Here is a 144,179-nt window from a genome sequence, read left to right on the forward strand (position 1 = left end):
AGAATTTCAAAAGGGGAGGGGGTGCACCAACAGGGAGTAGGTCACATGCTTTAAAGGGCAAAAAGCAGAGTGAAGATCACATGCTTCCGGGGAAACAGGGCAAGGAAAAAATCAGAACTCCTGGTAAGTGTCTATGTTCAGCAGTGTACGTATTGTCTTGATAAACTTCTTAACAGAAAACAGGGTTCGAGAGCAGAAAACCAGTCTGACCTCAAATTTACCAGGGCTGGGGGTTCCCAATCCTAGTAGGTCTGAGGGTAATGCAGGAGACCAGGGCGTATTTCAGTCCTTATCTCAACCACATAGGACAGACACTCCCAGAGCAGCCATTTATAGACCTCCCCCCGAGGAATGCAATTCTTTTCCTAGGGTCTTAATATTAACATTCCTTGCTAGGAAAAGAATTTAGCAATATCTCTCCTAGTTGCACGTCCATTTATAGGCTCTCTGCAAGAATAAAAATATGGCTGTTTTTGTCTGACCTTGCAGGCAGTCAGACCTTATGGTTGTCTTCCCTTATTCCCTAAAATCGCTGTTATTCTGTTCGTTTTGAAGGTGCACTGATTTCATATTGTTCAAACACACATGCTTTACAATCAATTTGTACAGGTAACACAATCATCGCAGTGGTCCTGAAGTGACTTACATCCTCAGCAAGAGATTAAAATTAAAAAGGCATAAGAAATTATGAAAGTATTATTAGGGAAGTGATAAATGTCCATGAAATCTTCACAATTTATGTTCCTCTGCCGTGGCTCCAGCTGGTCCCTCCATTTGGGGTCCCTGACTTCCTGCAACAATAAGGAACTGAAAAAAGTTTCTTTTCGAACCACCTCTCCATTTGAGCCAGCTGTGAATTCTTGCATGCCAACACATCGTGACATTTGCATGATATAATTTATGATAGAGCATTCTTGTGGATGGAAAATTCATTTTTTAAAGGCAATTTGATTCTACTTCTACCACTAGCAAATCTATGAATCAGCAACTTTGCTGAGCCTCAAATTCTTTATAAAATGAACAGAGATCAGTTGTAAGAGCCTCTTTTAGCTCTAACACTGATTCACTATATTTCAGGAATAATCTACAAGATCCTAGATTTACAAATTAGATAAATCAAACAGTAACTTAATCGCTTTACTAATAGTGTTCTTTGTTTCTCAGATGACTCACAATCGAATTTCTTTCTTTTTTTTTTTTTTTTTTTTTTTTTTTGAGATGGAGTCTCACTCTGTCCCCCAGGCTGGAGTGCAGTGGAACAATCTTGGCTCACTGCAAGCTCCGCCTCCTGGGTTCGCGCCATTCTCTTGCCTCAGCCTCCCAAGTAGCTGGGACTACAGCCGCCCACCACCACGCCCGGCTAATTTTTTGTATTTTTAGTAGAGACGGGGTTTCACCATGTTAGCCAGGATGGTGTCAATCTCCTGACCTCATGATCCACCCGTCTTGGCCTCCCAAAGTGCTGGGATTACAGGCGTGAGCCACCGTGCCCAGCCTTGAATTTCTTTACAAAACAAATTATCTTAGTGTCTGAATGGCTTAGTTTACCTCCAACATTTCGGGAACGTGGGTATTAAAAAAAAAAGACTAGGGCAGCCACATTAGAAATTGTGTCACTGCTGGTTAAAAATATTCAGGGATTCAGGATTTTCCCATAAGTTAATCAATTATAATTATTCCCTTACACTTGCCAGGGGTCAGTCTTTTTTTTCAAACCAAGAAAGCGTCCTCACCTGGAGAGATTTGAGAGACAAATACTGAAGTCTCAGGCCCACAGGAAAGCAAACAAACAAAAAGAGAAGATGGCGTTCTTGCCTGATTTCAGACCACTAAGCATGTACTCCATTCATGCAAGGATTTGGTGGTTCCTAAAAGTAAATACTGTATCTCTGATATGAATAAAACTACAATTTCTTCTCAGATATTTTACACCTCAGTGTGATTGAGTTTAGTTGCTTCCTTGAGCCAGGGTGAAGAAAGACGTGTGTGTGTACGTGTGTGTATGTGTGTTTTGTGGGGTCAGGGTGAACTGGAATGCGTAAGTGTGTGTGTATGTGTTTTGTGGGGTCAGGGTGAACTGGAATCCGTGCGTGTGTGTGTATGTATGTGTGTGCTGTGGGGTTGGGGTGAACTAGAATCCGGGGGTGAACTAGAATCCGTGGAAGTGCTCGGTCTCTCCCGTGTTTGACTGACTCCCGGCCGCACACCCAGTCCCTGACACATGGGGGCGCACAACAAACATTTCCCGAAAGATTCGGGAGCAGCATCTCCACCAGCTAGCTGGGCTGCCAGGTGGGTACTTCCTTCAAAGCTGGGAGAGCGTCCTACGCCCACGCGCCCAGGAGGGCGCCCCCGCAAAGCAACGTCTAGGAGACCACAGCGGATGCCACAGCTGGCCCGAAGCGGATCAGCCTTGGGGGCTACGCATGCAGAAACAGGCGCGGAGTCCCCCGGGGGGACGCGAGCAGTTCCAGCTGGGATCCCAGTTTCGCTAGGGAAGAGCCTCTGGCTATGGGAAAGCGGTCTCCGAGTTCATGCGAAGGCCCAGGTCGAGGTCTACACTGGGGGCAGGGAAGTGGAGGTGACCACATGAGCGCCCCACCATTGAGCGCCGCCGCGAAGTCTGCGCTCTTTGGGTCACTTGGAGCGCGGCCAGTTTGGCAGATTTGTTTTTTTCCCGGAACAGCCCGCGGTGGCTGGGCTGTTCCGGAAAACTGCAAACTTTGCTGTGCGCGCTCTCCGGTGCGCAGGCTCAACTTTGCAGAGCGAGTGGCCAACTTTGTAGAGCGCGCGCCAGCTTTGCAGAGGCGCCCTCCAGGGATTATGCGTGCGGCGGCGCTTGTCGCTTTGGGCTCTTCCACCCCTGCCGGGCGCTCTGTCCCGAGGAAGGGGCGGCGCAAGCCCCGCCCGGCCCTACCCGGGGCGGCCCCTCCCTCCGCGGCGCTAGGGCTTTTAGTTCCGCTTTCGCTAAAGGGGCCCCAGAGCCTCGCTGCGGAGCGACAGAGAGAGACTGCCAGCCCCAGCCGCCCTACCGCCGTGGGAACGGTAACTAGAGCCCCCGCCTCGGCCGGCGCTTCCCCAGCCCGCCGGCCGTGCGCGTCTGGCCTCCCTCCTTCCTGTCGGCTTCCTAGTCCCCTCTCTGCCCCCAGCGTGGTGTAGGGGAGCCTGGTTGAGTGAGAGTGGCCCCGACAGCCTGCGCTGAAACTTTGGAGAGAGCCGTTTCTGCCCTCTCCATCGCTTGCCTTGTTCAGCTTGTCCTCCCTTCCCTCTCGAGATTTAGGAGAGGAGAGTTCGTGATCTGGCACAGCGGCTAACAGCCAGGGCTCCTTTACCTGGGTTCCGGTCCCCGCCCCTTGCCTGCCGGCGGCGGGACCTTAACCCTGTCTCTGTTAAATGGGAACCACGGTGATCGCCGCTGACTGTTGCGGGGATGAACAGAGTTGATTATAGTACGCGGTTCGCGGCAGTGGCTGTGTCAAGGCTGAGTACCCCTGGAGCTGAGCGTCCTTGCTGCAGGGCCCTTAGAGGGACCTTGAGGAGGTGGAAACAAGGCAGGAGACCTTTAGACGGGTGGAGTGTTAGGCTCCAGGAGACAGCTTTGCGGTTTATGGAGCAGTAAAATTACTTGTGAGTGATTGTGGGTGTATCATTTCCAGATCTTTAACTCTTGAACTTCTGGGCTCTCGGGCTAGTTGACGTGGCCCTCCCTGTTGTCTCAATTTACAGGCTATTTCCTCCTTTTGGGTCTCGCCAGCCTGACCTTCACCCTTGGTATGGCCATTGCCTAGATTCACAGTCCACCTTCCCCCACCTGTGAACTGTGTGGCTTTGGGCAGGTTACTTAACATCTCTGAAGAAGCTGAAGTTTCTGCAATACTAAGGTAAAGGCCCTGGTCTAGCAATGCCGTGAGCTTCGGGTGACACAGCGGAGCGCTTGAGTGCCCAGTAGATCCTCCCTTTCCCCCTCCCAGCTGCTAGAGGCAAGAGAGAGGGGGAAGTTTTCAGGTCTTCTCTGTGTGCCCTTTAGGAAGATTGTTTTTATTTGGGCAGGAAGTGAGGCACAAATGTATGATGTCACTTTTCAAGGGAAGAAGCTGCAGTCCATTTCCCTCTTCATGAAAGTAAAAAGTTCAGACAATAGCTGGACAGTGACTTCCTGGCCAGCTGTGTACCAACATGTGGGCCCCTGGTCAACATATTTGGAAACAATCACTACAGGAATTTTTTTTCAGTCTCTACAAAATATTTTTAAAATATGGATGTGGTTTTGAAATAAAGGCGAAGGTCGACAGTTGTAAATCGTCTTAGTCTCGTGGACATTGGTGATAATGGAAATATTTCTTGACGATTTAGAATGTGCCACCCAGTGCCTAGCATTTTACGTGCATTGTTTCATTCATCCTCCCAACCACTTGTGACATAAGTACCATTGTTTTCCCATTTTGCAGATGAGGAAACTGAGACTTAGAGAGGTTGAGCACTTTTCCTGAGGTCCCATGGCTAATATGTGGAAGAACTGATTCAGCCCCAGATCTCAGGGTTCTCAACCACCCTCTTGGGTCTCCTTGGTTCTGTTGTTTGGACAGTAGTTTATTCAAGGGGCTGAAGGATTCGAAAATACATTTAAGTTAGGTTTATAAAGAAAAATGGATTTGGTGCCTGTCATGTAGCTGACACTTTTCTGTGATCCAAAAAAAAAAAAAAAGATTAAGATGAGGTCTCAGTCTGCAAACAGCGACAATCTTGGTGACGAATAGTAAGAATAAGAGTTACAGTGACTAACCGAGATTTACTGTGTGCCTGGCATTGTTAGCGCTTTGAGTGTCTCATGTATTCATTTAAAGAGAAGTTAGACATATTTCATTTAAAGAGAAGTTAGACATATTTAACAGTGGGATAAGCAGTCTCCCTCAAATGGCTGCTCTTTGCAGTCTGGACCCTAGAAAGGGGACAGATATGAGAAAATAATGCCAGGCGTACCCTCTCCGGACAGCTTGGCAGAACTGAGATAGGTCTGGATTTTCTTGGTGCACTGTGATGATGAAAGGAGGAAATAAGGGGTCAAAACCAGGTCTTGGTTTGACTGAAATGAAGTGTCTGAGATCAGGCACCCCCACCTGGTTACCACCCTGGGCTATGATTGCCCTTTGGAGGTTCCAAAAATCAAGCCCAGTCTCATAGGAATAAGAAAGTAACTGTTTACCTTTACAGATTTGAAAGAGCCAAGTCCCACCACTGCTGACTTGAATTGTTAGAAGAGACCCTTTCTGTCACTGTAGACAGTGTTTAGCATCAACCTAGAAGGATGCTGTAGGTTTCAGACAGAAGACCTAATGGCCTACTGTTTGGAGGGAAAGTTCTAGAAAGTGTCCCATCATTGAGCCACAGAAATCAGCCTGAATTTTACATCTCAGTAGCTAAGTCCAAAGCCCTCTCTTAGTGTCTGAGAAGGATGAGGAGTTTATACCCATCCTTTGATGGAACATTTCAAATGTTTAATGAGTGCACGGTTCTCTCTGCCTGCATGGCTCCCACCTACCCTCCCTGCTTCCCGAACCTTTTCGGTTCTCAAGTCAGACATTTCCTCCCCTGAGAACTTTCCCTAATTTCTGTGAGGCTCTTGAGTTTCCCTGGTATGGTTACAGATTGTTCACCCTCAAGGCACACAACACAGTTGCATTTCAACCTAGACACCATCCTTTTTTTCATGTCTGTTTATCAACATGGCAGGACAAGCTCAATTTGCTCACAAGTATGTCCCTAATTCCTCACTTCTAGTAAATATCCATTGAATGAATGAAGAAGAGTCTCCAAAAGTCTCCAAAAATTCAGGTTCTTTGCCCATTTTAAAAATTGGGTTATTTGCTTTTTTGCTGTTCTGTTGTGAGTTCCTTGTGTATTTTGGACATTAACCCCTTTTCAGATATATGGTTTGTAAATATTTTCTCCCATTCCATAGGTTGCTTAGGGCTATCAAAACAAAGGCTTGGCTTTCTTAGGAGCCATTTTGCTTAGGGCCTTCCCCTTTTTCAAAACCACTTTATTAAGGTATAGTTGAAATATAAAAAGCTAGGCCTATTTAATGCATGCATACATAACAAATTTGGGGATAAGCAGAGATACACCCATGAAATCATCACCACCTCAACAAAGCCACCACCTCCTAAAGTTTCCTCCCACACCCTTTAATACTATTATTATTTTATTTTTATTATTATTATTATTTTCCGAGATGGAGTCTCGCTCTGTCACCAGGCTGGAGTGTAGTGGTGCAGTCTTGGCTAACTGCAACCTCCGCCTCCTGGGCTCAAGCGATTCCACTGCCTCAGCCTCCCAAATAGCTGGGACTACAGGTGTGCGCCACCATGCCCAGCTAATTTTTGTATTTTTAATAGAGACGGGGTTTCACCATGTTGGCCAGGATGGTCTCGATCTCTTGACCTCGTGATCCGCCTGCCTTGGCCTCCCAAAGTGCTGGGATTACAGGCGTGAGCCACTGCGCCTGGCCAATACTAGTATTTTTTGTGTGGTAAGAACAATCACCATAAGATCTACCCTTTTAGCAAATTGTAAGTATACCATATAGTATTGTTAGCTATAGGCACTATGCTGTATAGTAGATCTCTAGAATTTATTCATCTTGCACAACTGAAACTTTGTACCCTTTAACTATCACTTCCCCATTTCCTCCTCGCTGCCCCCACCCCCGACTTCTGGCAACCTCCATTCTGTTCTCCATTTGAATGAGTTTGACTCTGTTAGATTCCACATAGATGTGAGATCATACAGTAATTGTCTTTTTGTGTCTGGCTTATCTCACTTAGCGTAATGCTCTTCAAGTCCATCCATCTTGTCACAGATGGAGGATTTCCTTCCTTTTTGTGGCAGAATAATATTCCATTGTGTGTGTATACCACATATTCTTTATCTGTTCATTCATTGATGGACATTTAGATTGTTTCCATAATGCTACAGTGAATGTGGGAGTGCAGGTATCTTTTTGAGATCCTGATTTCAGTTTCTCTGGATATATAGCCAGAAGTAAGATTATTGGATCATATGCAATTTCTAGTTTTAATTTTTTGAGAAATCTCTAGACTGTTTTCCATAATGGCTGTACCAATTTATATTCCCACCAACAGTATAGAAGAGTTCCCTTTTTTCACATCCTTGCTAACACTTACCTTTATACACGCACACATATATACATACACATACACATTATATATGCATATGTGTATGTGTATACCATACACATATTGTGTATGGTATACCATATATATTTAAATATATATATACATATTTAAAACAGCTATCCTAACAGTTGTGAGATGATATCTTATTGTGGTTTTGCTTTGCATTTCCCTGATGATTAGGGACACTGAGCACCTTTCCATATACCTGTTGCCTATTTGTATGTCTTTAGAGAAATGTCTATTCAGGTTCTTTGCCCATTTTTAAAATTGGGTTGTTGTCTTTTTTTTTTTTTTTGCTATTGTGTTATGTGAGTTCCTTGTGTGTTTTGGATATTAACCCCTTTTCAGATATATGGTTTGTAAATATTTTCTCCCATTCCATAGTTTGCTTTTTTTTTTTTTTTAAATTTCCTTGCTGTACAGAGCTTTTTTGGTGTAATCCCACTTGTTTATTTTTGCCTTTGTTGCCTGTGCATTAGCATCATATGCAAAAACTCATTGTCAAGACCAATGTCAAAGAGCTTTCTCCCTGTTTTCTTCTAGGAGTTTTAAGGTCTCAGGTCTTATGTTTAAGTCTTTAATCCATTTTGAGTTGACTTTTTTGTATGGTGTAAGATAAGAGTCTAGTTTTATTCTTTATATCATGGGGATATCCTGTTTTCCCAACACCATTTATTGGAGACTGTCCTTTCCATATTGAATATTTTTGGCACCCTTGTCAAAAAATTAGTTGACTGTAATGTGTGGGTTTATTTCCAGACTATTCTGTTCCATTGGTCCATGTATCTGCTTTATGCCAGTGTCATACGGTTTTGATTACTATAGCTTTGTAATGTCATTTGAAGTGAGGAAATGTGATGCCTCTAGCTTTCTTTTTGCTCAAGTTTGCTTTGGCTATTTGGGGTCTTTTGTAGCTACATATGAATTTTAGAATTTTTTTATATGTCTGTGAAAATGCCATTGGAATTTAGATAGGGATGGCACTGAATCTGTTCAGTGATCAATTTGAGCAGCATGGACATTTTAACGTATTCTTCCAATCCATGAACATGGAATATCTTTCCATTTATTTATGCCTAATTTCTTTCATCAGTGTTTTCTAGTTTTGTTGTTCTGGCTCAAAGAAGACCCGTGTGTTGCTTAATTTGCACATATTTGTGAATTCTCTAATTTCTCTCCTGTTACTGATTTCTACTTTCATACCATTGTGGTCAGAAAAGATACATGATATGACTTTAATCCTCCTAAAATAATTAAGACTTGTTTTGTAGCCTAGCATATGATCCATCTTGGAGAATGTTGTGTACACTTGAGAAGAATGTCTATTTTGCTGCGTTGGATGATATGCTGTATATATGTCTGTTAGGTCCATTTGGAGTAGTGTTGTTCAGGTCCACTGTTTCCTGATTGATTTTCTGTCTGGATGTTGCAAGTGAGCTTTTGAAGTCCCTTACTATTATTTATTGCTATTTCTTTCTGTAGTTCTATTAATACTTGTTTCATATATTTAGGTGTGCTAATGTTGGTTCATATATATTTACAGTTTTTATATCTTTGATAAATTGGTATCTATAATTATAATATAATGACTTTCTTTATCTCGACAGTTTTTTACTTATAGTCTATTTTGTTTGATGTAAGTATAGCCTCGCCTGCTCTCTTTTGGTTACCATTAATATGGAATATCTTTTTCTATCCCTTCACATTTAGCCTATGTGTGTCCTTAAATCTAAAGTGAGTCTTTTGTAAATATCATGTAGTTGGATCTTATTTTTTTACTCTATTTAGTCACTGTATGTATTTTGATTGGATAATTTAATCCATTTATATTTAAAGAAATTATTGATAAGGGCTCACTGTTGCCATTTTGTGATTGTTTTCTGACTGTTTTATAGCTCATCTGTTTCTCTCTTCCTCTCTTGCTTCCCTCCTTTGTGATTTGATCATTTTTTGTAGTGATATGCTTTGTTTCTTTTCTGTATATATTTTGTATATCTACTACAGGTTTTTGCTTTGTTTTCACCATGAGGCTTACACAAAACATCTTATAACGGTATATTCTAAGTTGATAACAACTTAGTCCATTTGGGATTCTATTACAGTATACCCTAAACTGGGTTGCTTATAAACAACAGAAATATATTTCTCGTAGTTCTAGAGTCTGGACTGTTCAAGATCAAAGTACTAACAGCATTAGTGTATAGCAAAGTTTCATTTCCTTGTTCCTTTATTATATCTTATCACATGGTAGATAGGGCAAGGTAGAGATCTTTTTATAAAGGTACTAATTCCATTTATGGAGCTTTACCCTTTTGACCTAATCATACCCCAAATGTCCCCCTCCTAATACTATGACATTGGTGAATAGATTTCAGTGTATAAATTTTGGAGGGGTATGTGAACATTCAGACCATAGCAACAACTTAACTTCATGCACATTCAGAAACTCTACAGTTTTATTCTCTCCTTCCACGTTTTATGTTATTGGTCACAGTTTACATCTCTTTATATTGTATATCCATTAACAACTATATATCTATAGTTATTGAAGGTAGAGTTGTTTTTAATACTTTAGTCTTTTAACTTTAGTAGAGTTCAAAGTGATTTATGCACAATTAATACAAGTGCTCCCCAACCTATCATGGATTTACATCCCTATAAACCCAGTGTAAGTTGAAAATATCATAAGCCAAAAATGCATTTAATGCAACTCATCTATTGAATTTCAGAGCTTAGCCTAGCCTGTCTTAAACATGCTCATATCACGTTAGCCTACAGCTGGGCATGAGAATCTAATACAAAGCTTATTTCATAATAAAGTGTTGGATATCTCATATAATTTATCAATACTGTACTAAAAGTAAAAACAGAATGGGTGTATGGTTACTTGAAGTATGGTTTCTACATGATGTGTTTTGCTTTTGCAGCATTGGAAAGACAAAAGATGAGTAAAACCATTGTAAGTCAAAGACCACTTGTAAATTATTTGCATATTCTGGATTTGACTATACACTTACCTTTACCAGTGAGTTTAAAGAGTGTCCTTTCATTTCAACCTGAAGTATTCCTTTTAGCATTTCTTGTAAGGCAGGTCTAGTAGTGATGAACACCCTCATTTTCATGTGTCTCAGAAAAGTATTTATCTTTTCTTCTGAAGGACAGCTTTGCTGGATATAACATTGGTGGTTGGCAGTTTCCTTCTTTTAGCACTTTGATTATATTATCCCACTCTTTCCAGGCCTGCAAGGTTTCTGGTGAGAAATCCGCAGATGGTCTTATGGACATTTCTTTGTATGTAATGAGTTGCTTTTCCGCGTGTGTGTGCGCGTGCGCATGTGTGTGTATACATATATATATGTACATATCAATAGCTTTTGGAGTACAAGTAGAATTTGGTTACATGGATTAATTGTGTAGTGGTGAAGTATGAGATTTTAGTGGACCTGTAACCCAAGTAGTGTACATTGCACCCAATATGTAGTTTTTTAAAATCCCACATCGTCCTCCCACTCTCCCCTCTTATGAGTCTCCAGTATCCATTATACCAATCCGAATGCCTTTGCATGCTCACAGCTTAGCTTCCACTTATAAGTGAAAATATAGGTATTTGGTTTTCCATTCCTGACTGACTTCACTTAGAATAATGGCCTCCAGCTCCATCTAGGTTACTACAAAGACATTATTGTGATGTCTCCATCTTCCTTCTTTCCTTCCTTCCTTCCTTCCTTCCTTCCTTCCTTCCTTCCTTTCCTTCTTTCCTTCTTTCCTTCTTTCCTTCTTTCCTTCTTTCCTTCTTTTCTTTTCACAGCTTAGCCTAGCCTTTTCACAGACTCTCACTCTGTCACCCAGGCTGGAGTGCAGTGGCACAATCACAGCTCACTACAACCTCCACCTCCTGGGTGGAGCAATTCTCCTGCCTCAGCTTCCCGAGTAGCTGGGACTACAGCCGCATGCTACTACACCTAGCTAATTTTTCTATTTTTAGTAGGGACGGGGTTTCACCATGTTGTCCAGGATGGTCTCAGTCTTGACCTATGATCCACCCACCTTGGCCTCCCAAAGTGCTGGGATTACGGGTGTAAGCCACTGTGCCTGACCCTACATCTTCAGTTCTGATTTAGCTTATTTGAATCTTCTCTCTTTTATTGGTAAATCTAGCTAATGGTCCCCTGAGTTTATCTTTTCAAAGTAGCAACTTTTTGTTTCATTGACCTTTTGTATTTTTTTGTTTCAATTTCATTTATTCTGCCTTGATCTTTGTTATTTTCTTCTGCTAGCTTTGGGTTTGGTTTGTTCTTGCTTCTGGAGTTCCAGGAGGTGTGACTTTAGGTTGTGAATTTGTGATCTTTCAGACTTTCTGATGTAGATATTTAGCACTACAACCTTTCCTCTTAGCACTGCTTCTGTTGTATCACAAAGGTTTTTGATAACGTGTGTCACTATTATTCGTTTTGAAGAATTTTCAAATTTCCATCTTGATTTTATTGTTAACCCCAAAATCATTCAGGAGCAGACTGTTTAATTTCCTTGTTTTTATATAGTTTTAAGGGTTTCTTTTGGAGTTGATTTCTAGTTTGATTCTGGTGTGGTCTGAGAAGATACTTGATATAACTTTCATTTTTAAAAATTAATTGAGACTTATTTTGTGGCCTATCACATGGTCTATCTTAGAGAATGTTCCATGTGCTGATGGGAAGAATGTGTATTCTGCAGTTCTTGGGTAGAATGTTCTGTGAATATCCGTTAGGTCCATTTGTTCTGGAGTGTAGTTTAAATGCAGTGTTTCTGTGTTGACTTTCTGCCTCAGTGATCTGTCTAGCACTGTCAGTGGAGTATTGAAGTTCTCCAATATGATTATGTTGCTGTCTATCTCTTTTCTTAGGTCTAGTGGTAATTGTTTTATGAATCTAGGAGCTTCAGAGTTATGTGCATATATATTTAGGGTTGTAATATCTTCCTGTTGGGTCAATCCTTTTATAATACTTTCTTTGTCTTTTTTTTTTTTTTTAACTGTTTTGCTTTAAAATTTGTTTTATCTGATATAAGAGTAGCAACTTCTGCTTGCCTTTGGTTTCCATTTCTGTGGAGTATCTTTTTCCACCCCTTTACCTTGATTCTATAAGAATAATTTGTATTAGCTGAGCTTCTTGAAGAGGGCAGACATTTGGTTTGTGATTTTTTAAATCCATTCTGCCAATCTTTATCTTTTCAGTGGAGCATCAGGCCATGTACATTCAACATTAATATTGAGATGTGACCGACTCATCATGTTGTTACCTGGATACTTTATTTTCTTCATTATGTTATTGGTTTATAAGCCCTGTGAGTTTTATGTTTTTGAGAGGTTCTATTCTGTTGCATACTGACCTTTTGTTTCAGGGTTTAGAATTCCTTTTAGCATTTCTTGTCGGGCTGATCTGGTAGTGACAAATTCCTTCAGCATGTGATTGTCTGAGAAAGACTATATCTCCTTCATTTATGAAAGTGAGTTTTGCTGTATGCAACATTTTTGGCTCAGAGTTATTCTATTTAAGGAGGCTAAAAATAGGGCCCCAGTCCTTTCTGGCTTATAAGGTTTCTGCTGAGAAGTCTACTGTTAGTCTGATAGCTTTTCCTTTGTAGGTTGTCTGATGCTTTTGTCTTACTGCTCTTAGAATTCTTTCCTTCATGTTGACTTTAGTAGTAGCCTGATGACTGTATGCCTTGGAGATGTCCATTTTGCCATGAATCTCCCAGAAGGGCTTTGACCTTCTTATATTTGGATGTCTAAATATCTGGCAAGGCCAGGGAAGTCTTCCTCAATTATTTCCTCAAATAAATTTTCCAAAATTTTTACTTTTTCTTCTCCCTCAGGAACACCAATGATTATTATCTTTGGCCATTTTACATAATCTCATATTTCTTAGATACTTTGTTCATTTCTTTTAGTTATTTTTTCTTTATTTTTGTCTGACTGAGTTTATTCAAAAGCCTTGTCTTGAGCTCTAAAGTTCTTACTTCTACTTGGTCTAGTCTGTTGTTAAAACTTTCCACTGTGTTTTGTAAGTCCCTAAATGTGTCTTTCTTTCTAGAAGTTCTGATTGTTTTTTGTTGTTTTTTTTTTTTCTCTAAAGTATCTATCTCTTTAGAAAAATTTTCATTCGTATCCTGAATTTTTAAAAAACTTTCTTTATGTTGGTTTTCACCTTTTTCTTGTATCTCCTTGGGTAACTTAATAATCAACCATTTGTATTCTTTATTTGGTATTTCCAAGATTTCATCTTAGTTTGGATCCTTTGCTGGAGAGCTAATATGATCTTTTGGGGGTGTTATAGAACCCTATTTTGTCATATTGCCAGAATTATTTTTCTGGTTCCTTCTCATTTGGATAGACCATTTCTTCTAATTATTTTTTAATTTGTTTTTTATTCAACTGTTGCTTTTTAATTTCCTTTCTTCTGCCTTATGGATGTGACTTCAATGATTATAGCTTGTTGTAACCTAATTTGGCTCTGGGTGCTTTTGGGGGTGAAGACTGTGTATGAGTTCCTTGGTTATAGAGAGTCTTTGTGTGATGGTTTTCTCAGATGTAGTAGCAATGTGCTTGGTGTGTGAGCAGGTTTACTGTCTCTTATGGGGTTAGGATGGCAAAAGTCTCTTGAAGGTTAGCTCATCCCCAGTGGTGTACACTCATTCATTCATTCATTCATTCATTCATTCATTCATTCATTCCTCCAGTATTTTATTTACTGAGTTGAACAGTTCAGGCTTCAGGTCAGCATGGCAGTTGTCCATGGGTAAAAACTGGGTGTAGCTAAAACAGGTAGATAAATACAACACCTAATGTGGGCAGAGGTCCCAGCCTTGACATAGGCAGCTGGAGAAGCTGGAGTGAAAAGCACTGAGGTCTTTTCAGAGGGAAGGAAGGGGCTACCTCAGCTCCCCTGCTAGGCCAGCAGGAGAAAAATCTGCTTCCCATTCACACTCCTGACCCAGTGTTCCGTCTGTTCAAACCAGACAGACACCACTTTCCATCTGCAGAAATGCTGGTATTCCATGTAGAAAGGGATTATGACTACCCCTCATGCAGGACTGAACCCTGAGGGCACTTGTCCTATGGGGATGCAGTCACCCTGAAGTGTTCCAGAAAGGCTGTCTACAGATGCACCCATGCCACGCTCCTGTAGGAGAAGCCCAAGCTGTAGCTGCAGTGGTGGGTGAGGAGGAGAAGTCTCCTTCTCCAAGACCTGTTACAAGCACCAGGGCTGCTTGACTGTTGTAGTAATGCCACAGACTTTCCCTGCTGAGTTCAGCATTGCACCTGTGCCTCTGCTGAAAGAAACTTCCCGCAAGCAGAAAGCTATGGGACTCGAGCTTTGCCATCTGGATTCTTTCGTCCCATGGGTTACTCCCTTGATTTGGTACACTGCCCCTTCCCCTAGGAGTAGGAGCCCTGAGGGCCAGACTGTTGTGAATGCTGCTGCTCCTCTAGGTCTAGCCACCCAGTGGGGCTGCCACACTCCAGGAAAGTGCTGGGGAAAGTCTGCAAGGGGTCCAGTGATGCGACCTGCCCTCAGATTTCCAGCAGTGGGTACCAGCACCTGTTCTGATGGGGATGGCAGGGGAGTGACGTAGACTCTGAGATTCCTTATACATAGCCTTAGTGTGTTGGCTTTCTCAAACACTAGCTATAGTAGGAATGAACTGATCATATGGACAGACTCAGGACCTCCTGATTAGCTGGGGGTATTGCAGGCAGTGGTGACAGATGGGGTCATGCACAAGTTTTCTCCTTCCTGGGTGCTATGCTATTCTGCCAGCAGATGCTGTAATGGACTGTGTTTGTTGGCCTCCAGGCAGGAGGTGGCACTTGGAAAAGGAACACCAGCTGCGGTGGTAGCCGTGGGATTTGTGCTTCTCATGTTACCCAGGTGAGGTACTCTGGTGTCTCAGACAATGGGCGAGGCCATAGAGCTTCCCAAAGTTTCTGTTCTTTGTGTTAAGCTATGGAGTAGGGGGTAAAGAGGCAAAGCCAGGTGGAGGCTGGGTCACGCAAGTGCGTGCTGTGGCTCTCCACGTAGGGGCTCAAGCAGAGGCCCCAGTGGGGATAAGAGGGCAGTCCTCCTGCCGCAGGGGTAATGTTCCAGGGAGGAGCGCAGCTGCCTGTGCTGCACAGAAAGTCCACACAGGGAGTGCAGAGTAGCAGGTGACAGTAAGCCCTGCCCAGTTCCCATGCACTTGGCAAGATAGGTCTCACACCCGTAGTATTCCACTAGTAGCAGCTAGCTAGGTTCCAGGCATTCCGCTCTCAGAACTCAAAACTGCCCCAGGCCATAAGCCTTCCCAGTTGAGACATACCATGGCTTTCAGGCCACACCCCTTCTGGTCTGCCTGAGAAGCAAAGGTACCCAGCTCTTGTGCTTGTGAGTATAACCCACTGCCCACTCACCCCTCGGTCTGGCCAAGGGGGTTCATCGTCACACAAGATTATATCACAAATGTCAATTAGGAACCTCTCTCAACCTGTGACAGACTACTGAGTTAGCTGGAAGACATCCACAAGGTCACCTGTGAGGTAGGACCTGGAATGACTTCCCTCTATCCCTGCTGGGGACCGAGAGCACACGCAACGTACATCCCAATGCTATTCCTTCTCGTGTGTTCCCCAGTGCTCACTAAGTCAGCTTCAGTGCTGGGTGGGGTTAAGACCTTTCCCTATGGCCTGGATTGCCAAGTTCTCCAGTGGGAGTGTATGTCCCAGAGACAATTTATCCCCCTCACACTCCAGGGACTTAGAATTTTCCACCTGGTATAGGCTGCAGCCCACCACTTCTTTCAAAGGCTCTGTGGTTTCTTTCAGCTTTCCTATTAAGTTCCTGTGTTGCTTCTTGGAAAAAAGTACACAGCATGAATCTCTACACACTATTTTGTCTTCCCAAGTGAGAGAGGCATGCTAACAATGCCTCCAATCTGCCATCTTGGGAAAAAAATCAGTTGCTTTTCTTTTGCTGCTTTCAAAATTTTCTTCTTATCTTTTTTGACTCTTACCAGTGTTTGTAATGTGTCTCAGTGTAGACCTGTTTATGCTCGATCTGTTTGGGGTTCTTTGGGCTTCATGAATCTAGATGTTCATTTGCCTCTCCAGATTTTCTGTCATAATTTCTTTAAATAAACTTTCTACCCTTCTCTCCTTGCTCCTTCTGAGACATCCATACTGCATATATTCATTCATTTGATGGTCCCATAAGTTCCATAGGCTTTTTTCACTCTTTTTCCTTCCTTTTCTTTTTGTTCCTCTGACTGGTTAATTTCAAATGATCTGTTTTCAAGTTCACCTGACTCTTTCTTCTGCTTGATCAAGTCTGCTGTTGAAGCTCTCAATTGAATTTTTTATTTCAGACCTTGTATTCTTCAGCTCCATAATTTCTGTTTCATTCATCTGTATGGTTTTTATCTCTTTGTTGAACTTCTCATTTTGTTTATCTATTGTTTTTCTGATTTCATTTAATTGTCTCTCTGCTCTCTTGTTCCTCACTGGGCTTTTTTAAGATGATTATTTTGGATTCTTTGTCAGGTAATTCATTTTTGGGGGGTCAGCTACTGGAGCTTTATTTTGTTCCTTTGGTGGTGTCATATTTCCTTGATTATTTGTGTTCTTTGAAGCCTTGCATTGTGTGTTCACATTTGAAGAAGCAGTCACCTCTTCCCATCTTTACTGACTGGCTTTAGGAGAGAAAGACCTTTGCCGGTGAGCTCAGCTAGAGATTCTGGGGATCTCTCACACCTTTTCTATGGATATACCTGCTCCACACCTCTTGATCCCTCTTTGGGATTATATGCATTTTCTCAATCCTGCAAAGCCAGACCTCATGCTAAAAGCCTCCTCTTTATTCCTTAGGGTAGTATCCTGAAATGTTCAAAGTTTCATGTCTTCTCTCAATCCATCAAAGTTGAGTTGGCTGCTAGTATCCATACCTGCTGTTGAGATCCATGCATCATCTGTGGTTGTATGCAGACTGTTGTGCACTGAGGTACACATCAGCTGGCTGAAGAGGTCCATAGGCCAGTCGTCCAGCAGAGTTTATGGGAGGGTCTTAGGGTAGAATGCATGAGCTGGGTAGCAGAAGCTACAGCTGACTGTTGATAACCGTACACTCTTTGCACTCCTGCTTTTTCTCCTTGCTCCTAGCTGCCCCAGATGATTCAGCCATGCTATTCCCCTCAGTGTTCTGGGTGGGATGAGACAGAAGTGGGTCTCCTAGACAACATCCTGTTAGGCTGGGAAAGGTGGGTGCGCACTTCACTTTCACCTCCCCCATGGGAGAATTGTGAGCTGGAGGGACCTCTGCCTGGCACTGAGCTGTGCCACCTTAGGGGAGAGGTGATGTGGGTAAAGTGAACTGCTCTTATTATACTCTTTGATGCATCCAATCTTAGATTTTTTGCTTCACCAGTGTGCTGAAACCTCTCAGTGGACTTCTGTGGCCTCACAAAAGTATTCTTGTCCAAAGGTGTAGTTGCCAAAATCAGTATTTCTATAGAAGAATGAAAACTGGAACCTCCTATTCTGCTATCACACTGACGTTTCTTCTGTCTTTTAAAAATAGTGGCTATATTGTTTTGTCATCATATACCCTAAATTCAGCCTTTAAGATTAACTTTTGGAAAAGGGCCAACTTGGTTAACACCACATGTCAAAGTTAGTGTCTTTGTCTGGTGGATTTTTTTTAAAACTTTGACTTATTAGTTTTGAAAATATGTGTGTATGTATTGTGTTAATAACAATCTGTGTTGAAAAGTAAGTCTACATAAAGGAGACAAAAGAGGCTATCTGGTGTTTTCCGCGTGTGTGGCCTTACGATTATCTCCTCTGTGGGTTATCTCCATTTTGAGAAACTTTGGGTTCTAATCTGGAAAATCTGCCTCCCAACCAGATACACATTGGTGGTGATGAAGGGAGGCTCACGATGTGTTGAGAAACAAGTTGACCATCTGACTTCTCCTGGTCATTGTAGAGACCTGGCAGTAGGACTTTCCCTTCTTCTTAGCTCCCTCCCTTCTTCCCAGTTCACCCTCAGATAAGCTGGAAGGTGAAACCGTAATGCCATTCAGAGTGCAAGGCCACTAGGTCGTCGCTTCGCCTCCTGGGACACCTCCTTCTGAACTGCATTCCTTCTTCTCTCCACCTCCAAAAGTCATTACTTGTTGTGCTTAGTGGCACAAAATATTCTGTAAAATAGATGCCTTCTTTTTTCCAACTTAATGATAGCATCCCTTGGTGAGCCCTAACTGGAATACAGAACTGCACCTGACAGCCATGGCCTGCTCAGTGAAGTTGCTTAGCGATTGTATCAGAGGCATTTGAACCAGAGCAACTCCATATGGAATAGGGGCTGGGTAACATAAGACTGAGATCTACTGGGCTGCATTCCCAGGAGGTTAAGGCATTCTTAGTCACAGGATGAGGTAGGAGGTTAGCACAAGATAGAGGTCATAAAGACCTTGTTGATAAAACAGGCTTTGCAGTAAAGAAGCCAGCCAAAACCCAGCAAAACTAAGATGGTGACAAGAGTGACCCCTGGTCACCCTCACTGCTCATTATACACTAATTATAATGCATTAGCATGCTAAAAGACACTCCCCCCAGCACCATGACAGTTTACAAATGCCATAGCAACGTCTGGAAGTTACCCTATATGGTCTAAAAAGGGGAACTTTCTCAGTTCCTGGAATTTTGCACCCCTTCCTTGGAAAATTTGTGAACAGTCCACCTACTGTTTAGCATATAATCAAGAAATAACTATGAGTATCCCTAGTCCAGCAGCCCAAGCTGCTGCTCTGCCTATGGAGTAGCCATTCTTTTATTCCTTTACTTTAATTAATTAATAAGCTTGCTTTCACTTTACGCTATCGACTTGCCCTTAATTCTTTCTTGCACGAGGTCCAGACCCTCCCTTGGGGTCTGGATCAGGACCCTTTTCCAGTAACAGTTGGGACCAGGTAGAAATTGGAGTCTGGAGAAGTTTCCCTTTATTCCTGAAAGTTGATCTGTGATCCTTTCATGTGGAAGGAAACAGGACTTGATTTAGAAGAAATGATTCTAATACTGGCCAGGCGTGGTGGCTCACACCTGTAATCCCAGCACTTTGGGAGGCCAGAGTTTGAGACCAGCCTGGCCAACAGCCTGGCCCTATCTCTACTACAAATACAAAAAAAATTAGCCAGACGTGGTGGTGAGCACCTATAATCCCAGCCACTCAGGAGGCTGAGGCAGGATAATCACTTGAACGGGGGAGGCAGAGGCTGTAGTGAGCAGAGATCACGCCATTGCTCTCCAGCCTGGGCAACAAGAGTGAAACTCCATCTCAAAGACAAAAAAAAAAAAAATGATTCTAATACTGGCTCTGCCTTGGGCCAGCCACATCACTTTTAGCTAATTATTTTCCCTTGGGGTGTGTGTTTCATCCAGCCTTCCGTTCAGTTAAATATTTTAGTAAGCACCTTCTGTGTTCCAGCTACCTCTGCCATGATGAACTTATATCGTCTTATGGGAGCCAAACAGCAGAGTGCAAATAGGAAGCCACATACAAAGGCTATGTAGTAAATGAAGACAGAGGGTGGGGGTGGGAAAGGGCCAGGTGGTAAATATTTTTGGCTTTGTGGCCATCACTCAACTCTGTTGTGGAGAGGAAACAGCCATAGGCAGTACATAAATGAATGGACATGGCTGTTTTCCAGTACAACTCTATTTACTGAAACAAGTGTTGGGCCATAGTGTGCTGACTCCCAGACTAGATCAGAAAGGTCCTTAAAATCCGAGGACGTGGCTTTAGATTTGAACTTGTAGTTAATGGGGATCTCTTGAAGATTCTCAAGCTGGAATGTAATTTGATGGAAATCTATTTTGTGTAGAACCATGTAAAAGCATCTGACGGAAAGAGAGCCTAATGCCCCAGGTTGTTGCTGCTTTTGAACTGCGTAGGAGCACTTCGTGACCTGCTAGGAATTTAGGGGGAAATTGTCATGGTTATAAACGTTGACAGACCTTCCACTGTTTCTTGTATGCAGTGAACATAAAACAAAATTGTGGATGCTGGATTAGAAGCTCCCTGAGGGCAAGGACTTTGTTTTCTTTGTTGCCATATGTAGTCTCTGGGATGTAAGCATACTCACATATTTGAATGCATTAATGGGGCAGTAACCCTGAATCTTAAATATGCAAAACTGCTCACCCCTAGGCATAATGGAAAAGCATGTCACCTAATGAGTGTCATTTAAAAATATCACAGTATCAGTGATGCCACTGACCTCATGGCTTGTTTTTTTTTCTTTCCAGATGGCAGATGATCAGGGCTATGTTGAAGAGCAGGGGGTTGGGAATTCAGCAAATGAAGATTCAGTGGATGCTAAGCCAGACCGGTCCTCATTTGTACCATTCCTCTTGAGGTAGGTTTGCTTAATCGGGGACCCTGGACCACATCAGCCTGCCGTGCCTCTGCCATCTCCACCCACCTATGGGGAGGGGGACACTCAGGGAAGGAGGTTCATGCTGAGCATGGGAGGTTTGCACAGGTTCTTGCTAGCCACATACAAAGGCTATGCAGCTGTATGCAGCAACACTAGGGTCCTGCATGCGGCTGTATGCAGCAACACTAGGGTCCTCATGTGCACCCTCTTGTCTGTGGGCCAAGCCCAGGAATGGATAAAACCAAGCATTGGGAGTCTCCTGCTCAGCGGCCGAGTGTCTGGTAGCAGTTCCTAGGAATCAAGGGCTGTTCTCATTAGAGGCGATTTGCAGGCACCTTCAGAACAGAGCTTGGGCTGCTGCTGCCAATGGGACCAAATTTGACAAAAAACACAGAATCCAGGGGCTGAGGGACAGGTTTTAGGGTGACTCACACCTACCCTGTGCCTCCTGCTGCATTCCACTGATGGAAGGGGGATTGCATCCTGTTCATTAGTTCCCGCCTTCCCCTTTCTTGAGTTCACTTTTAAAATCTAAATTTTGTGTTTAATAATATAATAGCTTCATTGATTAAACTCTTGTATGGCTGCTTTGTATTATTGCATTTAGTCTACATAATTGCACATTTAGTTTTATTGTTGTCACCATTTATCAGGTAGGGAAACTGAGGTGCTGTGAGGTTTAATAGCTTGCCTTTTTGCTGACAGTAAATGATAAAGCTGAGAAACTAAACAATGCCAGCACCACTCACTTAAAGGTTCTGCTGTGTGCTTCCCTTTTAAAAGTAGGGCTAGCTTGGCGCAGTGGCTTACACCTGTAATCTCAGCACTGTGGGAGGCCAAGGAGAGAGGATTGCTGGAGCCCAGGAGTTTGAGACTAGACTGGACAACATAGTGAGAGCCCCGTCTCTACAAAAAAAAGATAAGAAAATTAGCTGGGTGTGGTGGCACATGCTGGTAGTCTGGCTATTCGGGAAGCTGAGGCAGGAGAATCACTTGAGCCCAGGAGATCAAGGCTGCACGGGACCATGACTGCACCACTGTACTCCAGCCTGGGCAACAGAGTGAGACTCTGTCTCAAAAAACAAGTTGTTTTTTTTTTTTAATAAAAAATAAAAGTAGGACTGCAAGGACTTGGAGGAACCCCAGACCCTCCCTTAACCTTGATCATGGATGGACAGTGAGTGGAGCTTCCTGAGAGACAGAAGGCAGCATGAGTCAGACGCATCACACTTCTTTGGATTCTCTAAGCCACGTCTTACCGGGAAAGATGGCGAGGGGAATAAAGGCCGCGGTGAGGGAGTGCTCCCAGGCAGTGCTCAGGAGGGGAAGAGCTGGTGGGGGTGGGCAGCCAGGCTCCCAACACCTCAGAGCAGACCTTGGGTCATACCATCCAACACAGGACTTGGAAAAGTGGGAGAGCCCCAACACTGTGGACCCAGATCCTGTTGTTTGCCAAATAGAGTCAAGAATATCCAATGAAATGACCAGAAAATACAGTTCTGACTCCTGGAACTTTCCAAAACCCTGAGAAATTGGTACAGGCCAACCTACTCCCCAGGGAAAGCCCCTTAGAGCCATGGAGCTTTGCTTATATGTGCTCAAAATAATGTAAAGCTGTGTGTTCCCTTGTGTATTTTAAGGTAACATACACATTTTTGTCAAGATAGTTGCAAAAGATGTAATAATATTTCACTCTTCCCCACCCTTTTTGAGTATTTGACTTCAGCAAGTTGTCTACAAGTGAAAGAGAAACAGGAATCATTTAATAATCATTTTGTAAGTCTTAGTAAAGCCTTTTGATGTACTTCCCAGAAAATATTAAAATAAATGGTGGGCTGTAAATACTGACATTTCAAAGTCATTTCTTTAAATGTATCCAGTGGAATCTACGTCCATAGTGATTTTATAACCACCTTTATCCATTAAAAAAAATACATGAACAGCTCTCCTGTAACAGCTAGAACTTTTATATTTCTTTTTTTCCCTCAAACTTGGTTTTTTCATTCTCTTTTCCTCCACATTTTCTTCTGATGTAATAGATTTAATTGCTTAAAAGTCTTGTTGATCACAGCACATCATATACCTATGTAACATATACACGTATGCGTATGTGTATCCATATACATTTTAAGACAGTTTTCCAGATATCATGAGTATTAAAAGAAAGTTCTCCTAGACTAAGTTACTATTTCAGCTTTAATGAATTCACAGTTGATCTAAAAAATAAATGTTAATATATCATTAATATATTGTCATTCATCAAAATAATTATTAAATAGAAATTACATGGAAGTTACAACTTATAATGGAATGAAGGGGCTTTTAATAAGTTAGTTTCTAAAGAAATGGACAAATAATACTTATTGCTGGAATAAGAAAGAATTTGATATTACCTTTTTCCTATTTTTCATTTTTAGTGATAAGAAGCACTGAGAAATCATGAATAAATACATGAGATGGTAGGAGGTTTGTTGTAGTCATGTCACTTAATTCTTTGAATTCTCTGAATTCCTTCTGAGTTCTGGACCAAAAAATGACAACTTGATTAGGTCTGTCCTTAATTATGTTGGAAGTAAAGAATTGGCAATTACCTAACTTACAAAAGAAATTGTTATTCAGCCTTAAAGGTATTTAATTTTTTTAGTTTCTGGGAAGTACACCAAAAAACTTGTACCTAAACTTTTCAAACAGTTGTAAATTAAATTTGCTCCTCTTTTATTTAGAGGCAGTCTGTTTAACTCAAAATGTTCCAGAAAAGATAATTAAGCATTAATAAACATTTGTCAGTATCCTTTTTTTGATAAAATGCTTTTAAACCATATGCTATTTAAAATATATTTTTGTCAAGACGTTGGAGCTGCTGATGTAGCTCATTCATGTATGAAAATTGTCTGCTCTATAATCTAGTTGACAAAGCCAGTCCCTGTCAAACCAGTTAGCCGTACCACACTTGTTTGCTGTCAGTAAATGTCTGATACCATTTTTCAGTTCAATAAATATGTTATTAGGCATCCTTGTGACAGTCATCTCGTTTCTGAATTCTAAATTCTTTTTTTTTTTTTTTTTTGAGACAGAGTCTCGCTCTGTCGCCCAGGCTGGAATGCAGTGGCCAATCTCGGCTCACTGCAAGCTCCGCCTCCCGGGTTCACGCCATTCTCCTGCCTCAGCCTCCCGAGTAGCTGGGACTACAGGCGCCTGCCACCACGCCCGGCTAATTTTTTGTATTTTTAGTAGAGACGGGGTTTCACCCTCTTAGCCAGGATGGTCTTGATCTCCTGACCTCATGATCCACCTGCCTTGGCCTCCCAAAGTGCTGGGATTACAGGCGTGAGCCACTGCACCCGGTCCTGAATTCTGAATTCTTATTCTTGGATAGGTGAACGAATGGATGGAGGGAAGGGAAGAAGGATGCAAGGAAGAATGAAAGGGTACCAAGCCCAGCCCCATGTTGACCTCCTGGAATCAGTGTTTGTTTTGTTGTCATAGGACTGATAGGGTTTGGCTCTGTGTCCCCACCTAAATCTCATCTCAAATTGTAATCACCGTAATCCCTGTGTGTTGAGGGAGAGACCTGGTAGGAGGTGACTGGATTATGGGGGTGGTTTCCCCCGTGCTGTTCTGGTGATGGTGAGTTCTCACGAGATCTGATGGTTTTATAAGTGTTTGACGGTTCCTCCTACACACACTCTGTCTCTCCTGCTGCCATGTAAGACGTGTCTGCTTCCCCTGCCACCATGCTTCGCCTTCCACCATGATTCCCCAGCCATGAGGAACTGTGAGTCAATTAAACCTCTTTTCTTTATAAATTACCTAGTCTCGGGTAGCATCTTCATAGCAGTTTGAGAACAGACTAATACATAGGAGTCCAGCTCAACAATAAAAAATCTTTGGAAATACTAAGGGGATGAAAAAGGCAAAGGCATTAAACAAGAACCATCATCACTTCCATTTCATTCTATTATATATTTTTAATACAATTTTCAGTGTATACAAGCATACTTTGTTTTATTGTGCTTTGCAGATACTGTTTTTTTTGTTTGTTTTTTGTTTTTTGTTTTTTTGAGACAGAGTCTCACTCTGTTGGCCAGGCTGGAGTGCAGTGGTGTGATTTGGCTCACTGCAGCCTCCACCTCCCAGGTACAAACGATTGTCCTGCCTCAGCCTCCCAAGTAGGCAGACTATAGGTATACACCACCACGCCTGGCTAATTTTTATATGTATTTTAGTAAGGACAGGATTTTGCCATGTTTCCCAGGCTGGTCTTGAACTCCTGACCTTAAGTGATCCACCCCCCGTGGCCTCCCAAAGTCCTGGGATTACAGGCATGAGCCACCACACCTGGCCCAGATATTGCATTTTTAATAAATAGAAGGTTTGTGGCAACCCTGCAAACCTATTGCCTCCATTTTTCCAACAGCATATGCTCACTTTGTGTTTCTGTGTTACATTTTGGTAATTCTCACAACATTTTCAGTTTTTTAATTAGTGTTATATCTGTTACTATGGTCTGTGATGAGTAATCTTTTTTGTTGTTGTTGTTCAAACCCAGGATAATCTCTGTAAATGTGATCAGTGATCTTTGATGTTACTATTGTAATTGCTTTGGAGTGTCACAAACCACACCTGTATAAGACAGCGGACTTAAATGATAAATATTAAGTGTGTTCTTACTGCTCCACCCACTGGCCATTCCTGTCTCTCTCCTTCTCCTTGGGCCTCCGTATCCCCTGAGACATTATTGAAATTGGGCCAATTAATAACCTCACAATGGCCTCTAAGTGTCAAGTGAAAGGAAGAGCAATATGTCTGTCACTTTAAATCAAAAGCTAGAAGTGATTCAACTTAGTGAAGGCATGTCGAAGCCAAGACAGGCCGAAAGCTAGGCCTCCTGTGCCCAACAGCCAAATTGTGAATGCAAAGGGAAAGTTCTTGAAGGAAATTAAAAATGCTACTGCAGTGAACACATGGATAATAACATTATGCTTATTATTGCTGACTTGGAGAAAGTTTGAGTGGTCTGGATAGAAGATCAAACCAGCCCCAACTTTTTCTTAAACGAAAGCCCAAGCCAGAACCAGGCCCCAACTCTGCAATTCTTTGAGGGCTGAGAGAGGTGAGAAGGCTGCAAAAGAAAAGTCTGAAGCTAGCAATGGTTGATCCATGAGGTTTAAGGAAAGAAGCCTTCTCCATAAAGTAAAAGTTCAACATGAAGCAGCAAGTGCTGATGTAGACGCTATAGCAAGTTATCCAGAAGATCTAGCTAAGATCATTGGTGAGAGTGGCTACGCTAGACAGCAGATTCTCAATGTAGACAAAACAGCCTTCTATAGGAAGAAGATGCCATCTAAGATTGTCCTAGCTAGAGAAGAGAAGTCAATGCCTGGCTTCAGTGCTTTATAAGGACGCTTGACTCTCTTGTTAGGCAGACTGGTGACTTTTAAGTTGAAGCCAATGCTCATCGACCAGTCTGGAAATCTTAGAGCCCTTAAGAATTATGCTAAATCTACTGTTTCTGTGCCCTATAAATGGAAGAACAAAGCCTGGATGACACCTGTTTATAGCATGGTTTACTGGATATTTTAAGCACACTGTTGAGACCTGCTGCTCAAATTAAAATAAGATTCCTTTCATTGACATTGCACCTGGTCACCCAAGAGCTCTGGTGAAGATGCAGAAGGAGATTAATGTTTTTATGCCTGCTAAAACATCCGTTCTGCAGCTCATAGATCAAGGAGTAATTTCAACTTCCAAGTCTTATTACTTAAGAAATAATGTCTTACTATTTGAGAAATATTATTTCAGAAATACATTTTATAAGGCTATAGTTGCCATAAATAATGTTGGGAATAACATTATAGTGTTACCTTTGATGGATCTGGGCAGTTAATTGAAAACCTTCTGGAAAGGATGCACCATTCTAGATGCCAGTAAGAACATTTGTGATTTATGGGAGGATGTCAGAACATTAATAGGAGTTTGGAAGAAGTTGATTCCAATCCTCATGGATGACTTTGATGGGTTCAAGACTTCCTTCAGTGGAGGAGGTAACTGCAGATGTGCCTGTTGTGGTGGAAATAGCAAGAGAACTAGAATTAGAAGTAGACCTGAAGATGTGGCTGAATTGCTGCAATCTCATGATAAAACTTGAACAGATAAGGAGTTTCTTCTTATGAATAAGCAAAGTAAGTGGTTTCTTGAGATGGAATCTACTGCTGGTGAATGTGCTGATATATTTTTGAAATGTACATTTAGAATATTACATAAACTTAGTTGGTAAAGCAGCCACAGAGTTTGAGAGGATTGACTTGAATTTTGTGTGTGCTTTAACTCTTTTTTATTTTCTTTTAATTTTTTTTTTAACACTTTTGTTGAGGGCTGACTTTCAACAGATTGCAGTGAGGGAGCTGCTCTGCTGCGTACGAAACCCCAACCCGGAAGCAGGTCATCTTTGAATGGTTTAGTGCCAGGTTCCCCACGAATGTGCATTGCGTGATGGGCGAGGGGACAATCACCTTTCTGTTGACTTGAATTTTGAATGAAGTTGTGCTGTGAATAACGTGCTATCAAACAGAATGGCATGCTACAGAGAAATTGTTCATAAAAGGAAGAATCATTTGATGCAGTGAACTTCATTGCTGTCTTATTTTAAGAAATTGTCACAGCCACCCTAATTTTCAGCAACCACCACCAGATTAGTCATCAGGCATCAGTGCTGAGGCAAGACCCTCCCCACCAGCCCAGCGATTACAACCCACTGAAGGCTCAAATGATTGTAGCATTTTTTAGCAATAAAGTATGTTTTAATTAAGATATGTATTTTTTGACATAATGCTGTTGCATACACTCAGACTGGTGTATCGTGTGAACATAACTTTTCTACCCACTGGGAAACCAAAAAAGTCAGGCGACTCCATTTATTGCAATATTTGCTTTCCTGTGGTGGTCTGAAACCGAGCTGGCAGTATATCTGAGTTGTGCCTGTATTTGAATTTGGAACAGCCCAGTGTGGTCCCACATACCCCCATTACTAATGACATACTTCACCTTTATCAGACCCACGTATAACTAAGAAGCCCCACCACAGTGCCTGATTCAAGGAGACTCACAGATACATCTTATTTGTCTCTTTGTGGATGACCCGGAGCTTTCATCACCCCGTGAGGTTCAGAGTGGGTGAGAACGTCTGCCCTTCTTTTACATGGTGGGAGATGGGAGAGTGGGCAAGGGAAAAGTGGTATCTCTGATAGACCAGTTTTAGAAAAAAAGTGTAAGTGGCAGTTGAGGACCTGACCATTTATTCTTCCCTTAAGACTGTGCACCTCTGGGAAAGTTTTTGAGTACCTTGCTGGAAGTCTTCTGCCTGAAAGACCTTTTATTCAGGAGTGCCATGTGACCCACTGACAGATATGGGGTACGATGCATGGGAGTGCCACTGGCTCCTCTGGATGTTCCTTGCAGCTGATGGTGCCTCCCACACCCCCACAACCTTCCCTCCCTCCCATCCCATTCCATCCCATCCCATCCCACCCCATTCCAGCCTCCTTCTCTAAGGAGCTCAGGATCACTGTTAGGCAGTGGAGGAGGCAGTGGCATCTCTGACCTGTCACTAATCAAGGACCAGATTGCCCACCTGCCCACCCCTGGAGACATGAAGGATCCTGGGTTGCAGAAAGAAATATCCCCTTCCCCAGAAAGCCGGGGTGGGACTCACAGGTCTCAAATATTAATAGTTTCAAGCCCCTAGACTTGTCTTGGCCTTTTTTTGCCTCGCAGCCACTAGATGGCAGGACAGCATTGTTTTATCTCCAGTCTGTAGGCACTAAAAATCCAGCCTGTTCTTTAAAAAAAATATTTAAGGTTTTTATAATTTTCTGATTATTGAAGAACATGTGGAAAACACGGAGAAGCACAAAAAATTCAAAATATTTTAAAATTAGTAAAGCATTCAGGTTTTTAGTTATTTAGAGGAAATCATTATGAGGCCAGTCCGTATTCATTTATGAACCATAGTTTATAGAACAGGGTCTAGGGTCCTCCTTGCACTTGAAGAACGTTCTCTCTTGATGTAAATATAACCCTATAGTCCTTGCCCCAGATATAAAGTCAAAGTTTTAACCAAATGCCTAGGCGCAGCTACAGAAAATAATAGCGAATTGCTGAATTGTAGGACACAGCCTTGGAGCTGTGGCAGGTTGGGGAGGGAAGGATAAGGAAGGACTGGAAGAGGAGCTGAAACTTGAGTTGTCAGGAAAAGCAGGGGGGTATCAGGGGACCGGTGGAACCTCAGGGCCAGGGTGGAGATGATTCAGGCAAGGCCACCGACATAGCTTCTGCCTCAGAAAGTGGCAGAATCTGCTGGACAGGGTGAGTTTGGTCTTCATAGCATAGGCCACAAGGAGCCATTGTAGGTCCAAGGCCAAGCCCTGGCCAGCAGCAGCCTAGAAGATGTTCTCTCCTAGGAACCTGAGAAATCGGAGGCTCCCTTCTGAACTCTGCTCAAGGTCAGAATTTAGGAAAAGGAAAAAACGGGGAAGACAGGTTTCACGCAGTCTCAGATTTCCCCTGGGCCTCCGTGGAGTCTCGTGTGTCTCTGCTGAGGAGTTTGTTTACCCTTCTGGTTTCCCAGTGGAAGAGCGCAGAAGAAAAGATCTATTCTCAACATTTGCTAAACTTCCTATTTTCCAGGCACTGGCTCGGATCACATGGGTTTTACCCTTGGCATCATCTGTGTTTTCCAGCCTTTGTCCCCTGGAGGGTGGCTAATAAATGCCACTTGGTTGTAATTCTCTCTCCTGGAGGCATCTTGGGCTTCTCTTCACCAGTGAGTGTTATATGTAAACACATCCCTATAAAAAAATATGTTATTTGTATAATTATAAGGAAGATCCAAGTGGCAGGCTTTTTCATTTGGAGAGGGGTTAAAAACTGTTTTAGAAGACACAATGCTTTGGAATCAGAGACAAGCACAAAGAAGGCAGACCTTAATTCATTCCAAAGAATATGTTTCAAGTTAAGCAAAAATTGTGCCATGATGCCCATTGATTGAAAGGGGCCAGATCTGGGCCCACGAAAAAATATATGAACATTGAAATTTATGCAGGGCATTTACTTTTCAATAAAGGAAGGATTCAAATTCAGCTGCCAGAAAATTAGAGACCTGTCTCCCAAATTTGTACATGGAGAATGATAAAGATTTAATGCTGTATTTGAAGCAGTGATGGCACTATGTAAAATAATAGAAGTAGCAAAGTTGAGTGAGACAACCAGGGTTCAGATCCTGGCCCTTCTTTCCACTTACTGTTTGAGAGACTGTAGCAAGTCACGTGACCTTCCTGTGCCTCAGCTTCCTTATCTGCAAAATAGAGATATTAATTTCTGCCCACAGGATTGTTATAAGAATCAGAGTAACTGTCAGCTTCCTGAATTTCCTGAATGTGCCTACTGAGGAAGAAACCATAGAATCATGATTTTAACACTGGGAGAACCCCTAATGTAACTTACCTAATTCCCTTCATTATAATCAAGGAAAGGAAGACCAGAGAGGTGAAGCGTAGCCACCCAGCAAGACCAGGACCACGACGCAGGCCTAACTTGTGGTCCAGGGCTTCCCCCCAGCATCAGGTGGCACCCATGACTGTGGTGGCATCAGGCTGTTCATCTACATTAATCCACCCACAGAGTGGTTGTTTCCTTCCACCCAAGTGGGTCAGCAAATTATCTTCATGTACACAGCCTCCTCTCTGCTTCACTTTGGCGGAGGAATGGTATAGGGATAGCTGTCCCAGCAGGGCGAGCAATGGACTTTCCAGTGGCAGAGGAATGGCATAGGGACATCTGTCCCAGCAGGGTGAGCAGTGGGCCAGTGAAGAGGGCCAAGTGCACATTTCAGGACCAGCAAGCGCAGGACACCAAAACATAGGTGGAGGTCTAAGAACGGCGAAGCTGTAGCTTCTGCATCTGTGGGATACCTCCAGTTCTTTTCAGTTATTGCTCTTCTAGAGGGGAAAAATTAACTCTAAAGTGAAAAGGTAAGGTAAATCATCAGCTTTTCACAGTCATAGAAACCTAGAACACTATTAGCAGAGAAAAATTAAACCTAGTAATAGAAAGTACTATGAAAACATAACCAGTTGCTTCTCACATGAACATGTGATCACAGATAGGGAATGTGAGCATGGCATTGCATGTTTAACCCCTGAGCTGCTGGCTTGCTTTCTCTCAAGGATCTATGATGGTGGGAATTTTGTTTGTTTTGTTTTGAGACGGAGTCTCACTCTGTTGCCCAGGCTGGAGTGCAGTGGTGTAATCTCGCCTCCCTGCAACCTCCACCTCCCAGGTTCAAGCAATTCTTGTGCTTCAGCCTCCCGAGTAGCTGGGACTACAGGCACATGCCACCACTCCTGGCTAATTTTTTTTTTTGTATTTTTAGTAGAGACAGGGTTTCACTATGTTGGCCAAGCTTGTCTCAAACTCCTGACCTTAGGTGATCTGCCTGCCTCGGCCTCCCAAAGTGCTGGGATTACGGGCATAAGCCACCCTGCATGCCAGTGGTCAGTTTTAAGGGGAAAAGATGGGTGGAGTGATTAAGTAAGGACTGAAGTATATTAGCTGTTCTAATGCTGGACGCTGTAGCCGTAATACAGACCTATTGTATCTTCCACTCAGTCTATTAGGCTATTTAAAGACAATTCAGCCTTTTTCCTCCCCCTACCCTACTTTTTTTTTTTTTTTTTTTTAGGGTAAGGAGGGAAATGTGGAGGTTGATATGTTTTGGTGAGGGGAATGTATTCTTCTCCTTAGCCTCTTTTAAACTGAGTTTGCTTCCCCATGTCTGTATTTTTGCAACTGAATTGCAGAGAAAAAATGTATAGAGCAAATTTTCTCTCTTGTTCACAGACCTGAGGATGGCAGATGTTCGAGAGGCTTGTGCAGAGTAGCAGGTGTCATAAGCTCATTCTATCAGCTTCACACCCTTTGTAGACTGTGGTCCTGAACCAAGAAATTGAGAAAAGCATTGCGGAGAAGTTCACTTTATAAGTGTTTTGTTTTTATGTCTTCGCATTTTCCTTGTTACGTTTGGAGGGTTGAGATGGGGAAATACAGCAACTCCTGGATTGTTTACTTTATGCAAGATCATTGAAAAATGTTTGTATGCCTCGTTTGAAAATGAAGAGCTTTGGTATGCTTCCATGGTCTCCTATTATTTTTATTATTCACTTGAGTGCTTTTAAAGGAAAAACATAACCTAACGAACCTGAACTCTTTACTTCACCACCCACTTCCTGTTTTTGTTGATTAACTTACATATAGTTTGACATGTTTTGCTGTCATGTGAGTGCTGTTTTGCGGCCTGTCGTAGATTTGGCACTTCAGTGGGTTGACCGTGAGTGACGCTCATCCGCTTTAACTCTATGACGGTTTGTTCTGTTGACACTCTGTCTCTTGCTCAGCTATTCCCCTGTTTCTGATTTTTCACTCTTAAAGATTGTGCTCCTGGCTGCATGTTTATGAAAATTGGTTTGTTTTTTTCCTTTGGACCCCATGTGCACAGACAGTTGCTTGTTTCCACAGGGAGCCATCCCAGGGTTGGGGAGTGCTACAATGGGGAACCGGGGCATTTCTGCCGGTCAGCAGAGAAGGGAGAGGCCAGTGTGACCTTCCCAGCCCGAGTTTGAATGGTCCTATGGAAAACTCCAGCGTGCAGTTCACTGCTGATTCAGTCACAGGCCTTCAGGGCCAGGCGGCCTGTGCCAGTCTTATCCCCTGCTGAGCTCCGAGCATGTTGAGTTTTTATTATTACAGAGAAGAAGGAAACTCACTACCTGTCGTCTCAGGGCACAGCCTAGTTCTGATGCAAACGGAACTGTTTTCGGATGGAGACACTAGGTACTACCTTCACTCTTTCTTTTCTTCTCTGTCTTGCTCTGTGCCTTGGTATGATAGGACCGTGGGGATGCCCTCTGTTGAGATGTTGAGACCATGAATGAATCATCCCAAAAATATTTAGACAAAGCAGCTACGAAAACCAGAGCTCTAGTTCCGAATGAAACAGCTCTGGGGAAATGTGAGCCTGGTGGTGTGTTTACTTTCATGCTGATGAATGTCTGCAGGCAGATAGAGCTACTGGGAATCCTATTCATGGTGATGCTTTAGAAAATTAATTGCAGTGGGCTTCTTGCATGCTTATATTCCTTTCCAAATATAGAAAGGCATAATTCACATTTTGAGTAGCCTGGGGGATCCATAAGAGGATAAAACCTGTATTTATCCACTCCAGTGATGGGGAAAATTATACTTGCACCCGGAGTGGATTGTAAAAATCCATTGTACTCTTTCTAAGGTTTTTCACTTCTTTGTAAAGTAGGCAGAATATTTTTATCCTATAATGTTTTCTGATACAAGTTGCTGTAGGCTCTTCAAGGAGGCCTTTTTATCTAAATAATCATGAGAGCTTGGTTATAATTTTTTGACTCTTGAGTTTGTTGTAGTGAAAATGACTGAGTTGAGCTCACACTGTGAAATTAGAAGTTGCAAGAAATGGCTGTCTACCGAAGAAGTTAGGACAGTCTGGTTCCTTCCTGATAGTTGATGCTGGCATTATTTGTGTTCCTAGCAGAGATTTATGCTTATCTGAACACATCTGGAAACAAAGATAATGGTGCTTGCCCATATTGGCAAGAAAACTCAACATGAAGAAAGAGTTGGGATGGTTAGGAAGCACTGGATTCAACCTGCTCTGTTAATTAACTTTCCTTTGCATTTTAGTGCACACTGAAGTGCACTGAATAAGTCATTCTACCATGATATTGTAGTGTGTTGTGATCTTGCTTGTCTGGTCCTGAGCATAGTGATTTAGCAGCCAGGTTTCTTTTTTTAAATCTGCAGTGAATTGTGGAACACAGAAGCTTTTAAGCGGATTTAGAACTTTCAATTCACTGCTCTGGTTTATCTTGGACTTTGCACTTAATGGCAGATTCTAAAACAAGAATCAGATGTTTCTTCGCAAAGTAATCTTAGTAAAAGTCTTCAGAATGTAAAAAGGGCCAAAGTAAAGGTAGTTGCATCAGCAGTTAGCAAAGAGAGGAAAAAGAGGAGGATGGATAGAATGGGCAGTGATAAACTCTGGAGGAAAAAATACCCTGACCAGTTTTACTTGCCTTATCTTTCTTTGCCTCTCGTCTGCACTTTGCAGAATCAGTGGGATAATGATTGTTAATTCAATTTGTAAAGCGTAAGCCTATAAAAATACTCGTACTTCTTCATGGTGACTTAAAAAATATCTGAAGTGGTTCCTCCACCGTTTGTATCGTTCATCAGCTTCCGAAGAAGGACTTATTCCCATTGATCTGGACTTGAAAGAATCTCAGCGGCCTTTTCCTCCTGCCTCCCCTTTTGGCAGGGTACAACAGTTCTCACATGCTTCAACATCTTCTGCTGTGAGGTCCTAGGAACCCGGAGAAACAAGAACAGCCACTTTTAGAAAATCATGTCTTTGGGGATGATCGCCAGCCGAGGAAGTTTCTAATCTGAACCTTTGAAAGCATTTTATTTTCTTTCTTATTCCCTCCCCAGCTCCCACCCCTGGGAGAACCTGCTGGGCTGAGCTATGGACTGTTGTCTTCTTTGTGCCATTGGCTAATTAATTAGCACAGTCTCCTGGGAGCCCTTGAGGCCCTTTCTGCTGTCCAGTAGCAGTTGTTTATCTGATGATCTGCTCGGTTCCAGCAGCTGATTTCCAAACAGACAGTAACTCTGTTTGCTACTAGGACTGGGATTACAAAGCATGCCTCCTCTGACTGTGCTGAGAGTGAATTACTGCTCACACCCAGGCTGCCCCGGGGACTCTACACAGTTTGTTACAAAGGAAGGAGACTCTAAGGATGACACTGCCTGCTGGGGCATTTCCTGGAAGGATTTTGGTGGTGGCATTAAAGGAATTTCCGTTTAATGTTCAGCTTAGCGGTCACTGCTAGGAGACCTTGCAGGTTTCATGGAGAGTTGTAAATTGCCCCAGTGGCCCTAAATACACCTCAGTGCTGCAGAGGGGCACCTTCCAGAGTCTGTGCTTCCTGAGGTATGTCAGGTTCCATCTTCTGTCCAGGAACCAAGGAGCCAAAAGGCTGTGCACAGCTGGAGAGGTGTTTGATACAGTGGAATGAGCTGGTGTTCTCTGCCCCACACAGGAGTGCACATCGGCACCGTGCAGGAATGTGTGGCCAACATCTTCCATCAACTTCTCCGCTTCCTCGGGCTCTGGAAGTAGGCGAGGGGCTTGAAACAAGATCAGAGACAGCAATGAAAGGTCAGAGCCAAGAGGGCCCATGCAGTGGACAGACAGGCTTTTGTCTTGACCCTCAAGCTTCAGAGGGTCCGAGATGCTCAGACCCTCTGCTGCTGCCATTGTTCTGCACGTTGCTTTTGTTCTGTGCTTAACGCTGCTTACTGGAGATCGTCCCAGGAAAATGCCCACGCCTGACCTGAGACTCATTCTGTAGGTCTAGAGCAAAGCACAGGAATCCGAATTTTAACAAAGATGAGAAACTCTGGAATAGGAGACTTGGTGTTACACCTCGGAATGAATCTAGGCTCTATTCCTCTCTAGCTTTGTAATTTTGGACAAGCTGATTTCATCTCTCTGTGAAATGGAGTTAATACCTCATAGAAGATTAAATGAGATAATATATGTAAAGCGGTAAATGATGAAAAAGTGACATTATGTATTGATTCTTGTTGTTATTGCTGACACAGAGGAGTAAGAAATTTAGAAGACTAGGCAGAGGGATAAAGTCACAGTGAAAAATAGAAAAATGGGGCGTCTAGGGAGCCCTCTTAATTAGCACAAAAAATTATGAATCCAGTGATCTTCAGAGTAAGCCAGATCTTGAAATCCATTTATAGCAAGCAAGTGACTTTTAACTATTAAATGGTAATTATTAGTTTAGCGTTTTGAATAACTTATTTGCGTGTAATAAAAAAGTTACACAGTCAGAGTTCTTTCCACTCTTGCTTGCTGTCTGCTCCCAGCTCCCTGTAACACAGATAACCACTCGGAAAGACGGACATAATAATGAACCAGCGTCATTGTCGGAAGTAAATACCCAAGATTCGGTGTCTGACGGCCACGGAAAACTAGGACACAGACACACAAATACTGAGGTTCAGAGTGGAAGTTTAATAAGCAAAAGAAAGAGAAGAGCTCTCTGCTGCAGAGAGAGGGGTCCAAGAGAAATGGGTTGCTGGTTCCACAGTAGAATGCAAGGAGTTTCATAGATGAGCTTGAGGAGGTGATGGCTGATTTACATAGGGCGCAAAAGATTAGTTGGACCAGGTGTGCCTTTTGCATAGGGTGTGAAAAAGCTGGCCGCCCCACCCTCATCTTTTATTACAGCTGCTTCTCCACCTGGCCAGTGCCATGTTACCTGTTTCCTTACTGTACACATGGTGACAAAGAAAAGGGAAGATGGAGCCTCCCTGTTAAACATACCTGGCCCTTAAGTAGCCCTTTTCTGTTGGCACAGCTGCTGGCGTTCACCCGTGCAAGCTTCTAGCTTGCTTATCTGTGTCTGCAGCTCGATTTTTGAGGCTGCTCTTTGTTAAAAAAAAAAAAAAAAGAAATGATTTGGGGGCTGCTTTTTGTTAAAAGGGAAATTCTGTGGAGGACTCTTATACTCTTACTATCTGCCTAAATAATTTCTGTCTCCTGTATCAATAACAGTAATAATCATGATGTTTATTTACCACTTACAACAGGACACACACTGTTCTAAATGCTTTGTGAATATTAACTTGTTTACAAGCTCTGAGCTAGATGCTGTTATTTTGTCCTTTTAACAAATGAGGAAGCACAAGCACAGAGAGGTTAAGTAACTTGCCCACAGTCACACAGCTATGTGGTAGAACAGGGATTCAAATCCACGCAGTCCAGCCCCTGTCATGGATTTATCTACTGCACCATCCTTCCAGTGTCTCTTTATGCAGATACGAGCAAATCTAAACATATTTTCTGTGCCTCTCAGTTTTTTTCAAAAGGTAGCACACTGCTGTCATTGTTCTGCACTTTGGTTTTGTTCTGCACTTAACACGAGTTATTGGAAATTGTCCCGCATCAGAACATAAAGAGCTTCCTCATTCTTGTTTACAGTACTATGTGATTTTGATTAAAGAACCCTCCCTTTATGATCCAACCTGGTTATTGTGGGAGCGCGTGACTAATTGAATAAGCTTATGTCTGCCAGATAGCTCTTGTAATTGAGGTGTGCTATGAAGGTTCAACATTGGAAATGGGAGAGTCGGGGGAAATGAGGGAAGAAAACTTATTACTCCAAAAATGTTTCCACGTAGTATTAGGTCTCCCACCTGAAAGAAATACTCGAGCAAAAGAGTTGTCCTGCATTCCTGCAGAATCAGCAGGAAGCGGCTGCCCTGAATCAACTCCCTCAGAAATCTGTTCTCTTCCTATATGTGAACTTTGAGCCTAATGAGACTGTACCTAATGAGTGTCTCTGCAGCAGCCTTGCAACAAGAACTGGTAAAATGGAAGTGCGGGTACCAGTGTGCCCCTCCCTCACCTGCCCCTGACATGTCCTGCTGGTCACCAGGCAGGATGGCAGCTCCATTTAGCTGATCTCCACCTAAACTGGAGGTGGCCCAGGGCCTCTGACTGTGGTGTGTCTTCAGCAGGAAACGCTCTTCACTCATTCACAAAACACTGTTGGGCACCTGCTATGTGTCGGGCACTGTTGTAGAAGCTGGGGAACTGCAGTGAAGTAGTCCAGGTCCTGCCCTCATAGAGTTTATACTCTAGCAGGAGACAATATAGCTCTAATTTGAGATCAGGTGACGAATTTAAAAGTTAAAGCAGGGGCCGGTGCGGTGGTTCACGCAGCCTGTAATCCCAGCACTTTGGGAGGCCGAGGCGGGCAGTTGACCTGAGGTTAGGAGTTTGAGACCAACCTACCCAACATGGTGAAACCCCATCTCTACTAAAAATACAAAAAAAATTACCCGGGCATGGTGGTGTGCGCCTGTAATCCCGGCTACTCCGGAGGCTGAGGCAGGAGTGGGAAGGAAAAAGTGGATATAATAAGGGCAGTAACTCATGTAGGCCCTGCGGGCTGTGGTCAGGACCCTGGAGTTCCTTCCCCACATGTGAGAAAACCACTGGATGGCTCTGGGCAAGGAACTAATCTGACTGGATTTATCTTTTTTTTTTTTTTTTTTTAAAGTACAGGGTCTCTGTTGCCGAGGCTAGAATGCAGTGGTGCGATCTCGGCTCACTGCAGCCTCTGCCTCCCAGGCTCAAGTGATCCTCCCACCTCAGCCTCCCAAGCAGCTGGGACCGTAGGCGTGCACCACCATGCCTGGCTTTATTTATTTATTTGCATTTTTTGTGGAGACCAAGTTTCTCCATGTCACCCAGGTTGTTCGAACTTCTGGCCTCGTGATCTGCCCACGCTGGCCTTGGAAAGTGCTGGGATTACAGGTATGAGCCACCACACCTGGCCTTACCATTTTTAAAAGCTCATTTTGGAGAGAAGCCAGTTAGGAGGCAATGGTGGACATCAGGTCAGAAGATGATGTAGCTTGAGCCTTCCAGGGTCCTGGCCTGAGGGAGCAAGCAGCATGATGCCCAGTGAACTAGGGTTGTTGCGTGCAGAAACAAGAGACCAAGGGACAGTGGCCAGCTCCACTGGGTAGGAACCATCGTGGGTGCCCTGGGTCCTGCCATGCCCTATGATCCTCCGCAAGCAGGTCTGAGCTGTGCAGGGGAGAGCTGCACCAGAGCTGGGGCCAACAGGCCAGCAGGGACACCCTGAAGGCTTCTGAAACCCTGGAACAGAGTTTCACAGGGAGCCCTGGGAGGGCTTTAAGTGGTGATGGTGGGATCTGGTTTCTCTTTTTTTTTTTTTTCCTTTTTTTTTTTTTTTTCTAGACAGAGTCTTGCTCTGTCACCCAGGCTGGAGTGCAAAGGCATGATCTCGGCTCACTGCAACCTCCGCCTCCCGGGTTCAAGTGATTCTTCTGCCTCAGCCTCCCTAGTAGCTTGGGATTACAGGCACACGCCACCACGCCCAGCTAATTTTTGTATTTTGTAGAGACAGAGTTTCACCACGTTGGCCAGGCTCGTCTTGAACTCCCGACCTCAGGTGATCTGCCCGCCTCAGCCTCCCAAAGTGCTGGGAATACAGACATGAGCCACCGTGCCCAGCTTGATTTCTCTTTTTAAAGGAACACTCAGGGTCACAGGAATCTTGGGTGAACATTACCCACTCTCCTCCTCCATCCCCACATTTCTCTTATCTATTGGCTTTGTTCTGCCCAATCTTTGCCAGTCTGTCCTCTTGGCTCCTCAGGCCACATGGTAAAACATGGCAGTCACCAACTCTCATTTTAATCACCTTGACGGAGACTGACCCATTTTCTCAATTTCAGTTCTCAAATTCCCAGGGAAGAGAGCTGATTGGCCCAGCCTGGGGATCAGGTGCCCCCTGGACCAATCAGTGGTAGCTGCAGGGTCAAGTGGGCCGGATGGCAAATCACTTTCTACCAATATGGTGGCTCTCATTGTAGCCTCAAAGGGAGAATGGGGATGAAACGGATATAATCCCCGGGAAAGAAGGTACCCCAAAACAACACAGCTCTTAGGTGGAAACCTAATCTCTTAGACTCTCGTTCTTGCTGAATATATCTATAAGCAGTGGACTTTTCGTCCCTCTCCCCCTTTTTTTCTGATGCTTTCCTCCTGATGCCTTCTAGACAATCATTTGCACCTTTTCTTTGTCTCCAGTTACATGCTTTAATCTAATCATCAGGGTTTGCTTCTTCAAAGTTAAGCTATGGACAGAGTTTTCCCAAAGCCAGCTCTTCTTAGGAAGATGAATTCAATGGGGTTGAATTGATAGTCACTCACAAACACACATCTGTGGTCTGGGAAGATGTGGGTTTAACAAAAAGCTATTCTGGTTAGAAGGAAAAATTAATATTGACTGACTCAAATCCAGAAAGAGGAAGCAGATACCAAGTTCATTTTGAAAAATAAGAGTTCATTTTAGGGGCAGACTAGCTAAGTTCTTTTGCTTAGAAGGAGAAATTAATATTGGCAGACTCAAATCCAGAAGGAGGAAGCCGATATTAAGTTCATTTTGAAAAATAGGAGTTCAATTTAGGGGCAGGCTAGGTATCACCCTTTTTAGATATTTACCAGGACGGAGGACCATATTTCATATTCAATTTTAAGGTACTTTTCATAACCATGGACAGTGTTTTCTTAAAGTGTTTATCTTTCTTCCTCTGTTGTGTTCTTTTTATGTAACCAGTTAATTTTCCAAATTTTATTCTGATAGAACCAGAGTCCTTTTATTTTTCACATAACATATCTAATTCTGTTTTTCTCATAAAGGATGCTTGCTAGTTTTGTTTTGCTCATCACTGAGGATGAGCTAATGACAGCTTTAAAAAAAATCCCAGCTTGTTTTTTACTTTGATATCATCATTGAGATCCATCCCACAGAAGAAAGAAGTAGGACTTTATCTCTGAAAGGATTTTAGTGCATAAACTGTGACTTCCAGCCTGCTAGACTTCATGCTACTCTTAGGATCTTTGAATAGCCTTGAATTAGCTGCAGGATCCAGGAAGTTAGCTCTGAAATTCAGTTGACATGTTAAGAACCTACTTTAGGCCAGACACAGTGGCTCACACCTGTAATCCCAATACTTTGGGAGGGCAAGGCGGGTGGATCGCCTGAGGTCAGGAGTTCAAGACCAGCCTGGGCAACATGGTGAAACCATGTCTACTAAAAATACAAAAATTAGCTGGGCGTGGTAGTGCACGCCTATAATCACAGCTACTCAGGAGGCTGAGCATGAGAATCGCTTGAACCTGGGAGGAGGAGGTCGCAGTGAGCTGAGATCGTGCCACTGCACTCCAGCCTGAGTTACAGAAAGAGACTCCATCTCAAAAATAAATAAATAAATAAAAACTCTACCTATTCAGTGTTCTTTTCTTTTATCCCATTCTAGTGTTTTCTGAAGGGTTGTGGAGAGCACTGGTTGAAGCCCACCCTGAAACTACCTTGGTAGAGGGGTTAACTGGGCTAGGAGACCTAATTTCAGAAAGGTCACAGATTATATTCCACCCTCCACAAAAGTAACCTGGAAGATGAGTAAGTCCTGTCCTGAATTTTAGTATCAAAAACAGTGTTTGTTCAAAGAAAAAATAGTCTAGTAGAGAAAGTACACCCTTTGGGGTCAGATCACCAGGAATCACATACCAACTCTGAACTTGAATTTTCTTATCTACACAAAGGCAGCCTGGCTGTGAGAACATGCAGTGATTTTATAAAGCTCCTGGGCCATAGGTGGCAGGTACTAATAAGAAATAGCTACGTAAATATACTTCTTTTGGACTTATGTACTATTTTTGCATTGGTTGCCTCTGCTTTTGAGGTCTTACTCAAGAAATCTTTGCCCAGACCAATGTCCTCGAGAGTTTCCCCAATATTTTCTTCCGGTAGTTTCATAGTTTCAGGTCTTAGCTTTAAATCTTTTGTCCATTTTGATTTAATTTTTGTATATGGCAATAGTTAGGGGTCCAGTTTCATTCTTTTGCATATGGTTATCTAGTTTTCCCAGCACCATTTATTGAAGACATTTTCCTTACCCCAATGTATGTTCTTAGCCCCTTTGTTGAAAATGAGTTTACTGTAAATGCATAGATTCATTTCTGGATTTTCTCTTTTTTTTCCCATTAATCTGTGTGTCTGTTTTTATGCAAGTCCCATGCTGTTTTGGTTAGTATAGCTTTGTAGTATAATCTGAAGTCAGGCAATGTGATTTCTCCAGTTTTGTTCCTTTTGCTCAGGATGGCTTTGGCTATTCTAGGTCTTTTGTGGTTTCACATAAATTTTAGAATTTTTTCTTCTATCTCTGTTGAAGAATGTCATTGGTATTTTGATAGGGATTGCATGGAATCTGTAGATTGCTTTGAGCAGTATGGAGATTTTATAACAATTTTAATTCTTTGAATCCATGGCCAACTGCCTGGATTTGGACTTGCTGTGCCCTCTCACAACCCTGGGCTAGTTACTTCCCTACCCCAAGCCTCCGCAGCTCATCCTTAAAGGGGGTTACAATGATATCTGCCTCCCTCTCTGAGTTGCTGTCAGAATTCAGTGAGGACATGCAGATGAGAGTTTTAACAATATCCAGGCCCCTAGTAAGCACTGACAAATGTTAATTATTATTGTTACTTGTAAAATGGGCATGATTATCCCCCCTCTACCTACCTCTGAGATGCCTATCAAAGACCAGAGATTTTATGTGTTTGAAAAGCTGTGCACACATATTTTAAAAAGTACAGAGAACACTGTCAATAGCAGTCATTAACAGGGTGGCAATAAGGAAATCCTATTGCTGCCTGAATAATATGTCCTTGAACAGTGCAGAAACTCCCTTTGCTGATATATCTCCAAGGGGCAGGAGGTGGGGAGAATTCACAGGAAGTACCTGCTGCCATTGCACCTCCCATCTAATTTTGTGATGATCATGAAATGCTTCACCTACTGCATGCAACTGACTGCGTTACATGAGAGGAAGCTGGTGCTCTGCAAAGGGTAACAACTCACTGGATCAGGTCACATGGGCAGGTGGACGCAGAGCTCCGACTAGCCCCAAGTCCAGCGCTCTTTTGTGTTGCTTCTTTGTGGAAGGAAATGTGAAGAAAACCCAGCGTCACCCTGTAAACCAGACGGAACACAAAACAGCGGAGGAGCCCAGAGAAGGCAAAACAGATTCAGGACCATTTCTCTTTTAAAAGTAAAATGGCCACATGGAAGAAATTTGACTTTCCAAAAGTGGAGGATAAAGTCATGTTCAAGGGGAAAAACAATACAGCATCTGCAGCTTAGACATACAGAGCTCCTCTGTAATTTGGAGTAAGATAGGAGTGGGGGCGGAGAGGGGGAAGGCCGTGTCCTTTCAGAGATTCTGAGAAACTCCAACCATAGAAGTCCATGACAACTCAAGTGCAGTACCCTTGACCCCATGTTTGTCAGGTAACAAGCTGGGTTTTGACTTTTATTTTGCTGCTTCTAACTCTGGCTAGGCTCCGTGGGAGAAAGGCAGGCAGATCATTCTAGCAGATACTCTGGGGGACAGGGTTGCGGACTTGGACCTGCCCATCACTAGCTGGGTGACCTGGGACAACCCCGTCTCCCTGTGGACCTCAGTTTCCATATCTGTCAAATGAAGTGGATATGATTCTATTCATTCATTTATATAACAGATATTTACTGAGCAACTTATATGCTGGGCATCGTTCTCCCTATTGGGGATTCAGTGATTTTCGGAACAGAGAAATGTCTTCCTCCTGGAGCTCACATTGGCATGGATGGCTGGCAAGATGGCTTCCCACCCTCATTGGAAATGTGTCCCTCTGCCTGCTCCGTAGTGCCTCATGCCCCACCACAGTGCCTACCTGCCAGACTTTTGGCAAACTGGACCACCAGTTGTCTGGAGATTGGAAAGAGCCTACTTTTTTGTTGTGATCCTTCTGTGCCTTTTTCCCCCTTTTAATGTAAATGTTATTAAAACATAACATCCACATAGAACGTGCATATACTGATAAATTTTCACCAACAGAAACACACGTGTAACCAGCACCCGTACCAAGAAACAAAATATGACTCATCCTCAAGAAAGGCTCCGTGTCCGTCTGGTCTCTGATCTCCACCGTGGGGAAAACTATCTCCAGATTTCTGATCCTAGCTGTTAGTTTTGTTCTTTTTAACTTTGTGTTTACCCTTTTGTATGTCAGTTCTTTCACTCAGTGTTACATTTGTGAGGTTTATTCACGTTGCTTCACATTGCGGTGGTTTGTTCCTTCTCGTGTAGTATTTCATTAGATGAACATTCAACAATGTGTACATTTGACTGCAAATGGACGTACGGATTATTTTCTGTTGGAGGCCATCGCTGAATGGTATTGCTGTGAATGGACCCGTCTTGGTGAACGTGTTTACTTTTCCCAGGGGAGTTGCTCTGGCATAGGTTATGTATACATTCTATTTCAGTAAATTCTGCCGGTTTTCCACGATGGGTGTACAAAGTAGGTTCCCACCAAGCAATGTTTGTTAATCCAAGGGGCTGAACATTTTGCGTCTTTTACACTGTAGCCATTCTGGTCAGCTTGTACAGGTGTCACATTGTGATTTTAATTTGCATTTCTCTGGCATCTAATAAAATTTGCCAGGGGACCCTGTTCCACTTAAACATGACAATTAAACAGAGCCGTCTGTCCACGCCAGGTCTTTTCTTCAAGGATATTGCAGTTTTCTTAGGCATCCCCCCTTTCATGCCAGTAGTAAAATGAAGAGGCGATACTATACACACTTCCACAGCCCCTGACTATGGAACTTTGTATTTCCCCAGTAAGAAGAAGAAAAATGTCTCAGGGCAATCCATCAAGACCACCCGGGACCGAGTGCCTACATATCAGTACAACATGAATTTTGAGAAGATGGGCAAATGCATCATAATAAACAACAAGAACTTTGATAAAGTGACAGGTAGGTATGTGGGCGTGGGTTAATCTTTCTGGTTCCCTTTCATCTTCTCCTATTTGTATCAAACATTTATGGGATAAATGCTGCACCCCCCTACTGTGGCAGACAGCCCCTCTGAAGGCGGGGTTGCTGTATCCAGGGGAAAGGGTTGTGTGGAAATGGAGAACGTTCAGTCTAAGGTCCCACCACGTGTATTAGCTGACGCGGGGCTTTGACCAAAGGGCTGAGAATCCAGGAGAGCCTTGGCTTTGTTGGGAGCTGAGTGTTACCAGGAGGCTCACCTGTTGTGGCAGCCTGCACTGTTAGCCTCCCCTTTGAGTTTGCTTCAGTTCATTTAAATTGTGGCCTTGGAAGGCGTTGCATATACTTGGAGTGTTTCTGCTGCAGCTGGCGCCAGTACATTTAGCGCCCGGCCCACTGGTACCCGCATGTGGTATTCAGCCAGGGGATGCTCACCTGTGGACTCGTTACTTGATTCCCACAGGTATGGGCGTTCGAAACGGAACAGACAAAGATGCCGAGGCGCTCTTCAAGTGCTTCCAAAGTCTGGGTTTTGACGTGATAGTCCATAATGACTGCTCTTGTGCAAAGATGAAAGATCTGCTTAAAAAAGGTAAGCGCTGCCAGGAGTGGTGACTCACGTCTGCAATCCCAGAACTTTGGGAAGCCAAGGTGGGAGGATCCCTTGAACCCAGGAGTTCAAGACTAGCCTGGGCAAAATGGCAACACCCTATCTCCAAAATGGTTGTTTGTTTGTTTGTTTTTTAATTAGCCAGGCATGATGGCATACACCTGTAGTCCCAGCTACTTGGGAGGCTGAGGTGGAAGGATTGCTTGGGCCTAGGAGGTCAAGGGTGCAGTGAGCCATGATCACACCATTGCTCTCCAGCCTAGGTGACAGAGTGAGACCCTGTCTCAAGAAAAGAAAAGTTGAGCCCTTACCGCCCCTCCATCTGTCTTCTTCCTGCACCCAAGGGAGGCGATCCTCCCACCGTGGCCAGGCCCATCTCAGGAGGATGCCTGTGCAGGGCAGAGGAATTTCAGTGTGAGAAACCTCCCTCCCTCTTGACCAGTCCATACCTGTCCTGGGGTAGGCAGGTTTCTTTCAGGAGCCTTCAGTCTCTTTGTAAAAAGATGAAATCAGCTGAAAGTCCAGCAAGAGAAATAGATTCTTTATGTACAGAATGGTCACAATTTCAAAAGACTCATTCCTGGGAAGTAACAAATCCATGTCATCCTTCCCAGAATGAAGTGTAAGTGTAAACTTTTCCCTTGTGGTGGATAGAGAATAATAATTCCCATATACTTTAGAACTATGTTATTTTTTATATAGCATGTTCACTAAGTTATTTCATTAGATCTTTAACAGAAGCCCTGCAATGTTGGGCAACAGAATATTATGCTTATTTTATCAATGTAGGGGCGGGCCATGTGCGGTGTCTCACCTGTAATTCCAGCAGTTTGGGAGGCTGAGATGGGTAGATCACCTGAGGTCAGGAGTTCGAGACCAGCCTGGCCAACATGGTGAAACCCCATCTCTACTTAAAAATACAATAATTAGCCGAGTGTGGCCTTGGAAGGCATTGTATATACTTGTAATCACAGCTACTTGGGAGGCTGAGGCATGAGAATCACTTGAACCCAGGAACCCGGGAGGCAGAGGTTGCAGTGAGCCAAGATGGCACCACTGCACTGCAGCCTGGGTGATGGAGCAAGACTCTGTCTCAAAAAATAATAATAATAAAATAAAAAATAAAAGAAGGGGTGGAGCTTCAGAGAGGATGAACGATACACTGAAGGGTGCAGTTAGTAGGGGCAGAACTGAAACCCACACTCTGGTCTTCTGACTCCAGGACAAACGCGTTTCCTATTATACCGCCGTCTCTAATGGATGCCACCTAGCGTATTCTGGCATTTAGGACAAGTGTTTGAAAGTAACATCCTATCAATTCATTAGACACAGACCCACAGGAAGTGTATAGGAACACAGTCTAAATCACTGCTGTTTTTGTTAACGTCGCAGCTAAAACAAAAAAAGTCCCCACCATCTTTTTTCTTTTAAACTAGGTGTTTTTCCTAATTTCCTCCAACTTGACTCTTACAAGCTTACCTTTTGTACCCTAGTAGGTCATGTCCTAGACCAGACTAGAAGTCAGGAGTCTGAGATCTGGGTCTGGCCCAGGTTCTAACAGGCAACCCAGGCAAGGCAACCACATCGTCCTGATTTTTTTTTTTTTTTTTTTTTTTTGCTTTCCTGAAAGGCAGATTATGATACCAGCTCCTGCTGTTTCTTAGGGATGGAGTGAGGAAGCTTATGAGCCAAGAGGAATTTTGTGAGCATGCTTCGAGAAGTATAATGGCCCAGATAGGCATATGAACTTGTCCCAGTTGTAGTTTCTGTTTGTTTTTTGTTTTGTTTTGTTTTGTTTTGTGTGAGACGGAGTCTCGCTCTGTCGCCCAGGCTGGAGTGCAGCGGTGCAATCTCGGCTCACTGAAACCTCTACCTCCCGGATTCAAGCAGTTCTCCAGCCTCAGCCTCCCAAGTAGCTGGGATTATGGGTGCATGCCACCATGCCCGGCTAATTTATTTTTATTTTTATTTTTATTTTTAGTAGAGACAGGGTTTCACCATGCTGGCCAGGCTGGTCTCGAACTCCTGACCTCGTGATCCGCCTGCCTTGGCCTCCCAAAGTGCTGGGATTACAGGCGTGAGCCACTGCGCCTGGCCGTTTCTGTTCTTTTGAAAGGTGATTCATTCTGCCCAAGCCCAGGGCATGTCACAATCAGAGAATTCTTGTTTATTGTCCTATGAAACTAGTAAAGCATTTATTTTTTCTGACTTTACATGCAGTCAGTTCCAGTGAAGACAAAACTTCCATTTTCTAACTGTCCTAATTTGTGTAATCTTAAAATAAGCTAAGAACTCCAACTTTCATCACCATTGCCTTATACCTCTACTATCAAAACTAATACAAGAATCACTGTGCAGATGATGCAAAGTGTCTTGGTAATTCGAATGGGAGAGGCCACTCTTGCTCTGCCTGGAACTGGTGAGGTAGCTGGATTTCACAGTGTCCTGGGCTTGAAAAACGGCCCCAAGGCTCCAACGTGTCGTACCACCTTTGGAGAAGGTTATGAAACCTCTCCGAGATTCCATTTTTTTTAAATCTGTGAAATAAAGATAAAAGAGGCCTACTTCCAGTCCTGTAGGAATTAAAAATAACTCATGTAAAGTTCCTAGATCAGTGTCTGCACGTAGTATTTGCTCAAGAAATTCTAAATATTATTCCTCCCCCTCATTAATCATAGAGAAGAAGAAAGGATATGTATATTAGCTAGTTATGGGCTGGTGCAAAAGTAATTGTGGTTTTTGGCATTAAAAGTAATGGTTAGTTACCCTCTAGCTGGTTAGTTAGTATCACAGAGCCTTTGGTGAGTTCTAGCTGGGCCAGCTGGCTACATGGTTTATGATTCCTCTCCTCAGTATCCTAAATGGACAGCCAATCTAGCATTTTTATTTATTTTTCTTTAATTTTCTTTAGTTGTGGTAAAATATACAATATAACATAAAATTTACCATTGTAACCATTTTTAAATGTATAGATCAGAACAACATTCACATGGTTGCGTCACCATCACCACCATCCATCTGCAAGCTTTCTTTCATCTTCCATAACTGAAACTTTATCTCTGTTAAACACTAACTGACTATTCCCCCTTTCCTCCAGCCCCTGGCAACCACCGTTCTATATTCTCTCTGTGATCTTGACTACTCAAGGTACCTCCTGAAAGTGGAATCATGCAGTGCTTGCCCTTTAGTGACTGGCTTATTGCACTTAGTATAATATTTTATTCTCTTTAACAAATACTTGCATGATGCTTATTATGTTTCAATGTACAGATAAGGAAACCAAGGCACAAAATGATTCAGTAACACTCCTGATGTCACAAAACTAGCCAACAGCAGGGCCACACCTATCAGCCCCCATACATTGTACCTATCCCTGTCTCTTAACTTCTTAGATAAGTCTGATCCTTTGAAAGGAGCCCAGTCCCCAGCTCCTCTCCTCCCCCCCCCTTGTACCCCTCTAGTAGTCAGAGGCAGCTGCCAGGCTGCCTCTGGAAATGCTGCATCTGAGGCCCCCCAGAACTTACACCTTAACTCTTCAATGTTCGTATTGTTTGCCTGCAGCTTCTGAAGAGGACCATACAAATGCTGCCTGCTTCGCCTGCATCCTCTTAAGCCACGGAGAAGAAAATTTAATTTATGGGAAAGATGGTGTCACACCAATAAAGGATTTGACAGCCCATTTTCGGGGGGATAGATGCAAAACCCTTTTAGAGAAACCCAAACTCTTCTTCATTCAGGTAACCTCTTTTCAATGCCACTACACTTGAAAATGGGAAAAGATTATAGAGTGACAGGGATAGCATCATTTTTACAAATCCAAATGCTGTTTCCGTATTCAAATTAGGGTTTAATTTTTCTATCTCTGAATGGTTAGCATATGTGTTTCCACTGGATCACAAATTATGAAAGTTTCTTTTTTCTTCTTTGAGATGGAATCTCGCTCTGTCACCCAGGCTGGAGTGTAGTGGCATGATCTCGGCAGACTGCAACCTCCACCTCCCAGGTTCAGGCGATTCTCCTTCCTCAGCCTCCTGAGTAGCTGAGATTACAGGCACGCACCACCATGCCTGGCTAATTTTTGTATTTTCAGAAGAGATGGGGTGTCGCCATGTTGACCAGGCTGGTCTCAAACTCCTGGCCTCAAGTGATCCACCCACCTCAGGCTTCCAAAGTGCTGGGATTACAGGTGTAAGCCTCCATACCCAGCCACAAATTATGAAGGTTTCTTTAAGACATTGCAATACTTTTATTTGCTTTGCTTAGTAATTTGACACACATTCATTCATTTATCTGTTCATTACATTATCATTGAGCTCCTAAGTATGCCAGACACAGTTCTAGGTATTGGGACACAGCAGTGAACAGGACATACATTTCTGCTCCCAACTGCATGGAATGATGTCTACTTTGATACTTAGGCTTGCCGAGGGACAGAGCTCGATGATGGCATCCAGGCTGACTCGGGGCCCATCAATGACACAGATGCTAATCCTCGATATAAGATCCCAGTGGAAGCTGACTTCCTCTTCGCCTATTCCACGGTTCCAGGTATCACGTCCATTGTCTGCCAAGCATACTTTAGTCCATTCCATCATCAAAACACAGACTTGGGGGCAGTATTCGTTTCCTCTTGCTGCAGTAATGCATTACTACAAACACCGTGGCTTAGAATACACAAATGTATTATCTTGCCGTTCTGGAGGTCAGAACTCCAAGACAGGTTGTCAGGGCTGCATTCCTTCTGGACGCTCAAGGGAAAATCCATTTCCCAGCCTTTATGTGGCGTGTTAGAACTGCCTGCATTCCTTGGCTGTGGCCCCTTCGTTCATCTTCAAAGCCAGCACCTTGTCATCTCTCTGACTCTTCTGTCGTTAACAGTGCTCGCTTTCTGACCACAGCTGAGAAAGGATGCCTGTGATTAGATGGGACCCACCTGGATACCCCAGGCTCATCTCCCCCATGTCAGTCCGATACCCTTAACCACATCTGCAACGTCCTTTTTTCCACATAAGGTTTCGTGTTCATAGGTTCCAGGGTTAGGGCATGGACATCTTTGGGCACCATTATTCTGCCTACCACAGAAATGCATTCACTTTTCTCTCCAGGAAAGCTGATTTATTTATTCATAAATAAATGAATGATTTATTCATTCATAAATAAATAAATGAATGATTTATTCATTCATAAATAAATGAATGATGTGTTCATTAATAAATGAATGATTCATAAACAAATGATTTATTCATTTATTATTAGTAGTGTTTTGGAAATTATAAGGACACACATTTCTATAGTACTTTACAATATAGAGTGTCTTGCATGTATTTTTTCTCATATACAATAATACCATAAGTATTTAGGGGAAGTGTTATTCCTGTCCTGATTTTACAGATAAAATAAAATAATTTTCAGTTTGGATGAACCTAAGTGATACGCCTAAGGTCAGGGAGAGATTTCAGCGCACAGTAGAGCTGTGGCTCAGCCAAGGTTCCTTTACACTGCAGCCTGTACACAGGTACCAGAAAATGCCAGCAATGGGCACACCTCCTCACTATGTACCGAGCACCTCATTTGACTGAGTCTGTTCAATGAAAGTCGTTCCTTTGTTTTGGGTACAAACCAGCACTACGTTAGAATTTTCCCAGCTGTAATAGTAGTTGTGTCAAGTATTTGGCACCAGGGTACTGGTTACAGTAAATAGGTTGATGTGTTTGGAAAACCAGCTCTGGCAGGATCTACAGATGGGATTTTGTGAGAGCGATAACTTCACAAGTTTTTAAGGATGGCGTAAGATAGAAAATAATTTGGTCTTTCTGCTCCTGAGAGGGAGGAGGTGTAATGGGGGCTATGTCTGTGTAAACAAACCCAGTGGTAGAGTTGTAGGTGCTCTGAGCAAGGAGGCAGATGAGAAAAGCTATGTTAAAAAGGAGCTGCTGGGCCGGGCGCGGTGGCTCACGCCTGTAATCCCAGCACTTTGGGAGGCCGAGGCAGGCGGATCACAAGGTCAGGAGATTGAGACCATCCTGGCTAACATGATGAAACCCCATCTCTACTAAAAATACAAAAAAAAAAATAGTGGGGCATGGTGGCGGGCACCTGTAATCCCAGCTACCCGGGAGGCTGAGGTAGGAGAATGGCGTGAACCCGGGAGGTGGAGCTTGCAGTGAGCCGAGATCGTGCCACTGCACTCCAGCCTGGGCGACAGAGTGAGACTCTGTCTCAATAAAAAAAGAAGCTGCTATAACTGAGCCTAAAATTCCAAACGACATGGGTCAGAGAAGGGCTTGTCGACAGAGTACTGAGGGGCCGGATAGCCCAGTGCATTTGGTAAAACTCGGGGCTGGATCGCAGCGTATATCAGTCTTCTTGGGCTGCTATAGCAAAATACCTTAGACAAGGTGGCTTAAACAACAGACATTTATTTCTCTTAAGTTAGGGAGGCTGGGAAGTCCTACATCAAGGTGTCGGCTAAGTCACTTTCTGGTGAGGGCTCCCTTTCTAGCTCATAAATGGTCACCTTCTTGCTATAGCCTCATATGGCAGAGATTGAGAGCAAGAATGAGTGAGGTCTCTCGTGTCTCTTCTTATAAGGACACCAATCCCCTTGGATCAGAGCCCTACCCTAGTGACCTCATCGGACTTTAATTACCTCCATAAAGACCCTGCCTCTAAACACAGTCACATTATGGGGTGCAGCTTCGATAAATGAATTTTGGGAAGACATAGTTCAGTCCATAGCATTGGATGTGACAGGGCATGGCCAGGATCAAACCAGGACAGGTAGGCAAGTGGCCCTGTCATGGCGGGCCCTGTGTGCTGTGTCAAGCAGCCTGAACTTGACCCAGATAAAGTGGTGCAAGCAAACTGTTTTAGGTTAGGGAGTTATAGGATGAGATTTGTCCTCCCAGGGCATCAGGCTCTCCTGGCCCTGCCCCTCAGACAGTTGGGCATTCAGCTTCCTCGTGCCTCTGGATTTCTTCAGCAAGGTCCAACTCTACTCCCATGTACCCCAGCAGCAGGAACACGTCTCAGAATTCTTCAAGGTTCCCTGCAAATTCCTTCTCTAGTAGATTTGGATTCGAAAGTAGCACTGACCCCCAAAGGGTAGTGAGGAGTTCCAGAGTTATGGAATAGACCTCCAGCATTTCCTTTGGAAGTCTGCATGTGCAGATCTGTTTCACACTCATGTATCTGATATATATCAGGTGGGTACCTCCATCAGGCTAACACAGGAGAGTACCCTGGCACCATCCACCAAGGCTGGCCCTTAGTGATGTTGTCTGTCATAGGATTTCCGTAGTGAAATACCCAAAGCATTTTCTAGCATCTTCATGCCAACCCTCTAAATCTCAGATGTTTGCTCTCTGAGCACACCAGCATAATTCTCATTAATGACTTGTGTGCAGAGTAGAGTGAAATCATTTCTGAAAAGCAGGTGTAAAAGCCCCATAGAGTCAGTCTCATTGGTGAGTGGAGCAGCTGTCAGAATTAGCTGATTTGATTATCTCCTTTCTTTCCTGTTGAAGGCTATTACTCGTGGAGGAGCCCAGGAAGAGGCTCCTGGTTTGTGCAAGCCCTCTGCTCCATCCTGGAGGAGCACGGGAAAGACCTGGAGATCATGCAGATCCTCACCAGGGTGAATGACAGAGTCGCCAGGCACTTTGAGTCTCAGTCTGATGACCCATGCTTCCATGAGAAGAAGCAGATCCCCTGTGTGGTCTCTATGCTCACCAAGGAACTCTACTTTAGTCATTAGCCATATCAGGGGTGCATTCTAGCTGAGAAGCAATGGATCAATCACTAATGAATCAGAATTTTTTTTTTTTTTTTTTTTTTGATGCTCTTGAAGTATTCAGAAATTCTCCAGAATTTTCATTTCGGGAAAATGTATTGATTCAACAGGGAAGAAACTTTCTGGTGCTGTCTTTTGTTCTCTGAATTTTCAGAGACTTTTTAAATAATGTTATTCATTTGGTAACTGTGTAACTTTCTCTTAAGATTAATTTTCTCTTTGTATGTCTTTTACCTATTAGACTTAATACATGCAACAAAAGTGACCTCTGGAGAAAGCTTGTGGCTGTGTCCTCTGTAATTGGTGGTAACAGTGGTAGGCAGAGTCATGTTTGCACTTGGCAAAGAGAATCCCAGTATTTGACAAAACACAGCCAAGGGGATATTTACTGACCTTTATTGCAGAATGTGGGTATTGAGTGTGATTTGAATGATTTTTCACTGGCTTAGGGCAGATTTTCATGCAAAAATTTCCAGATAAGAGGAGAAAAAGCTAAATGATTCTGATATGTATCCATCAGGATCCCGTCTGGAAAACAGAAACCATTCTAGGTGTTTCAACAGAGGGAATTTAATACAGGAAATTGACTTACATAGATGATAAAAGAGAAGCCAAATAGCAAGAAGCTGTTAACACACCCAGGGCTGTGACGATAATGGGAAGAGGTTTGGTTTCCTGAGTCTAGTAGTAGGATCATCCAGAGGAGCTGGAACCATGGTGGGGGCTGCCTAGTGGGAGGTAGGACCACTAATGGATTGTGGAAAGTGGAGCCATGACAAGGACAAAGCCACTGCCTGAGATGGATTGAACTGAGTCAGATACAGAGAATACCTTGGTCTCACCTCTCCTGCCCTCACATCTTCCACCAGCACCTTACCGCCCAGGCCTACCTGGAAGCCACCTTACCAAGGGCCTTGGAAGAGCAAGGGACAGTGAGGCAGGAGAAGAACAAGAAATGGATGTAAGCCTGGCCCATAATGTGAACATAAGTAATCACTAATGCTCAACAATTCATCCATTCAATCATTTATTCATTGGGTTGTCAGATAGTCTATGTATGTGTAAAACAATCTGTTTTGGCTTTATGTGCAAAATCTGTTAAATCTTTAAAATATATCTGGAACTTTTTAGATAATTCCAAGCCTTATTTTGAGTAAATATTTGTTAATTTTAGTTCTATAAGTGAGGAAGAATTTATGGCAAAGATTTTTGGCACTTTATTTTCAAGGTGGCGGTATCTTTTGAAATCTTGATAAATGACTGTTTTTTTCTGCCTAATAGTAACTGGTTAACAAACAAATGTTCATATGTATTGATTAAAAATGTGGTTGCTTAATTCCTAACCTGTCCGGTTTGCTTTCCTTTTGAAGTCATTTATGACAATGGAGAAATGAGAAAACAGGGTAAGAATTGACCCTATTGGCTGGACGCAGTGGCTTACGCCTGTAATCCCAGCACTTTAGGAGGCCGAGGTGGGTGGATCATTTGAGGTCAGGAGTTCGAGACCAGCCTGGCCCACATGATGAAACCCCACTTCTACTAAAAATACAAAAAAATTAGCTGGGAATGGTGGTGGGCACCTGTATGTAGTCCCAGCTACTCAGGAGGCTGAGGCAGGATAATCGCTTGAACCCAGGAAATGGAGGTTGCAGTGAGCCAAGGTCGAGCCACTGCACTCCAGCCTAGGCGACAGAGTGAGACTCTGTCTCAAAAAAAAAAAAAAAAAAAAAAAAAAGATGAAGAAGAATTGACCCTATTGACTTGACCTCAATACATAATATAATGTTTTTGAAGTTAGTACACTAATAAGTAAGTAATTACTTGGGAAGCCAGGACTCTTCACATAAAGGGTTAATCAACTTAGAAAGATGTTTGTGATGGGCTGCCATTTATTAATTTTGGCAGTAAAATCAGATAACATAAAAGTATCTTTCAAATAAGAAAACTAATTTTGGGTGCATTTATTAGACTTGTCCCTGGTTTTCTGCCATCTAAAATATTCCAAATGTTCAAAATTGGAGATCATAACAAGCATCCACACTGCTATTCCCAGAATTCTCAGGCTGTTCTTTGGAAAATAAGCTATCTAATAAAGGTCTCTATCACAGAAATCAAAGGGCCTAAGAGCATTGCAATTTGAAGTAACACCATACAATCTAGTTATTTGCCTTTTAACCTTCATTAAAGGGAAAGAAATGCTCCCAAGTATCAGGATTAATTTTTCCTGAATTTTCTGGGAAGTTATAGCTTACAGATAATGAATATTACCTTTCATCCCTTAGACTTTTAATAAAGTCTTAGTCCTTGAATACTTCCATGGGCAGACACTTATTTATTGAGATCAGAAATCTGAGTTCAACTTGGAAATGTGTTCAGTCATACCACCTTCATTCTAAACTTTCCAGACTTTTTATATTCCAAAATTCTGATGACAAGTTACCCTAAAGGAGAGCTCAGTCCTGATGAATATACAATCCCAATCGTTGTTCAGAACCCCAGTTCCTCCTCGCAGGAGTATCAGACAGGGCGCTGCCCTTGTCCTATGGGAAGACAGTGCAGACTACAGCATTCCCACTGGCTTTATGAGCTCAAAGCTGGATTTCTGTTTGGATTTTCATTTTCCTCAAGGTGCCATTAGGTTATTTAAGTTTTTAGTTATCGGGTCAGGCACGGTGGCTCATGCCTGTAATCCTAGCTCTTGGGAGGCTGAGGCGGGCAGACCACTTGAGGTCAGGAGTTTGAGACCCGCCTAGCCAACATGGTCAAACCCCATCTCTACTAAAAATACAAAAATTAGCCAGGCGCAGTGGTGGACACCTATAGTCCCAGTTACTCCGGAGACTGAGGCAGAAGAATAGCTTAAACCTGGGAGGCGGAGTTTGCAGTGAGCTGAGATCTTGTCACTGTACTCCAGCAACAGAGCAAGACTCCATCTCAAAAAAAAAAAAGAAAAGAAAAAAGAAATATTTTTTTTTAGATGTTTTAACTATTAATACATTCACAGACAGCTTTGGGCTCTGCCCTGGCCTTTTTGTCTGAGCAAATTCCCACAAGCTGTCATCAGCCCAATGTGTTTATGAATTGCTACGAATCGGTCTGAAAGTCCTGCGGTCACTGAATTTACATGATTTAAAACCTCGAGGGAACCAAGGCCTCTCTGAGAAAGGAAATGACATCCACCAAAATGCCCTAGACACTGGCTGACAAATCCCTTATTTTGCCCAGTCGTGCAAATCTGAAGTCACCTGAAATCTTTCATTACCAGCTACTCTGGTGAGCAAGGATTGATTGCCTTCGACTTCCGGGAAGCACAGCATTTTTGCCAGCTTTTCCTCTTTCAGGCCCTTTTCCGGAAAACATCTGGCCAGGTAAGAGGCTGTGTTGGTCATCAGTTTATGGCAACAATTCTTCTGTGTTAATTAGCCACTGGACAAATAGCAGCAGCCCAGGTATCCTGAAGAGTTCTTCGAAGACATGCAGATCAGAAAGCTACTTTACACTGTGTGCCTTGTAAATGTTTTCGTGTCTTGCAACACTGAGCGAGTGCCTGGACTGGCCACATCAGCATCCCCTGGGAGCTTGTCAGAAATGCAGACTCTCAACCCCGCCCCAGACCTACTCAACGTGAATCTGCGTTTTAACCAGATTCCCAAGTGGTCCATGTGTACATTACAGTTTAGGAAGCTCTATTTTGAGGGCAAGGACCATGTGTGTGTGTGTGTGTGTGTGTATATATATATATACATATATATATACACATATATATATGTATACATATATATATATACACACACACACACACACATTTTGGTCTTCCCTCTGCACTGAACATGGAGGTGATAGTACATACCTACAAAGAATTAATAAAACAATATTTCGGAGCTTTCATGGAAGACAGATTTTCAAGCTCTCGTAATCTCTTTTAAAACTCCACGATACCCTTAAAGTATATAGTACACTTTTTACTTTCTTTACCCATCTCCCTGTTAAATAAGCCTTTGCTGCATAAAAGGATTATATGATCTCAAAGTGTCTGTGAATGTGAATTGCAGCCTTTAAAATGTTTTCATAAACATAATGGTATTAAAGGAGCCATTTCTTGCATGTTTTTGTTGGTGGCAGAACTGCTGAGCATTGAGGCTTCAGAGCTTGTCTTTTCCACCCGTCCTGTCCCCAGAGCCCAGTGGACACTAGAGCCAGTGTGCCCTCAGGCCATAGGTCACCTTTTTGTTAGACCTCAGGGCTTTGTTTTGGATCAGGTGGCAAATAATTCTTTTTGATTCATAAATCATTAACACAAACACACCAAGGGCATATGTGGAAAGCCCAGCCACTACCACAGTACTGATGTGGACGCGGAAACTCCATTAGCTTGTAGGTTCATGCAGGTACGGCTCTCTAAAAGTACGCAACAAACATCAGAAAACGCAAAAGTCAAATACGACGAGTTTGCTTCGGGGTAAGTTTTGGTTTTTATGGCACTATGAATATTTATGGCACTACAGTTTTCTAACAAATTTGTTGTAATCATTTAAAGCCAAACTGTGTCAAAGAATTTAAATTTGGAAGGCACATGGGGTTATGGCTGCAAATAAACAAGGCTGCGCATTTCTCAAGCTTTAAGGGTCTGGCCCAAGTAAATAGTGTAAGATTTAGTAAAGAGGAAAGTGTAAATGGTAAGATAGGTTTGGTCTCCGTTGCTAGTTCTAGCTTCAGCTATTTAAAGCAGATCTCAATTAGTACAGCATCAAACTTTTTAGCAGAGGTGCTTTTAACCATTCATGTTTAAAAATTAGGCTCTGAGTCTGATCCAAGTTCTAATCCTAACTCTGTCATTTAACCATTTAATACTCACATAACCTTAGGCCGTCCTTCAGTTTCCTCATCTACATATGAGGATGGTAATGTGAAGATTAATGAGATAATGTATAGGAAGTGCTTAGTGTAATGCCTGGCACAAAGTTGTAACCAAAAGAGGGTCTAGCTGCTCACCACTTATAGAAAGAAGCCAAAATAACAAGAACGAGGTGTGATCAAAAGAGAGAGAATTTTATTATCCATTGCCAGCAAGGGTAAAAGGTCAGAATCCTTTCGGAAAACTGCCACCTTTTCAATTTCTGGAGAGAGGGCAACGGTTTAAGAATAGAGGCTTGGAATACAGAGAGGTAGGAGGGGCTAGGAGGTGCCAGGTGGCATGTTTCACTCCGATGGCTTATCTTGAATTATTATTCCAACTGGCAAAGGGGCCAGTGCCATCTTGGGCCCAACCAGGTTACAAATTAATTGCAGTCAATCGTGCAGTTAATGTCTCGCTGGAAGTGAACTCCATCCTTGAAGTCATCTTCTACTCGGGAGAGAATTCCAGAGATGCCTCATCCATATCAGGATTCGGCCCCTGAAGCTTCTAAGGAAATACATGACAAGATAAGTGGGCATGGTGTGAGCGTAACAAGAATCTAGGTAAATAAATGTGCATAGGCATGGGAGCATAAGGTGGGAAAGGAAAGAAAAAAAAGGTTCTGAAAACAGTATTTGAAGCTAAGCTACTCGGTTACAAAGTAATGGATGAGTAGTGGATATCAAAGATGATGGTGATGAATGATGATGATGACGATGACATGAGGCTCATGGAGGGGCAAGAATGGAAGATGCCCTCCTGGATGCCTCCACTTGCTCTTTCTACCTCCAGGTCTCTTCCTTGGTCATGCTCTTCAGTCTATGCTTTCAACCTGAGGTCTCTCAGAAGTGAAGGGATTAGATCAGCAATTGCTTTATTCAGCAAACATTCGAAGAGTCCTACTAGATGCCAGATGTTATATTAGGATGAGGGTAAAAAGATGACCAAGAAAGGATGCTTATCTCAAAGGAGGTGAACAAATCCCTCCAGGGCTTAGTGGCTGTAACAGAGTCATGTGCACATTACCCAGGAATACAGAGGGGGTGCATCCTGCCTGGGGAGTCCGAGAGGGGTTCCAAAGGAAATATTTTCATCATCTTCCATTCCAGCCTCCCAGAAAGGCTGAAGGGATGGTGGTGGAGAGGAAATTAAGGTTAGCAGGCAGAAGACGGCCTGAGAATTCCTGGAAGATCTGTTTAGGAAGGAAATCACTATGCCCCACCGCATCCTCATTGCAAATCAATAGGTCTGGGGTGGAGACCAGGAATCTGCATGTTTAACCAACCTTCCTAGATATTCTGAGGCAGGTGGTCCTCAGACAACATGCTTTATTCTGATACCAAAAATCCGCAGGAGTGGCAGCAAAGCCCAAATTAAACAGCCGCAAAAGATCACCCAGGGGCCAGCAGTGCATTGGCTGTTCGCAGACCCAGCTAGCCATCCTATCCCCAGATTGAATAGCAAAGGATTGAGGGCATAAATGAGTTCAGTACTGGAGCGTTCTTGTCCAGGAACTTCCAGAGGCTGCACAGAAACACCAAACCCATGTTGACAGGCTGGTTTGAGGAAGGCTGCGATGTGTGAGGGAGGGGTGGATCAGCAGATAGCTTTCAGTGCATGGGTCCAGGTGCACTGGCTTCTCCAGCTGGTGTCAGCAGGCGCACCTCTTTCTCTTCCTCTCGATTGCATCACTTAGGCAATCATTTCTAGACAAGATGGGCCACTCGTGTATTCCCTCTCCTCCAGTGCCTCATAGGTGCCACAATGCAAAATGCTCCCCTTAACAACATTTTGAGGTTGACATTTTTAAAGGAACTTTTCTCTACAGCACCTTTTGTAATTAACTAGATTAATGTTAAGTAGTGAAGGGAACACAGAATTCTCAAGTGAATGTGTGGTTTTTTTTAAAATTTTTTTAATATATTAGGGTATAGGACACATTCTCAAATGCTTAGGAAAATCAGCTTTTGCAAATTATCTTTTCTGAAGCTTCCAGCTGCCTTAAGTGCTGACAGTTTTTAAGCACTGAGATGAAAGTGACAAATTCTTTTTCTTTTATGTTGCTAATTACAATTTTGCTTGGCATAATGTAGCCTGCTTTCCTCTTGAGACATTTGCCAGCATACATTAATTGCACAAATATTTACAGAGGGCTAAAGCACAGGAGAAGCTTATACCAAACAAGATACTGAACACTTGGAAAAAAGCCTCTTTGACACATATTTGTGGCCAGTTACCCAGAATCAGCATAAACTATTTGCCCCTTAGCCTCAGCAAATGTGTTTAAAGAACGTGTCCCTGGGTTGATTTAGTGTTGACTTTGCTGGCAATGACTGCTGAAATCTTTCTTCCAGAACCTTGTGGTGACAACTTTTTTTTTTTCAGGGTTAAAAATAAGGTTTCCAAGAATATGTATGCATCTTATGGGTTGCTATATTGTCAACACTTTTAATCTCTCAAGTCACCCACATGGAATGGAAAAACGTTTATCCAATGATTGTTCCACACCCCAGGAGTTGCAGAAAGCCAAATTGAGCAAGTCTGGAAAACTTGAATAGCTAAGCCACCAGGCCCTCAGTACCATCTTCTTGTTTTCCTAGCATGCTAATTAAGAAAAAAAAGGCCCTGGTGTCAGACAGTCCCAGGTTCAAATCCCAACTTTGGCACTTCCAAGCTGTATGACCTCAGGAGTCTCTTAATCCCTCCAAACCATTCCTCTTTCATCCTCAGATTGAATTAGTCCTATGTGAGTACCTAGGAAATAATGCCTATCTCCACAGGTCTTGTGCCCACCTCACAGGGATGTTGGGCAGAGCCAAGGAAATAACACTCAGAAATGGCTTTGCAAATTCCCCAAAAATCTAAAATCAAATAAGGAGACATTTCCTTTGTTTTGTGTTGTTATGAAAACCGAGTCATCAAGCAAAAGGCAAGTAAATGTTGGGTTGTGTTTTTTAAACCAGCTTGATCTTATCGATAATTGAGGCCACAGAAAGGAGATAAGGATGGGGGGAACAAAAGGACATGCAAATGATGCTGACATACAGAAGAGGTTCTTTTTGAGCATGACGGCTACCCATGCAATGGAGAGGAAGAATGTCTTCCAAAAGCGATGTAGTCAAGCTGCTGGAGGTCATAGGCAGGAAAGAGAAGGGCATAAGATGCTGGCCTGAGCTTCAGAAGACGAGTCAGCGCTGAGTGTAGAGTTGCCATATGAAATAGAAGAGGCCCAGTTAAATTGGAATTTCAGTTAGAAAAACCATTTTTTAATATATATATCCCAACTACTGCACAAAATATACTAAAAACTTAATTGTTGTTTATCTAAAATTTCAGTTTAAATGGGTGTCCTGTGTGAGTGGGTTTTTTTGTTTTTTGTTTTGAGACGGAGTTATTTTTTGTTGTGTTTCTTTGTTTATTCTCCTCAGTTTGGCAGCCCTAGCCTAACTCTGTAGACCACTGCTGTAGCTCCATTGCCTCATCTCAGTCCTGAATGCCCACCTCACAGTGATGTTGGGAGGAGCCAGGAAAATAACACACAAAAATGGCTTTGCAAACTCCCAAAAAAATCTAAAATCAAGTAAGGAGACATTTCCTTTGGTGGGTGTTCTTATGAAAACTGAGTCATCAAGCAAAAGGCAAGTCTTTGTGAGTTTAAGAAGTATGGAAAATTTCAAGGAGTCTATGGAGTTGATTTTTTTTTTTTTTTTTTTTTTTTTTTTTTTTTTTTTTTTTTTGATAAAGTCTCACTCTGTAGCCCAGGCTGGAGCGCAATGGAGTGATTTCGGCTCACTGCAACCTCCGCCTCCCGGATTCAAGCGATTCTCCTCCCTCAGCCTCCTGAGTAGCTGGGATTACAGGCATGGGCCACCATGCCCGGCTAATTTTTGTAGTTTTAGTAGAGACGGGATTTTGCCATGTTGGCCAGGCTGGTCTCGAACTCCTGACCACAGGCGATCCGCCTGCCTCAGCCTCCCAAGTGCTGAGATTACAGGCATGAGCCACCACACCCGACCAGTGGAGTTGATTTTTAAGTTCTAAAGACTCTAAAGAGAGGGACTATATGTGATGACTGTCGACACCAGCAACACCTTAGAGTCACCTGGAGAGGTTTCTAATCTCAATGCCCAGGCAGCACCCCAGACCAACTAAATCAGGATCTCTCAGGCTGGCACCCAGCCATCAGTGTTGTTAAACCTTTCCAGGAGATTCCCATTTGCCTCCAAGCTTCTCACCAGTGGTAGAATAGTCCCAAAGGGGTGAGTTGAACAGTTCAGAAACTTTAGAGCATAAGGAGAGTCCTAAGGGATAGCTACGCCCTTTATGAGACTGGTTATAAGAGGGGGAAGAGGAAAGAGAAAACAAAACAAAAAGCAGGAGAGAATTTGCAAAAAAAAAAAAAAAAAAGATATATTCTATCAGCTTTTTCAAAAATGTATGTTTTAAAACACTAAAATAAGTACCAAGGGCAAAAGAACATGATCACTTTAAAAAACAGGAAATTTGGGTATGTGCTAGAAATAGTTGATTAAGTAAGAATGCCAGGTAAGAGTTTGCTATAATCAACCAGCACCTAACAGTGTCCCACATACCCAACAGGGACAATGGTGCCTCGCATTTGAGAGCACAAAAAGATCCTTTTGTGATTGAAAGGGGCTGTGTTGGAGGATTTGTATTTTCAATGAAATTACACAGTTGGTTCACAATTTCTCTTCCAGCTTGACAGGACTTGTGGGAGCTGAAGACCAATTTCTCTTTCAGGCATAAAGATATGAGAGATGTGGGTGGCTCTGTAAAAATGCACAAATCCGTGTTCTAGGTAAACTACAGCTACGTGGGAAGTCACCACTTACCCTTAACTGTCCATGACATCCAAAAGGAAGTAATCATATAAATAACCATATGTGTGTGCGTGTGTGTGTGTGCATTTCAATTAACAAATATTTATTGAACTCTGTGCCAAGCACTGTTGTTGGCACTGAACAAAACAATCTTAGTCCTCATAGGATTTACCTTTTAGTAGGGAAGACAGACAGTTCTAGAGAGAGTGATAGAGAGAGGAGGGTTATAAAGAAAGATAAAGTAGGAGAAGGAGCTCAGAAACAGTGACATGGGAGAGAGGAGTCCATGTCAGACAGAGTGGCTGGGAAAGGCCTCTTTGGGGAGAATATAGCTGGGCAGACACCAGAGTGGCATGAGGGAGTGGACCACATGGCTGTGTGAAAGAGCAGGGTTCTCAGTGGAGCAAGCAGCACATGCAAAGGCCCTGGGGCAGCTACCACCTGGGCCTCTTTGACAAGCATCAAGAAAGCCAGGGTTTGCTGGTAGGAATGTAAACTAGTACAGCTGCTACAAAAACTGTGTGGACATTCCTTAAAGAACTAAAAGTAGAACTACCATTTCATCCAGCAATCCCACTACTGGTTATCTACCCAGAGGAAGAGAAGTTATTATTTGAAAAAGATACTTGCACACACATGTTTATAGCAGCACAATTCACACTTGCAAAATCATGGTAACCAACCCAAATCCCCATCAATCAATGAGTGGATAAAGAAACTGTGAGATATAGGTATGTATATATGATGGAATACTACTCAGCCATAAAAAGGAATGAATTAACAGCATTTGCAGTGACCTGGATGAGATTGGAGACTCTTATTCTAAGTGAAGTAACTCAGGAGTGGAAAATCAAACATCATATGTTCTCACTGATATGTGGGAGCTAAGCTATGAGGACACAAAGGCATAAGAATGATACAATGGACTCTGGGGACTTGGGAAGAAGAGTGGGAGGGGGATGAGGGCTAAAAGGCAACATACGTGATGCAGTGTGCACCGCTCAGGTGATGGATGCACAAGGATCTCACAAATCACCACTAAGGAACTTATGTAACCAAATACCACCTGTACCCCAATACCGTATGGAAAAATTAAATAATAACTTTAAAAAAAAGCCAGTATTGCAGAGCAGGGTGCTGAAAGCAGGGGCAAAAGGCAGGCAGGGCCAGATCAGTCAGGCTTTCAGCTGTGGCAAGCACATTGGATTCCTTCTAATGAAACGGGAAACCATTGCAGGGATTGGAGCAGGGGAGGGACAGGATCTGATGTACGACTGTGAAAGACACTCTGGAGAATGGATTAGCAGGAGAATGAGTGGAGCAGGGAGCCAGGTGGGAGGCTGCTGCAGTCATGACCTAGGTGGAAATGATGGCAGGTGGAATGGGTCGTGAGAAGACGTCCGATTTGGGTGTGGCCTTTTTTAAAAAAAAAAAAAACACTTTATTGAGGTATGATTGACACGCAAAAAGCTGTTGCATATTTAATATATACAACTCAGTGAGTTTGGGGATAAGTATACACCTACTGAGCAAGAGCCAGTAGGATTTGCTGATAAATTTGAGGTGGGAATGTGAGGAAAGGCTAGAAATCATTAGCCGGGCATGGTGGCACAAGCCTGTAGTCCCAGCTACTCGGAAGGCTGAGGCATGAGAATCACTTGAACCCAGGAGGCGGAGGCTGTGGTGAGCCAAGGTTGTGCCACTGCATTCCAGCCTGGGTGACAGAGCGAGACTCCATCTCAAAACTAAACAAAAACAGGCTGGAAATCCAGGATGACCTCAAGGTTTTTGGCTTAAGCAGGTGGATGACACGGGGCTGTTTCCTGAGATTGGGAACAACTTTGATGCAAGAGGTAAGGATGAAGAAAATCAAAATTTCTGTTTTATGCAAGCTGTTTAAGATACCTGCTAGATATCTGTGGTAGACTCTTCCATTAACCCACCCAATATCCATCCACTGTCTCTGTATTAGTTTCCAATTGCTACTGTAACAGACTATCACAAATTTAGGGACTTAATACAAATTGATTCTCTTTGAGTTATGGAGGTCAGAAGTTTAAAACCAAGATGTCAGCATGGTTGGGTACAGTGGTTCACACCTGTAATCCCAGTATTTTGGGAGGCCAAAGCAGGAGGATAGCTTGAACTCAGGAGTTCAAGACCAGCCTGGGCAACATAGTGAAACCTTTTGTATTCCTAAAAAAAATACAAAAAGTAGCCAGGCATGGTGGCATGAGCCTGTAGTCCCAGTTACTCAGGAGGCTCAGGTGGGAAGATGGCTTGAGCCCCAGAGGTTCAGGCTGCAGTGAGCCAGGATCAACCACAGCACTCCAGCCTGGGCAATCGAGTGAGACCCTGTCTCAAAAAAAAAAAAAAAAAAAAAAAAGTCTGGGCACGGTGACTCATGCCTGTAATCCCAGCACTTTGGGAGGCCGAAGTGGGTGGATCGTCTGAGCTCAGAAGTTCAAGACCAGCCCGGCCAACATGATGAAACCTGTCACTACTAAAAGTACAAAAATTAGCTGGGCGTGGTGGCGGGTGCCTGTAATCTCAGCTACTCAGGAGGCTGAGGCATGAGAATTGCTTGAACCTGGGAGGCAGAGGTTGCAGTGAGCTGAGATCACACCACTGCACTCCAGCCTGGGTGACAGAGCGAGACTTGTCTCAAAAAAAAAAAAAAAAAAAAAAAAAAAAAAATCAAGATGTCCACAGGGCTGGTTCTTTCTGTAGGCTCTAGAGAAGAATACATTTTCCTTTCCTTTTCCAGTTGCTAGAACCTGCCCACATTCCTTGGCTCCTAGCTCCTTCCTCTACCTTCAGAGCCATCAGAGTAGCATTTTTCCCCCACTCTGGCCTTACCCCTCCCTCTTGTAAGGACCCTTGTGACTATGCTGGGCCTGCCTTGAGGTTAAGGCATCCCCATTCTACCTGAATCAGTTTCATTTTCCCATCCCCAGATTCTTAACTACATTTGCAAAGTCCCCTTTCCCATGTAAGGCAACTGAGTTCAGAATAGCAATGTACTCAACTAAAATCACATTTTACACGCCTATTTGCAAGTAAAGATGACAACAGCACCTTCCCAAGAAGACTGTAGTAGATGCTGGTGGTGGCTGCCCATATCTCCTCATGCTAATCATGTCAGTGCACTGGCCTTTTCTCAACTGCCAGAATCCATGTGTTTTTGCCCCAAGGATTCCTCTGGTCCCTTGAGCCCACTTTGCTACATGTATGACAGGCTAGAAATGCCAATAAATTAATGTCCCCTGACGACTGGCAGTGTTGGTATATAAATACCCCAGCTCCCTCCCCACTGGATGGAATAACTCTGAGGCAGGTGTTTTCCACCCGCTCCGAGTGTTTCCCAGTGCGATTCAGCTCCTGTTACCCTCAGGGATAACTTACCTGACATGAAAGCTTTCATCAGCTGGCTTCCCTACCTGGTTGTAAAACAGTGAAAATAATGTCCATGATGCCTTTCTGACAAGGTTTTTGCATGAGCAGAAGACGCTGTCCAAATGCTTTGTAAATGCTAAACTGGAAAATCAATTACAGTGGTGTTATTATGAAACAATTAAGTCTATTAGGTACCTGAAGATCATCTGGTCAACCCCCATACCCATAAGAAGAAGAAAGGGGACAGACCTGAGGTCTTCAGTGAGTTGAAGCAGAGCAGAAGCATAAAACTCAGTGTCCTAATTCTTAGTCTACTGGGCTTTAACTCCATCATGATGTTTGTTATCAGATTCTCTCTTAAATGATTTTGACCTTCCTGAAACCTCTATCTACTCATATGAAACATGGAAAGAATTACCTGATACCCACATTGTCACTACATAAAGTACTTGGAGAGTCTTCAAACTCTAAGGGGAGCCCAGCCCCTCTCTTTACAGGTGGGACTCATGTACAAGTTCAGTTGTAAAGTATAGACACAAGGCCCTTCATTTATTGGACAAGCACTTATAATGTGTTTTCTGTATGCCAAACACTGTTCTCAGTTCTTTACAAATATCAGTTCATTAAATCCTCATAACATCTCTATCAAGTATACTATCATCATTCTCGTTTTACAGACAAGGAAACTGAGGCATAGAGAGGTTGAGTAGCTTCTCCAAATTATGGAACATAGCAATGGACCCAGGAAGTCTGACTCCATGCTAGTAAATACTATGCTATGTTGAGTCACCTTCCTTTTTCTTATATTTTCTCTGCCTCCAAACTCCCTCCCCTCATCTTCATCCTTGGGCCAATTAGGTAATGTCCAAATCATAATAGCTCTCATCCAAGATGTTTGACATTTCACAAAACAATTTAATGAAAACTGACTTAAACAGCTAGGACGTTTTTAGTTTCCCATAATGAGAAAGTGCAGAGGAAGGATGGAATTCAAGCACAGTTTGGTCCAGAGTTTGCCAAGTCATCCTGACTGCTGCTCTGTATCTCTGTGACTTTCAGTTTTGCCCTTGTCCTGTGTCGTCTTCATTGCAAGGCTGGCTTCCCTCATGGAAGCAAAACACTCTCCCATCCCCATGGACCCTGCCCAGAGGAAGAGAGGGATCCTTTGACCCAGTTTCCCTCTGAGGCTCCCTCTGCCTCTGAACCATGACTGGGCCATTGCTGGGGTCAAGAGTGTGTCTGCTGTCCACAAGTTACATGGATACCCAGGGCAATTGAGACGTGGAGGGGTGGGGGGCATTAAATGGAAACTGTTGGCCACACCAGCCTGTAGGACCCAGCCAAGACACTGTCTTCTCCATGAGACCTCCCTCTGTCTCTTTCTCTTCCCTCTTTGGGAGAGTGGCTTTCTCCTCTGAATCCCCATGCTCTTGCTCTGCCTTGCCCTGACAGCACTGACCACTTAATATCCTCATATTATACTCCTTCTGGATTTTCTCCACTTGCCCTTCCAGAACCCCTCTCCACTCTCCTCCACTCTTTATTGCCCTGAGGGTCCTCAACAGATGGGTCATTTCTCTAGTTAACCTGTTCCAATCAGACTTTGGCTCCACGCCACTCACCAAATGGTTCTTGCCAAAGCCACAGTTGCCCTTACCCTACCAAATCCATCTCACCCTTCCTCTTGGCAGCATGTGAGGTGGCTGCCCCCCACCCACCCAAACCTTGTCTCTACTGCTAGACGCCACACACTCCTGGTTTTCCGCATGCTCCTCTGAATGCTTCTTGTTAATCTCCTTTGCTGGCTTCTCCCTGTCCTACCCCACCCCAGCCCCCCTGCTCCCTCCATCATGCTGGGCCATGGTCTGGACAACTGACCATATACGTTGACTATGGCCACTACCCCTATAGTGTAGGTTTATCTCATGACTGCAGCTTTCATCAAAATTGGGTAACATTTCTCCCTCCTTTCATCCCTGCAAGCCTAGAGGAGGTGAAAGCTTCCCACTGTTGCTGTACCACCATCCCACCACCATTCCTTGCTGCTCCCTTAACCCTGCCTCCACCTCTGTAGACAGTCCCTGCAACAACTCTCTTCCATAAATCCTTTGCATGCTGTTTCCTGCTGGGACCCTGCCTAACACGTTATTTCTGTACAGATTTATCTGCCATATTAGTTTATAAGGTCCCTAAGAGCAAAGTCTATGTTTAATTCTTTTTTCACAATTCCCAACTGTGCCTGTTATGCAAGTGGTACCAATAAATGCTGAAAGGAAATTTTCTTTCTTATTAACTGCCTTCAACTTAAATAGAAGGTGAAAAGAATGAAAACGTTTTAAAAAGATATACATCTCCTGGAACAATAAACATTTAGAAGTTGAGTTCAGAAGAATAAAAAACTTTAGAAGAATAAAACACGATGCTAAGTGGGATGTGTAGTCTGATTTCATGGGCTTTACCTGATTCCTCAAATTCATGATTCATACAGAATCCATATGGCATATGCTCTTTCTTCTCCAGGTCCCAGAAATGAAATAGGGTTGCTCCTGTTATGATAGCAGTTGAAGTGGGAAAAAAAAAATTGGGCTGCTCTGAGATCCAGAGCAGCAGGGAAGCTCCACACTGACCAACAGGAGTTCTAGGAATCATCGGGTTCCAGGGTTACACCACACCCTACAGATGTGATGGGCTGGTGGGAAAGAGGCCACTGCACAGGACCTTAATTTGGGATTTCCTTCCGACTCCACTTTTTCTTCAATTGCACTGCCACCCCTTCCTTACCAACACTGACTCTTTTGGCCCAGTGCCAACCAAGTTAGAACTACTAAGATTCAGGGCCACAATGGCAAAGAAATGAAAGAAAAAAGGAGAACTCATCACCCATCCCTCTGCCCCAGTGGTGGTCTCACTGGCTGACTCCCAGTCCGAAATCTTTGGGCCATCCTCTGTCACCTGTGTACATTCCCCAATCCCCAGAAACTGGACCCAAGTGTTCTCTTTAAATAAGGAAGATTCTGACTTCAATCTTCTGTGGATCTCCAAGTCCTCTTTTGGCATCTACATCTGCTTTTGCTCTAACAGATGAATCCAAATACAAAAATGGACACAGGTATGTATGTGTATTGGGGGAAGCAGGTAGTGTTAATTACCTTTATTCTGCTTCTCATGTTTTTAAAATGTTTAGAGAACTTTAAAAGGACTTTGCTCCATCAACTGGACATCCATGTGGATGGCCAAACATATTAGCCCCTCAGTTCCTTGATCTCCTCATCACCAATGACCTTCTACGCTACACAGCTACCTGCGCCTTGCAATTTCTCTATTTTAAGATCAATCAAACATGTTCCTTCCAAGCACTACTTCCTATCCTTCAGTCAGCTTGTACCATCTGTCTTCGATGGCACATCTCACCAGGAATCGCCACCCAGGATTCTCCTCCCCAAGAATCTCCTCGTATCTCCTTTACCTTTTTATGTCCTTGGTTATTTCCTCCTTATGACCCTCTGATTCCATAAGTCAACATTTCAAGCATTCTTTAGCAAGTGTCTTAAACTCCCTTGCTCCTTTGTCCTTCCGTGGCATCTTCCTAGCAAAAATGCTAAGCTGAAAGGAACCCCAGGCCCTGGCTCCCCCATGCCTGCTCCTGAACAGCTGAAGGCCACTGGAGAAAATCACACAACCCGAACCTTGCCAAATTTACAGTCACCAACCTCAATGGACCCACAGTATTTGCAGCATTGAGAAATACTTACAAAGTAAGGAAACACAGTATATAAGGAAGGAACTCTGGGGACCCCAAAAAGTAAGGATTGCATGCTGGTAAAGAACCCAGCAAACAAAACAAAGAAATAGATCAGTATAGATGAGAACCAAGTGAGAGAGTAACCTGGAAGCAAAGAGAAGAGAAAATTTCAGCAAGGGTTGGCTCACGGCCATTGCCTCTTCTGAGCAAAGTTCTTTGTGTCAGGCCATTCCCTGGGTCAACAGCCAGCCAATAGAGAAGCAGTCGTAGGGTAAGGTGCTCACCCTGATCCCATAAGTGGTTATTCTTGTGCAAAGTTCAGCCCACTTTATCTCCTTTTGCAGGGGGTTGAGAGAGTGGCAGTTTCAGCTGGTAATGGACATTGATCTCAGCAGACATATTGAAAGAACGAGGAAGGGTCCAGAATCTTGAGGTCTTGGAGAGGATGAAGTGAAGAAACGTAAAGCATAGAAGGAAGGGAGATTGCAGTTGGAAAGTAGAGCACCAGAGGCAAAGTTATCAAAGGTCATGCAAGAATGGGTAGTTCCAAGGTCCAGAGTGTAATCATAAGAGTGAGGTACAAAAGTGAAGTAGGAGGGATTACTCATGGAGTATTAAAGTTTTCTCTGGATCTCCCTGGTCAAATTATGAGCTCTCAAAAAACACTAATCTTTCCATGTCTCTATTATCTCTAACATCTGGCACATAGTAGGCACACTGTAAATAAAGAATGGATAGGCATTTAAGCTAGCTACTGGAGATACACTGGTCAGAAGAAACAGACACAGTACTAATGGATTATACAGTCTTCTGGAGGAAGAGACAGACATTAACCAAATAATCAGACAAATGCATCTAAAATTACAAATGGCAAATGGGTACTGAAGTTAACACTGCACCATGATAATGTGTCATAAACAATCTGGCCTTGTCTGGGGAGAGAAGGAGTCACTGAGAAGTGATGTCTGAGCGAGAACTGAAGGATATGTAGTAGTTAGCCAGCAGAAGAAACAGGAGAAGAGTGAGCCGGAGAGAGGGAGCAGCACGTAGAAAGGTCAAGGTGCTCAGCATGCAGAGACCAGGAGTAAGAGTTCTTGGAAACGATCTTGAGAGGGAGGCAGGGGATGACGGAGGGAGAGAGGGATGATAATGTCTGCAACAGTTATGCTCCATCTTCGTGGCTAGCAGAACCCCAATTTTGTTCAGATAGCAAGGGAAATTATCACGATTGGTGCAAGCCAATGAAATCTCATTTCCTTTTTGCCAATGACTGGTCTTCTTGAGGTAACAGCTGATCAGTCCAATCAGATGTAAGAGAAAGTCTTATCCAGGACTTGTAGGAGAAATTTTTCTCCATGAAGTGAAAAGCACATAAGGAGAATGCTCATTTTCTCCCAACACTTCCCTGCTGCTTGAGATGGTGTGTTGTGGAAACATGATACTTACGACAGCCAACTTCTGGCCGTATGGAAAAGGCCAAGAAAATCGGAGACATAACCTTAGTTCTGACATCACTGAGTCATCAAAATAAGTCTGGAAATGCTTCACTCCAGACTTCTTGCATGATGTATGATAAATAAATTATAAGCCACTATTGTTGAGTGTTGGGTTTTTTTTTTCTTTTTTAACAGCTAAAACAGTCCTAACCATAGAGCAATTTCCAAAATCAGTCATGGAAGAGAATCACATAAAATTATACAAAATGCTTTATATCATCAGTTCCTTTCTCTTTACAAACATCAGATGATTCAGACCACAACCAAACAGATGATAGAAAATAGGTCTTGGTTTGATACCATTTTTAACATAATCTAAAAGATACCCTTGTTATTACTTTGTTCTGTGTACAGCTTTCTCCTTGCTTTCCTTGAATTCTTTGTTCCAGAGAAGAGGTATAGTAAGGATGCTTTGAAGTGATGTGATTGATGTCACTCCTTTACCAGTGTCACTGACAAGGACACATTTACTATCCACATGGACAATGAGCATGCGGCATGGAGTGAAAAGGCCTGCACGCTAATAAGCCCTTGACTTTGACTCAAAGGCATAATCATAATCAGAGATAAATGGGTACTTAGAGATTTTTGGGGAAGGATAGTAATGGGATTACAAGGCCCAAATATCTGGCAACCTATGCAATATCACACAGTCAGAGTAGGCCGAGAGCAAGGCCAACTGATCTCAGCCCAGGACTCACATAGTGTAGCATATGAAAGAACACACACAGGCTTTGGAGTCAAGACAGACCAGTCTGATTTCTGTGGGTCACTTACTAGCTGCATGATCCTTAGCTAGTTATTTAATCTCTCTAAATTTAAATTTCCTCCTTTAAAATTAGGAATAATAAAATTTATTCTGCAACAAGGTAGAATTAAATGAGATATCCTATGTAAAACAAAAATCTCCAATAAGTAATAGGTATTGCCATGCCATATAAACTGTTCAGTTGTGTTTTGGTTAAGAGGCAGCAGAACTAAAGAGCATCTTCATGACAGAGAAGCTCAATTAACAAAGTCATCGAATAACTCATCTGATCTTTCAGATGAACAGGCGATTGCTTATTGCGACAGGTAATCCATACCTTGTTACAGGTCATTGGAGACAACTTAAAAAACCTATGCTTGTGTTTCATAGGGATGTTTGTTTCACAAGTTTAGTATTTGATGTCTGTGCCAGTTTTTGTTTGCTTTTCAGTTTTTATTTTATGGGTTCATCTACAGTACAAATAGCTTTATTAGGCTTCTTCCCCCAAAGAGTTTTGTAATACTATGGGAAAATAATACAAAAAAGCCTAGAATAGGGTGGGTTTGAAGGGTGGGTAGGTGGATGGACAGACAGATGAACAGGTTGCTGACGGAAAGCCCATCTAACTGACTCATAGGTATCCTTTCTAAAGGAACACAAGTCTGACAGTAACTTTCCCTCTTCCCCTTTTTGGTTAGGTCTCTATATTATAACAATGGTCTGTCTGGACTTTATAGTTCCCAAGTAAGTGGAAATCAGTACAAGCTTTTTATGAACTACTTAGAGCTACAACTAGTATCTGATTAAAGATCTAATGTAAAGATACTATCTGCAGAATAGTCCAAAGTTGGCCTAAAAGAACATCCAGGAAATACTGTTAGGTCATTCTTTGTCTTGTTATAAAGAAATACCTGAGATTTGGTAATTTATAAAGAAAAGAGGTTTAACTGGCCCATGGCTCTGCCAGCTGTACAGGGAGTATAGTGCTGGCATCTCTCAGCTTCTGGGAAGGCCTCAAGGCGCTTTCTTTTACTCGTGGTAGAAGGTGAGGCGGGAGTAGGCATGTCACCTGGTGAGAGTGGGAGCAGTAGAGTTGGGGGAGATGCCACACACTTTTAAACAAAGACCTCGCTACAACTCACTCACTATCTCAGACACAGAACTAAGCCATGAGGGATCCATCCCCAGGACCCAATACCTCCAGCTAGACTCCGCCTCCATCACTGGGGATTACATCTCAACGTGAGATTTGGAGGGGACATCCGAACTATATCAAATTTAAGAAGTTGTTTTTCCTAAATCAAGCAAAACTGATCCTGTGCAGGAAGCAAATAATATATTAATAATTTCTGTATGCCTGAAGTCCAGCTAGGTTTGCTAAATGAAGGAGCCAATAACATCTACCCTCCATAGGATGCAAAAGAGAAAAACAAAGAAATAACCTCTGCTGAATGCTAACTGTGGATAAAGCACTGTGCTAGATGCTTTTTATATGTGAAATTTTACTTAACTTAAAAAAAAAAAAAAAAACCTATGAAGTCAGTATTATCTGTCCCATTTTGCAGATGAGGAAACAGACTCAGAGAACTCCAGTTAACTTGCCAAGACCGCACAATGGATCCATGGCTGAGCTGATTCCAGGCCAGCTACCCTCGTGAGGATGAGGATTAAAATGATGTACTTTTACTTCTAAAGGTAGTAGAACAGGATAAAATCCATTGTCACTTCTTCCTCTCCCCTAGAAATTTGTAATATACATGAAAATATATCTAAGACACTTTGGTGGCTGGATGCCACTCAGCAGGTCTAAGCATGATGGTTTATTCAATTGCTGCTGGTGGCTGTGCAGGGGAACATGCCTAGTGCCACCCTGTTGATGATAACACTCTGTTATGGCTGAATGAGCAACTCTTCCTGGAAACCATTGGCATGTACAAGTGTGTTAGAGAAACCAGGTTTTTTGTTTCCTCATCTGGTACAAAGGAACCCTTTCTATCCTTCCCAGGAAGACATTGGTTAATATATGGCTGAGGGAGGCAAAGGGAATTTTTTTCAGTGGTAGTTGCCGCAGACGGTTGAGGATAAATTGGCATTGTTCTCAATAAGGGTTATTGTAATCATGGTCCAAAGTCTGGCAGGAATTTTTTTATTATTATTAATTTGTTTGCTGTCATTTTTGAAATGAAATGTTTGCTTATCATTTTCCCGTGCTAGACAGCTGGGACACCAAGGCGGTTCTGCGACGAGCCACAGGTATGAAGCCCCAGAACTTCCCCCGAGGGCACAGCTTCCATTTCAATTTGGGGCAATAATAAAATCTGCTCAAGAATAGTTGTTTGGGAACTTCCTGGTGGTTCAGATTTCAAGCACAGCTTGTGCTTAATCTTCACCCAGGCACCAAGGCTCAGTGTCAGCAGGAGTTCAGGAATCTTCAGGACAAGGCACTTTCCTGAGCATTGGACCAGCGACCACTTGGCTTCCAGTAAGTACTGCTTGGTGTATCTGGTTTGGACTCCCAAGGCTGGGATGATCTAGAAGCTTTTTTGCAATTGAGCAATTGCAAATTTGGAAATGGAAAATTTTGCAGATATGCAGTATTTCCATGGCCTCTTTCTTCATAAGCTTCCTAGGCTATACTAGAGTCAGAGGGAAACAGGATGGACCTCTTGGTATGTTGTATTCCCTAAATCCAAAATAATGTTATATTTTAAATAGGTTAGGCGTGATTGTGGGGAGATTCTCCTGAATGAGATCAAACAGCTAAATCAGAAAGGTTTTCTTTTTTGTTTGGGGGCAACGACAAGAAATGCAAGCAGAACTATGACAAGACTTAATTCTACTTTCTTAGGTAGGAGGAAGAACAAAGTAGGCCAGCTCTCAAGTTAGAATTCTGGTTCTGCTTCTTTTTCATTACATGATCAAAGGCAAGTTGTGTAATCTCTCTGATAACCATTTCCTCATCTGTAAATGGGCATTGTATCATTGTAAAAACAGTGCAAGCTTTAGAGTATGGTTATGAGGATAGGATGAGATTGTATATGTATACGTGAAATTATATGTATACATATACATAAAATCTTTCATATACATATTGCTTAGAAGTGTCTGGAATGTATTAAGTACTCAAAAACTGCTACCCATTATTAAACAACCATAGAATCATAGAATATCTGAGCTGGAAAGGACCTAACAACTAGCATTTATTGAGCTTCTATTATGCACTGAGGAGTGCTCATCAACAGGGTGTCTCCAGTGATGCTCCCAGCAATCTGATGAGGGTGGTAATAACCTTTATGTTACAGATGAATAAATGGAGGTGTAGAGAAGTATTAGAAATGGGTGTAGAGAAGTATTAGAAATGGAAGTGTAGAGAAGTATTATAAAGTATCAAAGATCACATTCCTCATAATTCATGGAGATGAAATTTAAACCCAGATACCAGAGCTAGCACTCTAAACCACCACACCCTACTGCCTTATCTGTCCTCTCATTTTTATGGTGGGTGGGGAGATGAACGAAGAATGGTCACAACACACGACTCCGGAGCACTTCACAGACCCTGGAAGGACAGAGATATCCTCCAAAGCACACTTTGACATCCACAGGGTACAGGGCAGGCAAACGTTATTTGGGAGTGTCCATGAGCATGAATGTGGTGCTGTGTGGAGTTCTGCCAGGGGACCTAGGTCCAAGTCACCTCAGTCTTCTCTCAAATGCAACTTTTCATTTGTAAAATGAGCTGTCTCAGAATGAGGCCATTCTGAAACACACAAAAAGAGTATGCAAATGCATTTCATAAACTTTAAAGGCTTTAGAAATATTTTATTTTAAAAATGATTTTTTTGGCTTTTTGACAAAGAGCAGCTCAAAAACAGTGGCGTAATCTAGGGTCACTGCAACCTCCACCTCCTGGGTTCAAGCGACTCTCCTGTCTCAGCCTCCTGAGGGATTATAGGCAAGTGGTAGGATTACAGGCGCAGACCATGACGCCTGGCTAATTTTTGTATTTTTAGTAGAGACAGGGTTTCACCATGTTGGTCAGGCTGGTCTCGAACTCCTGACCTCGTGATCTGCCTGCCTCAGCCTCCCAAAGTGCTGGGATTACAGGTGTGAGCCACCATGCCTGGCAGTCCTTATTCTTAAGTTTCCCCTGGAGAAAGCGAGCCTCTGGCATGGAGAAGGGCTTATCTTGGGCTTCCTCTAAGCCAGTGAGGCTTTCTCAACTGTATTGGCTCCATGACATCCTGCCCTTTGCCCTGTTCTTATCTCTTCTTGGTGTTGCCATCCCCTAGCTCTCTTATCAAAGCCTCTTATGCAGCAAGAACAGAGAAAGTCCAAGGAAGACAGCTCCTTCAGTCATCTCAACAACACCTCCGCAGAACCACCCACTGAGTGAGGACAAGCTGCTTGGATGCGTCCCCATTACCGCAGCTACTGTCAGCCTCAGGCCCAGGGAGGGAAATACTAAAGAAAGAATGGGAATGGGAAACTCATAACCCATCTCAGCAACGTTCATGAGCACAATCCCAATACTTACTGAAGCGGTGGCTGGTCAATGAAACACGCATGCTGTTGTTTGGGGACTAACACTAACCCTTCCTTTTGACAGGGGAGGACACACAGCCATCATGGAACCCAAACCTCAGAAGAGTCCAGGTACCCGAGGGGTATAATCTCAGAAACAGAAATCTTTTTATTGAAAATGCCCCACAGTTCCCTTTAAGCTAACCAGGATACAGAACTTGGTGGTTTTTATGTATATTTTGTTTTGTTTCTTTTGTTTGCTCTGTTGCCTAGGCAGGAGTACAGTGACGCGATCTCAGCTCACTGCAACCTCCCGGGCTCAAGTGATCCTCTAACTTCAGCCTTCTGAGTAGCCGGCGCTACAGGCATACGCCAGCATGCCTGCCTAATTTTCATGTTTTTAGTAGAGGTGGGGTTTCTCCATGTTGGCCAGGCTGGCCTCAAACTCCTGGCCTAAGGTGATCCGCCCGCCTCAGCCTCCCAAAGTGCTGAGATTACAGGCATGAGCCACCATGTCCAGCCCCAGAACTTAGTTTTGGTGGGGATAATGGGTAACATTCTATGACAATGTTTTTGGTTTGGGGAGTGTAGCAGGAACTACTGGATTCAATTAATTATCGTGTAAGAGTTTACCTGTCTAGAAGTTTAGCATTTTCTGATTTTTATGAGCCAAATTTTCCATTCATTACCCAAAGATGATGTTAATAGTAAACTATGGGCCAGCAAAGATTAGAGAATATTTTCTTAATTTTACATGAAACTCTCACTTAGAGAAGCTGCTTGCATTGTCACTACGGCTTATTATGAGGGTAGCTCAATGTATGGTATTCAAATATCCTTGCTCATATTCATACACTTCTTTGTAGGTGAGTGGACAGAAAAGCTAAATTTAGGATGAAGTCACTTAGAAGTTAAATTATCCAATTCAACTCAAAAATATTTACAAAGCACCTATTACTAGTAAGTCTTTGTGCTTTGGGTTGCAGGGGATATACAGATTAATAGAGAGGAGTCATTGCCCTCAAAGAGTTTTAAAATGTTGTTGGTGGGAGGCTGAGGCAGGTAGATCACTTAAGATCAGGAGTTTGAGACCAGCTTGGCCAACATGGTGAAACCTTGTCTCTACTAAAAATACAAAAATTCACCGGGCGTGGTGGTGTGCGCCTGTAATGCCAGCTAATGAAGAGGCTGAGGCAGGAGAATCGCTTGAACCTGGGAGGTGGAGGTTGCAGAGAACCAAGATCGCATCATTGCACTCCAGCCTGGGTAATAAAGCAAGACTCTGTCTCAAAAAAATAAAATAAAATAAAATCTTGTCGGGAACTTAAACACATGCAAATCACTGTGCTGGGAAATTAAGATTAGCCTGTGATGGAAATCATGAAATAAGTACAAATGCTATGGGGTCTGAAGAAGAAAAAGCATTTAAGTAGCAATGAGAATCCAGAGAGGTTTTATAGGAAAGGCATTTGAGCTAGACCCTATAGGAGGAGGAGTAGGGATTTTAAAGAAATCAGAAAAAAGAGCACATCCCAGAAGGAGGAACGGCATGACCAAAGCAATGAAATGGTATAGAAGCAGAATGTGTCAGAGCTGAATATACTTACTAGGTAGGAGAAGGGAAAATGGAGGATGAGGCTGCAGAAAGTTGTTGCCACATTGTGCCAGACCTTGACCACATGTGACAGGTAACGTTGAAGCATTTTGAGCATTTTAAGTATGGAAGCTGCATGGTCAGATCTGCATTTTAGATTTTTTTTTTTTTTTTTTTTTTTTGAGACGAAGTCTCACTCTGTCGTCCAGTCCGGAGTGTAGTGGCACGATCTCAACTCACTGCAACCTCTGCCTCCTGGGTTCAAGCAATTCTCTGCCTCAGCCTCCCGAGTAGCTGGGATTATAGGTGCCCACCACCATGCCTGGCTAATTTTTTTTTTTTTTTTTTTGTATTTTTAGTAGAGACAGGGTTTCACCATCTTGGCCAGGCTGGTCTTGAATGCCTGCCCTCGTGATCCACTTGCCTTGGCCTCCCAAAATGCTGGGATTATAGGCGCGAGCACCGCACCCAGCTGATTCGCCATATTTTAATAGCTTTATTGTAGTTTATTGTAATTGGCAGACAATAAACTATATATATATCTAAAATATACAATTTGATACAAGTTTTGATATGAAACATAAACAGGAATACCTCAGAGATATTTCAAGCTCATTTCCATACCACCGCAACCAAGCAAATATCACAATAAAGCTAGTCACATGAATGTATTGGATTCCATAAAAGTTATGTGTACACTATACTGTAGTTGAGTGTATAATAGCATTATGTCTAAGGAAACAATTTGCATACCTTAATTAAATATATTTTATTGCTAAAGTTTGCTAACAATTATCTGAGCCTTCAGTGAGTCATAATCTTTTTGCTGGCGGAGGGTCTTGCCTCAGTGTTGATGGCTGCTGAGTAATCAGGCAGGTTGTTGCTGAAGGTGGGGGTGGCTGTGACAATTTCTTATAATAAGACAACGGTGAAGTTGACCACATCGATCGATTGTACTTTCATGAAAAATTTCTCTATAGCACGTGGTGCTGTTTGGTAACATTCTACCTACAGTGGAACTTCTTTCCAAATTGGAATCAATCCTCTCAAACCCTGACTCTGATTTCTCAACTAAGTTTATGTAATATTTTAAATCCTTTATTGTGATTTCAAAAATAAACACAGCATGTTCACCAGCTGTAGATTCCATCTCAAGAAAACTCTTTTCATATCCCATAAGAAGCAGCTCCTCATCTGTTGAAGTTTGATCATGGATTGCAGCAATTCAGTCACATCTTCAGGGTTCACTTCTAATTCTAGTTCTCTTGTTATTTTCACCACATCTGCAGTGACTTCCTCCACTGAAGGAAGTTTTGAACCCCTCAAAGTCATCGGGGAGTATTGGAATCTACTTCTTCCAGACTCCTGTTCATGTTGATATTTTGACCTCCTTCTAGGAATCATGAATATTTATAATGACATCTAGAATGGTGAATCCTTTCCAGAAGGTATTCAACTAACTTTGCCAAGATCCGTCAGAGGAATCACTGTCTATAACAGCCATAGTCTTATGAAATGTATTTCTTAAATAATAAGACTTAAAAGTTGAAATTACTCCTTGATCCAGGGGCTACAGACTAGATGTTGTGTTAGCAGGCGTGTAAATGGCATTAATCTCCTTGTACATCTCCATCAGAGCTCTTGGGTGACCAGGTGTATTGTCAATGATAACTAATATTTTGAAAGGAATCTCTTTTTTTTTCTAAGTAGCAGGTCTCTGCAGTGGGCTTAGAAATATTCATCAAACCATATTATAAACAGATATGCTGTCACCCAGGCTTTGTTGTTGTATTTATAGAGCATGAGTAGAGTAGATTTAGTATAATTAAGGGCCTTAGGATTTTCTAGCTTTTAATTGAAAGTGAGAGACATGTAACTCCCCTTTCACTTGACACTCGCCTTCACTAGGAGGACATTGTAAAGTTATTAATTGGCCTAATTTCAATATTATTGAGTCTCATTGAATAGGGAGGTCCAAGGAGAGGGAGAGAGATGGGAGAATAGCCAGTCAGTGGAGCAATCAGAATACACACATTTTTTAAGTTCACCATCTTATATGGGCACCGTTCATACTGTCCCAAAACAATTACTCAAAGATCACTCATTGCTGGTCACCCTAATAGATACAATAACGATGAAAATGTTTGAAATATTGCAAGAATTACCAAAATGTGACACAGAGACACTAAGTGAGCACATGCTCTTGAAAAAATGGTCCCAGTAGACTTGCTCAGTGCAGGGTTGCCACAAACCTTCAATTTGCAAATAAAGAAAACTGCAATATAGGCAAAGCACAAAAAAGTGAAGTGCAACAAAATGAGGTCTGCCTGTATTTGATACATGTGACACCTGGGAAACCATCAAGATGGTAAATGTGGCCGGGTGTGGTGGCTCACACCTGTAATCCCAGCACTTTGGGAGACTGAGATGGGTGGATCACCTGAGGTCAGGAGTTCGAGACCAGCCTGGCCAACATGGTGAAACCCTGTCTCTACTAAAAATACAAATATTAGCCTGGTGTGGTGGTGGGCACCTGTAATCCCAGCTACTCGGGAGGCTGAGGCAAGAGAATCACTTGAACTGGGAGGCAGAGGTTGCAGTGAGCCAAGATTGTACCACTGCACTCCAGTCTGGGTAATAGAAGGAGATTCCGTCTCAAAATAAATAAATAAATAAATAGTAAACATACTCATCACTCTTGATGTTTTCTTGTGCCTGTTTGTAATCCTTTTCTGCACACCCAATCCCAGTCCCCATAGTTCTGTTTTCTCTCTAAGTTTGTTTGTATTTATTAGAGTTTAACATAAATGGAATCATATAGCATACACTGTTTTGTCTTTTTTCACTCAGCATAATTTTTAAAAAATATATCCATGGTATTGAGTGCACCAATAGTGCAGAAATAGTTCATGTGTTTTGATGAGTAGTATTCTATTATATGGATGTACTACAATTTGTTGATTCATTCACCTGTTGAATATCCAGGTTGCTTCCAGTCTTTACTTATTATAAAGCTAATATGAATATTTGTGCATTCTCTTTTGTGCATTAATTTTTGTAAAATCATATATTTCTTTATTTTAGCTAGAAGCAAAATGGCTGGGTCATATGGTTGGAGTATGCTTACTTTTCATCCAAATTTGTTAGATTTTTTTTTAAAAGCTTTATTAAGGTATAATTGACATACAGTAGGCTGACATGTTCAAAGTCTACAATTTAGTAAGCCTTGGCAAATGTACACACCCATAAAATTATCACTTAAGTCAAGATATGAGCATATTCATCAACCCCATGAACTTTCTTCGTCCTCTGCCTCCCAGTCTTCCATGCAGTCATACTTTCCCAGACAACCTTTGATCTGCTTTCTATCCCTATAAATTAGTTTGTGTATTCTGTAACTTTATATAGATATACCATGCAGTATGAACATTTTCTGTCTGACTTCTTTTACTCAGCATAATTTTCTTGAGATTTACCCACGTCTTTTTTTAATAACATTTTCCTTTTTATTTCTCCCTTTCTAAGAACATGTAAATATAAAGTACAATAACAAGATACATATTGCTATTAATATGTATTAACAATTGTTAGCATTTTTAAGTATTAGCTCCAAGGCTGAAAGAAGGGAAGGAGAAAGGAAAGAGAGGAGGAGGAAAGGTAGGCAATAGGGAGAGGATAAGGAAGGGAAGAAAGCAGGAAAACAGAACTAAGGAAGGTTGAGCATATTTTCCCTTGTTTTCCTAGAATTTGGATTTCTTTATTTTTGGTTTGCCGGTTTGTATCTCTCAAAATACAAACAGTCTTTAATTTTAGAATGTCAGAGTACTTTTATTTTAGTTAAGGCTGATCTTTTTTAATTTTTAAATTAACATAAAAATCAATTTATTTATGGTGTACAATATGATGGTTTGATGTATATAAACATTGTGAAATGGCTAAATCAAGCTAATTAACATATGCATTACTCCACATATTTTTATGGAGTAAGTTAAAATCTACTCTCTCAGTAATTTTCAAGTATATATTAACTATAGTCACTATGTTGTACAATAAATTTCCTGAGTTGCATCTGTCAATAGTTTGTTCCTTTTTATTCCCATATAGTATTCCATTGTATAGATGTATCACAATATGTTAATCCTTTCACCTGTTGATAACATCGGGGTTGCTTCCAGTCTTTGGCTGTTACAAATAAAGCTGCTATCGACATTCATGACCAGTTTTTGTATTTGTATATTCCTTTACTTAAGAGTAGAGTGGGCCAGGTGTGATGGCTCACGCCTATAATCCCAGCACTTTGGGAGGCCAAGGCAGTAGTATCGCTTGAGCCCAGGAGTTCCAGACCAACCTGGGCTACATGGTGAGGTCAAAGCTGCAGTGAGCCATGATCATCCCACCTGGGTGACAGAGCAAGATCCTGTCTCAAATAAACAAACAAAAAGAGTACAATGGTTCTTTAACTTTTAAAAGAATTTAAAGAAAAATAACAATTTTAAAGTGAACAGTTTGGTGGCATTTAGCACATTCACAATGTTGTACAACCATCACTTCTATCCAGTTCAAACTATTACCATCACTCCAGAAAAAAGGCTTACCCATAAAGCAATTTCTCCCTGTTCTCCCTTTCCCCCCAGCCCCCGTTAACTGCTAATCAGCATTCCATCTCTAGGGATTTATCTATCCCGGATATTTCACATCAATGAAATCATACAATATTTCACCTCTTGTGGCTGGCTTCTTTCACTCAGCATGACATTTTTGAGGTTCACCTACATTGTAGAATTTATCATTACTTCATTCCTTTTTACAGCTGACAAACATTCCGTTGTTCATGTACGCCACATTTGTTGATCCATTTATTAATTGATGGACATTTGCACTGTTTCCATGTTTAGCTATTGTGAAAAGTGCTACTTGAACACGTGTGAACACGTATGTGTTTGAGTACCTGTTTCAATTCTTTTGGGTATATGCCTAAGAGTAGAACTGAGGGATCATATAGTAAGCCCCTGTTTAACTTTTGTAGAAATCACCAAACTGTTTTCTGCAGTGGCTGAACCATTTTACATTCCATCACCAGTGTATGAGGGTTCCAGTTTTTCCACATCCTTACCATTTTATTTTCCATGTTATTTTACTTTTTAAAAAAAATTAGACCAGGCACAGTGGCTCACACCTGTAATCTCAGCACTTTGGGAGGCTGAGGTGGTGGGTCACCTGAGGTCAGGAGTTCGAGACCAGCCTGGCCAATATGGCAAAACCCCATTTATACTAAAAATACAAAAATTAGCCAGGCATGGTGGCAGGCACCTGTAATCCCAGCTACTCGGGAGGCTGAGACAGGAGAATTGCTTGAACCTGGGAGGCGGAAGTTGCAGTGAGCCAAGGTTGAGCCACTGCAGCCTGGGCCACAGAGTGAGACTCCATCTCAAAAAAAAAAAAAAAGAAAAGAAACGAAAAAAGTTATGCCCATCCTAGTGAGCATGAAGTGGTTTCTTATTGTAATTTTGATCTACATTTCCTTAATGACTAAATGTGTTGCACAGCTTTCCTTGTGCTTATTGGCCATTTGCTTATTTTCTTTACAAGAATGTCTGTTCAAGTTCTTTGTTCACTTTTTAGTTGAGTTGTTTGTCTTTTGTATTGCATTGTAAGAGCTCTGTATATATTCTGGATAGTAGGCCCTGGTCAGACATATGACTTTTGATATCTTATTCTGTAGGTAGTCTTTTCACTTTCTTAATAATATCCTTTGATGCACAAAAGTTTTTAATTTTGATGAAGTCTAGTTTATCTATTTTTTGTTTGTTGCTTGTGCTTTTGGTATCATATCTAAGAATACATTGTCAAATCCAAGATCATAAAAACTTACACCTATGTTTTCTACTAAAAGTTTTATGGTTTTAGCTCTCATGTTAAGGTCATTTATTTATTTTGAGTTAACTTCATTATTTGGGATGACATAGGGGTCCAACTTCATTCTTTTGCATGTGAATACTCAGTTGGCCCAGCACCATTTATTGAAAAGACTGTTCTCTCCCCATTGAATGGCCGTGACCACTAATGTATGGGTTTGTTTCTGGACTCTCAATTCTATTCCATTGGCCTATGTATCTTATCTGTCCTTATACCAAAACCACACTCTTGATTATTGTAGCTTTGTAGTAAGTTTTGAAATTAGGAAGTGTGTGTACTCTTTGTTCTTTTTCAAGATTATTTTGGATATTCAGGGCCCCTTGGTATTTTAGATGATTTTGAGGATTAGCTTTTCCAGTTTTACAAGAAAAAAATGCCATTGGGATTTTAATAGACATTGCATTGAATTTATAGATTGCTTTAGGTAGTATTTATATCTTAACAGAATTAAGTCTTCCAATTCATAAATACGGAATGTTTTCCCAAAAATGTATGTCTTCTTTAATTTATTTCAGCAATTTTTCTAGTTTGCAGTGTACCAGTGTTTTTATCTGCCTAAATTTATCCCTAGGTACTTTATTCTTTTGGATGCTATTGTAAATGGAACTGTTTTCATAATTTTATTTTTGGATTCTTTATTGCTGGTTCATAGAAATATAGCTAACTTTTGTCTGTTGTTCTTCAATACTGCTGAATTTGTTTATTAGCTCTAGTAGTTTTCATGGATTCTTTGGGATTTTTAACATATGAGATTATGTCACTTGCAAATAGAAATGATTTTACTTCATTCTTTTCAATTTGGATGTTTTATTTATTTTTACTTATTTTGGATGCATTTTTTAATGTTTTAAACAATAAGTTTGCTAAGAGTTTTCAATCAAGAAGAGTAATGCCAGCCTCATAGAATGAGTTGAGAAATATTCCCTTGTCTTCAATTTTTTTGGGAGCCTTTGTGTAGAATTGATGATTTCTTGCTTACATGTTTGATCAAAGTGAACAGTACAGCCACTTGGGCCTAAAGTTTTCCTTATGTGAAGAATTTTTAACTACAATTCCAATTTCTTTAATAGCTATAGGAGGCTATTCAGGTCATCTATTTCTTCTTCAGTGACCTTTGTTGGTGTATTTCAAGGAATTTTTCAGTTTATCTAAGTTGCCAAATTTATTGGAATAAAGTTGTCCATAACATTTCTTTATTATCCTTTTAATAGCAGTAGACTCTGTAGATATGTCCCCTCTCTCCTCCTAATATTGGTAAATTGTGTTTTCTCTCCAGTTTTTCTGGTCTATCTGCCTAGGTAGAGGTTTGTTAAGTTAATCCTTTTAATGGATTAACTTTGGTTTCATTGGTTGTCTCTGTTGTTTTTCTATGTTCTCTTTCATTGAATTCCACTTTTATCTTTATTATCTCGCTTCCTCTATTTACTTTTGGTTTCTTTCTTTTTTTTTTTTTTTTTTTCCAGTTTCATGTTCAGTTTCAGGTGGAAGCTGAGGTAATTAATTTGAGACTTTTATTCTTTTCAAACATGGCCATTTCTAACAAAGGCATTAAAAATTTTTCTCCCTAAGTACTGCTTTAGTGGCATCCACAAATTCTGATATCTTGTGTTTTAATTGTCATCCAGTATAAAAAACTCGCAAATTTATTTTTGGGATTTTTTTAAATCTAGAGATTATTTATTTCAGGATCTTTTAAGAGGTCTTTCTGTTATTGATTTATAATTTGATTTCCTGGTGCTCTGAAGACATGATTTATATGATTTGAGTGCTTTTTAATTTATTGAGACTTGTTTTATGGTCCAGAATATAATTTATATTAATAAATGTTACATGTGCCCTTGAGAAGAATGTATAATCTGTTGTCATTGAGTGGAGTGTTCTATAAATATCAATCAGGTAAAGTTCGTTGGTAGCATTGTTCAAGCCTACTGTATTCTTGCTGATTTTCTACAAAACAGAAGAGAAGGGAATATTTCTCAACTCATTCTATGAGGCCAGCATCACTCTTCTTGATTGAAATCTCTTAGTAAGCTTATTATTTAAAACATTAAAAATGCATCCAAAATTTAAAATATCTATTTTAGAACTATTTGTTCTATCAATTCTTGAGAGAGGGATGTTAAAATTTCTGACTATAATTGTGGATGTGTCCATTTATTCATGCAGTTCTATCAGTTTTTGCTTCATGTATTTTAAAGCTCTGTTATAGGGGCATATATGTCTAAATTTTTATGTCCTCTTAGGATTAATTCATCCCTTTATTATTATGAAATGATATTCTTTGTCCTTGATAATATTATTTTCTTTAAAATCTGCGTTGATGTTAATACAGGCACTCCAGCTTTCTTTGACTAGCGTTGGCATAGCATATCTTTTTTTCCAGTTATTTCCTTGTAACCTACTTGTATTTTCATCTTTAAAGTGTGTTTCTTACAGGCACCATAGAGTTGAGTCTTGCTTTTTTATCCAATCTGGTCATCTCTGTTTTTTAATTGAGGTATTTAGACCATTTACATTTAACATGATTATTGATATAGTCCAGTGTATCATATTATTATTTATTTTCTATTTGTCCTATTGGTTATTTATTCTCCCTTTCCCTTTTTCTGCCTTCTTTCAGAATAATCAAATTTTTTATGAATCCACTTTATCTCCTTTGTTGGCTTATTAGTCATTACTTTCTGTTTTGTTATTTTACTGATTGCTTGAGGGTTTACACACATCACAGTCTAACTTCAAGTGATAGTATACCAATTCACATATAATAAAAGAACTTTACAAAAATGTATTTCCATTTTTCCCTATTGGCCTTTATGCTACTGTTGGAATGCATTTTACTTGTACATTTGCTATAATCTGCACAATACATTGGCATTATTTTTGTTTAAACAGTCAGTTGATGTTTCAGTGTTTTCAATAACAAGAAAATAATTTCATACATTTACCTCAGTAGTTACCATTTCAGTGCTCTTTATTGCTTTGTTTAAATTCAGATTTTTATGTTATCATTTCCCTTCTTCCTGAAGGACTTCCCTTGATATTTTTATACTGCAAGCCTCCTAATGATGAATTATTTCAGCTTTTATGTATCTAAAAAGTCTTTAAATTGCCTTCATTTTTAAAAGATAGTTTTGCTGAATATAGAATTTTTAAAGAGTATTTTTTCAGTACTTTAAATATAGTTTGTTTGTTTGTTTGTTTGTTTGTTTGTTTTGAGATGGAGTCTCACTCTATCGCCCAGGCTGGAGCGCAGTGGCGCTATCTCGGCTCACTGCAACCTCTGCCTCCCAGGTTCAAGCCATTCTCCTGCCTCAGCCTCCCAGGGAGCTGGGACTACAGGCTTGCACCACTACGCCTGGCTAATTTTTGTATTTTTGTAGAGACATGGTTTTGCCATGTTGGCCAGGCTGGTCTCAAACTCCTGATCTCAGGAAATCCACTGCCTCAGCCTCCCTAAGTACTGGGATTACAGTCGTGAGCTGCCACACGCAACCCTTAAATATATTGTTTTACTTCTTCTTGTTTGCATTTTTTTTTGGATGAGAAATCAGTATCTCTATTTCTTGTCTTTGTTCTGTATATAATAGGTCTTTTCTTCCTCTGGCTGCTTTTAAGATTTTTTTTCTTTATTGCTGGTTTTGAACAATTCAGTTATGACATGCCTTGATGTACTTTTCTTTGTGTATCTTGTGCTGAGCTTCATTGAACTGCTTGGATCTCTGGGATTATAGTTTTAGGTTTATAAAATTGTTAGCATTATTGCTTCAGATATTTTTTATTTCTTCCTCTGTCACTTCAGGGACGCCTATTACTTGTATACTAGGCTACTTGAAATTGTCCACAGTGTACTGGTGCTCTTTTTGAGTTTTTACATTATGTTCTAACTCTTTGCTTATGTTGTTAGTTACAATTGCCATGCCTTTAAGTGCACTAATCTTTTCTTGTCCAATATTTAATCTGCTCTTATTCCCATCCAGTGTTGTGGCTGTTTTTTTGAGACATTGTAGCTTTCATCTTTAAAATTTCACTTTCGGTCTTCTTTATATCTTTTATATCTCTCCCTAACTTCTTGAAAACACTGATAATAACTGCTTTAATTACTTTCTCTGCCAATTCTAACATCTGTGTCAGTTCTAGGCCTGTTTTTATTGATTGACTTTTCCCTCATTATTGATCATGCTTTCCTTCCTCTTTGTATGCCTGGTAAACTTGGATTGACTGCCAAACATGGCAAATTTTACTTTGTTGGGTCCTGAATATCTTTGTATTCCTATGAATCTTGAGCTTTGTTCTGGGATGCAGTTAAATTTTTTGGAAACCACTTTCTTCTAAGTCTTTTATGATTTGTTAGGTGGGTTTGGAGCAGTGCTCAGTGTAGAGCTAGTAATTAGTATACAGCTAATTATTCCTCACACTGAGGCAAGACATTCCTGAGAACTCTGTCCAATGCCCTGTAAATTATAAGTTTTTCCAGTCTGGCTGGAGGTAACAGGTACTTTTTCTGAGCCTCTGATTTTTTTAATGGTTCTTTCTCTGGCCTCAGGTAGTTTCAGCACCCACATGTGTTAATCAACACTCTTGAATACTTAGGGAGACAGTATATATTGCCCTTTGGCTTAGCAGACAAAAGCAAAACAACTCACTATTGAAAATGGGGTGGCAGAAGTGATTAAATAAAGAAGTTTCTACAATGTTCACTGCTTCTCTGTGAGTGATGAAATTATAGGCAGTTTTAATATTTTCTATATTTTCTAAAATGTCTACAATAAATATGTATTACATTCACTATTTAGAAAAACACAATTAATGTTGTTAAACACGATGTTGTTATTTTTGTTTTTTTTGTTTTGGGTTTGTTTTTGTTTTAGCTTGGATTTGCTTTCACATCCAGGCTATAGGTTTAGTTTGTCCTCAGTTTTGGAAAGGGCAGTCTTTACTAAAAAATTAGAGCTTCTTTATTAAGTGAAAACAGACTCAAAATTTGGTAATACAGCTGCTGGGGCTATGAGGATAGCATCCAGTAATTCTGGGGAGGTGGCTATGTTTACCTTCCCTCCTTTCCCAACTTCTGCAGAGCTCTACCTGTCCCCCTTCCCCAAATAGTTTTTGCCACATCATTTTTAACAGCAGGTGCTTTTGATTTTGTTTGCTAAGCCAAAGGGCAATGCAAAATTATCATGCTTCTGCAATGGAACTAAGAGCCAAATCTTCGCTCACACGTAGAGAGCCAATGATGTACTCTAGAAACAGAAAGCCAGACAGGTGTGAGCTGAATTAACATGCTTTCAAATGTTGTTTGAATGAAGGTCTTGGCTGTGGAGGAATAAGAATCACACATTTGGTCCTTTGTTTTCTTGGGTTATTATAGGTGTTCTTTTCCGTAACTACTGAATAATCTGAAGGTCTTTCCAGAGATAAATAGTGTTTTCCAATTGAGGCAGTTCTTTTCAGAAATGTATGAGGAACAAACTGAGTTCTGTTCACTTTCATTAGGCAAACAATTTACATTTTCTTATGAAAATGAAGTCTGCAAACAAGATTACTTTATTAAATCACCACCTTCTCAGCTGTTCTTCTCTGTGGTAAGTATTTGCTATGATTTAACAAGCCTCCCACCAGCCTCATGAGCATTTTTAAAAATCCTTTCTTTTCCGCTGAGATTTAACTAAGACATAAAATCTTTCTATTTTTCAGACCTCTTGGAAAAAGCGGTTTTTCATCCTGTCAAGGACTGGGGAAAAGAGCTTTAGTCTTTCTTATTACAAAGACCATCATCACCGAGGGTCCATTGAAATTGATCAGTGTGTATCCAAGCAAGAAAACTTTTATAACAACAAATACTATAAAGTCAAACAGTAACAAGTTGCATGCAAATTGAAATTTACATAATTGACCAAAGGAACCAAAGGCTTCAAGCTTATTATAATATTTGTGACTGAATAGGAGCTAAAATAGTGAGCACTTTAAGTAAAAGATAGTTGAATATTTGTTTCATATTGTATGCCATACTTGGTAAGTCTTTAATTAACAGGCATTCCGTTAGGGAGTTTGATTCACGTAATTTGTGGATGAGAGGGAGCGGATGAAATTTTCATTTTATAAAGTTAAGATAGAGTTTTTAAAAATATTTAGATCAGCTTTTTTTGGTCTTCTCTTTAATAAATTGTGCACCCAAAAATTAAAAAAGATAATTTGTGGATCAAGAATCCAATTAAAATAGAAATTTTTGAATCTTAGGCTAAACCAAATAATTTCAATTATTAATTAACCAGATCAAAAATCCAAACTTATCTTCTAAAATTATTGGACAATCTTCAAAACATGGATCCAGCACATCTAAAGTTTTATTCCATTTGAATCCCAATATAAAATATTAGTCAGTTTTCTATTTCTGTATTTACCTTGGTTTAATACTTTGTGTCAATATCTAACAGAAATTCCAGTGTAGAAGTTGGCATAAGTAACCAGGAAAAGATGCAATCTGTGCAGAAGATGTTTAAATGCCACCCTGATGAGGTCATGTCCATCAGAACCACTAACAGGGAATACTTCCTCATCGGCCATGACAGGTGAGAGAAGTAAGATAACGCATAATGTCTACTGCATGCAAAACAAAAACAAACCAAAAAACAAAACATTTTATACCAATAAACAGTTTCTGAACCCATGCTACAACCTCAGATGCCATCTTGGCAATCTTTGCTATTTGTTAAAGTATCTTGAAAAGTTACTGAGCTAGTTTCCTAGGGCTGCTGTAACAAAGTACCTCATCCTGGGTAACTTTGAACAACAGAAATGTATTGTCTCGCTGTTCCAGGGGCTAGGAGTCTGAAATCAAGGTATTGGTAGAGCCATGCTCTCTCTGACGACTCCAGGGAAGGATCTATTCCAGGGGCCTCTCCTAACTCTTGGTAGTTCCCTTGGCTTGTGGCAACATAACTCCAGTCTTCACATGGTGTTCTCCCTGTGTGCATAGCTCTGTGTCCAAATTTCCCCTTTTTATAAGACCATCAGTAATATTGGATTAGGAACCCACTCTATTCCAGTATGACCTCATCTTGACCAATTACATCTGCAACAACCCTCTTTCCAAATAAGGTCACATTCTGAGGTATTGGGATATAGAACTGAAACACACAAATTGGGTGGGGAGCGTGCATTTCAACCAATAACAGTCACCATCACCCCAGAAGCATTCCATGTAAAAGAACCCAATACAAAAACATCCACCAAGCTACATATATTAGGGAGGAACTAGGCTTGCCCCCAAAGGAGTCTGAAGTTTTTAAGAGGGGCTTCTGCTTCTAGCTAAGGTGCCTAGTGGACTCTTCATGGATGATTATCTGCCTGAGGGAGAGGCAAAGCTGGTGTGGGGGAGACTGTGCAGAGGAGGTGGACAGTGCCAAAGCCAACATATGAAAAACCCTGATCTGTTTCAGATTGACCAAAGCTTTCTTCTAAGTTGTCCTGTGAGTCCATAGAAAAGATGTGATTATACAAATTCATTCAAGCACATTCTTCATCAACATGTGCACTTTCTAAGGGAAGGCCCACCTGCATAGTTACACAAAAATGGCACTGACAGGTTAGGGGGCTGGCTTGAGAACATAAAGGAAATCAGTGTCAAAGCCGAAAGCCCCAAACCCTGTGATTACTACTATTATTTTCTACTTTTCTTCCCTTTCTCTGAGCTTTCTTTGCAGAGGTGGCTGAGCATTAATTCTAGTGTGCAAATGTGGAGGTGGCGAGGGCATTTAAACTACTTAGGAAAAATTCTTACTTCGCTGGTACCCGCTCTCACCGCCATTCTAACCTTCATAAAAGAATCCTTCTCTGGTTCAAAAGAAGTACAAGCACTATTGTTGCCACATGCCAGCTAAAAGTTTATTCCTATCAACAGGGAGAAGATTAAAGACTGGGTCTCCTTCATGTCATCATTTCTCCAGGTTATAAAAGCAACACATCAGAACACAGAGGTGACTCCATATCACTAACAAAATAACAGGGCACCTGAATACAACCCTCTTTCAATAGAAAACAATGGTAGCTTTCCTTTGCCTCCTTAGCAACTGGCGTTAATACAAGGAATAAATAAGTGAGAAAATGTACATCCTTATTACTTTTTATGATTAACAATAGAAAAAAATTCTTCTGTGTTTTGTGAGAGAGCTAAAATACAGACACTTCAGACTTTTATTATTGTGGTAGAGGGAGGAAAAGTTAACTGTGGCATTTTTAAGTAGTAGCTAGAACATAGTATTTTCCATCGTTGTTATTCAAGGTGCATGACAAGCTCCCTTTTGAATGATTAAGTCTAGGGCAGGTTCTAAAAAAATGTTTTTCATGTATCTTGCATTTTTAATATAAGGTATCTTTCATGTACGTGCTTAGTAGTTTTACATTTTAAATTTATTTCAAAAGGGCCTCTGCTAATGTTCCCAAGTCCTTTCTCAGGGCAGACTTTTATAGATGGAACTTTGGCCCCTAGGTATCTTTTTTGACATGTTTTCTAGGTTGTTCCATGCTTACAGCAAAAGCCAAAGAGAAGGAGAAATCAAGGCATGTCTTCAAGTAGACTGAAATGATTAGAGCAAAGGGAACTAGGGCAGAGGACGTCAGAAAGAGACACAGTTGAGAAGACAGGTGGAGGGAAACGCTGGCCATCTCTGAGGGTCATGCTAAATGTCCTCAAGGGTTTAGAAACAGGAGAGAGACAAGTTCGGCTCTTTTCTTGGTGAGATAATGCTGGCAGGCCAGTGGCATGAATGTTAGATCACTGTGGGGAAAGACGGGAGGCAAGGAGCACAGTAGAGAGGCTGCTGTTTCATTCCAGATGGAGATCAACGGTGCCCTGACTGATTCCTTTTTTGTGAGCAGGAGGAACTCTCATTGGGTAATAAAAGAACCCTCTTCTACCCCAGCCCTCTCCTTGGCCCTCCCAGCACATCGGAGGCTGTTGGTTCCAGCTCACCAAGAAATGGTCTCCAGGACACGGTAATGGGGCTCACTTCTTTCTCAGGACAGCACACCTGGGAGTCAGCTAATGCTTAAAAATCTTACCAATTAGCAATTGAATTTAACCACGCCCACCTTCCTCAAAGCCCGATGCACTATAAGAATGATTCTTAGCCCTGATGTTTATCCCATACCACAGATGAGCCTCACTCAGGGCTTGCCCTGAATACGTCTCAGTGTATTCATTGATTTTGGATGCTCTTGATATGCTTTGGGTATGCTAGTGTAAGACCCTTTGCTAAACCAAAACCTGGCCGGCGACTTCTTCCTTTCTTTCACACAGAGGGCACAGATCCCTCTGCCAAAAGATTTCCCAGACACCACCTGTTTTCTGCCCATTCTGTCTGTATTCCTCAGGCAAAGGCCAAGTTTCTTGTTAATTTCCTCCCTTTACCTTGATCAATCTTGCTTCTCATTCATTATAGCTGTCTCTCACTTCATCCTCATTTCTAATGAAATCCATTTGAAGACATAAAATATAATGTAATCTGCCTCTTGAAAGCGACTTGTAATTGGACCTTCAGCTTTCTTGGATTTGCAATGTTCCCAACTTGGGATATTAGTCATAAACATGCTGAGTGGTTTTGTCCTCTGGCACAGATACTATTTTGTCTCTTAAAGACTTATCCATTGACTTTGCCCTGTCCATGTATACCAAGTACATCTAATGAGTCCTAGCCCCTTATTTTACCTAGTTGGTAGCTCTCCAACTATTTTGAAAGCTTTTTGTAGCATATCAAATTCACCATGCCAGACACTTCACCTCAGTTCTTCATTTAGTGAGTAGAAACGGTGGTATGCAGCAGTTAGGAAGCTTCACCCTTTTCTGTAAGCACCTCTTGCTTTTCACTCATGATATCTCCTTTCCCCTAGAGATAACATTATTTGTCATCTTGCCTTTTCACACTATAGATCCAGTGATTTTTAAACCAGCTCGAGTTAATAGTACTATTTGCCTTGCTGGGTGATGGTGGTGGTGGTGGTTAAATTAAGTGGATTTCCTTTACCTCCAACTCAGCATAATCTGGCCCCATGAGCTTGGAGCCTAAAACATGGACAGAACTTAAACATACGTATATTTAAAAACTTGACCTTTTGGCCGGGCGCAGTGGCTCAAGCCTGTAATCCCAGCACTTTGGGAGGCCGAGACGGGCGGATCACGAGGTCAGGAGATCGAGACCATCCTGGCGAACACAGTGAAACCCCGTCTCTACTAAAAAAATACAAAAAACTAGCCGGGCGAGGTGGCGGGCGCCTGTAGTCCCAGCTACTCGGGAGGCTGAGGCAGGAGAATGGCGTAAACGCGGGAGGCGGAGCTTGCAGTGAGCTGAGATCCGGCCACAGCACTCCAGCCTGGGCGACAGAGGGAGACTCCATCTCAACAACAACAACAAAAAAAAAAAACAAAAAAAAAAACAACAAAAAAAAACCACTTGACTTTTTTCCTAGAGAACATTCAGGGTCTTTTCCAAACCCCCTGCTCTGAGGCATTGTTCTTGGAATTTTTCTGCCACGCGAAGAAGCTACTTTAGTAGAATATTGTGTATCTATGGGGAAGGGGAGGCAATAGTGGTTGAATCTAGATGGAAACCTATAATTCATACTATCACATGATCAACACAACCAAATTCCGTTGCCATGGAAACAATAGAAGTATGTGAACAGAACACAAAAGAAAAATATGGAGCAGGAACAGCAGAGGTGCAGCGCCTAGATTCTGGGTTAATTACATTCTCAGATGGTATTGGATGATAACAGGAAAAAGATGAGGGTGGCAACTCCAGAGCTTAGTGACTTAGAATACCACCCACAGGGCCGGTCATGGTGGCTCACGCCTGTAATCTCAGCACTTTGGGAGGCCGAGACAGGTGGATCACAAGGTCAGGAGTTTGACACCAGCCTGGCCAATATGGTGAAACCCCATCTCTACTAAAAAATATACAAAAATTAGCCATGCATGGTGGTGCGTGCCTGTATTCCCAGCTACTCAGGTGGCTGAGGCAGGAGAATCACTTGAACCAGGAGGTGGAGGTTGCAGTGAGCCGAGATTGCGCCACTGCATTCCAGCCTGGGTGACAGAGTAAGACTCTGTCTCAAAAAAAAAAAAAAAAGAATACCACCCACAGGAGAAAACCACTTGTTCTGAGTGACTGTTCCAAATGGTAGAGGAAAAAAAGCCTGAGTGCTATGCTTATATTTTTTCATCCTCAGTGGTGACCCAGACTCAAGAGGCAAGTTGAAGTTGTGTGAGCTTCCAGATGTAACCTTGGAAGACCCTCTGGTCTTTTTTAACCCAACTAATTTATTATGGGTTTTCCAGAATGCATGTGATTTAATTCTATCTCTTGCAAAGAAAAAGCAAAGCATTTTTATCTCTTTTCTTCAGCATTTAATGGAAAAAAGTTCTCCAGGATTTAGGCAAGCTCATCTACAAGATTTACCAGAAACCACTCAAGATGTGAAGGAAGAGAATTATTATCTTACTCCTCGAAGTGTTCTTTTAGAGGTAACCCTTTCTTGTCCATTCATCATTTGTTTCTTTCACAAATATTTACTGAAACCCTGCCATGCACTTTTCGTGCAATACTAGGCTAGGGTCAGTGGGAACACAGAGGTAAATCAAATACAGATGACGTGCTCATGGCGCTGACACTTGGCTAGGAGCCAGCTGTAATACAAGACAGAAGGGTTCTATGCTGAAGAGAGATGCTTATAAAATTCTAGGGGTGCATGAGCAATGGGAGGAGGAGATGACTTTCAAACAAAAAATCAGGAAGATTTCAGGGATGAGATGACATTTGACCATACATGATGAGTAAAATTTGGATGTGGGGGATTGCCTTGAGGAGTCTTTCTGCATTCTTAGCAGAAAGAATAATGTGAGTCAAGGTGCTTGGGTGATCAGTTGTGTGCTGTGTATTGATCAGTCTATTGATCAGTTGGAGGCCCTTACTGAATGCCTTCTGAGCAGTAGTCACTGTACTGTACTGGGCACGGTGGCTAAAGTAATGAGCCTGACATCACCCTGCTGAGTGCATAGTCTTGTCAGTTACCACAGGATCATGCTGCACAAAAGACGTGGCCAGTATGCTCCGGAAGCAATAGAAAAAGAGCAGATTTTCTGTCACTACTAGAGTCAAGGAAGGCTTCCGGGATGAAGTGCCATTTGATACATGCATGGGGAATAGTTCAGTGAGGCTGCATCCTAGAGTGTGTGAAAGGCATAGTGGGAGATAAACAGAAGAAAAGAGCCAGCCCATGAAGGGTTTTGAATGCCAAGTTGACTTCATTCTGTAGACAGCATAGGGGAAGCGATGGCTTCTGAGTTGGGAAGTATCAAAACCTGAATTATCCTCCATTAGTATTAACCCAGCAGCTGTATCCGCTGTGGACTATAGAGAGAAGAGAATGGAAGTGAGAGATAGGAAGACAGAATGGAGGGTGGCAATGCTGCATCATTTCCCAAACTGAGGGTTTTCCGTAAGAGGGTGACATATGTTTATATAAAAGAAACATTCTGGGGTCAAATAAATTCTGGAAACACCCAGTTAAAATAAGTTAAACAAACTTCTTAGCAGAATTCTCAGAGCATTTAGTATGCAGTGGTGCACTGTAAATAGTCAAGTCAAATACAACACATGGTGTTTCCCAAGCTCCTTTGAGCACATAGTTCTTCTTTCACCAAAAGATTTTCATGTTTGTGTTTCCTGGGATGCAGTCTTTTATGATAGTCCAGCCAACCAATCAGACGTGTACTGAGCATCAGTTAGAGGCCTGGCCTTTGCTAGGTACTTTATGATAGGCAAAGTCTAGTAAAGCAGACAAAACTAAGCTAAAAAGACAAAAAAATAAATAAATAAGTACAAAACTATGCAATGGAAATTGAGAGAAAGGAGAGCTCTGCAGTAACTGAGGTGATCAGAGGGGGCTGTGGGACTTCAGGCAGGCCTGAACATGATTTCAGTAGGCAGGAAGGAAAGATGGCACGCTAGGTGAAGAAGACTGCATGAATATGGCGACAGAAGAGCACCATTTGCAGGGGGCCAATGGGAAGACTGGCTTGACTGGAAGGAAGGTTTCCATCATGGGTTAACGGTGAACTTAGGTAGGCCTTAGGGTTTCTGAGCAATCATCGCCACAAGTGACTCTCCTTGTTCTAAGGGGGCTATTGAGAGCTTCCTAAGGGCAGTGTTTTCCTAGACCATTGTAGCATCCCTGAAGCCACTTGGCCTGCCTGTGAGCACAGTAGCCTGAGACCAGCTACACATTGTGTCAAAGTCTTTGACCCAGCCAAGTGCCATGATTCTATAGTAGAACTGATTGGGGAAACGCTTTCGTGTCATTAAGTGCCTAATGGTGAAACAGAAAGATAAATAGCAATTTAGTTTCAATAGAAATAACACTTGTGTCAGCCACATGAGGGATCCAGGAGAAGAAAATTGACTTTGAGTCCTCCAGAAGCTTTGCTGGTTCAGTCTCACGGAGGTAAGGTCAGTTGATATTTCCCAAATGAGAACCACGTTCATCCACTGGAAACTGTACCTCTATGTCAGAGCCCAGAGCTGTTAACACTAGAAATAAGAAGGTACCTGACTTATCGGTAAACTGGGATTCTTACATCTATTCCTTTTATCTACAGTTGGATAATGTCATTGCTTCCAGTGATTCTGGTGAATCCATTGAAACTGATGGTCCAGACCAGGTGTCTGGAAGAATCGAGTGTCATTATGAGCCAATGGAATCCTAGTAAGTCAAAGTGCCATTCAAAAATTTGATTTTTGCTCATCTGCTGTTATGGAACAATGACTGTCAGTTCATTTCAATAGTTGATAAACTGATGCCAAACATTACCACAGACCAGGTTCCACATATTATTCCATCATCTCAACACACAAAAATGAGGGAGTCACGTCTCCACCCACAGAAAACCACCGATGACATCCTCAGGACCTTTTCCGTCTCCTGAGGAAGTTATCTTCTACTTTGCATTTATGTCTCTCACACTCTCGCTTCTGTCCTCCAAACACTGTAAAGGGTAATTTTGATTCCATATCCATTTTTAGAAGGAAAGTTTGTTGGATTTGATTCTATCTGTGGCTGTGATTCTGATAGTTGGACATACTTCAAGACCTTGCTAGTCTTCACATGGCTGTTAGCTACTGAAATCTGACACACACAGGGGAACACTGTAAAAACACATGCTAAAATAGGGCTTGTTTTAACTTCTTATACTCTAGTTTTTTCAAAGAGACATCCCATGAGTCTGTGGATAGCAGCAAAGAGGAACCCCAGACCCTTCCAGAGACCCAGGATGGGGGCCTCCACCTGCAAGAACAAGGCTCAGGAATTGATTGGTGTCTTTCTCCTGCCGATGTGGAAGCACAGACCACAAATGACCAAAAGGGGTCGGCCTCACTAACTGTTGTGCAATTGTCTATATTAATCAAGTAAAGCTCTAATTTCTAAAACTTTATGGGCCCTAAGAGCAAGGCAGGCTCCCTCCCACTGTTTTGTTTGTTTGTTTGTTTTTTAACTTAAAATTAAATTTTAAAGCCATTCCTAAAAATCTCCAAGTCAGCCAAAAACTTGACCATCTTCTCCCTGTCATTGACGTTGTGGCCAAGGAGAGGGGATGATAGAGCTGAAGTAAAGCAGTCCCCGGGGCTGGGGGTGGCATTTTCAGCTATTTTTAAAAATCACCCCTTGGCTAGTCTTTCAGTTCCCAAGACTTGGGATCCAAACCGATCTGAATAGCATGTCAGTCAGTTTTCCCATGAGTGTAATTATGGGCATGCAAGTTGCATGGGGCTTAGTTATAGACCAGGAGGGGTTATTTAGGCCTTAAGTGATACCAAGAGCATTTGGTACGACTGATGTAATTTTAACTCTTTTCCGTGCCTTCTTCTACGGAATCATTTCCAGCAAAGAAATATGCAGACTGGCCTGATGTGGACAGTTATATAACCAACTTAGTCCATTTTCCCTCTGTTCCCGTAGTCTACCATCCACTACCACATCCCAAGAGGATTTTTCAGTAACTTAAATTTATATTATTCTCCAAATTTTTTGGACCTTTACCTGTGCAATATCATCTCAGAAATAGAAAGTGCAGTTAAGAGCCATGGCCAGTTGTCTGATGTGACTTTTACAAATGTCTTGTTCATAGTAACATCCCTGATGGAAGCCAAGTGGAGAAACTGAACATTTTCCTTTCTCCTCCTGATGTCATCAACTATCTTGCTCTCACAGAAGCCGCAGGACGGATATGGTAGGTTGGAGATTTGACTGTTGTGGATTATAAATGGGGCTGGAAGCTTTGAAGAGAACAGTTACATCTTGAAACAGTGTATTTGGCAACACTGACTCGGGTTGGGGGGTCGGGGACCTCGGACTGTTGTCTTGCTGTTGTTACAAAAGTCTTTGAGGCCGAAATCAGGGTCTTGTGCAGGAAAGTCAGCTGGGAGGTGAGAGGGGGGAATAACAGGACCCAAAAGTTCAGGAAGCAGCCATTTCTGACTCCTTGAAGGGAGGAAGAATGGGCGGGGATACAGATGACCCAAGGACATCATTTCTGATCACTGTGCAATGAGTATTTGATGAATGAGTGAAATTACTGAAGTCAACAGGAATCAGAGGCCTAAAAGAAGAAAGCATATCAGCTTCTAAGACTTCCAGACACAAGGTAAAAAAAACAAACAAACAAACAAAAAAAACTGCTAGTCACGGACACAGACACAAAAGACTGTGTGGCAGAGAATTTTCTTAAAGCAATCACTGTCTATTTGATATGGCATTTTTAAAAAGACTTTGTAATTTATTTTGATGGAAGATTACATCTTCGTAAGAGAAGAAAACTCTTTAATGTAAACGCTACACAATAGTTGTCTTATAAGTTCTAAGAAGGGAGGAACCACACCTTCCATTTTTTTTAAATAGTCCACAATCCAAGGCTCAATACACACTTGACCAAAACTGTGGAGTCCTCCATAACTGAGCTGCTTCATTCCTTAATTCATTTATTTGTTCATTAGATATTCATTGTGTAATCATTACACCCTCACTTCCAACAAACGCTGAGCCCTCTTTCTTTGCTTGGAACCATGGGGTTTTAAAAATTAAAAAACAAAACAAACAAAAAGGTGACATCATACTTCTGGGGTCATGTACCCTCGTAAAAAAAAAGACAGCCACACAAACAAGTAAATGTAAAATGCATTTTATTTAAAAATGTAACAAATCAGGTACTCACACAATGTAATACAAGTCCAGGGGTAGGGGAAATGAATTATAGCAGAGGAATGGGATGTACGATTTTATGGGCCTTTGTAAGAGCAGTATAATTTGAGCTGGGCTTTGGAGAAAGGGTTAGGCTCCTGTAGTAGTGACAGAGGAAACAATATTCTAAACAGATGGAGATAGTCTACTTCAGAGGTGGTGCCACGTGACCTAGAATCAGGACTCCCTGTAGACTCCACGTGTGCCCTGTCCTCCTGGCCGGCTGAGCCTCACACTGGTGTCGGATGTTGTATTCCCACTGCAGTGTGTCTCAGTGGGAAGGCCCCCCACGTCTGGGATGCATATTTTGCCACGGAGATCATCTTTTGGCGGTGAATGGCCTGAAGCCCCAGAGCCTGGACGAGTTCTCCTTGTTTCTCACCCGGTCCATCCAGAAGGAGGTGAGCTGTACTGACCAGCCCTGAACAGGGCAAATCAGTACCAGAAGGAAAAAGGTCTTAGATGGAGTCTGAGAGGTACCCTGAGTATAAATAAGGCTCCTCATTCTTCCACCACCAAGTGCAAATAACAGAATGTTCTTTTAGGACTATTTCAGGATTCTTTCATATCAAGTAGCATTTGGAGAAGGCACTGGGCTAAGAGACACAGCACCTGGGTTCAGGACCTCAGATCAGTGTGATGTAACAAAAAGAGCTTGCATGCAATCAGACTGGTACAGGGATTCCAAACCAGGTCCTTCAACCAATTTGTGCCTCAGTTTTCTTTTCTGTAAAATTATGGCTAATGATAGTGCTGGTTGTTGGATAATTAAATGAGGTAATATGTATAATGTGCTTACAAAGGTGACTGGCACATATTAGGTAATCAATAAAGTTACTAGTTACTTTTACTTCTACTACAACTGACCATGGAATGTTACTCAAGCCCATTTTTTAAAGCCTCAGTTTCCTCATCTCAGAAATCGTCACAGCCCTAATTTCCTCATAGAGTATTGCAAGAATTAAACATAATATGTGGTGAAGGGCACAGTGGCTGACACCCGTAATCCCAGCACTTCGGAAGGCTAAGGCAGGAGGATCAATTGAGCCCAGGAGTTCAAGGTTACAGTGTGCTATGATTGCACCACTGCACTCCAGCCTGGAAGACAGAGCAAGACCCTGTCTCAAAAGAAAAACAACAACAAACCAACCCTAATATATGGGTATGTTGTTTTTTCATGGACTAGCTATTGTCCTGCATGTCACTGCAGTCTTCATGTGTTAATTCCTTCCCTGGTCTACTTTTCTTTCTAATTAGCCCTGTGACCTTAGGAAATTCACTGCCTTCTCTGGACTTCAGCTTATTCTCACTAAAGTGAGAAGTTGGTTTTCAGACTGTACGTCTTACATCCCTAGGATAGAGGTGAAAGGAAACGAGAGGAAGGAGAGAGTATGCTGGGTCTTCAACCAGAGAAGCTCATGTTTATCTTTTATCTTTTATAAAAAAAGATTAGTCCAAAATGTTGGACTTTCCTGTTAGCTTTCCTTAAGACACAGTTCTTTGGCTTCAAATTTCTGAAAACCATTGTATTAGATGATTTCCAAATTTCTTCCAGCTCTGGGAATTTTGTGATTGTGTAGCGTATCTATATTAAGAACAGGTCTTATCTCTTCTGCACTATGTAATAGTCCTGTTGGTCATACAAATTGTGCTATCCCTATTACTCATTACCCTAAATGAGTAATCCCAGGAGGATAAGTGAGTGAGTTGTCTAAGATACATAACTAGTTAGTGGCAGAGCAAGTACATATTCATTCACTTTCTATTTATTGAGCATCTACTGGGTGCTAGATACTGTGCTAAATTCAAGAGCTACAAAAATGGCCTCAGCCTGAGCTTAAGAAGCTCACAGATTAGTGGATGAAGCAGGCATGTTATGTGCTACTTGCAATACAGTGTGTGCCCTGAGATATGAACACAGGGCCACAGGATCACAGAGGTAGAATGGAGTAAATCTGTATGAAGGAAGCCAGCATGGTGTCTCAAAGAAAGTGCTGTTGGGCTTGGGTTTTGAAGACTGGATAGGAAAGTGCATGGCAGAAAAGAAGTAGATTTCAGGGCCCCAGTCCAACAATCTGGTACCTATAGCACATTTTCTCTGCCAAAGATCCACACTGGGCTGGGCAAGGTGGCTCACACCTGTAACCCCAGCACTTTGGGAGGCTGAGGTGGGCAGATCATGAGGTCAGGAATTTAAGACCAGCCTGGCCAATATAGTGAAACTCCCTGTCTGTACTAAAAATACAAAAAATCAGCCAGGCGTGGTGGTGGGTGCCTGTTATCCCAGCTACTTGGGAGGCTGAAGCAGGAGAATCGCTTGAACCCAGGAGGCAGAGGTTGCTGTGAGCCGAGACTGCACCACTGCACTCCAGCCCGGACAGTGCGAGACTGTTTCAAAAAAAGAAAAAAAAGGATCCACATACACTGGGGCCAATATAAGCTTCTGAACTCTTCTGAAAGTTACCAAACACTACTCTGACCCAAAGATCCAGGCATTAATTCAGAAGCCAGGAAAAGGGTCTTTGCCTGTGAGCAGATCCAGGAATGGCACCTGGGTGTTGCTGACTACAGTTTATCCTGACTGCCTTTCCAGACTGTGTAGTCATTGCATAGGAAAGGGGCAACTGCATTTCTCTTGTGCTTGTTCTGCCTTCCCTTTCCAATTGAATTGATAACAGCTCCTACATGCTACTGAGAAATATGCAGTATCCATCTTCATGATTATCTGGAAGATCAGAAAATTCCTTTACTTTCCCACCGCCACCATTCCTGACTTCTTTCTTGGTATTGACGGGTATCCATTGCTCTTTTAACACTCGAACACATGGTCCCTGGAAGGAAAACGAATATTGGAAAAGGGAGACGTGGAAGCAAAGGAAGAACAGCCATTGGCCCTTGATGTTTTAAAGTGCTTGAATCAATCCCATTTACTCTCCTTCCTGTTATGCTACGGATGAGGGAATTGGAGGTTGGGGTGGGAATGGGGCAGGGATTGAGAGGGGAGAGAACTGAGATTTTCAAAGGAAGGGGAGAAGGTGTGTGCAGGGGAAGGACATGATAGGTTGCAGGAGAAACTGATCAAGTTTCAATTTCCTCCCAATCTTGTCTGGGTGAGTCCTGTCTGGTGGTTTCATTTTGATTCACTTGTTTCAAGAGGCCTTTTAATTATTGGTGCAATTGGACCCCTGAGAGCACCATCAATGCTACCTGGATCCTTCCTTAAAAGCTCAGCCCCATGGATGCCAGAAAATAAAAATCCACCTTCCACCCAAGTAGCCAAGTAAGTCATCCCTGTCTTCTTCTGGCCCAGATATTACAGTTCGCTGCAGGACTTTCTTCAAAACCAGCTCCCAAGGGTATTAATGAGGACAGATTGGGAAGCAACAATCTGAAAGATAATCTTCAATCATTGAACTTTCTTCTTTCCTGTGTTTTAGAAGTTAAAGCTTACCATCGGCAGGATCCCAAATTCAGAGACATTTCATGCTGCGTGCTGTACGTGTCCCTCAAAACGCCAAAGTGCTGCACCTTCTCAGCTGGGTAAGCCTCGACTGGACAGGGCTCCCAAGAGGAGTCCGGCCATTAAAAAGAGCCAGCAGAAAGGAGCTGGGGAGTAACGCACCCCAGACCCATGGCGGTAGAACCAGGATGGAGCCGGGACTGTCCAGCTCTGCCACCCGCTACTGCCATGTGATAGGAGACAGTCAGCACACCCCTCTGAATTTCTGCATCTGCATCTTAACAATGGGGATGACTATTCCCTGTCTGGTTATTGCGTCAGAGATGTTAAGAGGGTCACATGACATGATTGGAGGACCTGGGGGAAATGGAAGTCCTTATTATCTCAGCTATTGTCCCAAACACCACAGACACAGATTGGGTCAGTCCCTCACGTAATACATGCCATGTTCTGTGAGGATGTGGTCCACACAATTCCTTCTTTGTTAAAGGACACACAGTTGCAAATTCTTACTTCAAGAAGGCAAGATTCGCAAGGGAGATGTGATACCCGATCAGGCTTCCCAAACACCTCCTTCCCAACACCTCCTTTCCAGACACCTCCTTCCCAGACACCTCCTTCCCAACACCTTCCCAAACACCTCCTTCCCAACACCTCCTTCCCAGACACCTCCTTTCCAACACCTCCTTCCGAACACCTGCTTCCCAAACACCTCCTTCCCAACACCTTCCCAAATACCTCCTTCCCAACACCTTCCCAAACACCCCCTTCCCAACACCTTCCCAAACACCTCCTTCCCAACACCTCCTTCCCAAACACCTCCTTCCCAGACACCTCCTTTCCAACACCTTCTTCCCAAACACCTCCTTCCCAACACCTTCTCAAACACCCCCTTCCCAACACCTTCCCAAACACCCCCTTCCCAACACCTTCCCAAACACCTCCTTCCCAATACTTCCTTCCCAGACACCTCCTTCCCAAACAAACACCTCCTTCCCAAACAAACACCTCCTTCCCAAACACCTCCTTCCCAAACAAACACCTCCTTCCCAAACAAACACCTCCTTCCCAAACAAACACCTCCTTCCCAAACACCTCCTTCCCAAACAAACACCTCCTTCCCAAACAAACACCTCTTTCCCAAACACCTCCTTCCCAAACAAACACCTCCTTCCCAAACAAACACCTCCTTCCCAAACAAACACCTCCTTCCCAAACACCTCCTTCCCAAACACCTCCTTCCCAAACAAACACCTCCTTCCCAAACACCTCCTTCCCAATACCTCCTTCCCAAACACCTCCTTCCCAAACAAACACCTCCTTCCCAAACACCGGCCTCTCCTCAACCCCACAAGCCAGAGTGCTGAGACAGAGTGGCCTTTTGGATTCAATAAGTATCTTGTTCTCTTAAAGACCCAGCAACTATTTTAGAAGTTGCAGCAGTTTTAGGTCATATGCAGCTAAGATCAGCTTGCTCTACAAGCAATAACATCTCTACTTAGCACTTCAAGGTTGAAAGTTCTTCACTAATGGATCCATTGACTAATTGATCCTGGAAGGTCAAAGGAATAAAATTCTTTTTTATAAATAGGAAAACAAAGGCAGAGAGCTAAAGCACTAATCAAACTGGGGACTGTTAGAACAAAAACAGGCTTCAGAGAGAGGATTTTACCATGCTGTTGTTTCACATGGTAGAAATCACGGCCCAGAGCGATGAAAGGCATACCCTCTTTGTTTCTCCAAGTTTCATAACCGTTCAGTTGCAGAACCAAGAATCTAAAACCAGCTCTGGGAAACAAATGTCCTGTTGCCAGCCTCATATTTGGACTTGGATTTGAAAATACCTTCAGCACTTAGAAGAGACATTCAAATACATTTCATTTCCTGTTATCCAGATTGTTCGGAAAGTATTAAAATTTTTTCATTTACATGCTGATATGGTTTGGATCTGTATCCCTAACAAATCCCATGTTGAGTTGTAGTCCCCAGTGTTGGAGGTGGAAGTTGGTGGGAGGCAGCTAGATCATGATATCGTGGGAGTGGATTTCTCGTGAATGATTTATCATCATCCCCTTGGTGCTATTCTCATGATAGTAAGTTCTCGTGAGATCCGGTTGTTTAAAAGTGTGCAGCACCTCCCTGCTCACTCTTTTCCTCCTGCTCCTGCTGTGTAAGATGCCTGCTCCATCTGCCACAAGTGAAAGCTTCCTGAGGCCTCCCCAGAAGCAGATGCCGCCATGTTTCCTGTACAACCTGCAGAACTGTGGGCCAATTAAACCTCTTTTCTTATAAATTACCCGATCTTGGGGATTTCTTTATTTAATGTAAGAATGAACTAATATGCATGCCCTTTTGGATCTACTGTTTCTATAAACTTATCCTACAGAAATACACATATACACAAAGATACATGTAAAAAAAATAGTTTACTACAGCATCGTTTGTAATAATAAAAATCAGGCCGGGCACAGTAGCTCACACCTATAATCCCAACACTTCAGGAGGCCAGGACAGGTGGATCACCTGAGGCCAAGAGCTCGAGAACAACCTGACCAGCATGCAGAAATCCCATCTCTACTAAAAATACAAAACTAGCTGGGCATTGTGGTGCATGCCTGCAATCCCAGCTACTTGAGAGGCTGAGGCAGAAGAATCACTTGAACCGGGAGGTGGAGGTTGCGGTGAGCCGAGATCATGCCATTGCACTCCAGCCTGGGCAAAAAGAGTGAAACTCCGTCTCCAAAAAAAAAATCATTTGGGTATTGCTTAATTCTGATTTCATATCATTGAACACTGCAGATGTTAAAATGTTCAACATGCACAGTTCTGTAAAATTGTTCTTGATATATTAAGAATGAAAGAATCAAGTTGTATAATAAGGATAACATCATCCCACTTTTGTACAAATAGATGTTTGGTGTTTGTGTGTATGTATATGTATATGTGTATATCAAATTTCCTGGCTAGGTTGAGAGGTCCGTACCTCCCAGGGCTATTGTGAGGTTTCCTTGTAAGTACATTCCCTAATCAGGAGTAAACACTCCACAGGTGTTCCTTGTGCCACTGTTGCTCTACATGCTTTCTTTTTTTTTTTAATTAAAACTTAGAATCAAATTTTTAGTAAGAATTATCTCTGAGAAATATGATCAGGGCTGGCCATGGGAAGAGAGGCATTTCTGTAATGTTTGAATACTTTTTTTGCAATGAGCATATGTCACTTTTATAATACAAAAATGCAAGTGTGGGAAAAAATATATATGTATATATATACTTTGTTTTTTTGAGACTGAGTCTCGCTCTGCCATCCAAGTTGGAGTGCAGTGGCGCGATCTCAGCTCACTGCAACTTCTGCCTCCCAGGTTCAAGCGATTCTCCTGCTTCAGCCTCCCAAGTAGCTGGGATTACAGGCACCAGCCACCATACTCGGCTAATTTTTTGTACTTTTAGTAAAGTACAACATTTTTTTGTACTTTTAGTAAAGTACAACTTTTTTTTGTACTTTTAGTAAAGTACAACATTTTTTTGTACCTTTAGTAAAGTACAACTTTGTTTTGTACTTTTAGTAGAGATGGGGTTTTGCCATGTTGCCCAGGCTGGTCTTGAACTCCTGTCCTCAGGTGATCCACCTGCCTCGGTCCCCCAAAGTGCTGGGATTACAGGCACGAGCCACCGCACCTGGCCACATGTACATATTTTTTAAACCTTCAGAAATGAGAAGCCAAGCCACTGCAATGAAAGAAATTTTTAAAACCTCCAGGTAAAACCACCTGGCAACCATGGTGTGGGTGGATACACTGCTTTGAAGCCCAAAGGTCCTTCCCTGGGCCTGCTCTGAGGCCACACTACCACACCAATAAATGCGAAACGGAGGCCAGTGGGCAAACCTTACCCACCAGTCTTTCCATCCCCTCAATGAGGCAAAGAACAGCGGGAGGCCTCAGGAGGTGAATCATTGACATGGCTCAAGGAAGTGCCGGGCCCAGAACACAAAACTCCTGGCTCCCAATCCCATGCTCTTCCAGCCCAGCATAGGGAGATCAGCCAGCCTGCCCTTGGCCCTCTCTTAATCCCAAAACTTTCCTCCGACATCAGGGCCAGCTGGGGTCCTTGTTATAAGGATCCTGCTCTGGGGGCTTCTCTCACATGAGGAGTTTGTTCTCAAGGAACATCTCGGGGCAGATTCCAAGGTTCCCCCAACTGAAAGATTCTGATTCTGCAGATCCAGTATGGGACCCTAATAACTGCGTTCTAACAGCCACCTTCCCTGAAGGGGATCTCACTGCAGGTGGAACAGGGAACATACACTGGGGAGCACTGTCCCTGGGGTCCCGTGGAGAGGCACATGAGTCCTCCCGAGAGGCTGCAGAATGTGGAGGATGCACATTATTGAGGGAGGAAGACCCACAGTTTCCAATAGTTCTGAAAGAGGTTAATGACTGTCACCCCCTCCCCACCTGCAAAAAGGCTTGATTCCTGAAGGGAGAAGCCTGGCTTTCACTCCTTGCTATCTGCTACTTAGGGAAGGGTACAATCAGTGCCTGGAGGAGCTGGGCACCACCCCATGCTGTTGTGCAGTTGAGGTGGAGAAAGGAGCCCATAGCTTTGGCTTCAGCAAAGCCACTTCTGCCTGCCGCTCCTCAGGGCCTGGGTTCACTCCTCTAGGCCTCCCCTTTCCCAGGGCTGGGTGCCACGCTTCCCCAGGGGCCCACTGAGGCTCTTTCTCCTGATAACGGGAGTGGCTCCAAGGGAAGCTCATGACCAAACTGGCCCCAAAGCCCAGTCATCAAGCCATTGTCTCAGACCTCAGCTTTTAGAGCCCTTTCTGCTGCACAGCTAAGAAAAGAAAGGTACAGGACAGGCTGCTGGGAGATGCAGACAATTCCCAGGCTGGGGCTAGAAAAACACTTGTGCCTCGTATGTGTATAATTCTGCCAGAGCTAGGAGGGTGGGACAGACCCTCCTGACACACTGCCCACCACAGCCACGCCCACACCCACCCTCAGTGCCTTCTGCCACCTGTGATCTTTCCCCTTCCAGAGCTGCCCTTGATATTTGTCCCAGCCTGGTTCTAGGTGGGTGAGTATGGGGCCGGGGACTGCAAAGCGATTGGCCCAGCTTTCCTGCCAGGATAGCCCGTCTGGCAGATTTCTGGAGGAAAGGAGGTCATGAGAATGGACTGGAGCAATTCTTGACCATCACATACTCAGCTCAAATCTGGTGCAGCCTTTCAGTCTTGCTGGAGAAGAAACCAGAGCCCAGACATGTGGAGACATTGGCCTGGGCTTCTCTGGCTCCATGCCATGCCTCCACCTCCCAGGCCAACACCTTCCCTGCACTCACACTTCTCAGCAGGGCATCTGGCGGTACCACCTCTCTGGCCTGCTCTCCCTTCCAAATGGTTGCCTTATGCATCCAGAACAGGCCACAGAGGGAGTCTATATGTGTCCACTTTGTTCTCTTGGCTGAGGATGCAAACCCTTCAGAGTGAAATCTTAAAAGCAGCTGGTAAGATACGGAATGAATGCACAGGGCCAAATACATGCATCCTTACTTGAAGCCGTCAACATGTGAGTGTAGATTCCAGGAAGGTATTCTTCTCTACCTAGAGAATGAGCCACTGTACGTTCAATATATGTACCTAAGTGTGTGTGTGTGTGTGTGTGTGTCTGTGTATCAGCAGGGAGTGGAGAGGACAGGTGGAGAATCACAATAATTCTTTGATATGCTAAGATGACAGTGCACCATGATCCCCCCACCTCCATCCCATTTCTCTCTAGAGCTTGTGCCAAGTGACTTTCCCTTGAGATAAGAGGAATTTAAAGTATCATAAACAGGCCCAAAGGGAGAGGGTGTTCAGATTTAGCTGGATTAACTCAGTTCTTCAGTGAAGTTGAACTTTGTGGATATGCAAGATACGTGTTTTACAGAAAAAGCTCCTTAAAATGCCTGAGTTAATGAAATCTTTGTCTAATGATCAAGAATCTGGTAGGACTTACGGGTCATTCTCCATATCAACTCTGGTTAGATGGTTCTAGAAAATGAAGGGAGGTTTAAGGGGCACCCTTGCAGTCACAGCACTGGGTTCTGGAGCTGTGCTGCCTCATACGACAGCCACTAGCTCCATGTGACCATTTAACTGTAACTAATGCAAATTACATAAAATTTAAAATTCAGTTTCTCAGTTGCACCAGCCACATTTGAAGCATTCAATAACCCTATGTGGCAATTTGGTACTGTGTTACATGGCACAGATGTGAAATATTTTAATCACAGAAACTTCCAGAGGCCAGCACTGATCCAGGGTATTAAGCCCCAAGAGGAGAACAATTCACATCTTTCTTATTCACCACCATATTCCTAGCATATAAATACAGGGCATGGCGCATAACAAGTACTCAATAAGTATATGTTAAAAGAAGGAATGTTGTGTTAAATACTAATTCACAAACCTTGTTCATAAATGAGTATTTATTAACTGCATCTGACCCCAGCACCCCCCGCCCCCGCTCCCCACAAAAAATGTTATCAGAGTCATTCCATTGTGAGGCTAATAACTTTATTTTTATTTATTTATTTATTTTGGTCTGGGGTCAGATGCAATTAATTGAAAACCAAGTTATGGGCTTTTTTTTTTTTTTTTTTTTTTTTGAGATAGCGTCTTGTTCCTCTCACCCAGGCTGGAGTGCAGTGGCAGGATCTTGGCTCACTGCAACCTTGACTTCCCAGGCTTGAGCGATCCTCCCACCTCAAACTCCTGAGTAGCTGGAACTATAGGCACACACCACTGCACCTGGCCAATTTTGTGTGGTTGTTTTCTGTAGAGATGAAGTCTCATTACATTGCAGGCTGGTCTCGATCTCCTGAGCTCAAGTGATTCGCCTGCCTCAGCCTCTCAAAGTGTTGGGATTACAGGCATGAGCCACCATGCCGGGCCTTTTTAATGTAAGCTCTTTTTTCAACAATTAAGAGATTTCTAAGGTTCCTATGCAGTAGTTAATAGGCTTGGTGCTGTTACGGGGACATAAAAGAAATAGAAGATCTAAAAGTCTCTTAAAAAGAGCTTACTACGTGGTGAGGAAGAGAAAAATTGAGCATACCATTATCTTTTGTTTACCTGATATCATTTGATATGGCACTATTCTGTAAGTTTAATTTTTAGCTTACATGAATCATAATCTTTCTAAAATTTCTTAACACTTTCCTGCATTCTTAAACTCCTCCCACTCAGGGACATGGTTATGGGCATTCTAAGTATCTACTACTCTAAATATTTCCTCCGGAGTACTGAGCTGCGGGGGACTATTTTCCCCTATGCCAATTGATCCTAGACAGCTTTGTTTATGCTGTGGGTTGCAAAAGCAGAGGATGCAGCTTGTTCTAACCATATGCACCAGGAGTCAATAGGCTTTGAGTATGGGTCCAAGAGGTTTTATGAGTAAAGATGTTGGTTCTTAATCCAGGGGTTCTGTGACACTGATTTGGAGTTCTCAGTTGCCTTGGTGCTAGTGGCGGTGGTGGTGGTGAAGGTATTGCCATTTGCTTGCCTCTTGGCTCTCAAGTATGTTCTGGATAGGTGAGACCACCAGAAAAATAATTAGAGGCAGAGTAAAATTACTCTCCAAGAAAAATCAGAGGTCAATGAACTATCAAACTGCATGGTGAGAGCAGAGTTCAGAAAGGAAGGAGATTGAGATGGAACAGAAAGTCAACCATGACTAACGTGCGGTGAGTGCCTTCTATCTGCCAGGCAATATTCAAACACTCTACTGACTCCTACAACAGCCCTGTGTGCTGGGTGCAGTGGGTCATGCCTGTAATCCCAGCATTTTGGAAAGCCGAGGCGGGCGGATCACTTGAGGTCAGGAGTTCAAGACCAGCCTGGCCAATATGGAGAAACCTCGTCTCTACAAAAATACAAAAATTAGCTGGGCGTCATGGCAGGCGTCTGTAATGCCAGCTGCTCAGGAGGCTGAGGAAGGAGAATTGCTTGAACTTGAACTCAGGAGGCAGAGATTGCGGTGAGCCTAGATAGCGCCATTATGCTCCAGCCTGGGCAACAGAGCGAGACCGTGTCTCGAAAAAAACAAAAACAAAAACAACACAAAACAAAAAACAGCCCTGCAAGACCAGGACTCTCACTGTCCCTGGGTTTCGGATGGGGAGACAAAGGACAGAGAAGATACATCGCTTGTTCAAGGCTATGGCTAGTACCAGACAGAGCCAGAATTCAGACCAGAAAGACTGGCTTTGGAGACCACAGCCGTCGTGAAAGAGGAGTTGAAATTGAGCTCTGGAAGAGAATAATCCAACAAGGGATGGCGGTGCAGACATGATCAGACATGGAGCTCACTTGCCAAAAGTAAAAACAAGGAACATGTTGGAATGACTCACAGAATGACTCGGCGTTTTCGTACATCTCTCATTTCAGTAACACGCATTCATCTTCCGGGCCTATTGCCCAAAAGAACCACAAAAGTGGTTCCTTTTGTGGTTCCAGGAGCCAGGGGAATTCTGCAGTGGCTTCTGTTATGACTAGTAAACGTGTTTCATACCTCTTCTTTCAGCTGGCCATCTGACTCTATATTATAGTCAAGTTAATACGAAACGAATGCATACTTCTAGTGACAAAGGCATTAGAGCTAGTCCTCTGGATAGGAGGTGAGTAATAAAGAATCTTTGGCTTTGTAGACCTTGTCATCAAGTGAGGTGGAGTAAAGACATATACATAGATACCTACAAGGCAAATACGAGTATCCTAAATCCTTTGTTAAAGACACAACTCAATGTTACAAACACAAAAGTCTTAAAGACTAATCCTATCTAGTTGGTTTGGAAAAAGCTTCAAGGGAGAGATTTATTTGGGGTGGAGAAATGTAGTGGGAGGGATTTCATGTCTTGAAGAATGAATAGGATTCACTTAATATTCTAGAACAGGCCAAATCCCCAGTGCACAGCCCCCAGAATATAACTGGAGGGCGACAGAAGTTCTTGAGGGTCCTGTAGAACTCCTTAATCTCTGTCGGCTGTCACTGTCAGCACTTTTCCAGCATCTTCTGGGTTCAGGGGCCTGTCAGGCACTGGTGATATTAACAGGAATAAAATATGTTCCCTCAGGGAGGTGATAGCCTAATTAAGGTGTGAAAATTGTTTAGGGGTAAAAAGTTCCCTTGTAGAATGAAAATATATGTCCACACATAAACATGTGTATGAATGCTCATAGTACTGTTATTCATAATAGCCAAAAAGTGAAAATGTCCATTCATTGAGGAATAGATAAACAAAATGTGATGTATTCATGGAATAAATAATATGGAATATTATTTGGTCATAAAAAAGAGGCCAGGCATGGTGGCGCATGCTTGTAATCCCAGCATTTTGGGAGGCCAAGGCAGATGAATCTCCTGAATCTCAGGAGTTTGAGACAAGCCTGGGCAATATGGCAAAATCCCATCTCTATCAAAAATATAAAAAATTAGCTGGACAGGGTGGCATGCAGCTGTGGTCCCAGCTACTCAGGAGGCTGAGGTGGAAGGATCACTTGAGTCTTGGAGGCAGAGGTTACAGTGAGCCGAGATAGTGCCACTGCATTCCGACCTGGGTGACGGAGTGAGACTCTGTCTCAAAAACAAACAAACAAAAAACAAAACAACAACAAAAAAAACAAGAATGAAGTACTGATATATGCTACGACATGGATGAACCTTGAAGACATCATGCTAACTGAAAGAAGCCAGACATAAAAGGCACATATTGCATTATTCTGTTTATATATAATGTCTAATATAGACAAATCCACAGAGACAAAAAGTAGATTAGTGGTTGCCAGAGGGTAGGGGAAGGGAGAATGAAGTGATTGTTAATGGGTTTCTTTTTGGGGTGATTAAAATATTCTGAAATTGGGCCAGGCGCAGTGGCTCACGCTTATCCCAGAACTTTGGGAGGCTGAGGTGGGGGGGGATCATGAGGTCAGGAGTTTGAGAGCAGCCTGGCCAACACAGTGAAACTCCATCTCTACTAAAAATGCAAAAATTAGCTGGGTGTGGTGGTGGGCACCTGTAATCCCAGCTACTTGGGAGGTTGAGGCAGGAAAATCGCTTGAACCTGGGAGGCGGAGGTTGCAGCGAGCTGAGATTGCACCACTACACTCCAGTCTGGGCTACAGAGCTAGACTCCATCTCAAAAAGAAAAAAAAATTCTGAAATTGGATAGTGAGGTTGATTGTACAACTATGTGAATATACTAAAAATCACTGAATTATACTCTTTAAGAAGGTGAATGTTATGGTATGTAAATATATATGGTATATATAAAAAATACAGAAGAAAATTTCCCTCTTAGACTCTAGACCGGGGTAGGGAAGTTTTATATTAAGGCATCCTTCAGTGCTGGAAATGGGCTTCATTTATAGTTCATACAGAAAAAAGGCAGGAGTCACTTTCCTGTGGACCGATTAAGCAGGCTTTTCTAGAACATTACTTCATGTGAATCTCCTAAGAGTTTCCCCGCAGAAGAAACAATTGACTACCTGCTTAATGAGAGTCTTTAACTCCTTTATAGGTAATAATTACTATAATTATCAAATCTTAAAATAAGATTACCCCGACAATCAGGAGTTCCACTTGAAGATCCACTTATACTAAAGTGTAAATGACTATATGCGTCTTAACAGAACAAAAAGATGGCAAGAAAGGACAAGAGGGCACTTAGTGCCTAGAAGGGCAGGATGTGCAGAGCTAGACTTCATAGAAAGTGGAAAGATAACAATAAAGCATCCAAGACAAATGACATATTTCTCAGCTTATCAACAGCTAAGTAGCTATTGACAGTGGCTAAAGTAGCTAGAAATTACAGTTCCTCCCCTAAAGCCTTCTTTTGGAAGTTGCTAAGAAAACATAATTGCTATTTTTACATATTTGGGACTGGCAGGACTTTGCTGTGCTCCAAAGAAAGGTAACCCCTTGATCAAATGTTTTGTTTTGGGGTTTCTTGGTGCGTGTGTATGTGTGTTTGCCTTATATGCTAATCCAACCTTGATTTCTCATAGGCGGTCTTGCAATCCCATTATCTTGCCAGCCAAAATCACATAAAATTTAACACTGTAGGAGAAAAGGTCTTCAAAAGTCTAAATAATGACCAAATCATAAGGCCTACCTAGGAGATGAGAAGCTCTAACTGAGAGCTAAGCGGAGGAGGCGTGGGCTTAAACTCAAGAAGAGGGATGTTTAGGAAGAAATTAGTCTTGAGCGATTACAGATTGCTAGCAAGATGCTGCCAGCACAAATCAGCCTAGATGCTGTAATCCACCTTTTCCTTAATTAATATCTCACACTTTTGAAGTGAGTGAAACTGCAAAGGGCTCTGCCAAGATTCCTCCCAGCTTACATAAGCCAAACTTGAGCTGGGTTGTGGATTTATTAGGCAGTGCTGTGAACATGTTTAATGCAGTCTTTATTTATTGAGCTATATAAATAGACTTGATACTAGTGTTGCCATCAATTTAGGAAGGATGCTTCCCTTCACATGGTCTCATGGTGGCTGTTAGGCATTAGCACGCTATTCGTGATCATCAAAGCATTTTCATCTCTGCAACCCTCCTTTCCCCTGCTATCCCTCCTTCCCAATTCGCTGGATTTTGAGAGTGTAGATTACCCAGATCATTAAAACAATATCAGGATTACCTTATTAACTCTGTGATCTAGGAATTGAAGAGAAAAGAAGCTTGAAGCATCTTGCAGTGCCCTGAACGATTTTAATAAAGTCTGTATTTATTTGGTAAACATTCAACCCACAGCGTCTAGCTCAAATGTCATGCTTCTCAACAGCTCTCGTTGCTTCTCCTTCTTGGGCCTAATTGATTGTCCTATCTGTATTTCCACATCACTTTGTATCCATTACCTCTGCAGCATGTAAATCTATTGAGGTTATTTGTAAATATATCTGTTATTCCACATAAATGCGTGGATTCTTTGAGGACAAAACCATACCTTGGTCATGTTTCTATTTAAGAGTCTTTAAAAATAAAAAAATTTTAAAACCACAAAAGAGTCTTAAAGAGTGCTTAAAATAATAACAATTGCATATCAAATTGAAGTTAAATATGAGGTAACCATCTCACAATGCAAAGCCTTCCACAAAGTACAGCTGCAATGCCCACAGGTACCCCAAGTCTCTTGTTGCTTTTGGTTACGTAGATGAGTTCTTAGAGCTGTTTAGTTCAGAGACTCTAGGGATAATAGAGTTCTAACGTTTATCACTAGCAAAAGCCCTCCACTTTGCCCCTGAGTCATTAAACCAAGAATTTATTCAGTGCTGCTTAATATAGGTTTGGAATATAGATGCTACAAAAGGTATCTTCTTTAAAGATGCAGAAAGAAATGGGCCAGTCGCGGTGGCTCACATCTGTAATCCCAGCACTTCAGGGTGGGTGGGTTACTTGAGGTCAAGAGTTTGAGACCAGCCTGGCCAACATGGTGAAACCCTGTCTCTACTAAAAATACAGAAATTAGCCAGGCTGGTGGTACACGCCTATAGTTCCAGCTACTCAGGAGGCTGAGGCAGGAGGATCACTTGAAGGTTGCAGTGAGCCGAGATTATGCCATTGTACTCCAGCCTGGGTGACAGAGCAAGACTCTGTCTGAAAACCAACAAAATAAATGAAAGAGATCTGATTTTTTGAACATCTACTCAACAATGTGAGGTGCCTTACTGGGACTTTATGGACATTATTCCATTTAATCTCCTCAACAACTCTGCAAGGTAAATACTGTCAACGTCATTTTTCAGGTTAGAGAGGTTAAATAACTGTGTTGAGGTGATGGATTCTCACTCAGGTTGGCCTCCCTCCAAGACCCACGCACCACTGTATAAGGCACAGTCTTTAGAGTCCTACTGATGTGCCACTGAGTTTGACCTTTAGCCTGGAAAATTCACTTCACCTTTCTGGGTCACAATTACTGCATCGGTAAAATGGGAAATTTTTTTGACAAATTATGATAATGTAACCTTTTAAGAAACCCATGAAACCCTAAGGCCTATCATTCTGAATCCATTCAAGGAAATGTGAATAATTAGCATGAACTAAGTATTGTGAAACAGAAGAGAGAACGTATTTAAGTGCCTGAACCCACCATATAAACCATAAGTGATGCAAGAATTCAGAGAAAGAGAACATGCATACAACCTATTGTACTCAGACAAGTCTCCTTGGAACAGGTAGGGCTTAAATTGGGACTTAAAGCATGAATGACATTTGGAAAGACAAGTAGATTGAGCATAGGGACAAAAATGACTTCAAATGAACATAATAGTGAAGAGACACTGCACATAACGATAGTGAAAACTACCATCTGTTGAATGATTACAGCAGGAAGTGAGCCAAGCCCTCTATAAGCGTTGTTTCACTTCATCCTCCTAATAATTTTTATAAGCTTAGGTGTTGGATTATTCCCATTTTACTGATGGGGAAACTAAAGATCAGAGAGATCATACAGTTATTAAGTTGTAGAACTAAGATCTAACTCCACATTCTTGTCTAACTAGGAAAGACAGTACATGCTTGAGAGAGGTTGTGGAGAGGAATATGGAAATCCAGATGGTTTCTCTAGTCACTGGGACTATCAATTGATGTGAACTAATTTTCCCCACAAAATGTTAACTGATGCAACATCTCACCCAGATTCCTAAAACTTGTCCAACCCTTTGATGGAACAACAATTCCCACTCATTTGTCTTGACCTTTTCTGGGCATCACTGAAGCATTTTATTTTTGCCAATGTCAATAGACGTCATGTTTTGTTTGTTATATCTTGATGTCAACACAAAATCAAGGTGGTTTCCAGGAACTACTTTGGTTCCCTTTTGAAAATTACCTTTCTTCTCCTTTTTAAAGTTAATATAAAAAAAACCTTTAAACTTAATAACTTGTCTATTATTTCATGTTGAGGGAATAACAATGACAGGCTGGCTGGTCAACGAATAAGCAGATTTATTTCCTTAATTTCATCTGACAGACGGCAGCCACATGACGTACTTTCCAGAGACACATTTCCAAAATTCTTCAGAGGAAGATAGTTCTTTGAGGTCTTTGTTTTACAGTCAAAATTTCTTTTAATCCCATTATGCTTTAAAAAGAGTTCCAAATTTGATTATTGTTATAATCTTAGACTCATTCTCTTGTGTGCCTATTGATATTTGTCTCTGTCTTTCTCTAGGGATTTTTAATCCTTTGTTCATTTCTTTGAGCCCTTAAACAAATACAACTCTTTCTGCATGATATTGTATTAGAGAATGTCTAGGCTAGAAGCTTGGGTTCTATCATATTGTCAGTCCTTGTGCTCCAAGCAGTTCAAGAATTTAAAGCTAGACCTCTAATATAGAAATGACATGATCTGAAAAAGTCACTTCCCTCATTGACCTTCACAAAATAAACCAATCAAATCCTGTGACTGTGTGACTTCAGGGTTCTGGAAGTGATCTGGCTTCAAAGTAAGCCAACATTGGTTATTGTCTTTTAGGTTGAGAAAGAACTACTTTTTTGATCACCACCACGGCTTGAAGCATCCACACCTGCTTCTGTTCATCTATAATGGCAGTCAGTCTACTTATCACCCAGCTTCTCAGTATAAATGTTGTGCCTTAAAAGTTAGGGTCCCCAGCAGTTAGTGGGAGTTTGTGTCTCAAGTGCATGGTAGGAGAGAATCAGTTAAAGACTCAGGCATCAGGTGAAGCTGCTACTGTTAAACACTCTGTTGATTTTCTTGGGATTCCAATTATTAAAGACTAAATGAATATTTAGGAAAAACATGTCTTTTCAGATGGGAAAATTCTGGATCCCATCGCTCTAGACACGAAGACTGCCACTTGGAACGGAAGCAAAGTGTATTGAAAGTTAGCATTCAAAAACACTGCAGTGACTAAAGAATGTGGACCGATAGGACAGGGGAAGGTGTGGTGAGGAGGTGGAAAGTGCATTCACCGCACCCACTTCTTGAGTGCCCAATGGCCCCTGGTGCCATCCTATGAAAATTCAGCCGTGAGGTCTCCCCAGCTCTGTCACATGAGCCCTGCTTAGGTGGGGGCAGCACAGGGCAAACTTAGCCAGTAAGTGTCAACTTACCTAACTCTCAAAGGGGCCTCATGTCGAAATGCTTAGTAACCACAGTATCTTAATACAACATAAATCCACGTAAAACCACATGGGAAAGTATGCAGCTAGCACTTCCTTAGAAAATGACAGGCAGGTGGAGAGGAATTGTGCAGTATTTCCCATATGTTAACTGATTTTCATTTCAGGTCTGGAAATAAAACCAAACTTAATCATTGTGGCAGGACTGAATAACAATATGTCTATGTGTTCAGACCTTATGTCGTTCCTTTCCCAGAATAAAATTTGCCAAGAAAAATAGAAAGCTATGCTTAAAACTTAAGTTGCCTATTCCAACACAACTCTATAACTATGCATTGAATACCCACTATGCACAAGACACCCTGAAGACATAAAGACACATTAAATATAACTCCTCTTTCTATTGCCATCTCTGGCATTGCAAACTGTCAAGGTGAGCACATGGCTGCAAATACATGGGTTGAAGATTTGGTAAAAACAAAATCAATGTCAAAATCAAATTCCCTTCCTTAATCTCAAATTGATGACACCTGAAAATACGAATAAGCTCTAGTACTAAGTGCTCTTTACTTTTGTAAGTTGTCCACATTTTTAGTTTTGTCTACTTGCTAGCCAATTTGTATCTCTTTAAGAAAAGTCGTTTACTCAACAAATATCTGTAGGACCAATTACATTCCAAATACGAATCAAGGCACCAGAACTGTAAGAGATCGCAACCATCCTGGCCAACAATGGTGAAACCCCGTCTCTACTAAAAATACAAAAATTAGCCGGGCGTGGTGGCAGGCGCCTGTAGTCCCAGCTACTCAGGAGGCTGAGGCAGGAAAATCGCTTGAACCCAGGAGGCAGAGGCTGCAGTGAGCTGAGGTCATGCCACTGCACTCCGGCCTGGCGACAGAGCAAGCCTTCATCTAAAAAACAAACAAACAAACAACAACAATAACAATAACAAAACAGACCAAAGGAGTAAAAAAAATTGCTGATCTCATGGACTCATGGAGCTTACATTTTGGTAAAATCATCAATTCCAGCATAAAAATTATAATAATAGATCTGTTTTCCACACAAAGTTATTAGAGGCTATATATTTCCTGCCAATTTTTAGGGACTTTTTAATGACTGACATCTGAATTGAAAATTAATAGTGAGGCCGCGTGCAGTGGCTCATGCCTATAATCCCAGCACTTTGGGAGGCCGAGGCAGGTGGATCACTTGAGCTCAGGAATTCAAGACCAGCCTGGCCAACATGGCAAAACATAATCTCTATGAAAAATACAAAAATTAACCAGAAGCGGTGGCATGCACCTATAGTCCTAGCTACTCTGGAGGCTGAGGCAGGAGACTTGCTTGAGCCCGGGAGGTAGAGGTTGCAATAAGCCAAGATTGTGCCATTGCACTCCAGCCTGAGCAATGAGAGGGAAACCCTGTCTCAAAAAAGAAGAAAGGAAGAAAAAGAAGAAAAGGAAGAAAAGGGAGGGAGGGAGGGAGGGAGGGAGAGAGGGAGGGAGGGAGGGAGGGAGGAAGGAAGGAAGGGAAGGAAGGAAAATAGTGTACTTATGCTAAAATTAGGTATAATTATGCTATGGACTAAATACACATATTTTAAAGTAATCATCTAAAAATTTTCAATAGATTTAACACACTGATAACATCAAAACCCTTTTGTGAATGTGTTATTATTCCTAAAATCTTGAGTCTTGATAGATTGGGTTTCTGCTGCCAGCGTAATCTTGCCTTTCTCCTTTCTTGTCTGACAAATGTAATCTTTTGAAGAACTTGTCTTTGTCCTGAGAAATAGCAGTCCCACATGAGTACCCTTGTAAAGGCTCCAAATATTTTTTTGCTTCATAATTTTGCTGCATTTCTGCAAGGCGGTTGGAATGGATCAGACATTTCCTAGTGACATCGTTTGGAACAAAGAGCTCTGGAATTTAACATTCAAATGATAGAGTGCACAGTTTGAAAAAGGCAAGAAATTGGTCTAAAATCTGCAGAGGTTTGCATTTATCAAGAGAACTAAAATGAGAGTATTGTCACGCATGAGTTCAACAGCAGGGTTCCTGAGGCAATGGGATGTTGGTGACCATCAAAACATCTGAATTTAGTCCCGCCCTCCCCAGTTACTCACTGTACAACCTTGAATATGTTGTAAGTTCTCTATGTCTCACCTTGATTTTAAACGTGTCTGCCCTCCAAATAATGAAACTTCCCTTCCAAACAATTTGGTGATGTTTAAATCCAGTAAATTGGATTTCCGTGAGTAATCCTGTTTAGCTTTAAATAGTTTAAATAGGTATGACAATTCATTTTAGTGATAACATTTTGGTTGAGATCAACACTAATCTCAGGAATTTAAAACTAGCTGTTTACATTTCAGTATCAAAGGGTGCTGAAATGGTTTCCTTCCATGTACAAAATAATTTTAACAGAAATTTTAAAAATCACATTGTCCCCCTAGATCTGTTGTGAATAATCAGAATAATAATCTTAATCTAATCAAGTATGGCTAAGAATACTCACCAAAGATATAGCCATTGTTCTAAACCTCTCATTTTAATATTGAGAAATTCACCGGGACAATCGTTTAATCTTCTAGATAAAATAAGGGCTAGTGGGTTGTTTTCCAATTATTTCAAGATCACACCTCTCTAGTGTTGTAACTCATTTCTTCAGCCATGGAAATAATTATACAATATTTTTAGAACTTAAACCAAATTGAAATCAAGCAAAAAGACTGAAAACAACTGAATTTACTCTGCCTTTCTTTCACCTTGCCTTAATTGTTGTAAGGTTAGTATTTATTGGAAATCTTTTAAGTTCAGTGAAAATTTCAGATCCATCTTGTTCAAGAATTGCTTATGTTCCATTCTATTATTTCCCCAGAAAGTTGCCATTGGGGCTAAGAGTGACAAGTCTCTCTCATCAGACTGAAAAGTCACTCCTTAACAAGACGGTGAATTTTGTGTGGTGTTCCTAAAAGTTTTAAAGCTCAAAGTCTAAAAGCCAAAAGGTACTAAGTGGGGTTTTTGTTGTTGTCGTTTGCTTGGTTAGTCGGTTTTGATTTTGGATCTGTCTTTCCAGAAAGCTCACGTAGTTAAGGAGAAAATGCCACCGCTTCAGTGTTTCTAATTCCAGGTGGCTCAGCAAGTCAGAGGTACAGGCGATGATTTAAAAAACCTGACGTTCTCTGCTGACAATATGGAAAGCATTCCAACAATTATGAGAATCTATTAGAATAAGCACACCACATTTCTATGTGGGCTGCTTGAGATTGGGGTTAGCTGGGGTCTGGGGATGCTTCCTGACCCTCAGACCTACAGAATACCTCCTGGGAAAACAGGATTGATGCTTGCTTATTTTATTAGATATTCTTTGGATCATTTGTTAAAATCGCTCCCAAGAAAATCAAACTCTTCTTTCCACTCATTTGAAATATGTAAAAATACATAGGATCTGTACATAATGCATTGTGTGTGTATAAAGCTTACATTATTTTCTGCAAATTTTCAGTTTTCCTCATGATTAGACAGAAATTCAATCTCAAATAAATTGCCTTTTCAATCTACCTGCTTACAAAGTAATCAAGCTTCTGATTTCTTAGTCTAACATCAGACCCTTGTGGAAAAGGGATGCAACATTTATAGGAACATTAATATAAAATACAAGGCTGGCTGGGCGCAGTGGCTCACGTCTGTAATCCCAGCACTTTGGGAGGCCGAGGCGGGTGGATCACGAGGTTAGGAGTTCGAGACCATCCTGGCTAACATGGTGAAACTCCGTCTCTACTAAAAATACAAAAAAATTAGCCGGGTATGGCGGCGGGCGCCTGTAGTCCCAGCTACTCGAGAGGCTGAGGCAGGAGAATGGCGGGAACCCAGGAGGCGGAGCTTGCAGTGAGCTGAGATCGCGCCACTGCACTCCAGCCTGGGCGACAGAGTGACATTCTGTCTCAAAAAAAAAAGCTATTTCTTTCTGAATTATACCTTTTTCAGAACTCATTTTATTTTTAGTATTTGTTTATATCATAGCTTATAATATGAAATATGGAAAAAATAATAAAGCTGATTTACTTTAGGCTGCATTCGTATTTAATCATCAGGAAAATCCTGAAAGACTGCAAATAAAATAATTGATTTCAATTTTTTAATCCATAAAAAGCACATAGAGTTGAAATGAGTTGTCTTAACAGTATAAAATGAATTGGAGAACTGCTCTAGATATGACAAAATTGAATGCAGATTTTCGTTGGTTACATTAATCTTCCCATTATCTGTACTAGTTAGACTTGATTGTTTAGGCCGGTAGGTCTCAACACTGGCTACACATTACCTATTAACTCCCTGTTAAGCTTTTCAGAAAATACTGGTGATCGTTTCCAAATTAAATGAATTGAATCTCTAGGGGTGGGACTTGGGCATCAATACTTTTGAAAATGTCCCATATGATTCTAATATGCAGCTGGAATTGAGAATTGCTTAAGTCTTGTAGAGAGTCTGACCCCAGGATCGCCCATGATCTTGTGGCTTATGTTCTGGAAGATGCCACTGCAGATGTACTACCAGCAGATGGCAGTAGAGGGAAATTAAAAACACAGGCCAGAGGCCAGTCCTGATTAAGAAGCACACCGGACACCAAAAGGAATCTTTAAGGACTGAAGAATTTCTTAAAATTATTCTCAAGCATAGGTGTGGCGTTTTCTGGCTTTTCCTGAAATTCATACTTGGGTCTGATATTTGGGAAGTTCAATACATGCAACCAAGGCAAGGTATGTGAAAGCCTGGAAAAGTATAGGGAGGAAAAATGTCACTGAATAAAGGATTTCTTCTCTCTCTCGAGTTTTTTTGTTTGTTTGTTTGTTTTTTGTTTGTTTTGAGAGAAAATTTCGCTCTTGTCACCCAGGCTGGAGTGCAGTGGCACAATCTCAGCTCACTGTAACCTCTGCTTCCCGGGTTCAAGCGACTCTCCTGTCTCAGCCTCCCAAGCAGCTGGGATTACAGGCACCTGCCACCACACACGGCTAATTTTTGTATTTTTAGTAGAGACGGGGTTTCACCATGTTGTCCAGGCTGGTCTCGAACTCCTGACCTCAGGTGATCCACCCATCTCAGTCTCCCAAAGTGCTGGGATTACAGGCGTGAGCCACTGCCCTCTCGAGGACTTCTTTACCTCCAAAGAATGCAAAGTTTTTAGAAGAAATACATCCATCTATCTATTTATCTATTCTTCTTATAGTATGCATAAAATATAGATATTTATGTAGATAAATATAGATATGGTGATATTATATATTATATATATATGGTGATGTTTATGTAGATATATATGGTAATTTTGATATACATATGCATTATAGAATTATTAAATCAAACTAATTGATGTATCCATCACCTCACATACCTAGTATTTTTGTGATGGGAACATTTAAAGTCTATTCTCGTAGCAGTTTCCAAGTATACTATCGCTATATTATTATTAATTATAGTCACCATGCAGTATAATGGATTTCCAGAACTTATTCCTCCTAACTGAAGCTTTGTACCCCTTAATCAACATCTCTATCTATGTTTATGTCTTCATTGATCTGTGTTAGAAATCATCAGCACTTCGGAAAGAATCATGGAATTTTAAGTTAAAGGTAGAGGACTCTTGGTGCCATGAAAATGTGATCTTCAGCAGGCTAATCTCCATAGATCTCAGTTTTTTCCTTTGTAAAATGGGGTTTAGATGAGAAAATAATGGAAATGCAAATGACTTTTATAATGTTCAAGTGTACCAGTGTTAATTATTTTCTTTTCTTTTTTTTTTTTTTAGAGTCTTGCTCTGTTGCCCAGGCTGGAATGCAGTGGCACGATCTTGGCTCACTGCAACCTCCACCTCCTGCGTTTGAGCAATTCTCTGCCTCAGCCTCCCAAGTAGCTGGGATTACAGGCACCCGCCACCATGCCTGGCTAATTTTCATATTTTTAGTAGAGACAGCGTTTCACTATCTTGGCCAGGCTGGTCTTGAAATCCTGACCTCATGATCCACCCGCCTCGGTCTCCCAAAGTGCTGGGATTACAGGCGTGAGCCACCGCGCCTCGTCTATTTTCTTTAATTCAAGTTGGCTTTCAGGTATACTGGAATTTCAAGTGAAATCCCCTAATGATAATTTTTTTGAGGGTCTTCCATGTGGAGAGGCCTAAACTAAGGGCTGTCATTTAATGGGAACCCTGGTGCATTATCAAGTGTGGCTAAGAACACTCACCGAAAACATAGCTATTGTTCCAAATACCTGCGCATGCCTTGGCGTTTTTTTGGTGTTTCAAGAACTAACTAATAGGAGCTAATGGTTCAATTAAAGTTACTTAAATGTGACTAAAATAGGACATTAACTTTTCAGCAACTGGAAAGAAGACTGCTTCATCTTCAAGTGCTGGCTTCTGGAGAGCAGACGAGTTTTAAAATGTTTATATCCCCATGTCCGCCTGCCCCAAAGGCTTAATAACGATTCTGGTTGGAATTAAATTTACAATATGGTGACTGGACATTTCATTCCAATAAAATCCCCTTAGAGTATTGTATTTCATCTATGTAAGTATCTACAATTTGCAAACATCTGGCCCTATGTTAACAAATTGCAAAAGAATATTTGGCCTCCGAAGAGCTCACAGACTTGTTTATGAACTGCATTCAGCATTATTTTCAAGTGCTCCAGTCAAAATTGTGAGTCTCAGCTGTCAGCGGCCTGGGCATTCCATGACACATAGCCTTATACTGGTAACACTGGACTCTTGCGTGTGGCGCCTTCACTCCCCAACCGCACTCTAGTTACTGAGGAGCAGGTACCAAGACTCTGTCTCATTCATAGCAGGCACTCAAAGCCTTTCTATAATACATGGCACACTGGGATTGGACGGAGCATGGGAGGCCATCCAATCAAACGTTCTCATCTACAAAATGAGGTTTAAGGAGCACAGGAAGTTGAAAGACTTGCCCAAGTTGACTCAGTTAGTAGCAAAATGAGAACTTGAACTGAGGACTTCTAACTTCGAAATCTGTTGTATGAATCAGTAGGGAGCACTGAGAAGCTAGAAGATGATCTGGTGGTTTCAAAGGCTGCTGCTGAAAAGGAGTAAAGGGTGTGGAGTCCTTCTTCTTCCCCTCCTGGTTTTCTGCAGGCCCCCTGTGATGGAAGGACACTAGGCTACAAGTCTGAGTAGAACAAACAAAAGCAGAGTAGGAGTATTTTGGAAGAGAGAAGGATATAGGGGGAAAGTGGGAGAATTCTTCTACCCCAGCCTGCTTCTAGGAACTTTCTTAACTGGTCCAAACCTGGTTCTGGAAAGAAAAGAACAAACTGGTTTACCAAAGCTCTGAGTAAGGGCTATCAGGACAGCTGCACAGGTTGGTCTGGGTTTGGCTAAGTGAGATGACTGGGGCAAGGCTTTGTAAATAATAAAGCAGTAGATGAGCAAGAGGGAGATTAATGTCTGTCATTTATTTTAATCCAAAAAAGGCTTGGCTTTCATTGTACTGTTGGAATTTGGAGTCAGAACAAAACAAAACACTACCAAGAATGCTACAGAATTCAATCAATCTTGGCCTTTAAAATGCAGAATGGCTTCACTGCTAGTTTTCTTTCTCTCTCTCTCTCTCTCTCTCTCTCTTTCTCTCTTTCTCTCTTTCTCTCTTTCTTTCTTTCTTTCTTTCATAGTCTCACTCTGTCATGAAGGCTGGAATGGAGTGGTATGATCACAGCTCACTGTAGCCTTGATCTTCCCAGCTCAAGAGATCCTCCTGCCTTAGCTTCCCCAGGATCTGGGACTACAGGCACGTGCCATCACACCCAGCTAATTTTTGTTTGTTTGTTTTTTTTAGAAATGGGATTTTACTATGTTGTCCAGTTGGTCTGAAACTCATGGGTTCAAGCAATCTCTCCACCTCGGCCTCCCAAAGCATTAGGATTACAGGCATGAGCCACCACGTGTGGCCTACACTGTTATTTTCATCATGAGAAAGACCCAGCTTGCTATCAGTGAAGTTCCCTTGCTACTTCCTCATTCCACGGTACATAGGAAGTACATATCTCTTATTGGATTCACATCCACACATGGTTAATCTTTCAAAGGCTGACAAAACATACAAACAAAAGAACAGCTTTGCAAGTAGCTCTTGTTTAGTGTAGTCATTTGGGGCATTCCGGCACTGGGAAGTTTACAAAGTTAAATATCAATTTCAGCTCTGTTGCTTGATTCATGACAAGAAATCTCTGAGGTAGTAAAGACAGGAAAGCAACATTGGGGTTGTAATTCACGCCTCCCTAGTGCAAGATCTAGCATGGATGTGCTGGCACAATGCCCGGCAAAATGATGGTTAGAGGAGCAGCTAAGCTGAGTGTGTTCCTGAGGGTCTAAACTGAAGGCTGTTCTTATCCCCAATCGTGGGTCTCAGGAGCCAAAATCTAATCGTGCAAAAAGCCAAGTCTCAGATATGGATAGAGTGACCACGTAAAGTTAAAGTGCAGGTTAGCTCAGGCACAGGGATTTAGTGCCTGAAACAAAATGAATCCAGGCCTGAAGAACTGAGAACTCAGCCAAAGACTGGGGATAGATGGATGATTTTTCTTTAAATAGAAAAACTGCAAATACTAATGACCTCCCAGACATTTGTGCTAGAATTAGTCTTAAATTTATATAAGTAATTCAGAATTGAAATCTCCAAGTTTGTACATCACGATATGTTTTCTAGAAGCAGAATGCCAAGCTACTAAGAATAAATGGCAAAAGAGCTCACTGAGTTCTGAGAGCGGCCAGAATAGAAGCAGAAAATTTCAAGGTAAGCAAGAGAACAAGGAAATCACACTTAAATAATTATGGGATTCAGCAATCCCTGTGAGTTCTCCTTGTGGAGTTTCCTGTGAGCTCAGAGTACTGGAACTAAAAGCAAACGTCAACAAAATGTAAAGCATCCTCAGAAAGGGATATGCAAGCTAAACTCTCTGCAAATTGCAGTGAACCTAGAATCTCTGAGACAGTTTCAGTTGCCACATTCCAAGACTCATTGGAGAGGAGTCAGAATGCCTCTGAAGGGTCTGAAGGGATTGGGAGTGAGGGCTGCCATGTCAAGATCCCTCAGGATGAAAGCTTGGAGGGGCCTTTGACATGACATTCTGTAAAGTGGGAGCACGACTGGGGAAAGTCAGAGCAAACATTCCAGGGTGCTGATTGCACCTGCTCTGTGCTAAACATCTAGCATACTTGAATCTTCTCACTTACAATGTAGTCACTCCATGGAGTGAGGACTAATTAACTCCATGGAACGAGGACTAGTAGCTCATTTTAGAGAAGGAACTAAGGTGTAGAGAAGTTAAATAACCTTCTACTAAGAGGCAAGAATTCCAACAAAGGCTGTTTGAGTCCCAAGTCACTGATGACGCTGAACTGCTTTTCTTTAGGGTTTTTATAAAATGTTGATTTCTTTTCTTCTAGGGAGTCCAAACCAGCCGTTAGTAATCAGTGGCTCCTTTTTGATTTGTGCTTGGGTCATTGTCCTCCTCCTGCATCCCCTCCTCCCATCCTCAACAACTTCTCTTCAAAAGGTACAAAAGGGGTGGCTCTCCCTTCTTCTTGCAACGTTCCCCAGGAAGAGAAGACACTGAGCCACTAAGTTTGGGTGGAGACACGGTAGAGCAGTAGTGATATTTTGAAAGTATAATTTGAAAGAAACGAATTTAGGATAAACAAATTTCTGAATGTCTAAAAAAAAAAAATCGAGAAATTCCTCATCCCATGGGGAGCTGCAGATTGAAAACATAGATGAGTTTAAGAAAGTTTTAAATAAGTTTTTGAGTCAATGATGCGTCCAAATGGCTTATTTGAGGACACGGGGAATGCCAGAGGAACATCTCTAATCCTTTGGAAATGTACAGTGTTGAAATTGACATCACATCCCTCAGTGTTACTATCAAAGGTCATTTTTACACTGCATGGATTTAGAGGTTAGCCTCGTTGGAAAATTTTTACTTAGCTTTCTTTAGGATCCCGAGCATCAACAATTTTGGGCAGAGTATTAAAAAAAACATGTAGTTACCCGCTCTTCTGTAGCTATTTTATGACAACATTTTCCGTTGTTTCCATTCATTGGAGTCATATTTTCCTCCTCATGCATTTATTTTGATAATGTTTTACAGACATTGCTGATTGACATTTATTATCTGAATGTCTCCTTCCCAGATGGAAGTATGGTCTGCATTAGCCATAAGCAGTCAGCAAGTGTCTCCTATGACTTGGGGTCCTGGGCTAGTTGCTGGCTACCTTTTCAGTTATTCCCAAAGTGTGGTCATTGCTTTAAGAATTCATTTTTTTTTCAAAATAATACAAGGTCTACTCAATTAATTAGTAGCAACAAAGAGTCAACCAACCTAAAAATCAAGACAACACCACAATAGGGACTATTACATTTTTCTCTTATTCTTTTTATTTTATTTTATTTTGAGATGGGGTCTTGCTCTGTCAACCCAGGCTGGAGTGCGGTGGCACAACCTAAGCTCACTGCAACCTCTGCCTCCTGGGTTCAAGTGATCCTCCCACCTCAGCCTCCCAGGTAGCTGGGATTACAGGCACATGCCACCACGCCTGGCTAATTTTTGTATTTTTATAGAGACAGGTTTTCACCATGTTGGCCAGGCTGGTCTTGAACTCCTGGGCTCAAGTGATCCACCCATTTCGGCCTCCCAAAGTGCTGGGATTACAGGCGTGAGCCACTGCGCCTGGCCTTATTCTATTTTTCTTTATTGCAAATTTTGAGAAACAAGTTTATATCTTGAATATGTGGATCAGGTTACTCCTCTGTTAGCACTCTATCACCCGTAGCATAAAACCCAACTTCCTTGCTGTAGTCAGCCAGGTCCTGTAAAATAACATTGCTTCCAGCACCGTCACTGTCTCCAGAGCTCCCACACTCCACCCATACTGGTTTCCATTTGTACCTCAAATGCTTCAAGCTTTTTTCCCCACAGCAAGCTGTTTGTACATGCTGTTCCCTCTTCCTTTCCAGCTTTTTCTTCCTCTGCCTTTGCCAGCTAGATCTTTCTTGTTTACCGCCTCTTTAGAAAAACCAAAATGCAAAACAAAATACATGTATGGAGCCAAGAGGTGAGCACTATTTCCCAAAACTTATTAGGACTGAGTAATAATGGAAAACAGTTTAGCAACATAAACCTTTATCAATAAAAAGCAGAGAACTGTCTTCTTTACGTTTTTAATGATTCATCTCAATTATTTATTTAAAACAGCTTATTTTTGATAAACTGTAGTTTGGTTTAAGTTTAAATAAATAGGAGTCTTCTACCCCTACCCATGAAAAATGAAGTCTAACAGGTCATTAAGAAGGGTAAGGCCGGGCGCGGTGGCTCAAGCCTGTAATCCCAGCACTTTGGGAGGCCGAGACGGGCGGATCACGAGGTCAGGAGATCGAGACCATCCTGGCTAACACAATGAAACCCCGTCTCTACTAAAAGTACAAAAAAATTAGCCGGGCGAGGTGGCGGGCGCCTGTAGTCCCAGCTACTCGGGAGGCTGAGGCAGGAGAATGGCGTAAACCCGGGAGGCGGAGCTTGCAGTGAGCCAAGATAGCGCCACTGCACTCCAGCCTGGGCGACAGAGCAAGACTCCGTCTCAAAAAAAAAAAAAAAAAAAAGAAGGGTAAAATAGGCTGGGCACTGTAGCTCATGCCTGTAATCCCAGCACTTTGGGAAACTGAAGCAGAAAGATCACTTGAGCTCAGAAGTTTGAGACAAGCCTGGGCAACATCACAAGACCCCCATCTCTACAAAAAATACAAAAATTAGCTGAGCGTGGGGGTGCACGCCTGTAGTTCCAGCTACTCAAGAGGCTGAAGCAGGAAGACGGCTTGAGCCCATGAATTGGGGGCTGCAGTGAGCCATCATCGCACCACTGAACTTCAGCCTGGGCAACATAGCAAGACCCCCCACCCATACAAAAAAAAAAAAAAGAATATTTTTGTTTGTTTCTTTTTTGCCTTGGGTTATTCTCAGATGCCAGGTTTTCAGGTGTGTTTGGTGATATTTTATCTTTCACCACATTGTTAGCTGGATGGTCCTCTCCCCTGATGCTTCCTTCCCTTCCCTCCCCTGGGTGGGTCATTTATGATCATCTTCTGAGAGCTCCTGCACATTAAGCCACAGTAGAGAAAACCCAGCAGCACGGGTTCCATGATGAGGCTAAGCCAGCCACCTGGCCGGGCACTAAATCTCAACGTCTTTCCACCTCATAATACTATGAATACTCTTAAAAGTTGGCTGTGGCGAGACACAGTGGCTCAGGCCTGTAATCCCAGCACTTTGGGAGGCAGAGGCGGGCAGATCACTTAAAGTCAGGAGTTTGAGACCAGCCTGGCCAACATGGTGAAACCCCATCTCTACTAAAAACACAAAAATTAGCCAGGCATGGTGGCGCCTGTAGTCCCAGCTACTCAGGAGATTGAGGCACAAGAATCGCTTGACCTGGGAGGATAAGGTTGCAGTAAGCCGAGATCACACCGCTGCACTCTGATCTGGGTAGCAGAGCAAGACTTCATCTCAAAAATAAATAAATAGGCCAGGTGCGGTGGCTCACGCCTATAATCCCAGCACTTTGGGAGGCTGAGACGGGTGGATCACGAGGTCAAGAGATTGAGACCATCCTGGCCAACATGGTGAAACCCCGTCTCTACTAAAAATACAAAAATTAGCTGGGTGTGGTGGCGTATGCCTGTAGTCCCAGCTACTCGGGAGGCTGAGGTGGGAGGATCACTTGAACCCGGGAGGCAGAGGTTGCAGTGAGCCAAGATCGCACCACTGCACTCCAGCCTGGCAACAGGGCGAGACTCTGTCTCATAAATAAATAAATAAATAAATAGATAAATAAATAAAACTATTAAAAGTTGGCTGCATTTCCTGGCCCCACAATATCCAAACTGTGGGTAATGAACTCCTTGCCCTCTATGAGATGGTAAGAGAGCTTCCAGTGAGGAGAGAAAGCAGTTAGTGCTAGAAATGCACTACCGTACAATGTGCTATGATATTCCTAGTAAAGCTATTTCCTTATTAAAACTTTGTTTCAGGTACATGATCTTTTTATTTATACATGCTTATATTCTTAAGCTCCCAGCAGATGAGACTTCCAAATCTTACTCTTTAGAGACCCGTTATGCTGGTATCTTTTATGCTGTCTGTGGCGTAGCAATGCAGAACTTTTTGCTCTTTCGCTATTTGCACATACATATTTCTTTAATATTTCAGGAGGCTTAGAGCTAAGCAACACCCACATTTCTTGCCTGATGATTCAAGTGCTAAAAAAACCTGCTAAATTTTATGTGTTTTTTTCTTTTTCTTTTCTTTTTTTTTAAAAAAAAGTCTTGCCGAATTAAGCAGAACTAAATTTTATCTTTTGTAGGGAGAAAAACAGAGTTCTGGGACCTATGGATTAAAGCAGATTCTCAAATTTTTGTTGGCATCAAGGACCATCTGGAGGCCTTATCTCTTTCAAACAAAAGCAAAAAAGTCCTGCAGATTACAAATTCCCAGGCCCCACTCCTAGAGATGCTGATTTAGGTTCAGGAATTTGTCTATTTTTTTTAAAGCTAGGGCCCTAGCTGATTCTGAGAAAGACTCACAGACCATGCTCTGAGAAACCCTAGAATGAAGACGAGTGGTTTGAGGTATTTTCACCTAATATTCCAACTGCCATCAAGGGTAATTTCAGGCTGAATTCAGAAAGAAACCCACGCAAGTCTTTCTGTGAGTGAACTGAATATTCTACAACAAGTGGTTTTAGATGCCTTGGGAAGAGAGGAAGGCAAATGTTTTGTTTCAAACAAGTGGCTTTATTTCACGCTCTGCCTTCTTGTTCTTCTTGTCCTCTTCCTCTTCCTCCTTTTCTTTTGGCTTCTCTTCCTCGTCTTCTTTATCCCCCCTCTTCTTCCTCTTCTTCCCTTTCTTCTTCCTTTCTGCCTCCTTCTCCTCTTTTAGTTCATTTGGGCAAATGTTATTTTCTCCTCTCCTTATCCAATCTCCTTTTTTCAGAGGCTGAAGTGAAGTCTGCCACATAACTCTAAGAAGATGAAGTAGGTACGTCTCTACTGCTAGCAGAACTTAAAGGTAGGACTCAAAACTTAAGGCTAGAGACCACTCTCTCCAGAGTCCTGGAACTGGCTGGGAATAAATCACCTTTCTTATTTTTCAAGATGAATCTAATAGGCATGATGTAAAATAGTGGAGAAATTCAGGAATGCACCATTGCTTGGATCTAGCAAAGGAGTATTTCTCCCCATTCCACTCCATACACCGCAACAGGAACAGGCAAACAGATGGCAGTCTGTGGAGTACCACTAAATTCAAACAACTTCAAAGCCATCACACACAGGAGCTAAGGAAGAGGCTGCCATAAGATTCTCAGGCAGCCCTACTAGTATCCTCCAGGAACTGATTATCAGGATTAGCACCAGAGTAACTCATAGCCTAGGAAGGGAGCAATGCTTTTGAAGGAGCCATTGGGGAATGGGAGGGTAGCAAGACTAATTTAAGAGACTGTGTGCCAGGCACGGTGGCTCATGCCCATAATCCCAGCACTTTGGGAGGCCGAGGCGGGCGGATCACTTGAGGTCAGGAGTTCGAGACCAGCCTGGCCAACATGGTGAAACCCTGTCTCTACTAAAAATTTAAAAAACTCTGGGAGTGGTGGCGGGCACCTGTAATCCCAGCTCCTCAGGAAGCTGAGGCAGAAGAATCATTTGAACCCGGGAGGTGGAGGTTGCAGTGAGCCGAGATGGAGCCACTGCACTCCAGCCTGGGCAACAAGAGGGAAACTCCATCTCAAAAGAGAGAGAGAGAGAGAGAGAGGGAGAGAGAGATTGTGAACACAGATGAAACTATTTACAAGCAAGGTCCTTCATTCTTTTGTCAGTGAAGCAAATCTGCTGCCCTGTTAGTCTTGACGCTGTCATCTGAGCAGATGGTTAGCAACATCTCTTTCATCCAACCAGGAAATGGTGACAAAGTATCTCCATGGACCCCTTGAGGGATAAATGGGTGGGTGGGAAGAAGGAGTGCTCATTGTCTTTTGACCATTTAGCTGTTGGAAAGGGAAGAAAGGAGTTGCAAAACATGGGTGAACAATGAATGGTGGGGTTTGAATCCCGCCAGTGTCTCTACTCACCTCCTTGTAGTCAGAGGTGCTGTCCTGGGAGAGAAAGAACTTTTAACAACTACTTTTTTTTTTTTTTTGAAAGGTGGAATAGCTCTGTCCTCTGTGCCCTCACTAGGAGTCAGACCCCTGGATGGACTTGCCAGATAGGGAATTAACCCATTTTCCATCTGGGAACCTGGCTCTCCTATGACTAAAGAGGGTATCTGGAGTACATGGCAGAGAATGGCATGAAAGGGGGCTCTCCTGTGAGTAGGAAATGAGCAGTTCTTACTCAGGGTCACTCAGCTTCTATAGGTTTCAACTTCCGATTCTCCCTAAAGCCATGTCAAAGCTTCAAATGTATCCTTTCTGTTCATGTCTCTTGGGCCATCAATTTATTCCACGTGCAGGGGAGCAGGAGATATTGCGGTGTGTTTATTGTCCAATGGGAATCACCAAAGACGTTCCACAGGCTGCTAAAGCCTGTTCGTGTATTGCACCACGAAATCGAATCTGGAAACTGTAGTTCTGAACTATAAGCCATTGTTCGGCAACTGATATAAGATATATAGGTTTCGCCAAGTATTTGCGTCAACACATTGTTCGTCCGAATGAATAATCTGTATTTACAGATGTGCTCCGCGCCTGCGCGCTCACCCTGGGAGTGCTGAAGAGCTGGTGTGCTGTGCTCTCTCTCTCTTTCACTCACTTACTGCTGGACTGTTCTGTTGCTGTCAGCTCACTGCCTCATTTTATGGTTAATACAACCATTTTATACTTTACACCACCATGAGGGATTGATTATTCCACTGCTGTACCTCCAAGGCCCCAAACCCGAGCTGGAGGAAGTTCTGCTGTTTTATTTTTTATCTTTTTATTTTTGAGACAGAGTCTTGCTCTGTTGCCCAGGCTGGAGAGCAAAGGCATGATCTCGGCTCACTGCAACCTCCGCCTCCCGATTCAAGTGATCTTCCTGCTTCAGCCTCCTGAGTAGCTGGGACTACAGGTGTACACCACCACACCCAGCTAATTTTTGTATTTTTAGTAGAGATGGGGTTTCACCATGTTGGTCAGGCTAGTCTTGAACTCATAGCCACCACGCCCAGCCAGTTCTGCTGTTTATATATCAAAAAGCATTAGATAAATACATATTAAATAATAAGTAAAATAAACACACTGGCTCAAAATATTTTCTCACCTGACATATCTTAATATTATAGCATACATCTATTGTGATAATTAGCTTGAAAAATATGATCATGTCCAAGCCCTGGCAAACCATGCAATACTTTGAAAAAAAAAATAGCAATGAAGCTAACAGACTCATATAATCTTCCAGGCAGGACCTAAGATCGATTACTTCTCATTCTAGTGGAGGAAACTGAGATGCAGGATAGTGAACTAAGTTGCCCAATGTCACAAAGTTAGTGGCAGAACCAGGTCTACCTAAATTATAGTCTCTGAACACTAAGTCAACAGCTTTCATTACTATACTGGCTGATTAAGCAACATCTCTTTTCAAAGAATCCTAAATAATTAGAAGTTGTGTGATCATATCTATGGCCGGGGGCAGGGCCAAGATCGTCAACTAGAAGCAGCAGCATTTGCAGGCTCCCATTGGGAAAAAACATCATAAGCATGTGAATCCTTCACTGACAACCAAGGTATCCAGGTTCTCTCATCAAAATTGACTAGAAGCTGGCGTGACCCACAGAGGGAAGGAAGAGCAGTGTGGTGCAGCAGCCCACCTGAGAGCCACACAGGGAAGGGGAACCTCCTCCTCCCAGCCAAGGAAGGTAGTGAGCGAGCATACTACCCAGCTCAGGAAACTGCTTTTCTCATGGAACTGTGCAACCCACAGATCAGAAGATCCCACCTGTGAACCCACATCACTGGATATTCAGGACTTGAACTCAGCTCTGGATCAAGTGGACCTAGTAGACATCCACAGAACTCTCTATCCCAAATCAACAGAATATACATTCTTCTCAGGGCCATATGGCACTTATTCTAAAACCAACCACATAATTGGAAGTAAAACACTCCTCAGCAAATGCAAAAGAACTGAAATCGTAACAGTCTTTCAGACCATAGTGCAATCAAATTAGAACTTATGATTAAGAAACTCACTCAAAACCACACAATTTCATGAAATTGAACAACCTGCTCCTGAATGAATCTTGGGTAAATAATGAAATTAAGGCAGAAATCAATTAGAACAAAGAGACAACATACCAGAATCTCTGGGACACAGTTAAAGCAGTGTTAAGGGGGAAATTTATAGCACTAAATGCCCACATTAGAAAGTTAGAAATATCTCAAATAGACACCCTAACATCACAATTAAAAGAGCTAGAAAGGCAAGAGCAAACTAATCCAAAAGCTAGCAGAAGACAAGAAATAACTAAGATCAGAGAATAACTGAAGGAGATAGAGACATGGAAAACCCTCCAAAAAAAATCAATGAATCTAGGAGCTGTCTTTTGAAAAAATTAACAAAATAGATAGACCACCAGCTAGACTAATAAAGAAGAGAGAGAAGAATCAGATAGACACAGTAAAAAATGATGAAGGGGATATTACCACTGACCCCACTGAAATACTAACTACCACCAGAGAATACTATAATGCAAATAAACTAGAAAATCTAGAAGAAATTGATAAATTCCTGGACATATACACCCTACCAAGACTAAACCAGGAAGAAGTCAAATATCTGAATAGACCAATAAGAAGCTCTGAAATTGAGGCAGTAATTAATAGCCTACCAATCAAAAAAGTCCAGGGCCAGATAGATTCACAGCTGAATTCTACCAGAAATACGAAGAGGAGCTGGTACCATTCCTTCTGAAACTATTTCAAACAATGATAAAGGAGAGACTCCTCCCTACCTCATTTTATGAAGCCAGCATCATCCTGATACCAAAACTGGGAAGAGACACAGCAAAGCAAGAAAACTTCAGGTCAATATCCCTGATGAACATTGAAGTGAAAATCCTCAATAAAATACTGGCAAACTGAATCCAGCAGCACATCAAAAAACTTATCCACCACAATCAAGTCAGCTTCAACCCTGGGATGCAAATCTGGTTCAACATACACAAATCAATAAATGTAATCCATCACATGAACAGAACCAAAGACAAAAACTACATGATTATCTCAATAGATGCAGGAAAGGCCTTTGAAAAAAATCAACATCCCTTCATGTTAAAAACTCCCAATGAACTAGGTATTGATGGAACATATCTCAAAATCATAAGAGCTATTTATGACAAACCCACAACCAGTATCATATTGAATGGGCAAAAGATGGAAACATTCCCTTTGAAAACTGGTACAAGACAAGGGTGCCTTCTCTCACCACTCCTATTCAACATAGTATTGGAAGTTTTGTCCAAGGCAATCAGGCAAGAGAAAGAAATAAAGGTATTTGAATAGGAAGAGAGGAAGTCATGTTCTGTTTGCAGATGACATGATTTTATATTTAGAAAATTCCAACATCTCAGCCACAGAACTTCTTGGAACTTATAAGCAACTTCAGCAAAGTCTCAGGATACAGAATCAATGTGCAAACATCACAAGCATTCCTATACACCAATAATAGACACAACTCCCATTCACAATCTCTACAAAGAGAATAAAATACCTAGGAATACAGCTAACAAGGGATGTGAAGGACCTCTTCAAGGAGAACTACAAACCACTGCTCAAGGAAATAAGAGAGAACACAAATAAATGGAAAAACATTCCATCCTTATGGATAGGAAAAATCAATATTGTGAAAATGGCATACTGCCCAAAAGTAATTTATAGATTCAATGCTGTTCCCACCAAACTACTATTGACATCCTTCACAGAATTAGTAAAAACTACTTTAAATTTCATATGGAATCAAAGAAGACCTAATATAGCCAAGACAATCCTAAGCAAAAAGAACAAAGCTGGAGGCATCATGCTACCTGACTTCAAACTATACTACAAGACTACAGTAACCAAAACAGCATGGTACTGATACCAAAATAGACATATAAACCAATAGAGCAGAACAGAGACCTCAGAAATAACACCACACATCTACAACCATCTGATCTTCGACAAACCTGACAAAAACAAGCAATGGGGAAGGGATCTTATATTCAGTAAATGGTGCTGGGAAAACAAGCTAGCCATATGCAGAAAATTGAAACTGGATCTCTTCCTAACACCTCATACAAAAACTAACTCAAGATGGATTAAAGACTTAAATGTAAAACCCAAAACCACAAAACCCCTAGAAGAAAACCTAGGCAATACCATTCAGGACATAGGTGTGGGCAAAGACTTCATGACAAAAATGCCAAAAGCAATTGCAACAAAAGCCAGAATTGATAAATGGGATCTAATTAAACTGAAGAACTTCTGCACAGTAAAAGAAACTATCATCAGAGTGAACAGGCAACCTATAGAATGTGAGAACATTTTTGCAATCTACCCATCCGATAAAGGTCTAATATCCAGAATTTACAAGGAACTTTATAAGAAAAAAACAAGCCCATCAAAAAGTGGACAAAACATCTGAACAGACACTTCTCAAAAGAAGATATTTACATGGCTAACAAACATGAAAAAAAGCTCAACATCACTTATCATCAGAGAAATGCAAATCAAAACCACAATGAGATAGCATCTCACACCAGTCAGAATGGCAATTATTAAAAAGTCAGGAAACAATAGATGCTGGCAAGGCTGTGGAGAAATAGGAACGCTTTTACACTGTTGATGGGAATGAAATTAGTTCAACCATTGTGGAAGACAGTATGACTATTCCTCAAGGATCTAGAACCAGAAACACCATTTGATCCAGCAATCCCATTATGGGGTATATACCCAAAGGAATATAAATCATTCCATTATAAAGACATGCACATGTATGTTTATTGCACCACTGTTTACAATAGCAAAGACATGGAACCAACCCAAATGCCCATCAATGATAGAATGGATAAAGAAAAAGTGGTATATATACACCATGGAATACTATGCAGCCATAAAAAGGAATGAGATCATGTCCTTTGCAGGAACATGTATGAAGTTGGAAGCCATCAACCTCAGCAAACTAACACAGGAAGAGAAAACCAAACACCACATGTTCTCACTCATAAGTGGGAGATGAACACTGAGAACACATGGGCACAGAGAGGGGAACAACACACAGCAGGGCCTGTTTGGGGAGTGGGGGTTGAGGGGAGGGAACTTAGAGAACAGGTCAATAGGTGCAGCAAACCACCATGGCACATGTATACCTATGTAACAAACATGCACATTCTGTACATGTATCCTGTTTTTGTTGTTGTTGTTTTGTTTTGGTTTTGGTTTTTAGAATAAAGAAAAAATAAAAATAATAACTAGAAAATAAATCATACAGATGGCCTTTTTGCAGAGCTAACCCCTGAACCCTCTGATCATCATGAAATGGTGCTAACATCCTGTTATGATTTGAATTTTGTATCTCCTCAAAACTTCATGTTGAAATGTAATCTCCAATGCAATTGTGTTAAAAGGTGGGGTCTTTAAGAAGTGATTCGGTCATGGGAGCTCCTTCCTAGTCAATGGGATTAAGGCCCTAGGAAAGGGGCTTCTCACAAATTTGGCATTTTTTTGCCTTTCTATCCCTTCCACCATTTGAGAACACAGCCTTCCAGGTGCCATCGTGGACACAAAGACAGGAACCTCGTCAGACTCTCAACCTGCTGGCACCTCAATCCTGGATTTTCCAGCCTCCCGAACTGGAATTTCTATTATTTATAAATGTCTATTATTTCTATAAATTTCTATTATTTATAAAGTACCTAGTCTCAGGTATTTTGTTATAACAGCACAAACAGACTAAAGATGCGTCCCCAGCTCATTTGGCTAATTTCACCTTGTTTAATTGGAGCCAGCAAAATGTTCCTCCTCTTCTGGTTGGTGGCCTTTTCAACCAAAAGTGTTTAGTCATCTAAAGAGCCAGGCAGGGCAGTGGGAGTGCTTTACCCACTCATGGACATCTTTGAAAGGTCCCCAGGACCTACCATCCACCACTTTGTCTGCCCCTGTCTGAGTGTCTATTGGCAGAGACCACCATGTCCTTGAGGAAAGCTGTCATGGCTTTATCTCCAGGGCTTTCCAAAGGTGGGGGTCTAACCTCATCTCTTCCTCTCCCCCAAAACCTGATGGTATTCATGGCTGCCTGAGGCTTCCCATTTATCACAGACTAATTGAACAGCTACTAGGTGCAAAGTACTGAGCTGGGGCCTGTATCTGCTATTGATATCTACAGTACATACAGGGTACTTACCACCCAGGTGGTGTCAATAAAGTGTTTTTGAATAAACTTATGACAAAACAGGTAGTATACAATTAAAAACATTGTTTGAATATACCACAAAACAATCAGGCTCTTAATATTCTTATGCAATTTGCCAAATAACTTATTGCTTCCAAGAGTTATTTACAAAGGGGCCAGGTGCAGTGGCTCACACCTGTAATCTCAGCATTTTGGGAGGCCGAGGTGGGCAGATCACTTGAGGCCAGAAGTCTGAGACCAGTTGGCCAGTATGGTGAAACCCCATCTATACTAAAAATACAAAAATTAGCCAGGAATGGTGGTGCACATCTGTAATCCCAGCTACTTGAGAGGCTGAGGCTTGAACTTAGGAGACAGAGGTTGCAGTGAGCTGAGATCACGCCACTGCACTCCAGCCTGGGCAACAGAGTGAGACTCTGCCCATCCCCACCAAAGAAAGTTATTTACAAAGAAAAAATTATGAAACAAGAGGGAAAGATGACAGAATTCATGCTGTTCAAGTGAAAGCAAGAAACAAGCTGGTTAATTGTAAAGGAAGATGTCCTGTTCTGGCGTGGTGATAAAAATAGAAATAATATATCGAAGGAAGAAAAAAGAGGGGAATAAAAGCTGTATTCAGGAAATAACTATGCGCTGAGAATATTCTTGGCCAAGAAAATTTGGAAAAATACACAATCCACATGTCAATCAATAATCAAGAATATAATGGCAGCATAATTTTTCATGCCATAATTTTTCATGTCAGTCCTTTTCTGGAGAGTGTGTGTGTGTGTGTGTGTGGGTGTGGGTGTGGGTGTATCTTTGTTCTGGGAAAGATGAAAAAGATACACACGGACTGTAAATGCAATCATAAAGAAAGCCAAGTATTCGGAGGCCTGGTTTTGTGGGGCCCACGTTCTGAACAGCACAAGTCTCTGTCAGCTTACTGATAGTGACCTGATTAAAAATGTGACCCAGTGGAAAAACTTCCCTGCTGCCAAACTAGTCACTGGAACTTTGATAAGAAGGTGACAATCTAGTGGTGGGTACAAGTTCAGAGACTCATTAAAATTCAAGGAGAAAAAAAAGTTAAAAAGGAAGAAAAAGTGGCAGATTAGTCATTCAGCCTTCTTAACACAACAAAATGGTTCCCGGTCTCTAATTTATATATATATATATATTCCAAAGCACCTCAAGTGATCATCACTAACAACGTATTAGTTCTAAATACAACAGACGATGTTTAGAGCCCATCTTCAGGCTGTATTGGCAGCATTTCTTACTGCTGATCGTCCCTTCTTCTGTGACAGTAGATAGCCCTCTCCTGCCTCTCTGCTGCTCCTTTGCCTTCTCCTCCATAGGCCCCTGTCCTTTAATTTTGGAGTTGCTTGGAGGTTCTGTCCTATCATCTCTCATCTCTCATCTCTCAATGCTATATACTGTTTTTTGTTGTTGTTGTTATTGTTGTTGTTGTTGTTTTGAGACAGAGTCTCCCTCTGTCACCCAGGCTGGAGTGCAGTGGCACAATCTTGGCTCACTTGCAACCTCCACTTCCCAGGCTCAAGCAATTCTCCTGTCTCAGCCTCCCAAGTGGATGGGATTACAGGTGCCTGCCACCACACCTGGCTAATTTTTGTATTTTCAGTAGAGACAGGGTTTCGCCATGTTGGCCAAGCTGGTCTGCAACTCCTGGCCTCAAGTGATCCACCCCCACTCAACCTCTCAAAGTGCTAGGATTACAGGCGTGAGCCTCCATGCCTGGCCTATAGTAGCCTATATACTCTTCTAGTAAAGTATTATTCACTCTCTGCCTAAAGGTACCATCTGTATGCTGAGGACCCCTAAGCCTATCCCTTGCCAAGATCTTCTAGACTTGGGCAGCCAACTCTTCACGGATTACCTTCCCTGGAATGAACACCAGGCAGGTCCAGAGTATCTACTTCTACCCACACTGGTCCTCTTGTCATGTTCAGTGAACAACCTGTGGTTCACCAGGCAACCTGGCTATACTTCTGAGCCGCATCCTTCATCATTTTTTCTTCTTAAGATCACAAATAATGGCTGGGCATGGTGGCTCAAGCCTGTAATCCCAGCACTTTTGGGAGGCCGAGACGGGCGGATCACGAGGTCAGGAGATCGAGACCATCCTGGCTAACGCGGTGAAACCCGTCTGTACTAAAAAATACAAACTAGCTGGGCGAGGTGGCGGGCGCCTGTAGTCCCAGCTACTTGGGAGGCTGAGGCAGGAGAATGGCGTAAACCCTGGAGGCAGAGCTTGCAGTGAGCTGAGATCCAGCCACTGCACTCCAGCCTGGGTGACAGAGCAAGACTCCGTCTCAAAGAAAAAAAAAAAAAGATCACAAATATTTCCTGAGTGTCAGTAATATGTGCTAGGATATATTGTGCCTGCACTGTGCTAGGCAGGCCCAGGACAGAGTAATAAACAAAGTCAAAGTAGTCCTTGCCCTCATGGAGCTTATAGCCTTGGAGCCTTCTTCACTCCCGCCAAGACTGCCAACCCTCTGCGCTGTTCTTCAGACAGTCCTCTTCTCTCTAACCTGACTGCTGCTTTCCTGTTTTAAGTATCCATCATTTCTTGCCTTGATTGACTTCATAGCCTCCTAATTATTTTTCTGATTCCAAGCTCGCCTTTGAAAGCCATTTCCACAAATCTGCCTAAAAACAATCTTATCATACCACTGCTGCTAAACATACTTCACTGGCTCCTCGCTGCTCTTAGGATAAGGGCAAAACTCCTCAGTACGTGGCTAAAAAGAAGGTTGGACAAAGGCCCATAGGAGCTCTGGGAAGGAAGACACTGTGTTGTCCCTTCAAACCTGAAGTCTTTTGATATTCATTCAACATTGTTAACCAGGAAACACTGGTTCTATTAATAAAAATGGTATATCCATTTATATCTAAAGTTAGGAATTGACTGTGTGCATGAACTCTTAACAGCATCTTTTTAAAGTTGTGTGCTTCATACACGTATAAAAATTGAGTCTTGCTCTACATATGATATATTGTCATAGATGTCGTTCCATGTCATTAAGCATTCTTCTACTGCATCATTTTAATGACTACAGAGTATTTATTTATTTATTTATTTTGAGATGGAGTCTCACTCTGTTGCCCAGGCTGGAGTGCAGTGGCACAATCTCAGCTCACTGCAACCTCCGCCTCCCAGGTTCAAGCCATTCTCCTGCCTCAGCCTCCCGAGTAGCTGGGATTAAAGGTACACACCACCGTGCCTGGCTAATTTTTGTATTTTTAGTAAAGATGGGGTTTTGCCATGTTGGCCAGGCTGGTCTGGAACTCCTGACCTCAAGTGATGCACCTACCTTGGCCTCCCAAAGTGCTGCCATTACAGGCATGAAGCCACTGTGCGCAGCCTCTTAATTATTTCTTAAATTTGGTCTTTTCCAAAATAATATATGCACAAGTTTAAAAATCTAATAGTATCAAAAATTTTTTAAAAATAGCACTCTGTCTCACCTGTTCTCACTTCAGCCCTGATCCCCAGAAGCAACCACTTAAGACTATTTTAGCTGTCGCTTTTCCTAATGTAACTCTGTATGTCTGAACAGTATGAGTATGTCACTTTTTACTGATTTATTTATCTACTGACCTCCCATCTACTGAATTCCCTGTTTGATGTAGTCAATCATGCAGCGAATATATATTGCGCACCCACTATGTGCCAGGCACTGTTCCAGGCATTAGGACTCCAGCAATGAGCAAAACAACAAGGTCACTGCATTCATGAAACTTAAATTCCAGGAGAAAGACAAGTAAAAAGCAAATAATGAAATAAAACAATTCCATATACTGCTATGTGCTATCAAGAAAATAAAAGAGAATGGTAGAGATTTAACCGCCTGACTTTCAGTAGGGTGGTCAGAAATATTTCTCTAAGGTGATGTCAGAGCCGAGCCCCTAAATGATAAGCAGGTTCTGCCATGTGAAGCTCTCTGGGAAGTGCCGTGACAGGCATCAGCACATGTAACAGAGACCCTCTAACAATGGCATAAGCAAGTACGTTTATTATTTGTC

The 144,179-nt window shown here is 42.1% G+C and overlaps 2 protein-coding genes across 12 annotated transcripts; both read left to right on the top strand.

Annotated features, from left to right (window-relative positions):
• The first annotated feature begins 1,193 nt into the window (after positions 1–1,193).
• Positions 1,194–53,969, top strand: CASP7 (caspase 7). 2 transcript variants are annotated; one of them, XM_028826879.2, is made up of 8 exons: positions 2,952–3,045; positions 3,727–3,881; positions 20,512–20,621; positions 44,070–44,206; positions 44,688–44,816; positions 48,396–48,571; positions 49,253–49,382; positions 52,361–53,969. In XM_028826879.2, the coding sequence occupies exons 3-8, from the start codon at positions 20,512–20,514 to the stop codon at positions 52,588–52,590; spliced, it is 912 nt and encodes a 303-aa protein (XP_028682712.2). In that variant the 5' UTR covers positions 2,952–3,045; positions 3,727–3,881; the 3' UTR covers positions 52,591–53,969. The 2 variants fall into 2 exon arrangements, with proteins under 2 accessions (XP_001090833.4, XP_028682712.2); XM_001090833.5 differs by lacking the exon at positions 3,727–3,881 and having other exon boundaries at positions 1,194–3,045.
• A 2,966-nt stretch (positions 53,970–56,935) lies between these two features.
• On the top strand, positions 56,936–105,466 carry PLEKHS1 (pleckstrin homology domain containing S1). Of its 10 annotated transcripts, XM_077947543.1 has the most exons (17): positions 56,936–57,085; positions 73,312–73,441; positions 73,961–73,999; positions 74,141–74,228; positions 76,356–76,402; positions 89,274–89,362; positions 89,475–89,581; positions 90,215–90,349; positions 91,681–91,756; positions 92,658–92,774; positions 95,182–95,301; positions 97,435–97,541; positions 98,033–98,242; positions 98,962–99,063; positions 100,336–100,471; positions 103,508–103,610; positions 105,291–105,466. In XM_077947543.1, the coding sequence occupies exons 5-17, from the start codon at positions 76,375–76,377 to the stop codon at positions 105,308–105,310; spliced, it is 1,350 nt and encodes a 449-aa protein (XP_077803669.1). In that variant the 5' UTR covers positions 56,936–57,085; positions 73,312–73,441; positions 73,961–73,999; positions 74,141–74,228; positions 76,356–76,374; the 3' UTR covers positions 105,311–105,466. The 10 variants fall into 10 exon arrangements, with proteins under 10 accessions (XP_077803669.1, XP_015003703.3, XP_015003702.3 ...); XM_015148217.3 differs by lacking the exon at positions 105,291–105,466 and having other exon boundaries at positions 98,033–98,200; positions 103,508–104,291; XM_015148216.3 differs by lacking the exon at positions 105,291–105,466 and having other exon boundaries at positions 103,508–103,820.
• Positions 105,467–144,179: the final 38,713 nt, after the last annotated feature.

Source organism: Macaca mulatta, chromosome 9, assembly GCF_049350105.2.
Source record: "Macaca mulatta isolate MMU2019108-1 chromosome 9, T2T-MMU8v2.0, whole genome shotgun sequence".
Taxonomy (NCBI): Eukaryota; Metazoa; Chordata; class Mammalia; order Primates; family Cercopithecidae; genus Macaca; species Macaca mulatta.

Excerpts from the sequence above, each read along its gene's own strand:
- PLEKHS1 (XM_015148216.3), top strand. The coding sequence starts at position 76,375 with ATGGAACCCAAACCTCAGAAGAGTCCAG. Across the intron at positions 76,403-89,273 it reads CAAACCTCAGAAGAGTCCAG|GCAAACAATTTACATTTTCT; the intron begins GTACCCGAGGGG and ends CACTTTCATTAG. Across the intron at positions 97,542-98,032 it reads TATGAGCCAATGGAATCCTA|TTTTTTCAAAGAGACATCCC; the intron begins GTAAGTCAAAGT and ends CTTATACTCTAG.
- CASP7 (XM_001090833.5), top strand. The coding sequence starts at position 2,512 with ATGGGAAAGCGGTCTCCGAGTTCATGCGAAGGCCCAGGTCGAGGTCTA. Across the intron at positions 44,817-48,395 it reads GAAAGATCTGCTTAAAAAAG|CTTCTGAAGAGGACCATACA; the intron begins GTAAGCGCTGCC and ends GTTTGCCTGCAG. Across the intron at positions 49,383-52,360 it reads CGCCTATTCCACGGTTCCAG|GCTATTACTCGTGGAGGAGC; the intron begins GTATCACGTCCA and ends TTCCTGTTGAAG.